At 44.8% G+C, this 144179-nt stretch overlaps 1 protein-coding gene and 2 long non-coding RNA genes across 7 annotated transcripts; all 3 read left to right on the top strand.

The window, feature by feature from the left end:
* Positions 1-1977: 1977 nt before the first annotated feature.
* On the top strand, positions 1978-53576 carry Gpat3 (glycerol-3-phosphate acyltransferase 3). 2 transcript variants are annotated; one of them, XM_087582854.1, is made up of 13 exons: positions 1978-2054; positions 2330-2624; positions 13314-13380; positions 36292-36562; positions 37635-37709; positions 38642-38731; positions 39940-40033; positions 44416-44531; positions 45920-45975; positions 46510-46595; positions 47241-47369; positions 47608-47687; positions 52091-53576. In XM_087582854.1, exons 2-13 carry the CDS (start codon positions 2484-2486, stop codon positions 52257-52259), a joined length of 1374 nt encoding a protein of 457 aa, XP_087438980.1. In that variant the 5' UTR covers positions 1978-2054; positions 2330-2483; the 3' UTR covers positions 52260-53576.
* A 9566-nt stretch (positions 53577-63142) lies between these two features.
* Positions 63143-77721, top strand: LOC148001209 (uncharacterized). Its single transcript, XR_015637696.1, has 5 exons — positions 63143-63281; positions 65336-65566; positions 67951-68515; positions 69162-69253; positions 76862-77721. It is a non-coding gene; the product is annotated as an uncharacterized LOC148001209 (long non-coding RNA).
* Positions 77722-90310: 12589 nt separating this feature from the next.
* Positions 90311-116826, top strand: LOC108352708 (uncharacterized). Of its 4 annotated transcripts, none has more exons than XR_015637265.1 (4): positions 90311-90523; positions 90887-91074; positions 114765-114852; positions 116600-116826. It is a non-coding gene; the product is annotated as an uncharacterized LOC108352708 (long non-coding RNA). The 4 variants fall into 4 exon arrangements; XR_015637268.1 differs by lacking the exon at positions 116600-116826 and adding an exon at positions 116282-116341 and having other exon boundaries at positions 90314-90523; XR_015637267.1 differs by lacking the exon at positions 116600-116826 and adding an exon at positions 116282-116341 and having other exon boundaries at positions 90340-90523; positions 90931-91074.
* Positions 116827-144179: the final 27353 nt, after the last annotated feature.

Here is a 144179-nt window from a genome sequence, read left to right as displayed (position 1 = left end):
GATTTCTGGTTACTTATGAAGACATTAAAAAAAAAAAAAAAAAGACCTAAACAACAAACCTTCCTGGTGTGTGTGTGTGTGTGTGTGTGTGTGTGTGTGTGTGTGTGTGTGTGTGTGTACTGAGCAACAGTGTGTGGCTAAGCAGAAACAGGGCCTCCTGTATGTTTCCTCTGCATGGTGGACAAGGGAGCAGTCACTCAGCAGCCCTTTGTTACTTCAGCTGGAGCAAATAATGGAGGTTAAATATTTTACCTGAACATTAAATGAGCTAATAAACCCTCGCTTGTGGGCTAACTGTACAAACCACACATGTACCCAGATGTGTTGGCCAGCTTCCAGTGTCTTTCTGCATATCCATAGATGTTTACTTTTGTTTTTGTTTTAGATGGGGGGGTGTCTAAAAAAACCCATGCTGGTCTTGAACTCCTGATCCTCTTGTCTCCATTTCTTAAGTGTTGGGATTCCCCATCATAGCTGGTGATATGCTTCAGAAAACAATTTTTACTATGTTTTATGTATTTCGTGTGTGTGGGAGGCATGCCACCGAGCACGTGTGGTCAGGAAATAAATTTGCTCTCCCTTTATGCGGTGGTGGGGTGGGGGTGGGGCGGTGGTGGTGGTGTCCAAAGATTGACCGACGGTTCATCATAATTGGTTTGCATCAGGCACCTTTGTTGACAGCTGTCTCACTGGCCCCAGAAGCTGCGTTCAGAGAAAGCTCCTGACACTTTTTCCTTCACAACTTTCATTATTCCCAGCTCTCCTTCTTAGTGGAAAGCCTGTCTGCAACTGGCAGGAGGCCAAACCTGTACAGTCTTTGAAGGCCAGCTTCCTCCTTCCTCCACTCCTGGGGGGGAAGGGGAGAAGAGGAGACAGCGTTCTCTGCAATATTTATTTGCTGTAAATACTTTCAGTTCATTTTGCTGGCTCTCCCACTTTTTCCAGTTCCAAAACCAACTCGCGACTGTCAACTGTAAAAGAGTTTAGTCCTTCGAAGAATCTAGAGCGGATTCAGTGATGGTTTGGATCCTCGTCAGTCGTTTTGCGTACTGCTGCTCTCAACATCCCTTCTCGCGCTCATCCTTAAAGCTGGTTGACCCGCAGTGGCATTCACATGCAGGATTCTTTTCTTCTTTGTTCTAGTGAGGGCTAGCACCGTAGCGGCGTGGGACGTGGACCCCAGAGAAACTCAGGTCGGTTGGGTTAAGGCTAGCGTTTGCGCAGCGTTTTCTGCAGTCTGTGCTCTGCGTACGTACCCAAGAGAAGCTCAGAGTGGAATCTCCTCTAGGGAGGGGAGTGACAAACAGCCTCTAGGGTGTCCCGTCCTCCCCTCCCCCAGCCCGCTCACCCGTTCGCCTGCCCTTTTAAAGAAAGGTCTATAAAGGATTTACCTATATAGCCCTAGGCTCACTGCTGGAACTCAAAACAACCCAGACCCATCTCTTGATCCTTCAGTCGCAGATTCCCGAGTGTAAGTGCTGGAATTCCAGTCTCCTGCCACACCACCGCTTCAGTTTTCTGGGTCTATTCCGGGCCAGGGAGGTAGTGGCAGAGTGGCTAAGGCGACTTGTGGAGAGAGAGCGAGCGGGCGAGCTTTCTCTTTCCCTGACTGCAGCTGGCTAGGGTAAGGAAGGAGGTGTGGGAGAGCCGCGAGCGGCGGTGCGTGACTGCTCACCCTGGCTCTGTAGTTTCCTCTTCCCGAAAGCCCCTCCCAGGAGGTCGTGTTGCACGCTCACAAACAAGGTCTTCCTCGGCGTCTTGGAGACGTCAGAGGTCCACTCTGTGGGTGAAGATGGAAAGTCTGCTACCGAAAGAACCTTTGCCGGGAGTGCGGGGGGCGGGGCGGGGCAGAGGGCGGCGGCTCTCTAGGCGGCGGCGCCCCCGGCACGCGGTGGTGCCAGGGAGCTCCCTGTTGGGTGGCGAGGGGGGTGGGGCAAGGACAGAGTGTAGAAAAAGGGAGCCCGGCGCCCGAAAGCTACTGGCTACCCGCATATCCCGCAGCCCACGCCAAGGTGCAGGGAGCCTGCAGGGATCCTCGCTGCCCGAGGGCCTCGGTGAGTCACCGCCGGGTTGTCGCAATCGCTACCCGGAGGAAACCAGGCCCGGGGTGGGGCGCGTTCCTGGCTGCCTCCGTGCGCTCTGACTGCACTAGGGTGTCCCCTAGGTCACCCAGCTGGGTCTTCTCGCCCGAGACACTCAGGTCTGAGCCAGCTGCCGTGGCCACAGCTTGGCCTGGGCCTCCAGGGACAACGGGGACCCAAGGGGAAGAAGCAAAGAGATCGCAGTAGTTCTGAGAGTTCTCGTCTCCCCTTTCCTCTTCGCTCCGCAGAGCTGAAGAGAGCGAGGCAGGCGGCGCAGACTCCCCGGAGCCCAACTCCGGATTGGACGCTGTGTTTTCCGAGCTGCGGCTGAACTGCCAGGGGACTCCGACACCTACCGCGCTTGGCTTTCCTGGGGACCTCTCCCAGAGGGCTTGCCGAGACATGGAGGGGACAGACCTGGTGGTGAAGCTCCTCTCCACCTGGCTGACGCTGGTGGGCAGCCTCATCCTTTTGCCCTCGGCCTTCGGACTATCCCTGGGCATCTCGGAGATCTACATGAAGATCCTGGTGAAAACCTTGGAGGTGAGTGCAGGGAAGGAGGTGGAGCCCTGCTCTGATGACTTAGGAAGCTTGGAGTGTCAGGGACTGAATAGTAATTTGGGAAAGGGGTCAGTAGTGGGGCCGCGGGGGTTGGGGATGGGACGGGAACCTGAGAGAACCTCTACCTGGGTTTCATCTTCACTGCAATCTTTTACTTACTAGACTAACTCGATGACAGCCAGCCGTTTGCTGTATCAGCAGCTATATTACCCACTATGCCTCGCGGGCTGTCCCTTCGCTGAGTTTTTTACAGCCCCAGGTTTCAGAGGTCCTTTTGTGACCACAGAGGCATCTCTGTACTACTTGGTTGCCCGAGATAAGAAAACCAATGGCCGGGTGGCAGAGAAGAATCTGATTTTATTTTAGTGGAGTCATAGGGATTTTTTTTTTTAAATCTAATCGGGTGCACTGAAATATCATCACCAAGGTTTCCTCTTTGGCCTCAGCTTGGCCCCGGGTTTGTGGCAGGTTCCGTGGACAAAGGTGCTAGGTCCACCTGAGAGGAGGTGACTTCAGCTTAAGTTTATACAGGCCTTTAGTGAGATTTAGAAGGCTTCTCCAGGCTGGGAGGCAAGCGATGTGAGAATCTGAGTCCAAAGGTTTGCTTGAATTAAGCGTGACAAACAGTGGTCTTAGTGCAGAGGCCCTGTAGACTGGATAGGTTTACCACTTACATCTCATCCCTGTTTCTCAGCGTCTGATCTAGCAAGGTCTTCTGATCCCTGTACCTTACTGCATTCGTCCACGAAATAGGAGTAACGACAGACGTCTATTTGCATACACACTTTGTTTTGGGTTTGAGACAGGATCTTGCCCTTGGAGCCTTGGCTGGCTTTGAGGGTCTTGACAGTGTACCTACTGGGTCCTGGTGTTACAGATTGGGACCGGACTTAGCTTTCCACATAGTTGTTTTGAGGAGTGAAAACACATCCAAGCATTGAGCCTGTAGGGGGGCGCTCCTGTATGGTGGGTGGGTGCTCTGTGTCTTTATGACTAAATGAATAGTGTGAATGCTTAGAATCTGCTGCGTTTGGTTTCTCCAGCTTCTTTGAGCTGTGCATTTTTTGGCCTTTATTTTCTGTCCTCCCACAGGACTTGGCTCTGTCCCTTCTTAGCACAGGAGCAGCTCCTAGATACATATTTCTACCTGTGCTTGCTGCCTGCCTGCTAATGCTTTTCTTCTAGGTCTCTTTGCTGGCCACTTCTTTTTTTTTCCGGCTTTTTTTTTTTTCCGGCTTTTTTTTTTTTTTTTTTTCCGGAGCTGGGGACCGAACCCAGGGCCTTGTGCTTCCTAGGCAAGCGCTCTACCACTGAGCTAAATCCCCAACCCTGCTGGCCACTTCTTTGCTGAGTCCTTGAAGCTGTTAGATTCTTTACCTCCAGTCCGTCCCACTCTCTCTTCCAAAATGGCATTTCACCAAGTAGCCCAGACTGGCCTTGATCTTTGGCTCTTGCTGCCTCAGGCTCTCAAGCACTGGGTGGTGTGTACTACCTTGCCAGGTAGCCCTCAAGGTTTTAAGGTTCTTTTTTACATCTTGACATACACAGTGTAGTCCCACTATGCTGTGGATTTTCGTCTCCTCCCTAAGTCGGACGTTCCTCAGGTTGCTAACTCCATAGACAGGGATGATGCTCTTTAGCCCTCACTGAATGATTAGGCTGCATTCCTGGGCTGCGGTGTCCTTTGGAGAACCAGATAAGGGGAAACCACAGGTACATGCAGCCTTTGGGTGCTTATTACGGCCCTGCTTTAATCTCCAGAGGGTGGCACCACCCAGTTGTTCTCAGCTGTCAAATTACTGTATTTGACGAAATGATTGCTGGTCCAGGTTCTGACTTTTTTTTTTTATTTTTTTCTTTTACTGGGTATTTTTTAATTTACATTTCAAATGTTATCCCCTTTCCTGGTTTCCCCTCCAGAAACCCGCTACTCCCCCTGCTTCTATGACGGTGCTCTCTCACCCACCCACCCACTCCCTCCCAGGTTCTGACTTTTCAGTTTGTCAGGACCCCAAGAGTGTTCCATCCAGAGCAGTAAGGAACTTCAGAGAAGATCTCTATTTCTCTCTACATGTACATGAGTTTAAACCCAAGTTAATACACATGGCGAACTCATACCATACCCTGACACAACAATCACATCATGACACAAGGCACCACACTCATACCACAACCTGCCACCACAAGCCAAACACACACACACACACTCACACTTACACACACACATACACACACACACAGCACCACACTCATACCACAACCTGCCACCACAAGCCAAACACACACACACACTCACACTTACACACACACACACACCGCACCACACTCATACCACAACCTGCCACCACAAGCCAAACACACACACACACTCACACTTACACACACACACACACCGCACCACACTCATACCACAACCTGCCACCACAAGCCAAACACACACACACACTCACACTTACACACACACACACACCGCACCACACTCATACCACAACCTGCCACCACAAGCCAAACACACACACACACTCACACTTACACACACACACACACACACCGCACCACACTCATACCACAACCTGCCACCACAAGCCAAACACACACACACTCACACTTACACACACACACACAGCACCACACTCATACCACAACCTGCCACCACAAGCCAAACACACACACACTCACACTTACACACACACACACACACAGCACCACACTCATACCACAACCTGCCACCACAAGCCAAACACACTCACACTTACACACACACACATACACACACACACAGCACCACACTCATACCACAACCTCCTACCATAAGCCTAACACACACACACTCACACACATCAAATACTCATACACTCACACACACACACACTCATATACACACACAAACACTCCACTGCCCATTGTATGTTTACTTTTAACATTCATACACACACACTCACACATTCACACTCATCACATACACACACAGTCACACTCACACATACACATCACACACACTCATACTCTCACACACACTCACGAGTCATACTCACACACACAAACACTCCACTGCCCACTGTATGTTTACTTTTAACATTTTTATTGTTAACAGGCAGCGTGTTAAATGACCATACTCGAATTCTGGAGGTTGAATTGGGCTTGGATGCCTGTTGAATAGCTCACTGTGGTGTTTGTTATATTGCCAGGTGGCTCACTGAAACCATCACAAGTGTAATCCTAGTAAACCAGCGAAGCTGAGACAGGAGGATTGCTTTGAGCTTGAGGACAGCCTAGGTTAAAGAGTGAGATCTTGTCTTAAAAAAAAAATCTTGTGGGCCATCCTGATGGCCATAAAAATTGTTATTAGGGCTGGAGAGATGGCTCAGTGGCAAAGGACATGGACTGCTCTTCCAGAGGTCCTAAGTTCAAGTCCCAGCACCCACGTGGCCTTTTCACGCCAGTTCTTTTTTTTTTTTTTTTTTTTTTTTTTTTTGGAGCTGGGGACCGAACCCAGGGCCTTGCGCTTGCTAGGCAAACAACGCTCTACCACTGAGCTAAATCCCCAACCCCTTCACTCCAGTTCTAAGGGGATTCCAATGCTCTCTTCTGGCCTTCTCGGACTCTGTACATATGTAGTGAACAAACATACAAGCAGGCAAAAACACCCACCACACACATGATGTAAATAAATCAATTAAACAATTAAAACAATTAAAAAGAAAGTACTATTATTAGTAGTACTTTTTGAGAAGGGTCTAAGAATTTGATTGTTACATTTTCTCTTTAGGACATGGATTTTATGTAGCTACATATGGATACATATGACATGAAAGTAGAAAGGAGTCTCTGGGGAAGGGAAGGAACGTGTGGGGAGAGGGGGAGGGGCAGGTATGTGGTAATGATGGTCAAAGTACACGATATGTCTGAAGGAAGACGGCTTTATGAAACCCATCTCTCTACAGCTATGTCTTAAATTATTAACAGGTAGACACAGAACAAATTCTTTTGATCAGCTAAAGGGTGTATGCTAAACCCTCTAAACTCCAACATGGAGTTAGAGATACTAATATTCCCTTTGGTCTGACATAGTGATCACGCCTATAATCTCAACACCTAAAATGCCGGGACAGGGCTGTTCTGAGGTTGAGCTACAGAGTAAGATCCAATCTCAAAGTGGGGAAAAGACATCAGGAGACTTGTGAAATGGCAGTTGTCACCAAGCCTGATGACCTGAGTTTGATCCCTGCAACCCACATGGGGGTGGTGGTGTGTTCTAGGAGGGGGACGACATGGCTTACCATGACCGCCGACCACCAACCACCAACCACCACACCCGTGCTGAAGTGTAGATGTCCTCAAATACTCTAGTAGACATTACATTTTCTGTGACTAATGGCTGCTTTATCTTCTTGTTTGATATCTCCTTTCCCTCCTTCCATTTCTCTACCTTTTCTGTCACTAAGTGGGGCAGAATCTTGCAATGGGGCATTAAGACACTGACAGGCAACATTGATTATCCTTGCTTTGGTGTTTAGTTTAAACAAAGTATTTCTAATTTGAAAGTTGTTACACTTATTTATTGTGTGTGCATTTGCATATGTGCTCGAACAGTTTTGTTTTGTTTTGAGCATTTACCTCTTGCTACCTTTGTTGCTAGGTGTCCCTAGGTATGAATGCATGTCTACATGTCTCTGGTATGACAAACTATTTGAAGATAATGCTTGGAGTACTGAGGATAGAATAAGTTGACAGGGTCTTTAAACCGGTAATTTCTCAGGGGTTGATAAGAACCTGATAGGTATTAGGTATGCCAAAGATTAGTTAGATTAGGGGAAGTAATTGTTGGGGATATGAACTGAAAAGTAAACCTTCAGACTGAGGGTGTGTGTGTGTGTGTGTGTGTGTGTGTGTGTGTGTGTGTTTCATGTTTATCCAACAGGAGCATAGGTTGAACATTGTAAGGTGCCCACTGCTTTCCAAGTTAATTGTAAGGTTCAGGATTAAGGTGAGAGGAGGCAGGGATTGGTCTCCGTGGTCTGAGGTTTATGATTAGAAAGCAACAAGGAACAGAAAGAGAATCAAATTGCTGACAGGAAGAAGGTGAGAGAGCTGTGGACACGGTGCCTAAGGGGCACAGCCCTGGGTTCTTTTGCCAACCCTGAAAGAAAAGGATTTGTGAGATGCAAATTATTTCTGATAATGTGGGCACTGCAGGGAGTGACTCCCTCCCTCCCTTTTGAGGAATAAAATGGAAACGTGGACAAGTTCTCCGGCGTTTCTGGCTCTGCGGTCCCCGGCTGGTCACTTCATCACAGCCTTGGGCTCTGTGTGTACGGATGGAGTGTATCCTATTGGATTATTCCGGGGTTAAATTAGGGGAGAAAATGACGGCGCCAGGGGACAGTATGCCTGGCACTGTATTTGTTCGCTTGAGACTGAACTTCTTCACTTCGATGGGTGAGCACGTTCTCAGCGCATTCTTCCTGCCGATTGCGTCCAGATTCTCGTCTCTATGCTCGCTTCCATCCACCAAAGGTTTTCCCATCTTTTGGAAGAGGCATACCCATCATTCCCAGGAGTCTGCTACCATGTTTGTGTAAGTCTCTGATGGAGATCAGTGTGCTCGAAGGCTCAGGCTGTTTACAGTGAGCGAGGACTATAAAGAAAAGCTGGCCTTTCGTTTATCTTAATTCTGCAGGGGCCTGTCATTACTGCTATTGATTTAGAGCCAGTGGCCTGGGTCTGTCTGTTGTAGAGTTGGGTTTTCAGTTTGAACCTGAAGGCGGGATTTTCAGTCTGTCAAAGTGACAGGCTCTGCCGAGAAGCGCTCCGTTGCCCACAGGTAATCCTTGCCATTTGAATTTTTAGGCCATTTCATTCAGTTTCCACATCTCTTCCCCTGCCTTTAGCCACTCCTTGGATCTTTACGGCATAACATTTGGAAGTTATAGTTGTTTAGGGTGGAAACCTTATAACTGAGAATCAAACTTGAGGGCTAGGGGTGTAGCCCGGTTGGTCCAGTGTCCTCCAGGACTTCGGGTTTGATTCCGACCACCACACAAACTGGGCAACATGGCGTAGTATGTCCGTAGTCTCAGCACTCGGGTCCGGAGGCAGGAATACACCACACACACACACACACACACACACACACACACACACACACACACCACACACACACACACACACACACACACACACAAATATCTATGTCACTAATAGTTAAAGGAAGAGGTTATGAATTTGAGGGTGAGTAGTGGGGGACATGGAAAATGGGAAGGACGGATGAAAATGGCATCAAAATGGCACTCATGTAAAGTTATCTCCATCTATGTAACCTGGAAACCGCGAGATCTTTGCTTCATGAAATGTGGCTTGAAACGAATTTTAGCTTGTTTCCCCCTTAACGTTTGGAAAGTAAGTGCAGAGAAGCTCTGTTTTATGGCTTTCCTTGGGGCTTGTGGGCAGGCGTGGGTGTGGCAGCAGCTGTGGCAGCAGCTGTGGCTAAAGCTGCTTCTGCACCTCAGGCTCCTCTTGTTTGCAAGGTCTTGAGGCAGAAACATTCGGAGATTATCCTGAGGAGACGTAGAGCCCCCAGAAGAACTATACTGTCTCTGTACTGGGGCTCACCCAGTGGGGCCGAGAAGCTGGGGCGTGGTCAGCGATAAACAGTGACCTGTTGGGGGATGCACTGATGCTCCTCCTTGGTACCTGAGCCAAATGTGAGGTGTTGGGAGGAAGGAGCGGTCATTCAGAATTGCTTTGTATGCCATCATCTGGTGGGCACCCATAGTCCTTTTTTACTGTCCCTCTACATGCTCCACATCCCACCCTGGGCTTGAACCTAAGGACTTGTACAGTTAGGCAAATGCTCTCTACCACTGAGCTATCCCCCCAGTCCTCAGCTTACTCTGTATTTTGAGATATGGTCTCAGTCGTGAGTTACGCAGGCTGACTTTTGGATCGCTACTCTAGTGACTGCAGTTAGTGTAGACAGACCTTGAATTATGACCTTCCTGCTGCAGCGTCCCAAGCAGCTAGGCTTACAGACCTGTGTCCCGGGCCTTGCCTGGCTCTCTAATTTTTACTGTCACCTTTGGTATTGACCCTCCTTAGAGAGATGATGAAGCAGATGCCCCGAGAGCTTAAAGTCTCAGCCGGAAATAGGAAGGCAAATTCTCCCTGACACCAGACTGGTTGCCACGCTTCTTTGCTCTCAGGGGTGAACAGGCTCTGGAAACCAGGTGTCCACACAGAGCCCCAAGCAGGATTCTACTACAGATCGCCGTGGGCAATGAAGCTTCTTCAGCCTTGAAATGTGCTTATCTTAAGCAGCCTTTGTGGGACAGACTCAAGTGGGGAAATCTCATGAATTTTCAAATGTTCTTTGTGGTTGGTCTGGCTGTTTGAGGGATATCACTGTGTATGACAAAATACCACAGGCCGAGCAGGCTAAACAATAAAGATTTCTTCAGAGTTCTGGAGCCTGGAAGTCTCAGGTCATGGGGTCCATGGGACTGGTTTCAATTCTCACTGCGTCTTCACAGTCTTCACGCACATCCCTGACAATGTCTTTTTTCTTTTCTTTTCTTTCTTTCTTGTGTGCATACACATCCTTGTGTGTGAATGTGGGTTCCCTTGTGACATGCATGCAGAGGACAGCCTTGGGTGTCAGTCCATTTCTTATGTTTGAGACCGTAGCTTTTCTGATGTATGCGTGAAGTTAGCCAGCCAGTGAACCTCTGTGGGTTCTCCTGTTTCTTCATCCCATCCATGCTAGAGGAGAGATTACAGATGTTGTAACACATCTGGCTTCTATGTGGGCTCTAGGGATTTGAAATCCAATCTTGCCACACTATTGTATCTATCTATGTCTCTATGTCTCTATGTATCTACCTATCTATGTATCTATGTATCTATTTATCTATGTATCCATGTATCTATCTATCTATCTATCTATCTATCTATCTATCTATCTATCTATCTATCTATCTATCATCTATCTATCTATCATCTATCTGTGTATCTATGTATCTATGTATCTATTTATCTATGTATCCATGTATCTATCTATCTATCTATCTATCTATCTATCTATCTATCTATCTATCATCTATCTATAGCTATCTATCTATCTATCTATCATCTATGTATCTATGTATCTATCTATCTATGTAACTGTGTATCTATCATCTATGTATCTATGTATCTATCTATCATCTATCTATAGCTATCTATTTATCTATCATCTATCTGTGTATGTATCTATGTATCTATTTATCTATGTATCCATGTATCTATCTATCTATCTATCTATCTATCTATCTATCTATCTATCATCTATCTTAGCTATCTATCTATCTATCATCTATCTATAGCTATCTATCTATCTATCATCTATGTATCTATGTATCTATCTATCTATGTAACTGTGTATCTATCATCTATGTATCTATGTATCTATCTATCATCTATCTATAGCTATCTATCTATCTATCTATCTATCTATCTATCTATCTATGTAACTGTGTATCTATCTATCATCTATGTATCTATGTATCTATCATCTATCTATAGCTATCTATCTATAGCTATCTATCTATCTATCTATCTATCTATCTATCTATCTATGTAACTGTGTATCTATCTATCATCTATGAATCTATGTATCTATGTATCTATGTATCCATGTATCTATCTATCTATCATCTATCTATAGCTATCTATCTATCTATCTATCTATCTATCTATCTATCTATCTATCTACCTATCTATCTATCTCCCATTTGTCTATCATCTATGTGCTGGTAAGGATTAAGCTTGGGGCCTTGAATGTGCTTGGCAAGCACTCGTCTATCACTGAGCTATATTTCCAGCCCCTTTTGGCCAAACTTAAAACTCAACTCGACCGACTTAAAGGAGCGGGGTACAATATCCATAGGTTCTTTATCTTTAAATGCTATGCTGAAAAAAAAAATCCATTGCACCTTGTAAGGTAACATTAGAAATGCTCAGCTGACAGTGCTTGCCTTGAGTTCATGAAGCTCTGGATTCAGTCACCAGGATTTCATCCTGAAGTCACCAGGATTTCACAAACCAGGTGTTGTTTGTAATGCTAGTGGGGGTGTGGGGGATGGGGTGGCGTGGGGGCAGGAAGGTCAGGGGTCCAGTGCTGATGGTCTGGGTGCAGTCAGCAGTAAGGGCTGGCCCGGAAGGCTCCATGCACTGAGTTCAGTTCCTGTTTTGTTTTAAAGTTCAAGGTTATCCTCGGCTACTTAGAGAGTTGAGGCCAGCCTTGGGCTGTATTAGACGATGTCTGAAAAAAGGAGCAAACACCAAACTCCAAACCGAAAACCAAACAAACGTGTGGGAAACCTCTGAGGATCTGTTTGCTCGTGTGTTTAGTTTCTAGTGTGATGACTGGGTCCGCCTGCCACTGTGTGGCATGTAACCCTGACACCTTGTTACCACACTGGTGCAGGACCAACCGGTGCGATGGGAACTTGGAGGACTCTGTGATGTTTGGTGTGGGGAACCATAAGCCTAAGATGTCATTAGCCGTGACAGTCTTCATCACATTTTAAGTGTATTTAGAGCAAGCTGGCACTTGTTCTTTTTGGTCTCTGACTTCCCTGATGCCCTCCTCTCACATTTTCTCTATGCATTTTTAATAGGCACGGAGGATAAAAAGTAAGATGGTTTTGCATGTGTGTGATTTTTTACTGACTTTTTTTGCAGTGCTGGGAGTTATTATTTACTATTTATTATTATTATTATTGCCCTAGAACTTGCTGTTGTTTGCTGTTGTTGTTGTCATTATTATTACTATTATTATTATTATTATTATTATTATTATTATTATTATTATTGCCCTGGAACTTACTATTGACCAGGCTGACCTCCAACTCAGAAGATCTGCTTGTCTCTGCCTCCATGTGCTGAGATGACAGGCATGTGCCACCACCTCATGGCTTCCGGTGGATTTATTTCAACATAGCATTTGAGGGATCTGTGGATATGTACACTCTTCCCCTTTATTTGGTCTGGTTTCGTTGGTTGGGTTTCGGGTTGGTTCTGGTTTTGTTAGCCTTTCCCAACCCAGACATCGTTGAAGCCATCGTCTGCTGTACTTTTGCTGCACGGGCTTCACAGTTCTCTTGAGAAGCAACTGATGTATTTACCAGGGTGTCGTCGGTGACCACTGGAGGAGCCTTCGAAGGACCAGTGTTAATCCCACTGGGCAAGAATAAGACTCCCGCAAATTTTGGGCTTGTGACCTCTAGCCTACTTGTGACCAAGCACATCCTGTGCTGTTGGGGCAACCAGGCTTGTTTATGGAGGTGAAAACACATGGCTGGGTATTGAACGTGACGACAGCCCCCAACACACCAGGCAGTTACCTGTCCTGGGCAAGTGGGGCTTACAGCATTATCTATCCTTGAGAAGTGGGACTTACAGGCTAGAGATGTTTTGGTTTTGTAGATCTCTTAAGCACAGTAATTAAAACTTAAAAGGTGACTTTAGCTTTGTACCAGCATTCGTGTACATGGGAGATTCTCTGGGGTCTGCCTCTCTCCCTAATTCAGACAGTGCCCAGCCTTGGTGTTTAAGTTCACGGCTGTCTAAGTATGTTTCAGCGTTTGCATATGTCGTGGAAGAGTTTTAATGGATGCTTCTTGTTTTGAACAGTGGGCCACTTTACGGATCGAGAAAGGAGCCCCTAAGGAGTCAGTTCTCAAAAGCCCAGCTTCTATGGGTAAGTCCTCCCTTCCTTACGGCTGTCCATGCACTGAATCATTTAGAGCCTCCCTCCAAATTCAAAGTTGGCATACACAGACAGCGATGTCTTCTAGGCCTCTGGTTACTCATAGTTTTGTTCACAATATAGCAGTCGCCTGGGTTCAGATAGGGTTATTATCAGGAGGGCCGGGCAGTGTGTGTTAGCTCCTGTGTGCTCTTCCACATATTATCTTATTTCCAAGGACTGCTGTGTTTCAAGAGGATATTCACGGCTTTAAAGATGTCAGGGATGAAAAGGTTACAAACCATGTGTGCTTTGTTTAAGGACTCCTGCCAGATAACATGCGTGTTCGGCTCATTGACATACATGCATGGCGTGGTTCAGTCTCCCACGGTGCTAATGAACTCACTACTTAGTTTGGTTTATTTGTTTTCGTGTGTCTTTGTTTTGGGTGGGGTTATTGTTGTCTCTGATACATTTTCCAGTTGCGGAGATTGTATGGCTCTCTTAATTATTCACATTTAGAATTTCGATGTTTTAGACATTTATTATTATTGTTGTTGTTGTTATTATTTTTTTGGCTTTCCTGGAACTCTCTCTGTAGACCAGGTTGGCCTTGAACTCAGACTGGCCTGCCTCTGCCTCCCAAGTGCTGCGATTAAAGGTGTGATCATTTACATCCTAATTTTGAGACTTACACTTAAGCCACAGCGGAGACTAATCAGAGTGCTAGGAGTTAGAACTTAGAAATTGAGGTTCTAACCAGAGGTTCTCAAAGTATGTTATCTACAATACATTTTACTGCTGAATGCTGATCAATAATACTGAACAAGAAACAAAAATACAGGCTGGAGAGATGGCTCATTGGTTCAGACCAAGTAGATGACATGAATGCAGTAGCCAGTACTCGTGTTCGGTGGTTCACCACTGCCTGCAACTCCAAGGAGAGTGGATACCTCTGGCCTCACTCATGTACACATATCGACACATAATGAAAATAATAATAATGATAATAATAATAATCTGGGTGGTGGTGGTGCACACTTTTAATCCCAATGCTTAGGAGGAAGGCAAGTGGATCTTGGAGTTCAAGGCCAGCAAGACTATAGAGCAAGACAGCCAGGGCTACACAGAGAAACCTGGTAGGGAGGGAGGGAGAGAGAGAGAGAGAGAGAGAGAGAGAGAGAGAGAGAGAGAGAGAGAGAGATATTTATTAAGTACTTTTCTGAGGTTACTTGACTGCAGTCTTTCCTTTTCCCATGTAACACTTCTTAGCTCCTGGTAGAAGTGAGTTCAAAACCAGTCTTTGTTTGTTTATGTCTCTAAAGAAACCATTTTAGTTGGAGTGAGAATTCAGACACTAGATTCACAGGAAGTCAAATTTCATAGCAGTGATCAAGCAATGAGGAAGACATAGATCACTGGATTAATCAGAAGGCTAAACTTTTCAGTGTTTCGGAAAGCTTGGTAGTGGTCCTCTCCCCCTGACCCCCATTACACTGAAGGAAGTGCATTGTTATCCCAAGCACCCAGGATGATAGAGGCAGAAGGAATAGACAGTCAGGGTAATCCTTGACTAGAGCTTGAGGCTAGCCTGGGCTACATAAGACCCCCAAAGGAAAGAGTAAGAGAAAACGTGTCATAATGTAGAACAAGGCTAGCATCTATGGAATTTGCTATATTTAAATCAGAATGGCTGTCCTTCAGCCTGGGAAATCAGAATAAACTTTCAAACGCATGGGACATCTGTGATACCTAAGCCTGGCATGGGATCCTAAGTTCATTAAGATGTGTCCGCCTGGAGATGTCATCCACTGGGCCACTGTGACAGGTGCTAAGATAGGCGAATAAGCCAAAGACAGCGTAAGGGTATCCTCGTCTAATCGGCGCTCATCCACGGCCATGTGCTGTGTGCCTCTGCCCCACTTCTGACTCTGCTTAGGAAACCTGCACTTAGGGGGTGTGGCCCTGTTGACCCATCCTGTGTTCGGAGTCACTGGGGAAATGGTGTCACAACCCTAGACAGTAGAAGGTGACGAAACACTCAGAGCTCTCGTATGCTGGGCTGGCGCAACCTTCCGTCTGTGAAGCATCGTGTCTCTGTACTGAGGCCAACAGAAGCACAAGGCAGTGGGGAGCCAGCCAGCTCAGGCAAGGGTCACAGGCAGTGTCATGGCAGGCCTGAGCCCTGGGCGGCAGGACATTTGACATCCCCTCTGAGTTACACAGAGGTGCTGTCGGCTAGGCAGCAATGGTGACTACCCTCTTTACACTCCGCACACTGATTCCTCCTGCTGCTTTCTTACCTAATGAAACACATATTTCAGGACACATCAGGTCTCTCTCTGTACTGGCAAAGTGCCTTTCATATTCCGCACTGTTACTATGTAAGCCGTCAGCAGTTGAACCTAGGAAAATATTATCTTCATGGAGAAGTAAATCTTTTTCTGTCTTTAACCGGATTCTCTGGGCTGGCTGAAGAAAGTGGTGTCCTTGATTGAGCTCAGATATGCATATGAGTGGGATCTTCCTTGTTCTGTCTGCTTCACCATCTATAACGTTAGAGGATTTCTCAGTTTTTCGTTGTTAACATGTAGGTGAAGTTTAACCCCTTCCAAGTCCTGCCACACTGGCATTCAGTTGCTGGGAATAGAACCACTCCCTTCCTCCTCTTCTTTCTGGGATCGCAAGCATCCCGCAGACACTGAGGAGGAAGGGCGAGAGGAGGAACAGCTCCTGTGCTCCCTTCTATCACTTCAGCCACAGGCCTCTGGGATGTGATCTAACCGACATCTTAGGAACTTTCATTTTAACTTGTTATATAAATAGTAAAACGCCTTTGAGACTTGGGAAATTATTATTAATTTTTAATATAAAGATTGGGTCTGGCTTGGAACTCTCTGTGTAGACCAGGCTGGCCTCAGATCCACTCGTCTCTGCCTTCTGAGTGCTGGGGTTAAAGGTGTGTGCCGCCCCACCTGGCAGCCCAGAAGAGCTGCCGGCTTCCCTCTGGGAACATGGTTGATGTCAGTGCACGGTTAGGCTTGAACTGGCCGTTTTCTGCATCAGTGTATGCAAATCATGTTAAGTGGCACTAGGATGCTAGAATGGTTACCAGCCCATAGTCAGCTGGTCTGAGGGAAGGGCAGTGATCTGAGAGTGAGTCACACAGGCAAGTGCTGTGCTGAGCTGGGGCAGTCATATGTATGGCCCTGCCCCCGAACCTGCTTCTGGCCTTCCTAGACACTTTGAGGAATGCATGTGACCTCCATCTGAAGCAACACAGGGAGATCTGGGGTTACCCAGCTTACCTAGTTTAGCTCACTGACACAGCTCTCTTGAGTTTGCACCTCAGATTCACAGCCTCTGCTCATCTAAGCCCTCAGCGAGGACGGAGTGCTCAGGTGAACCTAATGTGGTACAGAGCGTTGGTTCAGAGAGAATGGGGGTTGCCTAAGCGTTTCCTTCTTACTTTCTGTCTGGAATTCTTTCTAGGAAGCATTAGACTAAACGTCTTGGCAGACCATAAACATTGATTACGTTACATTAATAGTCTATTAAGTCCACAGAGAATGTGGGATAATAATTTGGCCACAGAAATTTGAACACATACGAGGGAAAGTTATTAAGTTGTCTTTGATAGTCCGTTCTTTGCCTTCTGAGATCCTAAGGATCAAACTCAGGTTTCGTGTATGTTGTTAGGCAGGTGCTGAACCGCTGTGCTGCCCCCCAGCCCAGTAGTCTGTGGAGTGTAATGATTTAATGGAGTTCTATTATTACTGAAATACTAAACTGACATTGTATAGCTGTTTAGAGCAAACCAACCCAGTCAGGTCTTGGAGGATGTGTTTGTCACATCTTGCCACTGTGACCAAAAAATAAAAAAGGCCTGAAATAATCAACTTAAAGGAAAAGGTTTGCTCTGCCCAACAGTGTCCGATCGTGGCTGCTCAGCCCATTGCATTGGAGCTGTAGTACAATATATTATGGTGGAACCATGTAATACAGGAGCTGGAGGAGGCTTATTCCTGTTGCACAGGAAGCAAAGAGAGGAGAGATGGAGAGGGGCTAGTATCTCAGTGTTTCCTCCAAGGGCTTACCTCTTGTGGTCAAATTTCCTTCTATTTGGCCCTGTCTCCTGAAGATTCCACCAACTCCCAATAACGCTATAAGCTGACGACCAAGCCAATAAGAAATAGTCCTTGGTGGGGGGACATCTTATTCAACCATAGCAGGAGATGTGTTGATGGTTGTTTTTTTATTTTTTACTTTTCATGGCCAGATGTCTACCTGTTTTTTGGTTTTGTTAGTATTTTCCTCTTGGACAGGTGTTGCTTATCATGATGACCGGTCCATTTCTGCACAGAAGTAATAAGATACCACCGTGGCCTTCTGTTTGTTTCTTTGTTTTGGGTTTCTGGTTTCTTAAGATGAGGTCTCACTGTGTAGCCTGGTTGGCCTGGAGCTTAGTAGGGAGACCACTCAGGTCTTAGACTCACAGAGATCCATCTGCCTCTGCCTCTGCCTCTGCCTCTGCCTCTGCCTCCCACAAGGCATTTAATCTCAGCACTTGGGAGGCAGAGTCAGCAGGATCTTGGAGTCTCAGGCCAGCCTGGGCTACAAAGTGAGTTTCAGGCCAGCCAGGAATCCACAGTGAGACCCTGTCTCTGGCTCATATATTCTTTCTATCCCTCCTTTCTCAATCTAGAGTAGGCTCCATGTGGTCAGGATGTCAGGATGGCTACTGCCTGCTTGCTCTTCTGTAAAACCCAGGTTTACTCGCCCAGAGGCGGTGCCATCATGGCGGGCTGGGCCCTCCCACATCAGCCATCCATCACTGGTAGAATGCTTGCTTAGCATGTGAGAAACCTTGGGTTTTTTTTTTTTTTTTCTTTCCTTGAGACAGATTTTTTTCTGTGTTGCCCTGGCTGTCTTGGAACTCACTGCATAGACAAGCCTGGGATAAAAGGTGTTGCCACCATGCCCGACATGAGAACCCTATATTTAGCAACATAAACACACACACACACACATACACACACACACACACACACACACACACGTTAAAATTTATCACTGAGCATGATAAATATATGTATTGGAAGTGATAAGTCCTGCAGGACAGCTGTCTTCTAGGAAGGAGACAGCGAGGTAGAACTTTTTCTGTAAAGGTGTGTGAAGTTGGGCCTGGGGAATGTGGCTTGGTTGGTAGAATGCTTGCTTAAAGTGCATGCAGCCAGCCCTGGGCTCAGTCCCCAGCCACACAGAGACTGGGTGTACATGCCTTTCCCCACTGACACACCAACTCCCTGGCCCTTTTTGAATGAGGAATCTTGATAAATGACATAGGTAGTCTCATAGGAACGGAAACTATGTACCTGCCTCAGGAGTTTGTCTCCTGCAAAATGCACCTTCCTTTAGCCTTACTGGTGTCTAGGATTGAAACCAGAGAAAGCAAGCCATGGTGGATGCCAAGTATATGACTTTGGTGCTTGTGAACTTCCACACTGTAGATGTTTTAGACTGGGAGACTTGGTCATTTCTTTGTGTGTGTGTGGTGGGCAACACAGTCTCCTACTTGTAAGATACCTAGCAGCAATTCCTGCCTGGTGCCCAACAGTAGTGTGCACCCACCTGGCCAACAGGACCGTGTGCCGTCCCTCCTGTGTCCGCTCGGATTGCTGGCTACCGTCTTACAATAGTGCATTCAGCTAATATATACAGCGTTATTAACATGGCTAAATCTTGCATCTAATAGGACTTGGTTTCCAGTTTCCAGTGGCTAGTCTGGAGAAGGAAGGGTGGAAGAGGGTAGTCCGTATGAGTAGCATGTTAGTGGAGGACACTGGCTCACAAGGAAGCATGCTCCTAAAGGAAAGGTAGAGTCAGGTTAGGCCTCTCCAACTCGTAACCCAATGAGAAGGCACTGTGTGGGTCTAGGTCTCATCTTAGAGCCAAGGATTTGCTTAACACGGAAGATAAGAGACTTATGTGTCTCTGGTTCATTAGGTTCCGCACGCCTGCGTGCCTGCTGCCCTCAGACTGATCGTGTGAAATCTTTGCCCCCCCAACAAGATGCACCTTATCTATATGAGACAAGTCTTACTAGCCCCACTCTCTGGATGGAGAAACTGTGAGGAAACTCAAGCAGCTTGATCCAGATCACACGGCAAGTCAAGGCAGTCTGAAACAGAATCCCTACCTGTCCCTGCAAAACCCACCCCCTCCCAAACGCACACGCTAGAATCCTGCTGTCCTTCTTGCTCCTCTGGTCAGCACCTACTTCTCACCCACTGGGTTGAGGTGGCTCAAAATATCTCCTCCTCTGCCTTTGTCACGGTGGCTTAACAAGAAATGCTCACTTGACCCCACTGTTGCGTGTAGTTTTAAAAACCTCTACTGCCTGAGGTGCTGTCAGCCCTTCCTGGCTTCCTTTGTTTCCATCCAGTCTAGCTCTGGACCAGCCGCAGCCTGCCCTAACTGCAGCCAGCAGCAACCCAGCTTCCTTTCCTATCCACCTTTGCTCCGGGAGGGGTCACGTCACCAGTCTACGTGCCGAGACCCTTGAGTCCCCGGATAAAACACACACACACAGCCGTCATCTTTTAACTCGCCTACTAAGCACAATTGCGGGACCCAGATACCTCCCACCTGAAAAGGTGTGCCCGCAACAATTTATTATCTCCGTTTCTCCGGCCCTAATCTTTTTGTTTTAGTCATCACTCTTTCTCTTTTATTGAACATTTTATTGATACCAGATATTGCAAATATTTGCATGACATATACAGAATAGATTTACTCTGAGCAAAGACAGATAGAGAGGTTTTAATAACTTGTGAAGCTACTAGCCTAATTTACACATCCCTGAAGGATATAAAATATAAAATCAAATTAAAAGAAGCAACAAAGTATCCTAATTCATTTTTTTAACCTTTAAATTAAATTTCTTTAACCCTAAAGAAAACACAAAGTTCCTAAACCAAGAGGTTATACTCTATGATACTGTTGTATGTTGCAGGCTCTCTAAGGATTCATACTAAACCGGGATGGCTGTCTACGCTCCCGTCTCCCTTCGTATTCCGTTTCAGATGCATGTGTATATCTTACTACCTGATGCTTAGTTTTTTTTTTTTTAATTGGACATTTTTTATTTACATTTTAAATGTTATTGCCTTTCCCACTTTCCCAGCCCAACCCCCTCCCCTTCTTCTATAAGGGTGTTCCCCCTTCCCAACCACCCCCCCTTCCTGCCTCCCTGCCCTGACATTCCTCTACACTGGGGGGGTGCATCCTGCCTTGGCAGGACCAATGACTTCTCCTCCCATTGGTGCCCAACAGGGCCATCCTTTGCTACATATGCAACTGGAGCCATGGGTCTGTCCATGTGTACTCTTTGCATGGTGGTTTAGTCCCTGGGAGCTCTGGTTGGTTGGTATTGTTGTTCTTAAGGGGTTGCAAGCCTCTTCAGCTCCTTCAGTCCTTTCTCTAACTTCTCCTATGAGGACCCCATTCTCAGTTCAATGGTTTGCTGCTATCATTTGCCTCTGTATTTGTCATGCTCTGGCTGAGCCTCTCAGGAGACAGATATATCAGGCTCCTGTCAGCATGCACTTCTTGGCTTCATCAATATTGTGTAGGTTTGGTGGTTGTAAGTATATGGGCTGGATCCCCAAGTAGGGCAGGCTCCGAATGGCCTTTCCTTCAATCTCTGCTCCAAACTTTGTCTCCATGTCCCTTCCTATGAATATCTTTGTTCCCCCTTTAAAGGAGTGAAGCATCTGCACTTTGGTCATCCTTCTTGAACTTTATGTGGATTGTATCTTGGGTAATTTGAGCTTTTGGACTAATATCCACTTATCAGTGAGTGCATACCATGTGTGTATTTCTGTGATTGGGTTACCTCACTCAGGATGATATTTTCTAGTTCCATCCATTTGCCTATGAATTTCATAAAGTCATTGTTTTTGATAGCTGAGTAGTACTCCATTGTGTAGATGTACCACATTTTCTGTATCCATTCCTCTGTTGAAGGGAATCTGGGTTCTTTCTAGCTTCTGGTTATTACAAATAAGGCTGCTATGAACATAGTGGAGCATGTGTCTTTGTTATATGATGGGGCATCTTTTGGGTATATGCCCAGGAGAGGTATAGCTGGGTCCTCAGGTAGTACAATGCCCAATTTTCTGAGGAACCTCCAGACTGGTTTCCAGAATGGTTGTACCAGCTTGCAATCCCACCAACAATGGAGGACTGTTCCCCTTTCTCCACATCCTTGCCAGCATCTGTTGCCATTGGAGTTTTTGATCTTAGCCACTCTGACTGGTGTGCAGTGGAATCTCAGGGTTGTTTTGATTTGCATTTCCCTGATGACTAAGGATGCTGTACATTTCTTTAGGTGCTTCTCGGCCATTCTCCTGTCCTAATCTTAGTGGCTCGTTCCACTTAGTCCATGCCAAACATCTTTGGCAACCCGCTCACAGCGGAGGCCCAAGGCTCTAGGCCTCCTGAGGCCTTACATGATTGCAATGTTCCTTTTCTTCCAAGTATGGCAGAAAAGCCCCTCTCCTTGCTGCTCCTTTTCCTTCTACAACCTGGAAGTCCCACGTGTACCTTCCACCCAGCAGATGGCTCCTGGCCTTCTTTATTGAATCAATTAGGGAACTAAACTTTAGTATCAGAACCACCTCTTACAGCCTACCTCCACCCCTTTCCTGATGCTCTGTGCACAGTCTTAAGGACCCCTGACAATGCAGTGTCTTCTGCCTTACCAGTGGAAAGGTCGGCGCTGGAGATCCTGCAGAGCTTCAGGGTAGGGCTGATGATCTTTATTTATTCCAACCCCAGGGGATAGGAACTGTGTTAGTTAAACCATGACTAGGACGACTTATAAAAAGAAGAGTTTATTTGAGCTTACTGTTTCGGAAGGATAGGAATCCATCAAGGCCCGGAGGCGTGGCGGCATGTGGCAGGCCCACAGGAGCAGCAATTATGCTTAGTGGGCAAGTTAAATGGTGGTAGAGCGCTCTCTCTCTCTCTCTCTCTCTCTCTCTCTCTCTCTCTCTCTCTGTGTGTGTGTGTCTTTTATCAGGGGATTCAAGGGTCTCGGAGCGGGCTGGTAACGTTACCCCTCCTGGAGCGAAGGTGGGTAGAAAAGGAAGTGGGCTTGGGGCTGGCTGCGCCCAACCAGGGCTAGGCTGGGTGGAACAAAGGGAGCCAGGAGGGGCTGATAGCACGGCGACCTGGGCAAAGGCAGTGGACCACCCGGGACAAAGGCAGTAGATGCTTTCAAAACTACACGCAACATTGGGGGCAAATGAGCATTGTCTTGAACCTCAAACGTGATGCAGAGAGTGAACTGGAATGGGGTAAAGCTTTAAAGTCTTAGCCCAGCCCCAGTGACAGGCTTCTTCCAGCAGAGTGCGGCTTTATAAGATTTCCTGAACAGTGCCACCTACTGGGGGCTGACTGTTCAGATGCCTGCGTTTATAGCGGACATTTCTCATTCAAACTCCTGCAAAAATGAGTGGCTACAGTAATGGCTACAGTATGTGTCTGTGTAGTAATGATCTAATTAATTAGGCCTATCTAATGAGGCTTCCACAAATACCCAACGAACAGGGTTCAAAGAGTTCCCTGGAGGCACATCCCATTCCCGAGGATGGACTTGCCCATGATTGAGACCTTTCTGAACCTTGCCCTATGAGTTTCTTCATTTGGCTGTACATGTGTATCCTTTAAAATATCCCTCTAGTAATGGGCATTGGCAGGTAGGATGTTATCTTGGTTCTGCAGTCATTCCTACTGAGGGCTGATTCCGAGAAGGGATTGATTTTGGGTATCCCTGGTATCCTCTTAGAAGTGTCGGGGCTTCAGAATTGATGTGGTCACCTGAAGTGGTTTTGTGAGACTCAACTCTTAATTCTTTGTATCTTATTTGACTCCATACCTTCATTCCAGCCCATGGGAGGAAGAGGCAGACAGATCTCCGAGTTCCAGGCCAGCTTGGTCTATAGCGAATTCCAGGACAGTCAGGTACATAGAGAGGTCCTGTTTCAAAAAGAACATTTAGTGTTGGTCTCTCAGGTGAGTTGAGGCCAGCTTGGACAACAAGGCGAGTTCTTGGCTAGCCAGAACTCAGACCCTGTCTCTCAAAAACAAAGCAAAAAAAATTTTTTTTTTCATTTTACAGTTGCGGACACTACAGATATGCCAAACCATAAAATCTAACATTTTTTTATGGATTTGCTGGCTCATTCTGCAAGGGAACTTTCCAGATGTTTCTGTCTTGTGGAATTCTTGCTTAATTGAGTTAACTGTATCAAACAACACATTTGGTGTGGGCTGTCAGCCAGGATATCGAATGAGCTGTTAGACTGGAATTGTACCTACTAATCCAAATGCTTTTTTGTTATGCTGTGGCGTTGACTGACAACCGATGACAATGTCTAAGACCCGCCCCTTCCTTTCATGCTTCAAAACACAGGGTTCATTTCATAAGTAATACTCATATTTGGGTTAGAGAGCTCACCTTATGGTCATTATTAATTATTTTATAAATATCCTTCGCAGAGCATACAGTGATTAAAATGGAAATAGACTTTTCTTACTCACTGTTCTCAGTAAAAGAGTAAATTTCTATTTTTTTTTTGTATTTTTTTTTCCCAGAGCTGGGGACCGAACCCAGGGCCTTGTGCTTGCTAGGCAAGCGCTCTACCACTGAGCTAAATCCCCAACCCAAGAGTAAATTTCTAATATGTCCATCTTAGCATGACTTTAGTATATTTTGGCTTATATAATGAAATATGATAATTTGGATGGATTAGAAGCAATAGAAATTTATTTTTCTTATTTCAGAGACTAGGTATTTCAGTTCCATAGACAAACTTTTTTTTTCTTTTTGCTGTGCCTTTAACTGGCAGAAGAGATAAGGGTTTTTTTCCCCTGAGGTCTTTAATAGTTTATATTATTAGTGTGTGTATTGGATTTAAACGGGAGCTGGATGACAACTTTTTTTAAGTTGAAAAGAAAAACACCACAGAGCACAGGACAAACAAGCTGTAAGTCTCAGCAGTTATGTGGAGGAGGAGAGTGGAGAGGGAAAAGGAAAATAACCAGGCTGTTCAAGCCATGATGGATGTCCGACAAGCAGACACATGGGAGGGAGGGGCAGCTTAATAAAAAGAGTAAGGAAGACAACGTTTCAGAAAAAAAAATATACTTGGGTTCTGGTCAGCATCTGGAAGAAAGATGGAGAGGAGGAGGAGGAGGGATGAGGAAGAGGAAGGAGGAGGAAGAGGAAGGAGGAGGAGGGGGAAAGAAGGAGGAGGAGGAGGATGAAGAAGGAAAGGAGGAAAGGAAAAAAGGAGGAGAAGAAGAGGAAGAGGAGGAGGGGGGAGGAGGGGGTGAGGGGGAGGAGGAGGAGAAGGAGGAGGAAAAGTTGTTCCTTTCTGAGTCAGGACTCAGAAGCAGCTCATGGCTGCCTGGTCTGTGGGGGTTGGACTTCAGGGAAGGAAAAGATAGGATCTCATGAAGGGGAGAATTACCCCATCTATCTCTTTATCATGCTTTGAGATGAGCCTGCCTTCCTAGCTGTGATTGCCTTGGCCAGGTGATGGGGCTGGCTCAGCTGGAATGTTAGGCTAGCATCGGGGCAGGCACTCTAGTCTCTTGACCTCCCAACTCCTGAGTTTACCGATTTCCTGATGCTCTAGCCATGACACTTGGTTACATACTAGAGAAAGGTTTGCTACAAAATGTCAGAGGAAGAAAAATAGCTACCGGTGAAAAACCAGGCAAAGCTAGAACCTAGAAAGATGCAGATGACTTGCAATGCCAGCTGCTTCAGCCTCCAGAGCCTCCAGACACACAATAGGCTGCTCGAGCCATCCCTCACTGAGAAGCATTGCTACTACGTCTCTGCCTCCACATACCTAGTAATCTTAGCCTGTACTGTGGTGCTGTTGGGCGTGTGTGTGTTTACATTACTCAGGTTCAACCTGGGGTGGTGTTTACCAGTACCTAAGTATTAATGAGAACCAGGTAATGTGTCATTGAATTCCAGAAATGCATACATGCAATTAATTTGAGGAAGATAGTTCTTGAGTATTTCGTGAGATGACATCATTTCGGGTGGACAAATCGATTCTGAACCTGCCTTGTGGAAATGAGTCAGAATTAGGGCGAGGAGATTTTTAAACTAGGGAAATAATCGTCCATGTACTAGTTTGCAGAAGGAAGGCAAACAGTCAGCTTGTGTAGATGGGTATAAGGAGGCATCTGTGGCGTGGTGGTTTAACCTGTGAGTGGCTGCTCCTGCCTGCGACCCCAGCACCTGGGCTGGGAGGGAAGAGAGAGAGGCAGATTCTGAGATCTTACTAACTAGTGAGCCCATCAGAAATGGGGAGCTTCCAGTTCAAAAGACCTCATCCCAAGGCAGCAGTAAAGGGGAGAGAACACATGCACACGCAGACATGCGCACGTGTGCGCGCGCGCACACACACACACACACACACACACACACACACACACACACACACACACAGCAAAACAGAAATGAGTAGGATCTGAGATGGCTATTTATCAAATCCAGGAGAAAAGGAGGAATCACTAGTGGGCAGAGCTTAGTGGGACTTAGTCTTAGAGTGGGTGGGGTTCAGTCTTAGAGTGGGTGGGGTTCAGTCTTAGAGTGGGTGGGGCTTAGTCACTAGTGGGCAGGGATTACTTGTTCAACTGTTAGAAACTTTACTTTTTTCTTCAGGATGAAAGGTTGGCTTAAATCAAAATCAAATCATTAAATTGTATGTAAGGGAACTCTCCTTATTGGTTAAAATGATTGGAAAACCAGACCAAGTTAGAATTAGACAGTTGAGAATTATGAACTTTGTTTAATAATGAAACTCTTTGTATTTTAAAAGAAGAATCCAGGCTGGGTTGATGGCTCACTTCTCAAGAGTGTGTATTGCTTTCTGCTTTCAAAGAAGTTCTGTTTGGTTCTTAGCACCCACATCTGGCACTTCTGGCCTCAGGGGAATCTGATGACTTGACCTCTACAAGCGCTTGAACTCCCTTGCATATACACACCTACATCACAATTATGTTAAACCTCGTTTATGCCTGTGTGGATATGTGCATATAAGTGCAGGTGCCCTCATAGGACAGAAGAGGGCAAAGTCCCTGGGTGCAGGGGACTGAACTCAGACTGCCAAGTTGTGGAAAGAGAGAGAGGTGCTAAGAGATAAGACGTTGAGACTAGGTAAAGAAGACCCGTTCTGGTTACTTGCTTGAATACATAAAGTAATCCAAGTTATGAATTGTGTTGGTACATGCTTTTCATCTTAGTAATTGGGAGGCAGATCTCTGAGTTCAAAGCCAGCCTCATTTACATAGGAAACCTATTCTCAGCAAACAGCACAAGATCAAAGCTTTTGCAAGACGTCACAGCATACGTCCTCTGACAGAATGTGGCATGGCTTCAGCTACCTTGGCGCCTGTCAGTGTTTCGTTACAGCCCTTCCTCTTCCTGCCTCTGCAGTGACGTCGGCACGGATCTGCTTGACTGAGTTAACATCCTCATTTCTGCTGACTCACACCAGCATGTGTGCTTGAGCTCATATGTCTAAAATCAGTGTGTGCTTGCAATCTTACGTTGGCCCAGCCCACAGGATCTCTTAGTGTCAGGGTGTGGTGCTGGCAGGCTTCCAATTCATATATTGCCCAGGTTTCTATGCAACGGACACATATGCATTACCTCCTTTAAATCAAGCTCAATTTTAAGTCTTAAAATTTAGAAATCATATTTCAATTGATATGATTTAAAAAATATTTTATGTATGTGAGTACACTGTCGCTGTCTTCAGACACACCAGAAGAAGGCATCAGATCCCATTGCAGATGGTTGTGAGCCACCATGTGGTTGGTGGGATTTGAACTGAGGACCTCTGGAAGAGCAGTCAGTGCTCTTAACCACTGAGCCATCTCTCCAGCCCCCAACCTTTTTTTTTTTTTTGGACAGGGTCTCACTGTATAGTCCTGGTTGTCTTGTAAGTCCCTGTGTAGACTATATTGGCCTTGGAGTCATAAGAGATCCCCCTGCCTCTGCCTCCTGACTTGCTCTTTTTTTGTCCTTGCTTATGTAATTGGTTAAGACCACATCCCATAATGGGGGGGGGGCATCTAATCTCAAAGCAAACACTGATGTGGGGGTCTGTTGGTGCCATGATTCTTACTGACTTGAGGGAAAGGCTATCAGGTAGGAAGGACTGAGCAAAGGCAGGAGAGGAGGAGCCCAGGGAATGGTAGGAGCTCAGGAACTGACCTAATTTGACTGATGATGCGGCATGAGTAGGAGTAGGAGGAGATGGGAGACAGTGGGGCGGGTAGAGGTATGGTGGGGCTGGAGCCATTCCTGAAGGTATAGCGACTTGAATCTGAGCGGTGAGAAGCCTTGGGCAAGAAGGCAGCACTGCAGATTCACCTTTGGGAGCAGTGAAAGCTGAAGTGAGGAGTCCCCCCTCCCTCTTCCCTTCCTCCCCTCCCTCCTCCCATCTTCCTCCCCTCCCTCCTCCCATCTTCCTCCCCTCCCTCCTCCCATCTTCCTCCCCTCCCTCCTCCCATCTTCCTTCCTCCCGTCTTCCCTTTTCCCCTCCTCCCATCTTCCTTCCTTCCCTCCTCCCTTATTTCTTCCTTCCCTCCTCCCATCTTCCTTCCCTCCCTCCTCCCATCTTCCTTCCCTCCCTCCTCCCATCTTCCTCCCCTCCCTCCTCCCATCTTCCCTCTTCCCCTCCTCCCTCTTTCCCTTCCTTCTCTCCTCCCCTCCTCTCCCCTTCCCTTCCTTCCTCCTGCCCTCTCCCTCATTTTCCACACCTCCCTCCCATTGGAAATGGAACCTTTCGCCTCCTTCCTGCCAGCCAGACAAGTACCCAATTACTGGAAAGAGTGCACGCAGGCTAGAAAGGTGCTCTAGGAAAGGGCGAGGGGAAGCTCAGCCAGGAAAGGATGGGAACAGGAGATAAACAGGCTGTGCCTTTTCTCTCCCACTCGTTCTTCTGCCCACGGATTCTCTTTTAGGCTTATTTTCCCTCTTAAGAAGAGTAGATGTCTATCAACCTGCCTAGAAGTGAAGATACAGAGATTTTGTTTTTTTGTTTTTTTGTTGTTGTTATCTGAAGGAGGCTATTGTGAATGGCTCACACAAAGATCTGACATTCACGTTTAAGATATAAGATTTGGGGAATGTGGGGACGTTGTGCTTTCACAACAGTCTTCCCCATCCCGTCCCACAGCCTAGTTTCAGGCATCCTTTTATTGTATGAAACAGTTTTTTTTTTAAAAACAGTTTTTGTGGTATATTCCTTTACACAAACACTGATAGTTTATTTGTGGTTCTGTTGATTGACACTGGGTTATTTTTAGTGTTTAACCATTGGGGACAGAGCTGTTGAGAACATTGTTGTACAGAAATCCTGGCAAATCTTTTGGTCGTAGGATAAGCAACTAACTGTCTGGTCAATAGCATTCCGCAATGCTTGCACAGACTCTCTAGAGCACTTATCAATCATTTGGTACATTTGCTTCATGCGTCTCCCCCCCCCCCCCCCGAGGTTTACTTGTGGAGGTATTTTTTTTTTTTTCTTTTTTTCAGAGCTGGGGACCGAACCCAGGGCCTTGCACTTGCTAGGCAAGCGCTCTACCACTGAGCTAAATCCCCAACCCCGGTATTTGTGTTTTGATTTGAGACAGGACATTAATCTTCCTTCCTGAGCCTCCAGAGTGGAGATTTTAGCTGTCAGCCACCCACCGTATCCAAGTACGGAAGGTTGAACTATCTTTAAAACTCAAATTAATTGTAAATCAAGCGAATACAGGACTCTGAAAGTTTAGAATTTACACCTAAGTAATAGCATGTGCTGGGCTGGAGAGCTGACTCAGCAGTTTGGGGAGTACTTAACTGCTTGGTCAGAGGACGGAGTTCAGTTCCCAGCACCCACACCAGACAGCTCACAACTGTGACCTCAGCTCTAGGGGCCTGAGCATCTTCTTTTGGCCTCCACAGTCACCTACACTCTCATGGCCTGGTGTGCACAGAACTCTGGGTTCAGTTCCCAGCACTGCATAAGCTAGCAGGGGTGGCTCATGTCTGTGATCATCGGTGCAAGGCTGGAGGTAGGAGGATCAGGAGGTGGTCATCAAAAAGTACTCGGGAAGTGATTACCAGAAACTCCAAGAGTCACTGTGAGGCAAGCAGAGCCGGTGCCTAACTAACTAAGCCCTGAGGGTGAGACTTGACTGGTGGCCCCGGAGGGATGCTTTGGGTGTGGTTGAGTCTGGGGCCCATCCCTGCTGTGTTACTGCTAAGTCACTGTGAACAGGGGTGGGGAAAGGTGGACTGGGGCCTGCTCTTTGCCTGTGTAGCTGGCGCAGTGAGTCACACACCAATGTTCACAGAGACAGATAGCCAGGAGAATGATAAGACCAATGACAAGTCACTGGATCTCTGCCGAGCCGCTCCCTTGGTAGTAAGTCCTTCTGTTCTTCAATCCTAGCAGGCCTTCATCTTCCTCCCCAGCTCTAACATACAGCTGTGCATTGAATTGTTTTCTCTCAGTCTGTTTAAAATCGAGCATATCTGTGGGGCAGAAGGAAGCTGGGTTTTTATAGGGAGGGACCCTTACTCAGACCACAAGTAGGAGGATCCTCCCATACAGGAAAAGGGGCTTTGGGCTTTGTAGTTGGTTTGGGGGTGGGTAAACTCCTCTCTGCCCAACTTGCTCAAAAACTGCAGGTGAAATAGGACAGTATAGGAAATTAAAAACGCACAATATATTGTATTTGCAAAGATAATTCTTTTTCATTAAGAGCAGTGGTTCTCACCCTTCCTAAGGCTGCGACCCTTTGATACAGTTCCTCATGTTGTGTTGACCCTAGTCACAACATTATTTTCATTGCTACTTTGTCACTTTAATTTTGCTACTGTTAAGAACTGTAACATAAGGGCGGGAGAGATGGCTCAGTGGTTAAGAGCACTGACTGCTCTTCCAGAGGTCCTGAGTTCAATTCCCAGCAACCACATGGTGGCTCACAGCCATCTGTAACGGGATCTGATGCCCTCTTCTGGTGTGTCTGAGAAGAGAGACAGTGTACACATAATGTAAAATAAATAAATGTTCCAACAAAGAATTGTCATCTGTGTTTTCAATGGTCTTAGGCGAAGCTTGTTAAAGGGTCTTTCAATCACCAAGGGGTCACAACTCACAGGTTAAGAAACACTGATCTTGATTGATTAAGAAACGGGTCATTACCAGTTCCTAGAAGGTTTGAATGCCCTCCCCTTCTACTGGAGGGGACAGTACATTTGACAAATCCATAGCAGATTTACTTTTAAATATTTCCACAGAAACAATGTTAGGATGAGAGAGTGCCTACTTTCAAAAATTTTTTTTAGACAGGGTCCCGGGTAACGCTCACTTTACCTCACCGTGCAGCTGAGAATGCTGTTAGACTCCTGCCTGCCTTGGGGGGCGCTGGAATTGCAGGCATGTGCCCCCCTTCCACTCTTTAAACATTTCCTGTCAGTTGCAATTTCAACCTTATGTGTATTCATGCTTTGCCTGCACACCACTTATACCTGGTACCCAAGGAGGCAAGAAGGCAACATTGTTTCTCCCAAGACTGGAGCTACAGCGAGAGCCTCTGATTGGGTGCTGGGTATTGACATCAGTCCTGTGGGGGACTGGCCATCTCTCGAGCTGGTCTCACTTTTCTGTGATCTGAGGATCAAACCTACAGCTCTTCTGATCCAAGCCAGTACTATACTGGCTGAGCTGGTTTCTTGATCAACCAAGATTTCAGTGGGAGGGCGTTTGGAATAATGGGCTTCTGACCTTCCAAATGTGGGTAGGTTAAGGGTCTACTTGTGTGTTAATTACCGCGTCCTCTTTCGGGCGGCAGTAGACCCGATTTTCTTGATTGGTTGCTTAGAAAGTTCCCTTTATAAGCAGGGAACAGAACACTACTGTGATTTATAACCGGGTAGTTATTCCAAAAGTTCCCTCAGCTAATTTGGAGTTAATTATGGTTAAGATGGTTTGAGCCTCTGCCTCCGTTTCTACAGGCCTTTCACATGTGCCGTTATTTATGTAGCGCTGACTTGTTAAAGGCAGGAGGCCACTGGCAGCTTGTGCAATTAATCTCTTGCATGAGACACAGAGCTAGCTTTAATTTTCTTTTCATGCAAGAGCAATGGTCTCTGTTGGCTCAGCCCGAGCATTCGGTGTAAGGACAAAGTTCACACATTCATGACTTTATTTTCTGAAACTGAGCTGTAAAGTTAAAGGAAAAATTTTCTAGAACAAATCTGACAGATGGAATCACTTCATGGAGTGTGGATCTGAAATATCAGGATTAATCTGTTAAGAATAGACTTTCTTTAAAAATCATTACTATTATTTTATTTTATGTGCCTGAGAGTTTTACCTGCGTGCATATTTGTGTACCATGTGTATGCCAGTCCCCTTGGAGGCCAGAGGAGTGTCAGATGCCCTGGATGGAGTTTTACATAGATGCTTGTAAGATGCCTGTGGGTGCTGGAAATGGAACCTAGGTCTTCTAGTGGAGCAGCCGGTGTCCTTAGCCACCGAGCCATCTCTCCACCCGCTCCTGGTTTTCTTAATGATAGTGTAAGAATTAATTTCATGTGTGTGTATGAGTGGTAAATTTCGGTCCCCTTCTAGGACACTCTTAGGTGCTCAAAGAAATATTTCCATCTTTCTAACTTCTAATTGGATGCCCGACACATAGTTTTTCAATGTAAATTGATTACATTAGTTTTTTTTTTCTGTTTATAATTTGGCAAATTGGATGCATACGTTTGACCTGCAATGGTTACCATATCTCAGCAGGAAGGAAGAGTTGCGATTTGAGGAGTCCCTCCTTTTAGCACCTACTTATCAATAGAATTCACTCTCATATATTGTGTATCTGTTGACATTGCACCTTAGTGGTAGCTGCTTGTTCACAATACAGATGTATTTTCCTGTTGTGGTTAGTACACAGACACACACACACACAGATATATATATCTACATACATACATACACACAGATATACATACATACACATATATACATATAAACACACATACATACACACATACATACACACATACATACACACAGATATACATATATACACATACATACACATATATACACACATACATACACACAGATATACATACATACACATATATACATATAAACACACATACATACATACACACATACATACACACAGATATACATACATACATATATATACACATACATACACACATACAAACATACATACACACATACACACAGATATACATACATACACATATATACACATATACATACACACAGATATACATACATACATGCATACATATGCACACATATACACATATACATACACACAGATATACATACATACATGCATACATATGCACACATATACACACAACATACATACATACACATATATACACACATACATACACACAGATATACATACATATATACATATATACACATATATACACATACATACATATACATACACACAGATATACATACAGACATGCATACATATGCACACATATATACACACATACATGTTTCTCCTGTGTATTATTATACGTGTGCTCAGCATCCGGTCAACAATAACACCCTGAGATATGGGAGGCTTATGTATTTAAAGTTGCCTAAAGATCTGACATGTTAATGTGCTATAGGAGCTTGGGTTGAATGGTTGAATCTGGGATCAGGAAAAAATTGGTTTAAAGGATCCTATTGGGACATTGTGAAACAGCCTTGCATTAGTGCCAAACGCTTTGATTTTGACACAGTTGTTCTGGTTAAATGTCCTGGAGAAATGTCTGTTGGGAGATAAAGAGCGTGTTGCGTACAACTCATTCTAAGTGGGCCAGAAAGAGTTATTTTTATACACAGAGCTAGGACAACAAAGCAAACGTGGCAGAGGGAGGTAGTGACACATCCGCACAGCCTTTCTATGAATCATGTGTTTTATGACAGATCTTCTCTGAGTGGAGTCCCTGAGTCATACTCTGGATGTTTGGTTCTCCTCCGCAGTGCTGAATGGGTTCCCAGTACAGTTATATTAATCATATTCCTTCTGTTCCCATTCTCAGAGCACTGGGATCATCCTGTGCTGGTGGAATTGACCCTCTCTTGGTTTACTGGAGCTGGACGTCTTTCAGAGTATCCGGTCAAAGGCTGCATTCCTACCACTTTCTCGGCCTTTTCTCTCACTGAGCTTGGAAGTTCATTTTCCTGCTCATTTTATTTTGCACATCTTTTTTAAAAGATTTACTCATTTATTTTATGTATACGAGTACACTGTAGCTGTCTTCAGACACACCAGAAGAGGGCACCAGATCCCATTACAGATGGTTGTGAGCCACCATGTGGTTGCTGGGATTTGAACTCAGGACCTCTGGAAGAGCAGTCAGTGCTCTTAACCGCTGAGCCATCCCTCCAGCCCTATTTTGCAAACCTTAGCATATTCTGCAAATTTTTTCTTTGTTGATTTTGTGTCATCACGGTTGTCCACACACATACTTTTGAAAGATACTTAACTAAAAAATTTAGGGGGTTGGGGATTTAGCTCAGTGGTAGAGCGCTTGCCTAGCAAGCGCAAGGCCCTGGATTCGGTCCCCAGCTCCAGAAAAAAAGAAAAAAAATTTTAGGGTTGCATTGCATTTTATTGAGAGTTGGCAGCGAACAAACTAGGTCCCGGGGCAGAAGAAATATTGCAGATCAGGTGTGGGTTTGGAAGCCTGACTTCTCTAGTTAAGTTACATAATCAGCTCAAAAGTTGTGTTGGCTCATTTTTGGCCTTTCTGAGAAACGATATTTTAGGAGGTATATCTTCTGTCCCTGGTGTATTTCATTCAGAGATTTGCTGAATAGCTCGCACTTTCTTCCCACTGTAGATGTTTAAGAAATCTATATATTGCTAAATAATGAAACTGTTGCACTGCCAAGTATTGGGCAGTACTTGGGTAGAGCGCTTTGCCTGAGTGGCATTGCAGAGTCTGTGGAGCAAGAGGGTGACTTGGTAGGGACACTGCTTTGGACTGTCCACTGGCACCATTAAAAGCAAGAAAGATTTGACCTACCTTCTTAAAAAAAAAAAGACAATCCAATAGGCATTTGAGAGTTTGCTTTATTGTTCTAATTATTTTGGTTAACTTTATGATTATAATTAAGTTATTAGATAAAACAATTATACAAAACCACATATGTATTCTCCCTCACCCTCTCCCTCTCCCAGCCCCTTCACCCTCCCCTCCTCTTAGATTCCAAAGCATTATCCCTGTAAAGAAACTAAAAATGTTTCCTTTTTGTTATATAAAGATGCCCACCGTGGAGCTGGTGACTGTCTTAAACAGAGTCTGGCTTTCAATTTCCAGTCATTCTTCCTTCTTCCCCTGCTGTGTTCAGAACCCAGAGCAGCTGGGATTTGACCTGACTGGTGCTATGTAGAAAGGACAAATACAAGGACAGACATACAGGACACTTGGAATGATGGGGGGAAGTTACTGGGCAACCACAAGAACCACAGGGAACCTCAGGCACTGGGAGTTAGCTAGCTTTGGTAGTCGGTCTCAGGTTGCTGTCCTCTGGGAGGAGGACGTGGTTGCCAGTATTCACGTGCCCTGGCCATCACTTGGGCAGAGAAAGACTTTGCCAGCCTCTGAGCCTCACTCCAGGAAGGCTTTGCCAGTGTCTGTAGGTCTGCGGGCATTAGTGTCCTTGACACAGCTATGCCCATGCCAGCAGTACACACACACTGAGGACTTCCGGGGCTCTGCACACTCCCCCAGGGCATCCTGCTGTCATTCCTTCAGAAAATCAAAAGGAAAGAGATACATCCCAGTCTCTCCATTTCTGGTAAACTTGCTTTGAAAACTTCAATTATTTTCTTTCTGGAAAGTAGTCTCGGCAGAGAAGAAAATCTAACGCCATTGCCCAAAGAGAATCATAGTTTCTTCCTTGTGTTTTGTTCCTACAGACATATATTTCACATATATTTTAGGTATGTTTAGGCTCTTGTCTTTTTTCACTAGATACTAGACCTTCACTAATGGTGGTGTTATGCACCACTGTCTGGGTAGAGTGCTGCAGTGAATGTCTTCCCTACATCTCTTAGGAAACTTCCTAAGGGTGGGATTACTAGTCCTCAGCAGAACACTTTAGTCCTTTCCTGGTGAGTTACTTTTAAAACCAGCAGCAAGTCATTCTGTTCTACATAAGGGAGATATGAGAGTACCACTTCAGTCACCAGATTTTATGACTGACTCAAGCACATCTGTTTAACAAAGTATCTGTTCAAGTATCTATTTTCTAAAGTATCTATCTTTTTATTAACACATTTACTCCTATCAATGCAGTTGTGCTGTGCTTATTTTTCTGAAACAGCTTGTGGTTTTGCTTTGGGACAGGGTCTCGTGAAGCTCTGACTGGACTGGAGTTCACTACGTAGACCAGGCTAGCCTCAAACCCATAGATAGAGATCTGTCTGCCTCTGCTTCCTGAGTGCCAGTATATAAAGCATACAGTTTTTTGATTAAGTAACTTTAGGTAGTAATGAGGATTCAGCTTATGGCCTTATGTAGGCTGGACCAGCATTCCGTCACTGAGCATATATATACCCCAGCCTCAACATAGTTTTTATGACGTCACGGGTGGAGGCTGTCTGAGATGTTGTGACTTCCTCTCTTCCCACTGTGACTGCGGCTCTAACGTCTCTACGTCGTTGTTCACTAAGCTTGTGTTCTGTATTCTGTGAAGTTAATGTTGCCCCTTCGGTCAATTGCTCTGTGCTCCAATGGCATTTTCTCATGTCCCGATGCTTTCTTTTAAGGTATTATCCAAAGAGATGAGTCACCCATGGAAAAAGGGCTCTCCGGTCTTCGAGGAAGGGACTTCGAGCTCTCCGATGTGTTTTATTTCTCCAAGAAGGGGTTGGAAGCCATTGTGGAGGATGAAGTGACCCAGAGGTTCTCCTCCGAGGAGCTAGTATCATGGAATCTCCTCACAAGAACCAATGTCAACTTTCACTACATCAGTCCAAAGCTCACCATCGTGTGGGTGCTGGGCGTCCTCGTACGCTATTGCTTCCTGCTCCCTCTGAGGTAAGTCAGTCGCTGGCTTCGATGGCATTCAGTTTAGACTTCCTTTTCATCACGTATTTAGCGGCTGCTTAAGAGAATTGTGGAATGGATTCCACCTCTGGCCAGTGAGGAAACACCATCACATCCCATGTTGGTACGGCAATGTGTTAACTATCCACATCTTTTACATCGTTTTTTCTTCTAAATGAAGATGTGCCTCCAAATCTCTCTCTCTCTCTCTGAGTGTGTGTGTGTGTGTGTGTGTGTGTGAGAGAGAGAGAGAGAGAGAGAGAGAGAGAGAGAGAACATCTAACTCTGAGTGTGTGTGTGTGTGTGAGAGAGAGAGAGAGAGAGAACATCTAACTCTGAGTGTGTGTGTGTGTGTGTGTGTGTGTGTGTGTACATCCAGCTGGGTGTGTGTGTGTGTGTGTGTGTGTGTGTGAGAGAGAGAGAGAGAGAGAGAGAGAGAGAGAGAGAGAGAGAGAGTTCCTTCATGTCCTAACACTGTACCTAGGACTGTCTTTTGGACGTTGTTGCAGCTGTGACGAACAGTGAGGCTCAGGACTGTATATAAACTGTTGCTAGAACCTTAACCCAGTGCTCCCAGAGCCCGAAGATGCATAGGATTATCTGTTGACGTTTGGAAAGGAAATACTAGAAGCTTTAATTTGCCTTGTTTATCTGATGGTTTTTTTTTTGTTGTTGTTGTTGTTTTGTTTTTTTTTTTTTTTTGAGACAGGGTCTCATGTGGCTCAGGGTGGCCTTGAACTTGCTCTACAGCCTAGAATGATCTTTTGAACACGCAGTTCTCCTGTCTTTTTTACCTCCAAATGCTGAGATTACCAGCATGTGTCCCCATGGAATAATTATTAGAACCTGCCATCTTTTTATCTTCCTCTCAAAATGTATCGGAGAACAATCTATAGAATCCTGTCAGAGCTGATCGATTTACTGACCCCTTTCATTGCTGCACTGTACATCACAATGCTCTACAAGTTGCAGTTTCACCGTTTGTGAGCCTATGAGTGACTTCTTCAGGTTCTAGACCTACTCTCCGGGGAACGTCTGTGGTAGCCTTTCTTTTCTCTTTCAGGGTGACCCTGGCTTTCATTGGGATCAGCTTGCTGATTATAGGAACAACACTGGTTGGCCAGCTTCCGGACAGCAGGTAACCTGTCTCCCTCCATCCAGCCATAAGCAGGACTGTCTTCTTTCCCTAGCTGTGTCTACAAAGCTCGTGTTTAGTCTCTCTCACATCATCTTCATAGTCTTTGACTTTTCATTATACTTTGGTTCAAACTGGAAGTACTTTCTCAAAGGAGAAATGACGGGATAAAAGGAAGTAGAGTGAGGGACCCAGAGGGAGTGGGAGAGCCTCAGAGAGAGAAAGAGACAGACAGACACAGAGACAGAGACAGAGACAGATCCAGAGACAGAGACAGACCCAGAGACAGAGACAGACCCAGAGACAGAGACAGACCCAGAGACAGAGACAGACACAGAGACAGAGACAGAGACAGAGACAGACTCAGACACAGAGACAGAGACAGACTCAGAGACAGAGACAGACTCAGAGACAGAGACAGACACAGAGATAGAGACAGACACAGATACAGATACAGACACAGACACAGAGACAGAGACAGACACAGAGACAGAGACAGACTCAGAGACAGAGACAGAGACAGACTCAGAGACAGAGACAGACTCAGAGACAGAGACAGACACAGAGACAGACTCAGAGACAGAGACAGAGACAGACTCAGAGACAGAGACAGACTCAGAGACAGAGACAGACACAGACACAGATACAGACACAGACACAGAGACAGAGATAGAGAGAGCCTAGAAAGCTGAGCCCAAAGAACCTCCACTGTCCTTGGTGAGGACTTCCTTATAGTCCAGCATAGTTCCTATTAGAATCTTGTCTAATTCTCTTGGTACACTTTGGGCCTTCAATAGCAAATGCATTTACTGAGCCGGCAAGCATCAAACCGCCGTTCAGTGTAGCAGAACGAAGGATGCTGCTGTGACGGGCACGCTGAAGCTCTTTCTGGGTTTCTTAGGAGGAATAATAAAAATGATTTCTTCCTCCTTCAGCCTCAAGAACTGGCTGAGTGAACTGGTGCACCTGACCTGCTGCAGGATCTGTGTTCGCTCCCTGTCTGGCACCATCCATTACCATAACAAGTGAGTGTCTGGTCCAGGGCTGCCCTGCTTCAGGCAGGTCCAGCAGGGGTGACACGGGCTGGGAGGAGGTGGGGAGGCAGCTTGAGATCTGAGAACTTAGTCTGCATTCACCATCGCCTTTTGAGGTGCTTCAGACATAGCAAAGTGTTGTGCTTCCAGAAGGAATATAAAATTAACACTGAGTAGCGCGCATAGACAGCTGCGCTGAGTGGGGCGAGCTTCTGTCATCGGTGATTCCTGGTGTGGGCACTGCTCTTATTGGCTAGATGAAAAGCGGAAACTCTTTGTCTGGATGCTAAGGGTGGTTCCAAGTCAGGCTTTGAGTTGGATCTGTCTCTTTTGAAGAAGATGCCGTCAGCAGCAGAGGCTGAAGACTTGTCCACACTTAGTCTCCCTGTTTGTAAAGTTCTCTATTTGGTTCTTAAGATAAAATACTTAATTCTGTTCTTTTTACACCAAACAGAAAATACAAGTAGCTAGGCAAAGTCATCTACTAAATGAAAGTGATTATGACTGCTTTTGAATTTATTTTTTATCTTAATTTGATGTTATTAAATAACAGTGTCATCATCACCACCACCATTATTATTATTATTATTATTATTATTATTATTATTATTATTATTATTATTATTGAGATAAGACCTTGCCTCATAGCCCTGACTGTCGGAGCTCATTAAGTAGTACCAGTGAACTTCCACAATCTCCTTCCCTTGGCCTCCTAAGTGCTGAGATCGTGGACTCCAGCCACCCTGCCCGGCAATAACACCGTAATTGTAAAACTTCCAAAGCGAGCTCTTTCCACCCTGATCCAGTCTTTCTGTTTCCTATAGGAGGGAACATTTTGTCATTTGGTTTGACCAGGTGTCTATCAACAAAGGGCTCCTTACATTTTTTTAAATTGGCCGAGTATGGTGGTCAACTCCATAATCCTAGCACCTGGGCCACCAGAGATCCAGTCTCAACAGCATAATATTGTACTAAGAGCCACCAACATAAATAAAAAATAATTCATAAGTAAAACATGAATTATAGAGGGAATGTCATAGCTCCTACCCAACTCCTATTGCATGGGGATAATGTTTTAAAGATTTTCTTTGTAGGTACACAGGGCCTATGCGCTTTAAGTAAGACAAGTCTGTCCATGCTGTTCTGTAAACTAGCGAGTGTTTCCTGAGGCACAGTGATTACCGTTGTTTTAATTGCAGGCAGTACAGACCCCAGAAGGGAGGCATCTGTGTCGCCAATCACACCTCTCCCATCGATGTCTTAATCTTGGCGACGGATGGATGTTATGCCATGGTAAGAGCAGCTCACGAGTGCTTCACGCATGCGTGCTTGCTTGATTGCAAACTAGAAAGCCTGTCTCTTATTAGGAATTTGCCTGAGACACAGCCGCACAGGCTGAGCAATATATTTACCCAAGGAACAAACAATGCAAAGAAGATCACTGTGGGGCTGGAGGAATGGCTCAGTGGTTAAGAGCACTGGCTGCTCTTCCAGAGGTCCTGAGTTCAAATCCCACCAACCACATGGTGGCTCACAACCATCTGTAATGGGATCTGATGCCCTTTTCTGGTGTGTCTGAAGACAGGGATATTGTACTTATACATAACAAATAAAATAAATCTTTAAAAAAAAAGAAATAAAATTACTGTGATAGCTGAGGTGGAGGGATGCCTCGCTGAAACGCAGGTCTCCTTTGGCAGAGTGTGGTAGAGTTGATCCTGCTCGGAACATCCCAGCCAGTGTTTAAGTACGCTGTAAAAATTAAAGTCATCCTTTTCAGAGATTTCTGCCACCAATTAGTTCTCTCTTCAGAAAGATAAGTGCAATTAAAAAAGAACCTGTTTCTTCAGTGAAGATCTGGCAAGGAAGCCAGAGTGTTTGTGCCACAGACAAGTTCTCAAACTTGTCTACAGCGTTCAAAGAAGAGAAAAGAGCAGAAAACTTAACAACCACCACAGAGTCCACAGCAAAACCACATCCCCATGCGTCCTTTGCTGGGCATGAAGAGAAACCACATTCCATCCGGTGCTTCCCCTCTGTCTTGTTTTCTGTTGCTCCAACAGTTTGCTTTGGCATTTCACCTGCTGGGCAAAGGAAGCTCTGACGCTGACCAGAGCTCCCTTTCCTGCTCGCTGGTTAAGTGCGTCCTGAGTGATGCATGGAGCAGGATGGCTGGATGTGGAGTCTCCTAGTCTCGAAGGAGTGGGTTGTGGGTTGTGGGGTTGGGCTGTGAGGACGGTATGCTCACTGGTCAGTTTTCCAAGTTGACAGGGTGGTGTGGGATGCTCTTCTGGGAGAGCCTTTGTAGGCTTTTAGGTGTGCGCGGTGAGTGAGTGGGACTGCCAGAGTGTGTACTACTGGCTTTCGCTATCCATGCATTGTATTTAGTTAGGGTTTCCATTGCTGTGACCAGACACCGTGACCAAGGCAACTCTCATAAGGACAACATTTAATTGGGGCTGGCTTACAGGTTCAGAGATTCAGTCCATTATCATCAAGGCAGGAAAATGGCAGCATCCAGGTGGGCATGGTGCAGGAGGAGCTGAGGGTTCTACATCTTCATCTGAGGGCTGCTAGGAGAAGACTGGCTCGCAGGCAGCTAGGATGAGGGTCTTAAAGCCCAAGCAAGCGCACAGCAACATACTTTTTCCAACAAGGCCTCAACTCCTAATAGTGCCACTCCCCGGGTCAAGCATATTCAAACGGTTTTAACATCCCCACTAACTGCTACATGTTTGATATGTCTATAATTATAAGTCCCATGGCTTCAGATGGCCTAGTGCTTGCCCAGCACACGTGAAGCCCTGGGATCTATCCCCAGTACTCTCAGAAACAAAACAAAACAAAACAAAACCAAACCAAACCAAACCAAACCACACCATCTAAAACAAACATGCAAGCTGGGCATGGTGGCATATTCCTATAATCCTAGCACTCAGGAGAGAGAGGCAGGAGGATAGCTGTAAGTTTGAAGCCTAGACTACATAGCAAGTTCCAGGCCAGTCAGACAGCCCATTCCCCATCAAAGTAAATAAGTAGGTGGAATAAAGTCTTCAGAACACATAACTTTCAGGCAAGTACATTTTAACACATCACTGATTTGTATAATCCAGTTGTTTTGAACCCAAGAGCTTTTTTTTTTTTTTTTCATCTTCAGGAAAAGAGATGGGAATTGGTTGTTTGTCCTTTTATAAGATAGGAATCAATCTCTAGTTATATGCCTTGAAAAACAAAAACTGTAAAACAATATACAATGTGTCTTAAAACCACAATTATGTACATAGTTTCAGTATTTAGGTAGCCCTAGTGCAGGCCAGGACACATTGTATCAATCTCTGACACATGTGGACATGCACTTCCCATCCACTGCAGTTAAATCAGGCCTGGGATTTCAATGCAGAAGGGAAAGCAGACACCTAGGCAACCAATCTGTCTCATGCTGAGTACTGCAGATGAGGTAATTGGTAAGGACCAGAATTTATTGGCCCACTTCAGGCTGAAGAGTCTAATGTCAAGACCTCTAGTGAGGATCTGACTGTCTTGTCTTTACACATCAGAAGGACTGGAATTGCAAGAGGAGGATCTGTTCCCAAGAGCCCCCCCCCCGTAAAGATATCTATTAATATTTTACGTGTGAATGTCTTGACTGTATGTATGTCTGTGCGTCATGTGCTTGCAACTCCCTAGGAGGCCAGAAAAAAATAGTGAGAATTCTGGATTTTGGGTTTCTTTAAAAACCACAGAAATATTATAAGAATAATGCTTTCATTTTAATCCCAGACGAGGGGATCAGCTTTGCAGCAGCTGACTATGATTTGCCTCATGCTCTAGCAGAGGTGTGGTTTTGGCAGCTGCAGATAGTTTCTGCGATTGTGTGACATTTGCGATTCTGTGAATGATCAGAAGGTGCAAGGGTCTTGAGAGGCGGGGTGGGTGACTTGATTGCAGTTTGCTGGTAATCTTGCTCAAAGGAGAAACAAGAGGAAAGATTCATAGATCTCTCTCTCTCTCTCTCTCTCTCTCTCTCTCTCTCTCTCTCTCTCTCTCCCTCTCTCTCCATCCCTCCCCCGCCCCATCCTTCTTTCTCTACTGCCTAGTGATAGGGGGTGAAATGGGGTGGGGTGGGGTGGAGAGGGGTAAAGGGTAGGAAAAAGTAGTAAAAATAGCAACAGAAGGCATCGGATTTTCTATGACTGGATAGCAGTGTCCTGTCCCTTAGGTCCTCTGCAAGAGCAGTGAGTGCTCTTAACTGCTGAGCCATCTCTCTAGCTTCAGCAAGATCCCTTTACAGTGGCTTTAATTTGCTCATTTGAGCAGAGGTGTTGTCATCCAGACCCTTCACATTAGGTCCTTTCTCTAACACTGTTGTACTGGGGACTGAATTTCTGGGGACATGTTCACACCATAATGACTGGTTACTTATGATTTGGTTACTGAGACCACACCCCATCTTTCTGTTCTCTGGCCAACACAATTGATTATAATACACTTGAAACTGACGACCTCAAATTGTTGGTCTCTTCCTTTGTAGGTTCCCAAGGCTGTACTCTTTCTAGAAGAAGTATTTCTTCTTGAAAGGCTAAAAAGTGCAAACGCATTACTCTTCCTCTAGCTTAAAAGACACACACTCAACTGTTCCTTTGTCTTTGTCGGTTAACACTGTGTTCTGGAAGTCAGTAGTCCTTATCTGTCCTAGGGGTCAGATTTGTCCTCTGGTCAGCTGCACAACATTATGTTGTAGATATGCAGGTGTATACATGCATGCGTAGATACACATACATGTGCACACATGTGCACATACATACTTGTGTGTGCACATGCATACACACGCATATATCCACCAATACTATCATCAACACTATCGTTTATCCATTTGTTTTTATCCATTTAGACACTTAGGCAGTTTTCAATATTTTGCAATAATAAACAATGTCACAGCTCATAGTTTTTTGAGAATGTACTTTCATTTTTTTGATGTTGTATTTTCAGGGAGAGTTCCAAGAAGAGAAATGATTGAAGTGAAGGATAATTGAATATGTAATCTTTTCTAAAGATTAATTTCTTTATTTTATGTATATGAGTACACTTGAGACACACCAGAAGAGGGCATTGGATCCCATTACAGACAGTCACGAGCCACTGTATGGTTGCTGGGAATTGAACTCGGGACCTCTGGAAGAGCAGTCAGTGCTCTTAACCACTGAGCCATCTCTCCAACCTTGAATATGTAATGTCGAGGGCTGTTAAATGTCTTCTTCATTTCTTTCCCCAAGCAAGGTGTGAGCATGCCTGTCCTAAAGTCTTGAATCAGGTGCGCTGTCAAGTGCTAAATCCTTGTCATTTGGGTGCATTTAAAGTCATAGTTCAATGTAGCTCTAACTTTCACTCCCACAATCCTGATGAAGTTGAGGGAGCTCTGCTCTTCAGAGTTCCAGGACAGCCAGTGGAGCGAGCGAGTTGAGCTCGAGTGCTGCAGAAGAGCACATCTTGACTCTTGCCTAGCTTTGCAGATCCTTTGATTAGTTTTAGGACTTATCCACCAGCAGAAGGCAGCCAGCCTGTGCCTTGAGAGGAAACTAGGAGTGTATTGTCCCCTTCCCTTACCCTGGAAAGATCCCTAGCTTTCTCTGGTTGCCAGGCCTTTAATGTTTTTCTGTTTCTCTTTATCCTTCTAGGTTGGACAGGTTCATGGTGGACTGATGGGGATCATTCAGAGAGCCATGGTTAAGGCTTGTCCACATGTCTGGTTTGAGCGCTCAGAAATAAAGGACCGGCATCTGGTGACTAAGAGGTAAACAGTGGGTTTCGTTGGAAAAACAGAAAAGCGGGTTGGTTTGGGTCTTTTTGCCAAAGGGATGGTGGGGGTTATTAAAATGGGAACAAAATCATGCAAAGCTGTTTGCAGCTGGATTTGTTTGCTGTTATTGAGAGGAGTGATATGAGAATCCTGTCGCCTGTGGGGTGTAAGGCTACAGAAAACCAGACTGGAACGCTCAACTGTTCTGTGTTGCTAAGAGCTAAGTAGGGTATGACCACCAAACTTTCAAAGTTTAAAATTCCCACCTTGAGGGTTAAATAATTTATAATTTACTGGCTGAGTAAATCTTCGTTGGTTTTTTTTTTTCTTCTGCTGGATGGTCACTGTCACTTGACTCCATTCACCAGAGTGATGACCACTGCTGGAACTTTCTGTTGTCATCACAAAACATAAGGACATCAACTTACCAGGGAGAAGTCTTATGATGGCTCGTGGTTTTGGTGCAGTTAGTGTGTGGTCCCTTGGCTCCTCTGCTCAGTCAGGCTTAAGACTACACAATAAATAAACTAAAAGTTTGTGGCAGAGGCAACCCATTTATTTGTTCCATGGGGACAGAGCAAAGGAGAGAGTGGAGAGACCAGGGTCTCAGGTTTTCCATGGAGGGCTGGTACCCAGTCTTTCTTCTAGCCCCTCAGGAATGCCACAGGTGACAGATGAGCTGTGAACTCATGGCTGCATCCAGACTACAGAGATCTTTAGGGAAAGGAAGGGATGGAGTCTCTGGGCTCTGCAGAGATGGACCGCCAAGAACAGAGCTGTGGAAAAGCTGTCCCTGATGAGGTTCTGCTCACTCTTTAGACATGCAGGGATGCCACACATCCTTCATGAAAACCCTTTCTCTTCTTGTGTAGCCCAGGCTAGCCTGGGCTTGTGGTATCCTCCTATCTCATCCTCCTGGGAGCTGGGATTACCATACCTGGCTTATGGTGTTCTGTTTCATAGGGGAGTTCACCCTGATTCATTTCAGGACTTTCTTACTTAATGGCCATAACACAAACAAATCAGTATGCTCAGAATCCTTTTTTTTTTTTTCCCATACAAGGAACTCTCAGCACATGGCTGTCCAGAGAGTAGATAGAAGACTTGGGTTTGGTACTGATGTCTCAGTATTTGGAAAGTTGAAACAGGAAGGTCAGGAGTTGGAGCTCATTCTTATCTCCATGGCAAGTTCAAGGCCAGCCTGAGCTAATGAGACCCTGTGATGTCATCACTTCACTCAGAGAAAACGGGAATGTGATGACTTCCGTTTTCTTTTGATCTCTATCTTTTTATCTCATACTTTTCTTCTTATGGATGCAAAGAACTCTGTATTTCACTGCTTCTCAAGGTACAGTCATTTATTCTTTATTTTTTTCTTACAGGTTAAAAGAACACATCGCTGATAAGAAAAAGTTACCCATTCTAATCTTCCCTGAAGGTAAGGGGCTGCTAAGAAGCTACAACAGGCAGCAGCAAGCCGTCTGAAGAACATTCTAGAACGGTCTCCCCTATCTCATGGGGGGGGGTGTCTTTTCATTTCCTGCTTTCTCGATGAGTCACAGAACCTATTGACAGCACCAGCTATGACTTTTTAGGTGTTATCTGTGAAATGTATTGACATCACTAACTACTGTGATGGAGTTGTTGCTGAGCTTTTAATGGCAAAATGAGAGTTTGCAGTTAAAATTGCTCACTTTTCTTTAAGCAAGGGTTGACTTGCAAAGTGGCAGTAAAGTATTACAGCTTTGCTGATGTTTTAAATTATAGGAAAGTAATTCCTGGGGCAGTAGGTGGGGGAGCTTGTCTGAATTCAAGTTCTGGGATCCACAAAGTGGACGAAGACGATGGTTCTTTTACATTGTCCTCTGACCTCCAAATACACAAACACACATAGGAGATGTAGCAATCTTTAAAGCAATTCCCTTTAAAATTTGTTTTTAGAAAGTGACTCACTTCCTTACCACCCTGCCAGGTACCTGCATCAACAATACTTCAGTCATGATGTTCAAAAAGGGAAGCTTTGAAATTGGAGGAACCATATATCCAGTGGCAATAAAGGTAAAACGAAAGGTTTTATTTTTAAGGGTGGGAGGGAGTATTTGAGTGTTAACTTTATTTGGTATTGTTACAAACTTGCAAGAATGAAGAACACTTGTGTATCTAGCTTCTTTGGCTCTGTGTACAGTACATTTTGTGCTCAATCTCTCTAGACAGATAATTGACAGTTGACAGACAGATGCTAGATATAGGCATAGATAGGTCACAGATGATATGTAGACACATAGATGGTAGGTAGAGACTTAGATACAGAGATAGCTAGACAGATGCATAGATACAGAAAGATAGAGAGGGTAGGTAGCTGGACAGACAGGTGGCATGACTCGGAGGAGGAGGTTGAATTAGTGCTAATCTGATTGATCTCTTTCTTTGACTTTTTAGTTAAGTGTGGAGTCACATGTTTCTGAGTCATGTAAACAGCTCTCCAAGTGGCACTCTGGGCTCTATTTAGCAAAGCTGTTGGCACTAACACAAGGCATTGTTAGGATTGGCTTACTTAGTTCTTGTGAAAAATTCTATCAAGTGAAGTAAATGCCCTTGGGGTCTGCAAGGCCCATTTGTCTCAGCTCCTGAAAAACACTGATTTGGAAGAGAGAGCAATGTGGGATTCATGACTGGAATGTCTCATCTTTCCTTTTTCCTCAGTATAACCCTCAGTTCGGCGATGCCTTCTGGAACAGTAGTAAATACAACCTGGTGAGCTATTTGCTTCGGATAATGACAAGCTGGGCCATTGTCTGCGATGTGTGGTACATGCCTCCCATGACCAGAGAGGTACTGCTTAGATAATTCTCAGTCTTTGATTTATCCAATCAGATGAAAGCGCGAAAGCCCTTGCCTGAAACCTGGGGCACCTCCTTTCCTCCCATCAGGCCTTTCTTCTTTCTTAGCGAATGGGGCTGCTTCTTAGTATTGTATTTAGTATTGTAAAAATGGATAAAAATGATGACGAAACACTTTAAGGTGTTTAGAAGCTTCATACCCAAGATGTGTAACTTTTTCATTTAACCAGGAAGGAGAAGATGCGGTTCAGTTTGCCAACAGGGTTAAATCCGCTATTGCTGTGCAAGGAGGACTGACTGAACTTCCCTGGTAAGAGACCTCTCAGAAGCACTGGTGTTCTGTGGTAAAAAATTACATATTTAATGTAATCATACTGGTTAGCTCTAAAATAAGGGAGAAGCTTTTCTCTCCCACTTAAGTATGGAAGTCCAGGCTGGCTTAAGCTTAGTGCTTATTCCTATACCAAACTCAATATGCGCTCCTACTTTATGGCCCAAGATGGCGGTTCCGTCTTCACCCAGCGTGCATAGATGGCTGGCTTCGGGGGACTGGAAAAAGGACACACCCATCTCCACAGACACATATCCTGGAAATTGTACAAGCCACTCAAACCTATATCTGTTTTCTGCTTCAAGTCATGGGGTGGTGGTGAGCTGCAAAGGAAACTGGGTACTGTAGTGTAGCATTTGCTCTGGATGACTGTGTGGTAAAATGCAGAAGAGAGGAGAGAGGGGGCTTGGGTGAAGAAGGAAGAGAGGGGGCTTGGGTTTAGGTTTGGGGCGGGCTGTGTTTCACTCTCACTGTATCAGAAACATAAAATGGAAGAGGGGAAGGAAGTAAGATTGATGGGTAACTATAGCTTTCACATTTTAAAAATTTTAGTCTGAGGAAGATTAATGTAGGTGTCTTGTATTAGTCAGCGTGGGCTGGCTGACAATGCCATAGACTAGCATCCTCACAAACTTTGTTTCCTCTGAGGTTGAAGGCTAGAGCTTTGAGGTTAGGATGCTGCATGGCCAGTGCTCAGTGAGGCTTCTCCCTGTGTGTCAGACCTGCTTTCCTCAGTGACTCACATGACCTTTTCTTTGTTCAAGTGCGGAGAGAGCAAACTCCCCAGTATCTCTTGTTTTAAGGACACTATCCTCACCACAAGAGCAAGACCCCTTTGACCTCTTCAACACTAAAGTCCTCATTGTCAAATATTGTCCCACTGGGAGTTTGACTTCCCCTTATGAATTAGTGAGGATAGAAATGTTGGGAGCGAACCAGTGAGCAGCGAGGTTCAGTATACCCCCTTGTTGGAGGAGGTCAGTTCTTACATGGATATCATACAAGCTCAGCAAGTTCAACGAAGTCTCTGTGAGCCTGCAAGCTCTTTGGGTGTCTCAAAACACTTTCTATGGTGAGGTATGGTGATGTCTTCTGATTTGATTTCTGTATCATTATCAACCAAGAACATCTTCTGCTTGGGGGCTCAAGCATCTTCAAAGATGAGCTGGCTAGAATTTTCTATTCTTTTATCCAACAGTAGGGCATATCACTAAATATATACTTTGCCCATTCACCTGTCTTTTTTTCTTTTTTTTTTAAAGATTTATTTATTTTATGTACAGCATTCTGCCTGCATATGTGACTGCAGGCCAGAAGAGGGCATCAGATCTCATTACAGATGGTTGTGAGCCACCATGTGGTTGCTGGGAATTGAACTCATGACCTGTGGAAGAGCAGTCAGTGCTCCTAACCACTGAGCCATCTCTCCAGTCTCCATTCACCTGTCTTAAAGCCAGTTAATTTATACCACCCCATCCCTTTTCTGGCAAACAATGTGCTTTTTTTCTGTCAAGTCACTAACTTTTAGAGCAAAAAGGCCATTTTTAGAAGTCATTATGCTAATTAGCTCAACTTTGGAAATTGATGGGAGACGAAAGTAGCTGGAAGTTTGTAGGTTAGATGCCAGATGACTCCCTGAAACTATGAATTCTTGACTGACAGCAGCTGATTTGCTCTGAGCTGCAGGCTATTCTACAATCTATTCTGCAAGTGTTAAACTGTAACACTGTAACATCCCAATACTCCAAGTTAAACTGTAACACTAACATCCCAACACTCCATGTCATACTGTAACACTGTAACATCAAAATACTCCAGGCTTCCCAGAAGCTAAAGGTGTTTTAGGGATTCTTCCCGGCCATGCATGGGCAAAGCTGCCTTCCTCTTTCCTCTTTTTATAACCTCCTTTTCCAATGCTTCCTCTTACCTGACAGCTAGCCATGTTGTTGCTCTGCAGCTCTTATGAAAAGCACGTGACTGCCTCTGTGGGTTCAGATGCAGGGACAGAAGTGCAAATTTGGAGAGAGACAGTGGAGAAATCTCAGGTTAGACTCACTGTCAGATTCACTCAGCATCTCTGTTAACAATGATCTTTACCTCTAACCCTAGTATTGAGAAACAGGGGGAGGAGAATTCCTATGAGCTTCAGACCTAACCAGGGTACATAGTCCATTTTAGGCTAGCCTGGGCTACAGAGCAAGAGCTTGTCTCACGAAAACAAAATAAATGTTTTAAATTTTTCTGTCTCTTTTTACTGGATCATATGCCACTTTAGAAATAAGATTACTTTGAACTGCCTGGCCTGTTTTTCTGAAGGACAGAGCCGTCCTTCCTTTCTGGTCTATCTGTCATTCAGCTGCTGAGTATGAGTGAACACATCTAGACTGATTTCTTTGCAGATGAATGAGAATGGCTGTGACATTTTGGGGGGAGGAGGTATTATTATTATTACCATATATATATATATATATATATATATATTGGAGACAGTGTTTCTCCATGTAGCTCTGAACTTGATCTGTAGATCAGGCTGGCCTCAAATTCAGATCTGCCTGCTTCTGCATCCCGAGAGCTGGGACTAAAGATGTACACCACCACACTTGGCTCGTTGCTGTCTGATCTTGTTAAGTTGGTTCGTAGGTAGCCACACCTTTGGAGAATAACTAAGATTTGCTGTAACTAAAGTGGGGCATTTGATAGAACCTTTAACCCTTAGAGGTAAGAGACAGTAGCTGGGCTGTTTCACTGGGTGGCTAGGAAGAAGAAATGTCCAAAACTGATTCTGGGAGCCTTAACAACAGGCGCTGTTAACGGTAGCAGTTTGGTTTGGGCCTTTATTTCTCACTGGTCAAAATTCATGTAAGTGCTAAGAATCGTTAGAGGCAACTCATTTGGAGAAAAAAAAAGGCTTATGCACAATTTTGAGGACCCAGCCACAGCCGATAATTTTATTTCCTGGAAGCTTCCCATAACTGATCCCTGTCAACATCTGTGGACTGTGGTCCATTTTCAAGTTGCAGGCTGTGCTTTAGGCTTGACCACGAAAGAGCCTGAACATTGCACTGACTGCGGGCGGTGTCAGAGTGAAGGTCGAGTTCTGTCCCCGTGGCATTCAGTTCACTGTGTAACCCATGATCTTTCCGCACTGTCAGAACTTAACTAACTGGACTAAAGTTCAACAGTCACAACAGAAAGAAAGCAAGTTCTTAGTGTGCCTCCCCCGCCTCCCCAGGAATTAAAATCTAGCACAGTGGTTTTCAACCTTCCCACTGCTGTGACCCTTTAATACAGTTCCTCATGTTGTGGTGACCCACAGCTACAAAATTATTTTCATTGCGATTTCACAACTGTAATTTTGCTACTGTTATGAGCCATCATGTAAGTATGTTTAGAGGTGTCAAAGGGGTCGTGACTCACAGGTTGAGAACCAGCAATCTAGTACATTCTAATATGGGGAGGAGCAACCCCTGATAGCCTAGCCTCCTCCCAGCTCTTCTGGTTCACCTCCTTTTGTCCAAAGAAGGAAAGGCGCATGGGGGTGGGGGTGAGGGGGGCGCTCTGGTAACCCAGAGAGCTGTGCAGTTCTCAGTCCTGGAGAGAACTCAAAGACTCAGGGCTCCAAGTGGAGGAAGGAAAAGAGGTTTCCACCGCACTGACTTCCGCTACAGCCCCAAGAGGAGGAAAGCCGGTTGGTTATACCGAACCAGCTTCTGGTCAAATGCAGCTACCATTTTGTTGTTCATTTTAGTTTAAGTCTCTTTTGGCAAGTAAAAGTATAAATATGTTTTAAATAAAAAGAAAGTTCTTAACCACAGGGTTAGACTTGAGTAACGGCTGAGTCGCTGATTTTTAACTAGCTGTGTTTATACTCATGCATGGATACACTTCCATCATTTCTTGTACGGGTACTCACAGTTTTCACGGGCTTTTCAGCAAGCCAACCATAAGTCAATGAAACACCAATGTTTGGTTTTCCTGAGGGGAAAAGTCTATGGAACATGCTGGCTTTAATAATCTTGTTTCTGTTTAGATATTGAATATAGCAGCTCTAAGTTCTGAAATAAAAAAAAATGGAAGCTAGGGGGATAGCTCATCCTTAGAGCACTTGCTTAGCAAGCCCAAGGACCTGGGTTCAATTCCCAGAACCTGAAAAATTCTTCCTCCTTAGGTGAGGAAAGGCATGCAGGTGTGTGTTGCTGTCCATCTTACCGAAGCATCAGCGAGAGTGTGTGTTCTTTGCTTGAAGGGACATACATGTGGTCATTTGTAGAGCAGAGACCAGAGGCTGCTCTGTCTGCTTGTATTAAGTGTCCTGATACCACGTGGCCCTGTTTCTTCACTGGCTGAGAGTATCCTTCCTATGTGTACCTTTCTGTCCACAGGGACGGGGGCCTGAAGAGAGCAAAGGTGAAGGATACCTTTAAGGAAGAACAACAGAAGACTTACAGCAAAATGATCGTGGGCAACGGATCTCCCAGCCTGGCCCTGGACTCAAGCACTGTGGACAATCATGGCTCCCCAGAGCCGGCCTTCAGAAGTGAAAGCTTATAATGTTGTTGTGTTGTGTTGTTTTGTGTTTTGCTTGTTTGTTCATTGTTAGTTTTTTTCTACTTGATGATTGTTTCTGTCTTCATGCCAGAGGCTGAACCTACAGGGGTCCTTTTTGACATTTTTGTTATCGTGTTGGCTCAATGAATTGTAAGGCCGATTCTTGAGCAGAAACGGAGCAGAAACGGACTTTTGTAAAATGACAGTGTTGTTGGTGATTGAATGAAATCTTTGTATGCAGAAAAAGCGCTTCTAGAGTATGTTTGGAATTTGTTAATAATTGATAATTCTCAATGACAGCTCCAGACTCTGCAATTTGATTTCCCTTTCTTTAATCTTTTTTATTTTTATTATTATTATTATTTTTTAAAGACAGGGTCTTATTTATGTAGCCCAGGTTGGCCTCAAACTCACAATGTAGCCAAGACTGGCCAAGAGCGGACAAACCTGGCTCCACTTCCCAAGTGCTGGGATCATAGGAATGTGCCACCACACCTCGGTGTTGATCTCAATCCCATAGTAAGCGGTGAGATTAACGTACCACAGAGCATTCCCATTGCGATCGCATTCTGCCATGAGGTGGGAAGAAAAATGGGCGATTATTTTTAGGGAAAGGACAAATTTGTGGTCACCTGATCTGAAAGGACTGGAGATATTATTTTCCCTCAGGTGTTGGAGGACTGGTGGCTGATTGGTCAGACTCTTTCATGAACCGTGTAGGAGCAGTGCTGATTGGTCAGGTTCATTTAAGAACCGCGGGAAGTGGTGCTGATTGGTCAGATTCATTTAAGAACCGCGGGAAGTGGTGCTGATTGGTCAGATTCATTTAAGAACCGCGAGGAGCGGCGTTTGTTCCCACAACACATTTCATCCAGACGCAATGGAAAAAGCACTGTTAGCTTTCCTTGTTTGTGTGCTAAAGATTTCTTTTGCCTTATGATTGTTACTTTTGCTTGTTTTGTTTGTCTTTGTAACAAAATGACTTTTTCCAAGGGAAGGAACCTTTAAGAAAAAGAACGGCACTCTCTGCACGATGCGAGAGTGAGCTATGTGGAGCTTGCCTCCTGCCGCCCTACCCGCAACCTCACTGTAAGCCGTTTAGCCCCAAACTTCCCAGCCTTGGCAGCAGAAAACTAAATGGTAATAACTACCTTTTGGAAACTGAGCCTTAACATTTTTAAAGGGGAAACGAGCGTTCTCCGAGTCCAATAGCATGAGCTATATTTGATAGCGATCTATTACTGCTGTGAGCTCTTGAGGATGCTAGCTCGAGAGTAACCCTGTGTGAAAGTGACTATGAATAAATTTTATATTTTTAAACGAGTGTTGCATTCTTCTTCCTATGCTTCTCCCCCTTCTTCCTGTAACCAACAAGGGCTTTTGTTTTAGTGGATGGTGTTTCATATTGACTGACTTGAACTCAAGTCATCAGAGAGGAGGGAGCCTCACTTGAGAAAATGCCTGTATAAGATTGAACTGTAGGCAAGCCTGTGGGGCATTCTCTTAATTAGTAGTTGGTTAGGGACAGCCTAGTCCACTATGGGTGGTGCCACCTCTGGCCTGGTGATCCTGATTTCTATAACAAAGCAGGCTGAGCAAGCTGTGGGGAGCAAACAAGTAAGAAGCATCCCTCCATGGCCTCCACATCAGGCCCTGCCTCCATCCAGGTTTGTACCCTCCCTGCTTTTGACCATGAACTGTTGTATGGAATTGAGAGTGAAATAAACCCTTTCCTCCCGTGTTGCTTTTGGTCATGGTGTGCTTCACCACAGCAGTCAATGTGTGGCTAAGACATTAATTACTACCACCACTGACTAAGGTGCAGTAGAACATGCACCAGCAGGCTGTTTTTCACCTTGGTCTCTGGTCTAGCTATTTGCAGTCTGTCCCTTGAACTCCACTGTATACCACATCCCTGGCTTGGGGTGCTTTGTAGGTGAATTCAGGGAATTGTTTGTAATTGACTAGGTAGGCAGGCCTGGCACACACTGTCAGCTAGTACTCCTCGAGACAGGTTAGATCCCCAAGGAAACCACGCACATGGGTTTCTCGCACATGGGTTTCTCTCATGGCCAGTGCCTTCTGTTCTTCCTCTCCCGCTTTCGCCTCTGATGTCCCTTCAGTTTTGTCTCTTCCTAAAGAGACAAAGATCCACATCCTGACAGAGATCCACATCCAACAACTGTGCTAAAGTGACTCTTTGTTTGATTTGTTTATTTGTTCTATTTTTTTTCCCCCTCAGAAAGAGAAGGTCCTGTTTGTTTTCACTTTTTAGTATCCAGTCAGGCTTGAATTGCTAAATGCATTCCATGTTTCGGTTCTCAGAAAAGCTGCTGCGTTTGGACCCAGATAAAATGCATGTTTCATAGAGTGTGCGGGGACAATAATGCTGGCATTCATGAAGTCAGAAGGCAGAACTTCTTCTGTAGGCTCTGATCTGCATTTGTCTGAGTTCTTGTAGGATGGCATCGCTGCTGAGAGTGTGGTTTTGTGAAGGCAATGCTGCTCAGATTTGGACCACGCACCTCAGAGCTCTCCTATTGTTATTTTGAGGCAGAGCCTATCTAAGCCTTAGTTGGCCTGGAATTCACTGTACAAACCAGGCTGGCTCTGAACTTAGATCAGCTTGCTTCCATCTCCTGAGTGTTGGGGTTAGAGGTGCGCACTACCATGTCTGGTCCTAGTGTTATTTTGATGGATTTTTGTTTTTTGAGATGGGATCTCATGTAGTCCAGGATGACCTGAAACTCACTATGTAGGCAAGGTTGCCCTTGAACCTGTCATACTTCTGCCTCCTAGTCTCCTAGTGCTGGGATTCCAGGCTTGCACCATACCTCTTTATTTTTATTGTTATCGGTTACTATGGTTACTACTGGAGATATGTCTCAGCAGCACGTGTCAGCTAGCTCATGTTGGGTCTGCTCCAAGGGGTCCGATGCCCCTGGCACTCGGACTCAGGTGCACACACCCACATGTAGCTATGCAGACATAACTGAGAATAATGAAAGCACAGGTCCAGGGTCATCCTCAGCTACAAAGTAAGCTTGAAGGCCAGCCTGGGCTACAGGAGACCCTTCAGAAGAAGAACTACTGCTGCAGTACACTATTACTGGTTTCAACGCTTCACAGCGTCAGCGCAGGCTTGTGATCCCAGCGCTGGGAAGGCCAAGTTTGCTGTGAGTTTGAGTCTGGCAGCTGCCCTCCTGCAGAGAGAGGCAGGGGAAGGGGGCAGAGTCAGTGTCCAGTGTTCTTGTATCTTAAGTAATTGATGGGGTATCATGGGCTTCCTAGAAAATTTCCATCAGATATGACCTTGTACCTATGCCTCCTGTAGATGTCTGAGCCTTGAGGTTACCCCTTTTCATTCCAGCGTTTTGTCCTGGCTGCGTTTACACACAGCAGGTTTGAGGAATGCTCAGAGATCCTGACATAGCATGGCACACCTTGGGCCTGGATGAGAAGCCCTGTGTGGAGCAGTGACTATCAGGAAGTAGTGTGACTGATGGTCTGTATAGAGAGCCATCTTCTGGAAGGTTCCTGTGTGGTCAGGTTGTTCCAGGCTTAGTCAGTTGGTCTTGGTGACTGTCATTTCTTTAGTGTGTGTATGGGGCTTGGGGAGGCATTTAGGGCATTCTGTAGACATCTGCAAACTGAAGACAGAAGTTGTTGGTTTCATATGGGAACAGCTGTCTTAGTTGCTGGATGAAGTCTCTCTGATGATTGGGTCAGGCCCTGATCTATGAGTAGAGCAGGATATCATTAGGATATCATTAGGAATCATCTCATTGCCCTACCTCCACCCCTGTCTTATTTGGTTCTATCCTGGGTCTCTGGCTGTGTTAGGTGTAGGCTCCCTCTCCTGGTGCTTGCCTCAATATGGACCAATCATTGGTTGGTCACTCCCACAATCCCTGAGCCCCAATACATCTTGCAGGCAGGACAGATTGTCAATTGAAGGTTTATGTGGCTGGGTTGATGACCCAGTCCCATCACTGGAAGCCTTGATGGATTACAGAAGATGGCCAGTTCGGACTCTGCCTTCCTCCACAACTAGGAGTCTGGGGCCTTAAAGTCATCCTCATAAGTTCCTGCACTAGGTTTCCACATTTCCCCCACGTTCCTTCTAGTTCTGGTCATCCCAGAACCATCTCCATATGACCCCTCCTGTTCCCACCCCGCCCAACATTCTATTTTCTCTTCCTGGCGGGTGTGTGTGTGTGTGTGTGTGTGTGTGTGTCCAAGGTCCCCCTTGAGTGTTTGAAATTTTCATATCAGCTATTCCTGAATTTTTATTTTCTTTTCCTAGCCTGTTAGGTAGGGATTAGCAAAATGCAGCTCCCCACAGGATAAGTCTTACCTGAAGCAGAGATTTCTGGTTTCTTTGGAAACCCTGTTGTGTCATTGTGATGTTTTCCTGAAAACTTTTTTTTCTATCTTTATTAACTTGAGTATTTTTTATTTACATTTCGATTGTTATTCCCCTTCCTGGTTTCCGGGCCAACATCCCCCAACCCCTCCCGCTCCCCTTCTCTATGGGTGTTCCCCTCCCCATCCTCCCCCATTACCGCCCTCCCCCCAACAATCACATTCATTGGGGGTTCAGTCTTGGCAGGACCAAGGGTTTCCCCTTCCACCGGTGCTCTTACTAGGCTATTCATTGCTACCTATGAGGTTGGAGCCCAGGGTCAGTCCATGTATAGTCTTTGGGTAGTGGCTTAGTCCCTGGATCCTGGAAACTTTTATGAGAGGATGTTTTGCTGAGAACAGACACATGCTTTTTCTGGAAGCTGTCTTGTGAGAGGGCATATGATTTGTTGGAGCACATACCTGAGAGGGTTATGACATTTAGAAGGACTATAAATGCTTAGAAATGACAGTGGTCTTCACTTACTGGTCTTCGCTGCTACCTTGCAAGGCTTTGCTGGTCTTCGTTGACCTTTGCTTACTGTGACTTCGTAAGAGAGAAACTGGCCAGAGAACTTCTCACGGTATTCTGGCTGCTTCTTGCTGCTTCCAAGGACTCGTGCAATTCAGTAGAGCCTCATGGTTTCTTCTGAATCGAGCCACTGTTGCTGATTTGTGTTTGGTGTTTTGGACTGGGCTCCTAATATCCTTACAGCGAAGATTGGGATTGCCTCAAAGAACTACTTCTTTTTTTTTTTTTTAAGATTTATTTATTTTATGTATATGAGTCCACTGTAGCTGTCTTCAGACACACCAGAAGAGGGCATCAGATCCCATTACAGATGGTTGTGAGCCACCATGTGGTTGCTGGGATTTGAACTCAGGACCTCTGGAAGAGTAGTAAGTGCTCTTTTTTTTTTCTTTTTTCGGAGCTAGGGACCGAACCCAGGGCCTTGCGCTTGCTAGGCAAGCGCTCTACCACTGAGCTAAATCCCCAACCCCGCAGTGTGTGCTCTTAACCATTGAGCCATCTCTCCAGCCCCCAAAGAACTACTTCTAAATAGGCCCACATTCCCTGTTTCCTAGTAACCTTTCTTTCCCCCTACCTCTGGTAGGAGGGCTAGAAGGGAGGCTGAAACATTTATTAAAACCTTATTAAAGTAGGTTTTGAGGAATCTAAGCTTACACTTAATCTCTAGATTTGCAGATACAAGTTTGCTCACACAGAGTCTCCAGCTGCCTTTGTTTTGCTGCAACAAAGTTGTCCATTTGCCACAGTGACCATGTGACCCCCAAAGCCCCAGTCAGGTCCTGCGTTCCTTGACCTGCCCGTGAGCGTAGTAAGCTGCCCTTCATTTTGTGTAGGATCTGTAAAACACATGTGCTCTTCTCAGTCTGGGGCCATTAGGATGCCATGATTAGCCTGACATTTATCTCGTGGTTTTGAATTCTCTGCCTCATATGCTTTTATTTAAAGATTTGTTTATTTTATTTATACGAAGACACCACCACTACTTTCAGACGCACCAGAAGAGGGCATCGGATCTCAGTACAGATGGTTGTGAGCCACCATGTGGTTGCTGGGATTTGAACTCTGGACCTCTGGAAGAGCAGTCAGTGCTGCTAACAACTGAGCCATTTCTCCAGCCCCTCTGCTCCATATTTTTTTAAACGAGTTCACCTTATGCTCTAAGCCTGTCATTAACTTTAATTGCCAAGTAGTTGTAAGTCCTTAGGGGATATTATTTGTTGCCGTCGCTAAGCACTGAACTTCCACACAAGCCTCTTGCCTTGTTCACCTCTGCGAGTGGGGGATGGGTGGTTTCCACCTCCTGCTTAGCCACGCTTAGCTCTTTGGAGGTCCCATCTTGAAGGGGCTTGTCCCCAGTTGATCCTGGGCTCTGGCTTCTGAGTAGTTTCTCTAGGTCCTTGATTGAGCAGTTTAGATTAGTTTCCTACAAGTCACATGGGGTGAGAATCTTAGAGGACTGCATTCTATCCCTCTGACTCCCTTAAAGTGACTGTCTCTAAATATAGTAGTAGCATCTTCAAGTGCTGGGGGTTAGAACCTCAGCCTTGAGTTGTGGGAACAGAAGGACATATATCAGTCCGTAGCAGGTAGGGTCTGCTAAGCTCTCCTACTGTGAACTTTCTCTACCTTTAATAGTCATTCGGGAGGAGATATTTGAAACTAAGTATCCATTCTGCAAACTTTCAGCTCACAGATTCTTGTTTCATACCATCCACTGTTAGCATTACTTGTTTATTTATTTTTTAGAATTATTTATTTTTATGCATATGAATACACTGTCGCTGTCTTCAGACACACCAGGGGAGAGCATCGGATCCCATTACAGATGGCTGTGAGCCACCATGTGGCTGCTGGGAATTGAACTCAGGACCTCTGGAAGAGCAGTCAGTGCTCTTAACCCCCGAGCCATCTCTCCAGCCCAGCCTTGCTTATTTTGATGTAAAGTTTGTCTGAGATTTAACTCCTGGAGCCCCCTAGCTTCTCTGTCCTTCTGAAATAACTGATTATTTCAGGTCACAGCATTTAGGCATGAACTTCTTTTGAGCTTTTTATTTGGTTTTCTCTGCCCCCGACCCCATTAACTATTCCCTCACAGACTTGGGTTGTTTTTTTCTCACTGAAAAATGCTATTTAGAACCCAACGTTTGTACTAGTGTATGTACTGTTTCTGGGAGTGTTGTTGTTCTCATAATTCTGTCAGTGCATCGAGCTAGGAAAATGTATGTATGTATGTATGTATGTATGTATGTATTATGTACATACACATACACATGCATACACTCCTTACATCTGTATTTTTGTCTGTGTATGTATGTAGTTATCTACCTACCTATCATATCTATCATCTGTTTATATCTATCTATCTATCTATCTATCTATCTATCTATCTATCTATCTACCTTCTATCATCTGTCTTTCTATTTTCTATCTATCTATCTATCTATCTATCTATCTATCTATCTATCTATCTATCATCTATCTATCTATCTACCTATCATCTATCTATCTATCTATCTATCTATCTATCTTCTATCTATCATCTATCTATCTTCTATCTATCATCTATCTTTTATCTATCTTCTATCTATCTCTTTATCTATCATCTATCGATTATCATCTATTTCTTAATCACCAGTTCTTTCCTTTTCCTCTTCTTTTTTTTTAAATCTCTTTTAAAAACACACATTCTCTCTTATAACTATTTCCAATCCACCACCACAGGGCACACTTTAGTTTTTCCACCTTTCTGTGTCTCTTCTTCCTGGGAGGAATCTGATTTCTACCCCTGATATTTCCTCATCGGTAACCCATCTCATGACCTTTGCCATTCCCACCCCCACATAGGCATCTTTCTCCCTCTAGTCTGTCTGCTCGTACTGGACCCTCTTTCCTGAGGGTCCGGGTCAGGAGAGGTAGATCATCCCTTAGGTGAACCTGCCGTGCAGTCCCTGAGCTTGAATCCTGCTCTGGGCTGGTTCTCAGTAAGGATGTGCTCAATCCCAATGCAAAGTCCTCAGCTGGACCACTTACTTTAGCTTTGGTGCTCTGGGAAGGCCTTCTCTGGGGAGCTTCTCTGTGTCAGCCTTGCCTTGTTAGCTTTGCTCGTCTGCCTTCCTATCTCCCGGGTGGAGGTCCCTCTTGCTCTGCCAACTTAGGACTTTAGGGTTGAGGTGTTTATGGCTTTGGGAAGGGGAAGGACAGGAGAAAAGGAAAGCAAGAAGTCTTGCTGTTTCTTTTTCTTATTTAGAGGCTACCATGTATGCCTTTTTCCAACCTTTGTTTTCCTTTGCCTATGTTTCTTTTTAAATCTTTTTTAAAAAAAGATTTATTTATTTATATAAGTACACTGTAGCTGTCTTCAGACACACTAGAAGAGGGCATCAGATCCCATTACAGATGGTTGTGAGCCACCATGTGGTTGCTGGGATTTGAACTCAGGACCTCTGGAAGAGCAGTCAGTGCTCTTAACCACTGAGCCATCTCTCCAGCCCACCTATGTTTCTTTAGGTTACACATGGGTGGGTGGCCGTCTTGAAGTTAAGACTTCTTACTTTCTGTGGTGCTAGACATTCAACTCATGGCCTCATGCATGCCAGACAAGCTCAAAAATGCCTTTGAGTTTCGCTTCCAATCTTGAAGCTATTGTCTCTGTTTACGATCCAGCCAGTTCCGTGGAAAACCGTTAAATGTTCTAAAGTCAGGCTTGAAGGTTTCATTTTGGAAATGTCCTTGTGACACGCTGTCCTGACTTGTTTTGCCTTTTATACTGCCTTTTATCTCCCGTGTATTCTTTTGGTGGCCTTGCCAAACTGTTGGGTAATATTGTTTCCTTCCACAAAGGTTGGCACATGAACCCTGGCTGTCTGATTAGGTGATTTCTTTTGGCCCAAGGGTGGAAAACAGATCCTATGAGCCTCAAGCAGATTCTTTTCCCCAGGAGCAATGGGGATCTCAGGAGACTCGGTTCTTATTTCTTCTGTATCTCTGGGTGATGGCCCAGAGATTCTGAGACTGATCGTTGCCTCCACCAGGACAGCACTTTCTAGAAAAGAGACCAACATGGCTGAAAGGGGAGAGTAAAAGAGACTCCTCCTGGTGACATCGTCTGATACTCTTGAAGCCAGAGAACCCTCAGAGTTTCTATGTATATTAAAACCCACTCATTCATTTAGTCCAGTCAGAAGAGGACTCCTGTCTGTGGGGTGACACAAATTAAATTGTCCTAAAACAGATGGCTTGGTGAAGATGCATGTCTAGCACACACCATGCACACGCATACATGTGGTACCAGTTACTTTTCTCACTGCATTGAACAGAAAAACCCTGCAGAAGCAATGTAAGGGATGGGGGAGGGGGAGCAGAAGCACGGGGGTGGGGTGGGGGGGCTTACTTTGGCTCTCGGTTTGAAGGTCCCATCATCCATTATTGAGAAGCCTGGCTGAGGGAACGTGAGGCAGCGGGTCACATTGTGTGTAGGCAGCCCGGAAACAGAGGGCGACGAAGGCCTGTGTTCAGTTCATTTTCTCCTTTTATTTAGTATGTCTTAGTCAGGGTTCCTATTGCTGTGATGAAGCACCATGACCAAAGCAACTTGGAGAAGAAAGGGTTTATTTGACTCACAGTTCTACAGAATAGGTCATCATCAAAAGCAGTGAGGGCAGGAACCTGGAAGCAGGAGGTGATGCAGAGGCCTCGGAGGGGTGCTGTTTACTGGTTTGCTCACCACGGCTTGCTCAGCCTGCTTCTTATAGGACCCAAAACCTGTCTAGGAATGGAGCCACCCATGATGGGCTGGGCCCTTCCCCGTCAATCTGTAATTAAGAAAATGGTGTACAGTTGGATCTTGGGGGGGCACTTTCTCAACCAAGGTTCTCTCTTTTCATATAAATATTTTGCATGCCAAGCTGACATAAGAGCAGCCATCACAGTATGGGACCACGGACAAATAAATGAAATGGTGCTTAGAGCTAGGGCGGGCCATTCCATCTCAACTAACTACATCTAGAAATCCCTTCTCCAAGACACCCAGAGCTCTGTCTCCTGCATGATTCTAGGTCCTGTTGATATTAACTGTCAGACTCCTGTACCAAAGTGTCTTGACTTCTTCCAGTCATAATTTCCCTTTTTCTTTGCTGTAGAGGTCTTTCCTACAAAGTGTAACCCTCCATAAAACTCCAGAGCATGGTACCTGCCCCCACTCCCATCCTTTTGGACAGGGTCTTCTGCATCTTAGGCTGGCCACTAGCTCAATGCATACCTGAGGAGGGGGAAGGAGGGAGGAAGGGAGGGAGGGAGGGAGGGAGAGAGAGAGAGAGAGAGAGAGAGAGAGAGAGAGAGAGAGAGAGCATAAAGTGCATAAACTCCTGGTGCAGCTGCTTCCTTTCCAACTGCTGGGGTTTCCGAGATGTACCACAGACCTGGTTCACATAGTACAGTACTTCAGATGGGCTGGGGATGGGGCTTGAAATGTCCAGTGCTCGCTCACTTGCCCTGTAACTCTTTTGATTCTCTGCCGAACCTAGAAAGCCCAAGAGCTCTACAAAACAAAACTCCCAACCTTAGAGCAGGGAGTGTGGGTGAATTTGTAGGATTTCCTTGTTTCGTTGTGGGACCGTTTTATTTTTGAAAACACAGAACACCTACTACAAATTTTGTTGAACATTTAAAAAATTTAAATACATCCTCTGAAGTAACTTTTGGGAAATATATAAACGGTTAAGTTGTAGCTAATCCCACCAGGAGAGAAAAAGACTACTATCACAATTTTTTGAGCCAAATTTGAAGCAAATTTTACTAAATACTGGTCAGGACAATGGATACTGGTCAGATCCATACCTGGGAAATGGCTGTGAAATACATTAGTCTGGTGTTTATAATGGCCTCAAGGCTACGTACTTCCCACCTTCGTCCTATCAGGGGCAAGCACACAGCCTAACACACTTCCCCATGTACCACACGCCTATATGTGATGATGTGCGCACATCCAGTGCAGTTGGAACAACCAACTTGGTTTACAAAAGTGAAAACACCTGGCTTGTTATCTCACAGGAGCAACAGCCCCAGCGTTCTCGGAAGTTAACTGTCCTTGGGTAAGTAGGGTTTACAGGCTAGAGGCATTTTTGTTTTATGGATCTCTTAAGCACAGTAATTAAAACTTGAAATATAACTTTAGCCTTCTCACTGGATTAAATATTAACTGAGTCAACCCAGACTCTAGACAGGCAATTGTGCCCAGGAGCTTCTGGAAGTTTCCTCCCCATTGCAGAGTATAACGTGTGGGTATTGCGCGACAACGGAGGCTGCCGTGGTGAGCAGTTTCTCTGGCAGCAGTTCTGCGCACACATTCTCTGCTCAGTGCAGGGCGGAGAGCCAAGGAGAGGCTCCGAGAGGTGACAGTTATGCACATTCGGAGGCCCTGACTATTTCCCGGCTGCTGGCTCAACCCCTGATAGCCAGAGGGAAATCTCTACTTTCAGCACGGGACACACCCCTTCTTACATTCAAACCTAAAACTCTCTTGAGCAGAAACTCACGGGGACTTTTTGTCCCAGGAAATGGAGGTTCTGCAGGGATGTTTTTCTCCTTTCAGGGGAGCATAAGAAGGTGGGCATGTTAGCGGTCCATGTTTCAGGAGGGAATTCAACTTTACAGAACCACCCAGAATCCAAGAGGAATGAGCCATGGTAACCTTAAATAGTGATGTAAGAAGCGAGGGTCCGGGGAGATGGGTCAGTGGGTAAAACCGCTTGCTGGTCAGTGGTGAGGATGAGAGTTTGAGCCTCACATCCCCACAACAAGTCAGTATTCCCACATGCCGGCCTCTGTGCGCATGCGTCCATTCACATGCAGACTGTGTTAATTCATAAAATGAGTGTTTTAAAGAGATGAAGGAAAGAGTCCGTTTTCCCACTGTGCCATGGGAGTTGGTCTGGATTAAATAGAGACACTTTGGCCGTGCCTTTAACCTTTTCCCTCCATTCTCTCTCTTCTATTTATAGCGTGACTCCTTCCGCACATGCCTGGCTCAGGTTTCTCTGCTCTGTTCGTTCCGGTTTGCTATTTTAAACACTTGGGGAGGTCGTCTGAGCTGCAGTCATGTGTCTCGGCAGCAAAAGTCACTCTGCTAAGAAAGGCACAACGCTCACTGAAGTGATGTCCAAATTAGAATTAAAAGGAAAGAATAGATTTTTTTCAAGTGTGTCTGTGGCTTATTCTTAGATGTGTTTTAGATCAGGAAGCACTTGTTTCTCAGAACTGATGCCATTTTGGACGTGATCTTGTCAAAGAGTTCCTTACATCACTAAAAGGAAATCCAGTTTCATGGACTATGAGTAAGTCAAGATCTTAAGTCTAAGTTTCCATTCTTAGTAGAGTAAAATGGTGCTGGACCAGAAGTTGCGAGGACTGCTATGTGCCCAGACCTTTAGTTTTATTATCAGCTCTGCAGTTCTTTTTGAAGATTTATTTATTTATTTCATGTATGTGAGTACACTGTTGCTTTATTCAGCCACACTGGAGGTTGGATCTCATCACAGATGACTGTGAGCCACTATGTGGTTGCAGGGAATCAGGACCTCTGGAAGAGCAGTCAGTGCTCTTAACCACTAAGTCATCTCTCCAGCCCTCCAATTTCTTTTCAATGATGATCTTAAAGAAAAAGATTACTAATAAATCTTATTCTTTCGAAATTATATACACGTGTATAATATATCTTGATCACTTCCTCCTCCCTCTTGCCTCTGCCAGCCTCTCTACACCCTATAAATCTCTTTCCTATATTTCTGACTTTTATGTTCCATAAGTTTGGCTCGACCTGTGTGTCTATGGATTTGCAACCATCCAGTGGTGCCTGGTGGGTACTGGATACTCCGCCTTCCCCTCCCAGAATCTGTCAATTGCTCACAGTTCAGCAGTAAGCAGTAAGGCCCCATCTGAAGTGGACTGGCAGTCAGGAAAGTCTTAGGTAGGCCCAGTGCTGGTGACTGAGGTGGTGTGGTCTCATGGTTGCCATGACTGTGAGGCTTATCCTACAGCTCTTACATCTCCCCTGTGCCCCTGTATACAATGATCTCGGGGTCTTAAGAGGTTGGTGGAAATGTCTTGTCCAGGGCTGACCCATCAGCTGCCCATCACTCATTCTCAGGTTTCTGGTATGTCTCTGCATTCACCTCTGTTCACGGTAAAGCAAGGCTTCTCTGATTGAGGAAAAAATTAAAGGAGAAGGAGGAGGAGGAGGAGGAGGAGGAAGAGGAGGAGGAGAAGAAGAAGAAGAAGAAGAAGAAGAAGAAGAAGAAGAAGAAGAAGAAGAAGAAGAAGAAGAAGAAGAAGACGGCGACGAAGACAACAGCGACGACGACCTGGGCTGTTGAGACAGGTCAGTAGGGAAAACCATTTGCTGCCCAAGCCTGATGACTTGAGTCTCTGGGACCCAGTGAAGAGGAAAGAGGACCCCGCAGAGCTGTCCTCTGACCTCCACACACATGCACTGTGGTGTGCACCCTGCCTCTGTAGTTGTAACAAAACCCACAAAAGCAAAAAAAAAAAAAAAAAAAAAAAGAAAGCCTGAGGGCTGGAGACAGCTCCGCAGGTGAGAGCCTTGTTCTTGCTGGGGACGCAGGTTGGGTTCCCAGCACCCACATGGTGGTTCACAACCACTATAGCTCCAGTTCTGGGGTGTATGAGACCCTTTTCCTGACGTCTGCAGACACCAGGCATACACATGGTATACTCCCATACATGCAGACGAGACACATAAAAATAATATTCTGAAAAGGGGATTGGAGACTCGATGGCATTTGGGATTGCTTGCATGCTTAGGTTTCGATCCTCATATGAACGTAAAGTATATTCCCAGATCTTCAGAGCAGGGTAACACTGTTGGGTTTCTATATCTGGATCTTTAATACCAAGGCAGTCTTCGTTCTAACACCATTGACTGACTTACCTGCTTTTCTACTGTCCGTGTTCCTTGTCTTCTTCTGAAAGCTCAAACTAGAACCCTGGCAAATGGGTACGGCAAGAAGGAGGAGGAGGAGGAGGAGGAGGAGGAGGAGGAGGAGGAGGAGGAGGAGGAGGAGGTGGGAGAGGAGGAGGAGGAAGAGGAAGGGGAGGAGAAGACGAAAGGAGAACCCATTTTTCTTTGTAGGGTCTCCCCTAGGATCTAAGATGTCATGGAGTTTTGACTGCGTTTAGAGTATGAGACATGAGTTCCCTCTTGTGGGGTGAGACAAAGATCAGTTTTCTTAAATGTTGAAATATTTTCTTGTACAGAAGGTTTTGCTCTGCTGTTTATGGATGAACTTTAGGGAGTACGTCTTGTGGCAACAGATCTAAATAAACTTTGGATTAATCACTTGTCCTACAATGTGTCTTTCTGAGCAAGGCCTTTACAAATGTTCATTCCTGTATGTGTGTATCCTTTGGTCATTTGAGGGAAAAGGTTTCCTGGGCAAGACAGAAATATTTTCCTACTTGAATGCCCTGACTGGTCTTGCCCAGCATTGGCAACCTCAAGTTGTCTGCTGGTAATCTTGTGTTCTCTCTCTCCTCTTGGTTCATTCCTGTATGTGTGTATCCTTTGGTCATTTGAGGGAAAAGGTTTCCTGGGCAAGACAGAAATATTTTCCTACTTGAATGCCCTGACTGGTCTTGCCCAGCATTGGCAACCTCAAGTTGTCTGCTGGCAATCTTGTGTTCTCTCTCTCCTCCTAGCTCATAAACTAGGGGGTGAGACCAGGCCCCAAATGAGTGAGTGAGGGTTTTGAGTCCTGGCTCCTTCTTGTGAAGGGTGGGCTGCCTGTGTAGCCATGTGCTGTGCTTGAATAGGGGCAGAGCAGCAGGAAGATGTTAGTATTCTTTCTAGGCTCTGTCCAACAGTTACCTAGCAACAGCCAGGTAGGCCTGGCTTGGTATAAAAGTTGCTGCTTGGACCTTCCTTGTTCTCTTATTCTCTCTGCCTTTTTCTTTCTCACTCCCTGACCCCATTTACCCTCTCTCCCCTCTCCCCTCCCCCATCTCTCTATCCACATGTATTCCTGACTGGCCTCTCTCTCTCTCTCTCTCTCTCTCTCTCTCTCTCTCTCTCTCTCCCTCTGTCTTTCCCTGCCTCTACTTCGTTCTCAATTCTCTTTCTCATGTCCTAAATAAACTGTATTCTTATACCTGTTGTATGGCTGGTACCTCCGGGGGAAGGATTGTCTTGGCATGGGCCCGCCGAGGCACCCCTCCCACCTCACCATACCTGGTTCTATCAAACATATCCTACCTTTCTTTTATAAAACACAACAGAAGGTGCTTTCGAGAGAACCCCGAGTTCAAACGAGAGTGACAGATTCTTTCTCCTTGGTCTTGGGCTTTCTACCAAAGCCAAGAGAGCCACTGCTTTCCTGGAAAAGAAAGGTTCATCTGCCGCTGCCCTCACAGACTCCTTTGAGCCACAGAGCGGGCCTCTGGCCAACTGCATCATCTGCCTCTCAGTCTTTCTAGGTACAAAAGTCCTTGTAATTCCTGCCTTTTATTAGCAGACCAGGACCTCTAGGCCTGGAAGTAAATCATGATCTTCAGATGTGGAGCTCGCAGCCTCGGCAGGGATGCGGCTGTGACTGCTGTGTTTCAGTTTAATTTTTCTTTTACAATCTCACCGCTGTCTTTTCCCATTTGCTGTTTTTCTTCATCGCCGTCCCTCTCAACAGCGCCTCCTACTGGATCGACTCTCATCTAAGTCCTCCATTTTCACTTTTCTGCCGTCTTCTCTGACAGCTGCTGAAACTTTGTTACCTCCTCTACACACAACAGGATTCTCCTATCAAAATATCTTTCATGGGGCTGGAAGACAGAGCTCAGTGGTTAAGAGTGCTTGCTGTATATACGCGAACACTCAAGTCTGGACACCTGCAACTCCAGCCCTCACAGCCATTGCATTCTGTAACATTCTTGCTAGCCGAGTCACTCCAGAGCTCAAGACCACTACAACAAACCTTTCTCCAAAAAAAAAAAAAAAGTAAGATTCCATTCATAACAGTAGCAAAATCACAGTTACAAAGTTACAAAGTAGCAGTGGAAATAATTTTATGGTTGGTGTCACCAAAATGTGAAGGACTGTATGTATTAAAGGGTTACAGCATTAGGAAAGTTAAGAACCACTGCCCGGTCTGTCTGTCTGTTGTTTCTCTGTCTCTTCCTTTTGTGCTGGTGTTGAGGAGGGAGGCTGTCAAGAACCGGAAGCTGCAAGGGCCCTGAGGAACATGGCTTCTCTCCTGATTGGACCTCCAGGTAACCTGAAGCTGGGTCCACATCCAGACTGCAGCTTCTGACCCTGCGCCAGGTAACCCAGCTAAACCACAAACAGATACCTGCCCGGGAGTCTCTGTAAAAAACAATGTGTATTATTTTAAGCTGCCGAGCTTGTGGCAAATGGCTTCCAGGAAGTAGGGGGCTGATGCTCACCTGTCCTTGAAGGAGGCTTGTAGGGGTGGCTTGGCTACAGTCAAGGAGGGCTCAGCTTGCTTCCACAGTGTCCTTCCTCTGCCAGAGTGCATTGTCCCTGGGTAGCAGTTCCCAGCCAGCGGCTACATTTCTCAGTGTCCCTTTTCATCTGAAAGGAGCCATTGATTGGTTCTCAAAAGCGAGAGGAGAGTGGAAGCCGCCTGGGATGTTTCCAATAGGAGGAAGTTAAAAAGTGCTGGTGTTTTCTCCACCCTCTTAGCCTGTCTGCCAGTTGGAAGCAAAAGGCCAAGACCCAAGAGCCCAAGCCAGAGGAGCCTTGGTGCTCCACTCATCACATAAACGGAGGTTACCCACTGACTGGGAACAGCCGGATGACATTTATCGGAGGGCAGAAAATCAACCAGCCAACCAACCAGCCAGCCAGCCAGCCAACTAACCTTCACGATGTTAAGCAATAGACTTCTTGGGTTCTATTTATTGTAGCAACTTATTCGTTTAACATTTTATCAATTTTCTTATTTCAGAAATGGAGATAAAGTTGCTGTCATCGAATGAAACGCTTGTCAAATTTTAAACTGTCGCGAATCAACAACAATGTCTTCACAGTGACTCCGAGGTAAGTAACTGGAGAAGGGATTCTTCGTTTTCTGGGTGCTGAAGCTACAGAGTGGTTATGAGTCGAGGTCAGTGTGGAGAGTAGCGATGGGGCTAAGCCTAAAGCTTTCTATCTTGTCCCGATTGTCTCTCCGTCCTGCCGACGCATCTAGGAGGGGGCAGAGGGAGGAACTTGTGGGAGGACATTCCTTTTGAACCTGGGAGTGAATGAGTGACTCAGGCCAACCCTTGGGCATTCAAACCAAACGCCTCTCTCTGCGTTGGCCTCTCACTGAGCTGCGGGCTTATGCAAAAGAAACGTAACTGTGCCATACATGTGTTTGGCTAAGAGACTAATGAGTATGTATTTTGAGGTGATTGTTAAAATGCCTTGTTTGTATAATGGAGTTTTTTTTTTCTCTCCTCCTTTTTGGTAGTGCCAAAGACAGGCCGTTTAACTACACATGTCAGAGAGATTCCCCATGTGCTTCTGTGAATCATTGGTCTTCTCTAGGTGGCCTATGCAAAGCCCAGTGGTATTTCTAAGGCAGTGTACAGACCTCCCCCAACTAGATGACAGTTCTTTCTTGGGGAAAAAAATGGCCTCCTAACCCAAAGGGACTAGAGTTTTCAATAGTAAGTGGGTGCTAAACCTGGCATGTAACTATAATGCTGTCACTTAAGATGCTGGGGCAGAAGGACTGGGAGCCTGAGACAGCATGGTAGTAGTGAGAGCTTGTTTCAAGAAGACCAGAACATCCAAGCAAAGCAATCCAAAACAATTAAATAAGAAAGGTATTCTTTAGGGCTTAAGTTTAGTAGCAGTGTTACTAGGTAGACCAGTACTAAGAACTTGGTGATACAGAATACAGTCCCTCCCACATAGAGAACCATAGAGAAGGAGAGAAAGGATTAAATGGAAGTGTGTGCTAAAAGATCAAAAGGACAATTATAAGCTGTGGTCAGAACATAACGGCATGGCATTTTATTACCAAAGGGAGTCTGAGAGGGCTAACGTCATGTTTTAAGTTTTAGTTACTGTACTTAAGAGATCTATAAAACAAAATACCTCTAACCTGTAAGCCTCCCTTGCCTAAGGGCTGTTTGTCGTTCCTGTACGATAACAAGCCAGGTGTTTTCACTTTTGTAAATGAGGTTGGTCGCCCCAGCTGCACAAGATGTGCTTGGTCACACGTAGGCTGGAAGTACATCATAATGTATACTTGCCCCTGATTGGATGAAGGCGGGAAGTGGGGGGTTTACCCAAACTAATGTAATTTGAAGCCATTCTCTGGGAACCTGAGTTATGAACCTAACCAGTGTCCATTGTCTTGGCCAGTATTTAATTTGGCTTAAAAATTGTGATAATGATCTTATTAGCTCTCATGAGATCAACAAGCCAAGAAGAATCAATCAATCAATCTATCAATCAATCTATCAATCAATCTATCTTTTTTTTTTTGAGATGTGATTTTTTTCTGTGCAGTGCTGGCTGGCTGAAACTAACTATGTAGACCAAGGTGGCCTTCAACTCAGAGATATCTGCCTGCCTCCCAAAGGCTGGCATTAAAGTTGTGTGCTACTGACAACCAGCCAAGAAGGGAGATTTTTATAGAGTGTACGGAACTTTTATTATGGTGATAGGAGCCTTATTTTGTATCCAAGAGATCAAGTCCTTTCATTTTTAAAAGCACCTATTAAAACCTCATATAAAGGGGCTGGAGAGATGGCTCAGTGGTTAAGACCACTGACTGTTGTTCTTCCAGTGGTCCTGAGTTCAATTCCTAGCAACCACATGGCGGCTGACATCTGGGAACTGATCCAGTCTTCTGGCATGCAGATGTACACGCAGATAGAGCACTTATATACATAAGATAAGCATATCTTTGTAAAAAAAAATCCCTTATGGAAAGACAGTATCTGATATTTGGTGTTTTTGTGCAGTAAGCTCGAAGTGTAAACTGTAGTGAGCTTTGAGAAGACTTCTCCAACTCAGCAGTGCACTGTCTGGGCTGAGACTTTTGAAATCTCGGTAGGATTACAATAAAGCTCTTTGGCCATGGAGGCTAATTAGACTAGTGGATGGGCAGGTAATAGGGCCCGTGACCTCAGCTGTCACAGAGCATTTTGTTATGTAGGCTGATGCTGTCCTGAAAGAGATGGCCACAGAACTTTCCACATCTCCTTGTTTTTAAGCACTCCAAGCGGGGTGCCCCCACTCAGCGCAACTGTAACTACTGAGTGCGCTCAGAGCCTTCTGGGTTCTAATGGGATTTGTGACTGTGGCTATCTATTTGAATGTCCGGTCGGGGAGCCATGAAAAGAATGCTTTAGGAGGGCGCCATCTTGTGGGATTTATGGTTATAGCATCGTGACTTAACTTGCCAGAATTAAGTTTTGAAACTTGGAATTGGACCAGTTTCAGCTGGATTCAGCAGATCCCACGGAAGTGAAGGAATTGCTCTGGGAAGGCAGATCCCGGGTAGATTCAAGGTCCGTTCGAACCTGCTCTCTCTTCAATATTTCCAGCTGGCTTTATACACGCATCAGGAAGATAGATTGATGCCCCAAACCACAGTTTCAAGTCAAATAGGTTTTCACGATGTGACTCAGCTACACAGAGATAAATCGTACAGGCTCCGGCCTCACTGGGCCGCAGCTGGGTGATGCAGCTGAGTGAGTAGGACTCCATAGTCAGCCGGCTCGAACCCAGTGCCTATACCCTGTGGCTGGGGCGGAGGAAACCAGGCAGGCTATGTTACCCCAGGAGTGGCTGTAGTGAGAATGTTCCCTGGGAAAAATGTGAACCCTTTAAAGAGTAACCTACATCCCTTAGTTCTATTCTCCCCAGATACACTGTTTTGAAAAGTCCCAACTTCCATTGCTTTCCTGAGGACAACGCACAAGCACATCCTCCCTCCGGATGGATGAGCTGAACTACTCGACAGGAGTCTAGGTTTTCAAGATGCATTGATTCCTGGTCCTCAAATCTGTGTGGTCCACTGAGGAAAGCTCTTGGGGTGAGAGAGATGGCTCCACAGTGAAAGAGCCCAAGAGCACTGGCTGCTCTTGCGGAGGACTGGGTTTGCTTCCTAACACCCACGCGACAGCTCCCATCCGGCTGTCACCAGTTCCAGAGCGCCAGATGCACACTTCTCTCCTCTTCAGACAACAGGCACGAATGAGGTGCACGTCCATACATCAGGCAACACACACACAGAGAGAGAGAGAGAGAGAGAGAGAGAGAGAGAGAGAGAGAGAGAGAGAGAGAAAATAAATAAATCTTTAAAGAAGAAAAAATATGACAGTAAGGTAAATTTGGATTAATGTGTTTTGAGTTCTTATAACAACATATTGTTGAAAATCCCCGAAAGATTCTTGAAGGAGTCTTGCTTTATTTGGGTCAAAGTCTTCCGAGACGTTCCCTCATCTGATTTGTTGTTTCAAAGAGTCAGTAATTTGAGATCCAAGCGCTTGACAAGTATTGCTTGAGGATCAAGGAAAATGCTCTTGACTTCCGTGTGCATAAAGACGTCAGATGTAATCACAGAAGGAGGTATTCAGGAGACGGGGTTGCAGCAGGGGCCACACACACACGCTCCTCTTAGAGCATTTACAGGAAACTGTATGTATTTCATAGCTGGAGCTTTGAACTCCGAAGCCAGTGACGTAGCAAACCCCGCTGACAGAGATAACAGGGTAAATGGAGCCTCCAGGCTCCGGAATGATTGGGATGGATTTCAGATCAGAAGATACTTAGCGATGGCTTGCCCAAAACCATGGGTTGCTTTCTGCCGTATCCTTACCCTTTGGTCTTTTGTACCAAGCAGAGTCTAGTTGGTGTGCCTGAAGGCCAGTTCATCATGAAGGAGAATATTTAAGTCAGTTTGCACTATTCAGTGCTAGTTTTGAAGAGCACTGTCCTGTTGGCAATTTTAAAGCGTTTTAAAGCAAACCAAACGAGTTATCTTTAAAACAACACGCACTCAGCTTAGTGATTGGGAGGGATGGATTTGGTAGTGCATCGATCGAGTATGGGTTTCGACTTGCGATTGACCAGGCCTAGTTCTGAGGTCACTTTTATTTGTGGAGTGACCTCTATCAAACTCCTTGACCTTTAGAGGCCTCTGTTTGAGTAATCAGGGACAATTCAGACCTTCGTGAGCATTTAATAAATATGAAATAGTTTATCACAGAGCAAGAATTAAGTAAATATTTACGATAAAAGTCAGAACAAAACACCTCTTCTATTTTACAGGCAGGAATTATGTGGTTAAAAAAATCTGTTAATGACAGACTATCGATTTAATAGTCATTGTTCATAGTATTGATTACTGTGGTCTTCACTGGGGACCAATGTCACCTGGGGTTGAGCATTGAGAACACAGAATTAAAAATTTAAAAACAATTTATTATATCAAGTGTGGTGGTGGGGAGTTACTGACCTAGGAAAGCACAGCACACTGAGGGTTGACCGGAGGGTTGGGGCGCTGTTTCCTGCTGCTGTGCTCTTATCCTACCAGCAGGTGGCGCTCCTCTGTCTGGCCCTTCAATACCCCTTCTTCCTCTCAGGGGGAATATCACTCACACATAGGAGTCACTGAGACAGTGTCGCTCAGGCGCTGCTTTCTTCCCCGAGAAAGCCTGTCTTCCGGAAGCTGGCGTTTCCCCCATAAATATAATTGACTGGCCCCGTTTTCTCACAGGCTCACCGGCGTCACTGCTACTTGTGATTCAGGACAATTTGTGGGAAAGAAGGACGCCATTTATTAAGCATTTTCAAATCATAAACTTTTGTTACATACCTTGGGGGACATCCTAAAAGCCCAACTAGAAAACACCTCAGAGTCATTTATTGCTGGCAGGGTACCTGCGTGCGCGCGTGCGCGCGTGTTAAGAAAGCAAAGTCACTTATTCACCAATCCCCATGCCTCACTGATTGAAGGCCGTTTGGGGAGAATTAACCCTGATGCTGGGTCTGGGGGAGATGGTGGGCAAGGCTGCTTCCTTCGCCACCATAAGATCTGAGTATGAATCCCCAGCACCCGTGTAAACACCCAGACGTGATTGCATCTTGTTACTACAGCATTTGGGAGCAGAGATGGGTGGATCCCGAGATTGGTAAGTGAAAGTCCCCAGCTAGGAGAATACAGATCTCCACTGTGAAAACCACGTGTGTTTATTATTTATTATTAGAACTATTCATTCAGGCATCCCACTGTTGAGGGCGATAGACCACAATGGTTGTCCTTATACCTCTTCAGCGCTCCCCCACCCCTGCTCTGCAGATCCATGGCTCTGTTTTTCCACTGTAAAACCTACTTTCTTTTTTGGCTTTTGGATTCTTTTTTCCTAAGCGATGAACTCTGTGAAAGGCAAGATCCAGATGGTTCACTATGAGACAGTCAACTAGCCGACCAGTTAATACATGTGGAATAAGTGTTCTTATCAGGAGTAAGTAAATATTCAGAGTAGAAAAACCCCTTAGTTTCATAATTACTATGAAAGCTAGCCTGAGTGTTTGGTAAGGAAAATAAATTTACCGAACATGGAACAATATTTCCAAGACATTTAACACAGGCATGAAATGCTTCAGTAAGTCCCATCTGGAGCCAGTGTCAGGCCTGAAGGAAACTGTTGATTTTTACAGCCTTGCAGTTTAAGGAAAAAGGTGCCAATCATACATTTTCTTTTTTTAAATGAATATTGTGAGTGGGCAGTAGTTTTCTCCAAGGTAATGTGCAAAAAGAAAGTCAGTGTAAGGACTGGGGCTGTAACTGGTGGCATATCACATGCCTCAACTGAGCAGGGCCTTGGAACCAGTCCCCTGTGCCACAAGGGATTAATTATGTCTGAAGCCTCCCCCAATCCGTTCTGTTTGTGTACTACTCGGGAAACTTTCAGCCAGAGAGAATTCAGATGCTCATGGATTTCCAGGCAGAGGACATGACGGTGTAATGCAACAATCTTGCCAGTAGGTGGCATCAGAAGCTTTTTGAGTTTAGAAAGCGTTCACAGCGTTAGTCTCAAAACATTAGACCAACTTCGATAGGAGATTTAGCATCTGATAAGCAAGAAGGAAGGAAAAAGACCAACCAACTGTCCCATAAGCAAAAGACAGATGGAAATACTGTTACCATTTCAGCTGACGGTGTACTGGAAAAGAAATGCACAGGGGGCAGCTAATTCAACGGAGCTTGGGTGCAGCCTGGGTGTTGAAAACCTATTCAGAAAGGACACAGGCGTGCAAAGTTCTGATCTAATAGGAGTAGGTTCATTTTGCGAAAAAGTCAAGAGCCGCTTGAACGAATAGCTTTAGGATAAACTGTGATGCCCGAAAATCACTAAATTGCTGTATTGAGATGTAGAAAATAATCTGGTTAACTTGAGACTTGGCTCATCTCTTTTTCTTGTCTTTTTGTTTCTCTCATCCCTCCCCCCTCCCTCCCTCCCTCCCCCCTCCCTCCCTCCCTCCCCCCCTCCCTACCCTCTGTGGGGTCTCATGTAGCCTAGGTTGGCCTTGATGTTGAAGTCTCTACATGGATGAGGATGACTTTGAGTTTTTGATCCCCCTGCCTTTTTTCCCTCCAACCTAGGGGATTACAGTGTATGTCACCACTTCTGCTTAATGTGGCATTGAGGGTTAGACATAGGGCTTTGTGTGTACTGGGTGGGCACCTTATCAACCGAACTGCATCCCAGTCTGGGTGAGTCTTAATATTTCAGTTGAATCTAATAGGTATCCTGAGTCTATTAGGGCAGGCCAAGCACTGGAAACCCATGGACTCTTCCTTCATCTTGTGTTTACCTTTAAGACCATTTTGTTTCCCTTCAGGGAGACCCTGCTTTTCCTCCATCACAGCCAGAGGACTCAGTCTAAGGGGTGTAGAACCAAGAGAGGAGTCAGTAGGCCCTCCAGCCTCTCTGCAAGTCCTCCTTGATGCAAAGATTTTGTCCAGTCTGGTGGTGACCAGAAAAGGAGCAGCTGGCACACTGTATGCTGTCGCCCTGCAACGGGCAACTACCATCCCTGTAGAGGTTTATCAGAACCTAGTTTTGGGACCCTTTGGGAAGAGGACTTAGTAGAGAGTACTGCTGTGCAGTCATAAGGGCCTGAGTTAGGACTGCCGACACGAACGCAGAAAGCTAGATGTGGTCATATGCATCCGTGGCCCCCATGTGGGGGTGGGGTGGGGTGGGAGGGGGTTCCGGAAGGAGTTAGGTGCAGTCCTCGAAGCCTCTTGGCTAGCAGTGTCATCGAGTCTGTGAATTCTAGGTTCAGTGAGGGGCCCTGTCCCAGAAAATAAGCCAAGAGTGACTGACGACTACTTTCCATGTGGACCTACGGTTTTCACACAAACACATTCGTGTGCACGCATGCCCACATGTACATGTACCTGCATGCACAGTGCACACGTACACAAACATGTGCATAAGCATGCAGTGCACACACACACACACACACACACACACACACACACACACACACACACATCTAGGCTTGGCTTAAAAGACTCGACCACTTATCCTGCCCGAATTTGACAGTCATGCCACGAGGCAGGTTCACGAGTAGTGGGGAGTTCGAAAAGTCACCTCCTTGGCACTTACATGGCCTGTCCTCTTTCCCCAGAAAGACTTGAGGTGTGGATGTTTGCCGGACAGCATCAAAGGAGGATGCCTAGGTACCTTCCCAGGAGCCAGGCGCTTGAGAAGGAACAGCGGGACCCTGAAGTATATCTTTGGAGATTCAGCAACCCTGGTATACACCGGAGGAAGAAACACTTACGCGCCTGCGATTTGGGAAGGGCTACGTCCCTGTGCTAAGTCTGGTTTTCCTCCGTGAGAGCCAGGAGGCAGAGTTCCTTGCTCTGAAAGTTGTTAAAACTGGTGGCAGAGCCTACAGAAAGCGCCTGTGATCACGTCTTGCACACCAGACACCCAATGTTTTGGTTGTTCCTTTCCCTGTTTCCTCTTTTTCCTTTTTTTTTTTTAAAGTGGGGATTAGTAGACAGCTCATGGCCACCACACCATATAGGGATTGTTCGCTACTGAAAGTACAGTATATCAGCCTGGTATCATGTGGTGGCAAGGGGAATGGGCTATCTCATGGTAAAGCAAAGGAGCAGCCCTAGACGTGCTAACGGTAGGGGCTTCACAGGCAGGCCCTGCAGGGAGAGGCTGCTTGTGTTTCTCATGCATTTCCTCATTCGTGGTGGTGTACTGTCCCTGCAAGCTGTGACTCTGAAAGGAACAGATTAAATGACACAGAAGGCTTCCCCGAGCCTTCTCCTGTCTCTGGGAGTCTCGGCCTGCTGGCTTGAAGGAGGCACTGTTTCTCTTCACATGCCACGGGCAATATGGCAATATGGGAGCATGGCTGCTTTTTGTTGCTGATGAAAATATTATGGCCTCGGTTCCCTGTAATCAATTTACTGCTTTATGGACCCAAAGTCCTCCAGAGAATTTAATAAATTCACATAATGTTTCTAAGTGCTGCATTGTGCATTTGGAGCGCTGATTTAGCTGACAAATGTGAAAAATTCGTGTAGCTAGACAACTCCCTAGTGATTAGACATGTGTGGGAGCTAGAGAGAGCATGTTGCTTGGGAGAAGGTCAGCATTTACATACGCCGAGAGCCTCCGCTCTTGATTGGCTTTGTGTCTTTCCGGCCCTGATGGATGGGACCATCTGACTAGACATTTGGGGGGCTTTACCCATCTCCAGTGGGGACGCACTTTTGGTTCTGTAACAGTTTGCAACTTACAGTCTGGGCAGACAGGGGGACACAGATGCCGGAGATGGGGGATCAATGACCGGGACCGACTGTTGGATTTAGATAATGCAGTGGTCACTGAATTATGGATGGTCAGTTCCGAAGACGCCAGGGGCTTCCAAGGGAACATTTCATAGTATAACATCACAGAGCCATCTGCTTAAAATGGGTTCACTTCCGCTTATATTGAATTTCCACCCGTCTCTAGCTCTCTCTCCCGCCCTAACTTCTTTCCAAAAGTAAATAGATTTACCAAAAATAATAAATGGTAAGATATGTTCATTAGTCAAAACAATCTCTCATCTCTGTTAATACACGCATAAGCATCATGGGGAGTTCTAATCAGCCGAGATCAGTTAGTATTTTATTTTATTTAATCTTTTTTGTGTGTTTAATGTTATTTCACAGAAACGATCATGCTATTGTTATTTCCCGAGATGGTCTGCAGGGCTGTGGCTCAAGTCGCCTGTTTGTATCGAGTTTCTGAACATTACCTTTAAGATGTTGGATTTCTGATTGGTACCTTTAAGATGTCGGTCGGGTGCTGCGCCCGCCGATCCAGACACTGCTCTTTTCAGAATCACCGAGAGCTCCGCCGCTGAGTTTTGCATCGTGAGTTTTGGTTTTTGGCTCAAGTGAGGATTTAAGATTTAATGTAAGTACTCAAAATGGGACAACTCGTTAGCAGGTAAACTGTGCCTGGGATTTCATAAGAGCTGGCACAGAGAGCAAGTCCACCTCTCTCCCCCTCTAGCGAGGGCGGCTCAGGTTTGGTCTCTGTGTGGTGCACCCTGTGTCCAATGGCTGGCAGGCTACGGACTCTCCCCTGCTGAGCCCATAGGGTTAGAACTGCCTGTGCTGTGGATCTGGCTGGTTCCAGCTGTCTTGCTTCTTAGAGGGAAAAATCCCTGCGTGGATTTGGGTGCCGTGAGGAATGGTGTTTGACCGTTTGGCACAGAGGGCACAAACGACCTGCCTAGAACCCGAATCTAGGTAGTGTCTGTGATAGGACAAATTCTGGGTCCCTGTGGTAGGATGAATTCTGGGACCCAAGTCCTCCATGCTTTTCCTATTAGGCAGGTGGTTCCTAACTCTTCTGAGTATGGGAGCTCTCTTTTTTTGTGCTACGAAGTTTAAGAACACTCGACGACGGTAATTTCGGTGATTAGAGGAAAGGACCTTTGTCATGACCACGATGTTCCGTATTTGTTCATGGGAAGAATGTACAGTAAAACCATAGGCCATCCCACGAGGCCACAGTTCCTGGGCGCACAGGTTTTAAAAACATTGCACGTGAGAGTTTACTTTCGAAAGGTTTTAAAAAACAAAGTGTGTCCTAGAGGGCAGAACAGTGCCAAGATACTATCCGTTGTAAGTGTAACCATGAAAGTCTCAATTACCAGAAGGTCATGAGAAATGAGGGTGTTGGGGGCCTAGTGATGGTCTCTTTGAGAAAGTGGGGAGCTTCTAATGAACTTCCTTTTAGGGTCCGGTTTTCTCCGATTACATGTTACGCCATGCCTAACCCGACGGCATTGTCTTCCTGACACCCATCCTGAGTAGGTAGAGCAGAGTCGCCTGTGCAGGTAGGCAGGACTCCATATTGTCACTCAGATGACAACCAAGGAGGGGCACCCGTCCCGTGAGCATGTCCTCCGATTTGTCACTACCTTGCTCCGTCCTTTGGATAAGTGCCCCTGCACACTTGATTAGACTATAGAAGCAGCCCATCCCCATCCGAATACATTCCTCCTCATCTTCTCAAACGGACATCATAAAAGGACAGAGATGTGACCTCCAAAGGCTGGATACAGACTTCGGATATTGTATAGCTGCTTCATCTTTTTTATTAGATTTTCCGTGTCCTCCCCCACCCCCCAGCTGCTGGATACAATCCATACAAATGAAATATTGGCTCACTCAGTAAATAATAATGAAAAGGTAAATTCATTTTGCAGACGAGCCAGTACATGTAAGACATCATTTTGAATGACTGTGATGTCTTGAACTGATCACCAAGCCACGATGGTTCTTCAGAAATAATACCCAGCTTTCGGGCTCTCCAACTGTGCCTGTGACCTTTTCTTAACCCTTTGGCTCTTAAGAAAAATTGATTAAAAAAAATATAACAACAACACACGCACAAGGTGCTGTTAAAATCACACAGGTTTGGTTTAGTTCCTATGCCCTTGCGGTCCACTATGATGCACATAGAGGGTCTGAGTTCTTTCCTGTCTCTCTCAACCTGCCTCTCCCTGGTCTCCTTCAGTAGTCACAGTGTGATGAAGACGGAGGAAGTCCCTTTAGACCAATTCCTTTTGTTGTTGCTCCTTTGAGACAAGATGACACATTGTATTTAGGTAGCCCTGGAAATGACTGTGCACCAGGTTGACCTTGAGTTCATGGTAATCCTGCTGTTTTAGCTTACCAAGTTCTAGGATTACAGGAGTGAGCCATCATGCTGGATGTGGGACTAACATATCTATCTGTCTGTCTGTCCATCCCATTCATCCATCTGTCTGTCTATCTATCTATCTATCTATCTATCTATCTATCTATCTATCTATCATCTATCTATCTATCATCTATCTATCTATCTATCTATCTATCTATCTATCTATCTATCTATCTATCTATCTATGTTTGTGTGTGCAGGACAATATTGGGTGCAGGCCCAGGTCTGCTTCTGCCTTTGTGGTATTCAGCCACTGTTGTGCACCAGGCCAGAATGAAAGGAACAAAGTTTGCCCTCAGGATGACTCTTCAGGAACTCAGTTGTCCTGAGTGCCAGGGGGAGGAAGAACATGTTTTTCAGTGTTATAGCTCTCTTTATTGAGGAGTAACAAGGTATGTATGGACCTTGGGGAGTGGGTAGGGGTTTTTGGGGTGAATGTTCATCATTGGCTGGGGCTGAGGTGCTGGGAATGCTTCCTCCAAGTGCTTGGTTGGCATGGCCTTCTAGGTACTTGGTGGACTTGGCCTTATAGAGAGGGAGGAAGTTAAACCTGTAATTTGGCCATTAAGCTACCTGACTACCTCAGTGATGGTGGGGGTAGGGGGTTGCTGGACCATGTACCCTGGGGCATAGAGACCCACAACAGGGAGGGAGTGACAGTTCCCAGACAGCTGGAGGGTGGGAGGTATACATGAGGATCCAAACAGGTACTTGCAAAGGTTGACCATAAAGCCAGAGACAGCCACTTTCAGAATGGAGGTGAGACGTACTTAATCTCTCTCTCTCTCTCTCTCTCTCTCTCTCTCTCTCTCTCTCTCTCAACTAAAAAGAATGGAGGTGAGACGTACTTAAATTCTATCTCAACTAAAAGTAGAATCCTCAAAGTCCAGAAATTCCACCGAAGTATAGGCATGCACAACGCAGCAAAGGGATGCGCTCTGAGGACTTTGCCGCCAGGGTCTCACCACCCACTGTCTCAGACTGATTTTACACAGACTAAATAGCTATGATGTCACCAGGTGAGGTAATCTTACGGGACCACCGTCATCTGCGACCTTATAGATGCGTGGAGGTCAACACACAAGTGTTTCTTGTGTCTCAGAAGACACAATGATGTCAGGAAAGAGTTTGTGCCTTGCCTTCCAGGTAAGTCTTGGGCTCAACTGAATGCTTGGAAGATGAAAATGAGTTGGAGTTTCCTACACACCAACCTTCCTGCCATGGTGGACGGGTGGCTTGTCGTGAAGGTGTGGACCGCACCCATGGCCAGAGCGTAGAGGTGAAATGAGTCAGCCTCTCGACTAGGATTCTTTCTGATTGCTTTCTGGTGAAGTTGAGTGGGAGAGTCTGTTTAAACCTCTATTTCCTTAGCTGTGAACCATGTCTTAATTCCTTCACTGTCTTCTAGTCCTCAGAATTAAATGGGGAAATGTGAATGTGTCTTGTGTCAGGCCTGGTACAAAGCGCTCACCCCACAGTAGCCATGGATACTATTGCTATGCAACCGTTCCATTTAGTCATTAGGGTGGATTAACATGTGTGGTTCTTTTCTTTTGTGTTTATATATTCTTTCCTCTCCTAACTCAAACCGCCCTTGGAGCATACTATAAGAACTGTTTCCTAGATGGTGAGTGGATTAAAGCATAGCACATCCCTTTGATAACTCCCAGGCTTAAAATTTGATCCATATTAACAAAGGAGGGTCTTGGACTTTCTCGGAAGTAGTAAGCTTCTGGGAGAGGGACTGGGTTCCCTTTGGGATATAGTTTGTCCTCTCGGCCATTTACTGTATACACACATATCCACACGTACACACACAATACACACAGTACACCAACACACACAAGAATATATATACATACACACACATACACTCATACACACACAGCGCTCTCTGCACACACATGCACACACATGCACACACATGCACACACATGCACACACATGCACACACATGCACACACATGCACACACATGCACACACATGCACACACATGCACACACATGCACACACATGCACACACAGATGCACACATACACATGAACACACATACAATCCTATGTAGTCTCATGGCCGAGAAGCAGGGCCCCTTGCTCATGTTACCCAGGATAAAAAACCATGCAGCTGTTAGCACAGCTCAGAAGCATGACCGGCAAGGGGTAGGCAGAGCTAAACACGTCCATGTCCACTCAGCCACACGGCCAGCTGCTTTGCTCTCCCCTCCAGCCTTAGCCTCACTGGCTTTCCTGCACCAGGAAAGTGACTAGCAATGGAGAACTCTTTTCCTCAAGAGCTCTGGGCATGATGAAGTGGGCACCGCTGCTCAAGGAAGAAGAGAGACGTTCGAAGGGCTTGCTTGGGTCACAGAGCAAATCGGTCATGTGTTCCTCACTGGGAAGCTATGAACTGCACACAGTCCAGACAGCAGATGGATTAAGTTTACCCCCATGGGTGGATTCTGCAGCTAAAACTATTCTTTTGACTCGATTTTATCCAGTATTGTGTGTGTACATGATGTGTGCGTATGTGTGGATGTCAGAGGACAACTTCTGGGAGTCAGTGCTATGCTTCTACTGTGGATTCTAGACACTCTCATGTTGTGTTTGCCTGGCAAGTGCCTTTGCCCGCTGGACCATCTCACTGTCCCCCCCCCCCCCCGCCACCCTTTTGCCTTTAAAGAGAACCAAAAGTTGTTCAATATTTTAGAAATTACAATTTTTTAATTTATAATTTTATTTTATTACTTTATGTGTGTCAGTGTTTTGCATGCCTGTGTGTCTGTGCACCACACTGTGAAGTACCTTTGGAGGTCCCACATGGGTGCTGGGTCCCCTGGGACTGGAGTTATATTTATCAGCTGCCGTATGTGCTGGGAATCAAACTCAGGTCCTCTGGAAGAGCAGCCGTGCTCTTAACCGCTGAGCTGTCTCTCCAGGCCCTACGAAGTATTCGTACTTGTCAGAATTAGACACTTTGTGTCTAATTTAGCAAGGGCAAGTATTTATGCTCTCTCCCTACCAGAAGATGACACTGAGAAGTACAGGTAATCCAAGTGGACTGGCCAAGCTGTGTGAGCACACGAGCGTGTCTGCAGCAGGGCTATGGAGAGCTTGGCAGACATCTGCATATGGCACCCGGAGGCCTCATGGGAAAGGGTCCAACTATGCTAGGCAAGAGCCAGGCCTCATGAGCATAATCCCAAACGAAGGCCCGAGAGGCTGATGAGGGAGCAGCCTAGGATCTGAACATCCACAAACACGAAGCTATCGAACAGGTTAGACCAAACAAGAGGAGGAGGGAAAGGAGTTGCTAATGGAGGTGTTCTCCTGACAGGACTCAGCCTGACCATGCTGCTGAACTGGGGCGGGGTGGGGGATGGGGAATGGAGGTGGGGGTGGGGGAGGAGCTCTGGAGTGGCTTTGAAGACAGACATACAGCAAGTTTGAAGCTTACATCTACACAATAGTTGCTGTGGCATCTCGGTTCCCATTTCTACTTCTGAAATGGAATTTCAGAGGCAGGGTAGTTTACAAGGGATACATACACAGCTACTCACTGCACAGTTCTGCAGGCTGCAAAGGCGGAGACTGAGAAGTACTGGGAAGAGTCAGGAAATGTGTATCCTGGAGAGAAGGTACCCCACTCATCCTTAGTCAGGACACCGTCTTCACGGTGTCTAATCTACTCAAGATCCTGACACTAACTCATTCCGATCTCCCGTCACAGGTTCTGCCCCCAGCACTGCTGCATTAGGAACTGAGTTCCTAACACATACATTCTGGAGAGACAACAGCCATCCCTGATACCTGGGAGTCTCAGCTTAGCAGGGTGGGGGGGTGGTCCCAGCATGCTTTGGGCTTTAGCAATTACTGGTGAGAGATTGGGAAGATGTTACACTGTGGCCTGGTGAACCAGGGAGCTTGGAACTTCCCAGTCAACTTGTCGCCACGGTGTTGTCTCCAGTTGGAGCTCACAGGCTAGACCTGACATCCTTATACTCAATGTATCCCAGGTTATCCTGGGAAGAGGAGAAGGCCTTGGATATATGGATGTTGTCAATCACAGGGGGCAGCACGGAGGGGCTCAGAGCTGAGCATTGTGGGAGCATGGCATCCTCAGGCTGCAGGAATAAATCCTTCAGTCCGAAAATTAGAATGTGGGTGGTGGGTTCCAATCTGTTTCAGAGGGACTTACATTTTGAGGGACAATGGAATACACCAAAGGGCTTCTGACTTGTGGACAGAAGCTCCAAGTCAGTGTGAACCGTCAAAGCAAACCATGTCCCCAGGTTTTAGGAATCAGGGACAGGCTTAAAGCTGAAACGGAGCTGGACTAAATGGGGGAGATGCTGGTATAGCAGAGCTTGAACATGTAAGGGCTTCACTACTGGGCAACCACCAGACCTTTAAATTAGATTTTAGAATCTAGTTAAGTTAGTAAGCAATATCAACTTGTGATCCTCACGCTAACACCCCCCAAGCGGCTGAGATGACAGGCATGGTGTTGCCACCCTGATAACGTATTGTTTTTAGGGTGGGAAGGCTATACCTTAAGATTCATACTCTTTGAAATAGTCACCTGTGTCCTTTCCTCCTAAGGTTTATTATTTTTATTTATGTGTATGTGCATCTCTGAGTGAATGGATGCCACATGTACACAGGTGTCTGTGGCAGGAAGAAGAGGCCATCAGATTCCCCGGAGTTAGTTACAGGCACATGTGAGCCACCCTATGTGGATGCTGGGATCTGGACTCATGTCCCCTGGAAGAGCAGGAAACAAGATGTCATCTTTCTAGTCCCCTGTATGCTTTAAATGAGATGTGGAGTTACACTCATGAGGTAACCACAATAACCCAAATAAGATACACTGAGTGCTAACTGCAGGCCAGCACTCATCCATGTGATCTCATCCCTGGTCCTTAGGTCAGTTTAGCCCATTGGAGAGATGAGGAAACCAAGGCACAGTGATCTAAATAGCTGGCTCGAGGTTGCACGGCTAATAAGGAGCAGTGCCGAGCTGTAGACACAAGCAGAAAGGAGATCAGGAAGAGATAATGCATTCTTTAAGAGAGCTGGCATCTCCACCTTGAGAGCTGGTCACACAGGGTTCTTTGAGTAATAGCATGGGGCACAGTGGGCCATCCTCTGCAGAACTGTGTTGCATCCAAACATAGGCAGTCTGTGATGAAGGTGATGACCTTTGAGGGGCGTGGTCTCTTTGTGCTAAGAGCTGAATGAGGGATGGGAGGATGAACTGGGAGGCTGAGTAGTTTTGGAGATAAAACAATTACTCTGTATCTTTACTCTGTTCTTATTTATGTTGTTCCCTTTTTAGGTTTCATGTCGCGCTTCCTTCAGAAAAGAAACGATGTATCAGAGAGATGTGAGGCTTAAGCCGCCCCTGAACTATTGTACAGCATTGCTCTCAACAGACAGGGGTATGATTATTGGTATGATTCATCATTTTGTGCTACATGCTGGAAGATGATACTCAGCTTACTTGCAGAGAAGGATCAGGGAAAGGTAGCACACCTATAATCCTAGTACCTGAGAGGCTGGGGCTGGAGGGATTATGGGTTTGAGGCCAGCTTGGTCTATATAGTGAGACACTGCAAAAAAACAACAAATTGAAACCCCTAAGAGGGGAGCTAAGTATTTTGTTCTCTCAGACAACTTAGGAAGGCCCGGCTGTGTTACCTTGTGCTCTGTCTTCATAAAAGGTAGACCAGTAGACGTTTGGCACCAGGGTGGGGGTGGGGCAGAGATCTTTAAACAAAATACTTGGTACTAAAATAAAATAATGGAATTTCCTACTTCCACCCAGCCCCACCCAGACCTCTTCCAATATTTTCAAGGCACGTCTTGTTTTTTTATTGCTCTTGCATTAACAGGTCTACTTCAAGGAGCTTACCATGACCCAGGAAATGGAGGCTGGCTAAAAATGGAGGAGAGAGGACAGACATAAAAGGGATTTTATGTTCTTTTTAAGGAGTCATTAAAGCAGCATAAAATAAGAATCCTTGAGACACATGTCTTGTTTAGATAGGACGCTGTCTGTGGCAAGGCAGAGGGCACTAGGGTTTGGCGGTTAACTCCTGGCTTGGGTTGTCAGTGTTCAGTTGCATGGAGGGAAAACCACCTCAGCCTTTTATAGCAAAGAGAAAGGAAGCAGAAGGGTGTATATGGAAGGATCAGAGTTACAGACCCCAGCTGTGTAGTGGCTTCCAAAAATTCAGCTCAAGGTCACCTCGGCAGAGGCAGGACCTTGGAGAATCAGCAGGCTCCAGGACCCACTGTTAGTCATAGAAGCCATTTTCTCTAATGTTGCCTCAGAGACATCCATCTGGGGCTAAGCTCTGGGATCAGGATGCTGGCTCCAGCTCGGGCCGTGATCTGCTTACTGAATCCACACCAGACGGATGCCTCTCTCCCTTCTGCACAACCCAGTCTGGAATTTAAATCTTACCGAAAGCATTTGCAAAGGAGTCAGAGATAGGTGGCTTTTATCGGTCACCTCAGTAGAAGCCGAGGAGACCTGTGGACTCTCGTTAACACGGACCTTTAACTGGGGGAAGCAGGACGACGTGCGTCCTGTTTTGTTTGTTTTTATTTGTATTCATAGAAAGAAGAGTGGGAAATCTGGTCACAGAGCCTCAGGCCTGCCATCCCAGCACTCGGGAGGCAGAGACAGGGGATTTTCATGTGTTTGAGGTTAGCCTGGGCTACATAGTGAGATCTGTCTAAAACAAACACACAAACAACGCTCCTGTGGGGATGGCTAGGCTTGGTTGTCAAGTTGACTACATCTGTATCCACACTGGGTACACCTGTGAGGGATGTTTTTCATAGTCAATGTCAAGTGGGAAGACCAACTTTCACTGTGGATCTTTGGTGGTGGGAAGATCCATCTTTAGTATGGGCCATGTCTTCTGAAGGCAGTCTATAGTCAGGACGTGAGAGAGGGAAGCTCGCTCTTTGCCTGCTTGCTTTCTCTGGCAAGTCCAGGTCTTCATTAGTGATGGAGTCTGCTTCTTTGGGATTCTGGCATAGACCGAAGATGAGCTGAGACCTCCAGCCTCACGGGCTGAACAACATCTTCTGTTGGTAAGCGGCCATTATTGAACTAGCGGTGGTCAGCCTGTAGCTACTTTAATAAATTCGTGTGTGTGTGTGTGTGTGTGTGTGTGTGTGTGTGTGGTGTTGTTTGTGTGCATGTGTGTGTATGTGGTGTTGTTTATGTGTGTGTGTGTGTGTGTGGTGTTGTTTGTGTGCATGTGTGTGTATGTGGTGTTGTTTATGTGTGTGTGTGTGTGTGTGGTGTTGTTTATGTATGTGTGTGTGCTGTTTATGTGTGTGTGTGCACTTTGTGTGTTTGTGTGTGTGAAAAACAATAAGAAAACAACAGGATTGTCATGTAAGAGAGAATGATGGGGGCCTGGGGAGGAGTAGAAATTATGTAACTTCTCAAACAAGCTAAATGGAAAGATACCAGTACTCTAGTTCTCATTCCTATGATGCTGTGCAAGTTACAGGAGGAAGCAAACTCAGGTGGCAAACCGGAAGTTATAGTCAAAGAGCAGAAAACTGAATGTCTCATCTTCTCCAGAGAGGGACAAGAGGGAATCAGTATAATATTTCTATGAAGGCAAATGAAATAAAAACAAAATCAAGTTAAGGGTGATTGATTGTGAAAAGCCTGGCTGGTTTTCTCAGAAATTCTTAGCAAAATTGAAAAGAAATCCTCCACCCCGGCAAGGCTGAGAATCAAAGGGCCTGGTTCAAAGGAGAAGCTACCACTGAGGTCTCTTACACTCTTCCTGCACCCACATGCATAGCCTCCCTTGATATCATTAACTCCCCCAAAGCGGTACATTTGTTAGAATTATAACCCTCCCTGGACACTTAGCACCCACAGAACAGCATCCTTAAGGGGTCGTGCTTGGTGCAAAGGTGGGCTTTCTACCACCATCTCTAGGCTCTTTGTCCCCTGTACCTAGTTACCGAATTGAATTGCGGGCATCTCAAAGAGCATTAGCAGATCTTTTGTCAAGGGCAAAGGGAGGAACAAGACCCACGTACTCAGCTTCGTTTGGGAGGTGGGAAGAAAAAAAAACAAACGGTGAGTTGGTTTACTAAAAGGACACAGCTTCGGAAATAGAAAAGAGTCCGAGGGAGCTGGAAGTTCAAGGACTGGTATCTGTGGAAGATCAGGGAAGGAAGATCCGAATCACCAATGCAGGAAATGAAGGCAACTTCCAAAAGCGAAATGGAATGCCCCCCCCCCCCGCATTCCCTGTACTCTGTCCCCCGGGGGACGAAGAAGAGTCTGGAGTGTTCTTCTTTAATTAGATAGGAAAGGAAGAGGCTCGCTGGTGATACCAAAAGGTAAGAAGGCACCCAGTGCCTTTTGAAAAACCTTTCTGTATGATCAGGTGACCGGGGTTGCGGGAACAGGTAATGCATCCCGGAGGAGAACAGACCGGCAAAAGAGGACAGGGGCCGGCGATTTGAGTAAGTCAGGTCTGTATCTAAATGGGCAGGCCCTGATGGTTCACATCCAAGGTACTAAAAGAATTGGCTGAGGCACTGTGGAGCATAAATTGACTAGGAATCAGTAATATGCAGTGCTATTATTTATAAAAGGGAACATGAGGGCGGGAAGCCTTAACAAGGGTAGAACATAAAAAGGGCAGGGACCGAGCTCTGACACTTGGTAGGGATCAAGTGTTATTTAGAATGGAGTTATGGGTTTTGTTTGCTGTGTGTTGGAACGGAGGACTAAGTTGAAGGAAATCACCAGGAAGCGATGAATGGTACAGCAACCCGGGGAGCCCAAAGACGGCTGAGAACGGAAAATTTCCAGTCTCGTTGCTTCAACCAGAGTACCAGCTTCTGGAGCGAGCCACGTGACGAGGGCCTTGCATGTTCTTTGTCTGCGTAGCCATGTCTCAGTTAAAAGAACTGGGTTGTGGCTTGTTTTGTTGTAGGAAGGAGATACTACACGTGTGAGAAAGATTAGTGTGAAGTTACTCTGTCTAATTGTCCTTCCTGTTTCCTAGGCAGGAACATGGTGGAGGAGTTCTTACATACTGATATTAAGAACATTGGAAGGGACCTGTGCACGGTGGCACACACCTTTAATGTCAGCACTCAGGAGACAGAAGCAGGTGGATCTCTGAGTTTGAGGCCAGCCTGCTCTACCGAGTGAGCTCCAGGTCAGCCAGGACTACACAGAGAAACCCTGTCTTGACAAAAACCAAAAAAAACCCCAAACTCCAAAAACCAAAACCCCCAAAACCAGAAGACCCACGGCATTTTATTTTTATTTTTTTATTTATGTGTAAGTGTGTAGATCTATGTAGGTGTATGACACATGTGTGGAGACCCTCAGAATACAGAAGAAGGTGTTGAGTTCCGGTAGGCAACTGGAGTTAGAGATTTGCGAGCCACCTACTGGGGTCATGGGAACCGAATCCGAGTCCTCTAGAAACTAGTAAGTGCTCTTCAGTGCTGAGCCATCTCTAGCCTCACTGTCTTCCTTCCTTCCTACCTACTTCCTTCCTTCCTACCTACTTCCTTCCTACCTACCTACCTACTTCCTACCTACCTACCTATTTCCTTCCTTCCTACCTACTTCCTTCCTTCCTACCTACCTACTTCCTACCTACCTACTTCCTTCTTCCTACCTACTTCCTTCCTTCCTACCTACTTCCTTCCTTCCTATCTACTTCCTTCCTACCTACTTCCTTCCTTCCTATCTACTTCCTTCCTACCTACTTCCTTCCTACCTACTTCCTTCCTACCTACCTACTTCCTTCCTACCTACTTCCTTCCTATCTACTTCCTTCCTTCCTACCTACTTCTTTCCTTCCTACCTACTTCCTTTCTTCCTACTTCTCTCCTTCCCTCCCTCCCTCATCTCTCTCCCTCCCTCCCTCCCTCCCTCCCATTCTTCTCTCTGTCTCTGTCTCTCTCTCCCTCCCTCCCTTCTTGAAAAAGGGTCTCAACAAAGTAACTTAGGTTGAATTCAAGCTCAGGACGGTCCTGTTCAGCCCCCGGAGAGGTGGGACTACAGGTGCACACCACCCTATCTGGCTATTTCTCCCATTTTTAAGCAAGTGTAGGATTCGGGCTCAAGGTCTATAGAACTAAAATTATTTATTTGACTTTAAAAAAAGAATATAAGTATAAAATATACACAAAGGGGGGCATAAATAAAAATACGTACTGTGATTCATTATTTTAGCTAGAATTTAAATTTATTCCTTCATCCTCTTTGCAATTATTCACACATCTCCATTATTTATGCCAAGGATCCTGGTTTCCAGGGCAGTGTTTTAAGTTTTCTTAAAAAAAAAAAATAAAAATTTATTAAGTTAAAATACACGAGCTGATTTACAGGGAAAAATATTACTTCGTTTCACAGAATGTAAAGGTTCACAGTTTTTCTGATATTTATATGCTCTTAAGTCATGGTCCATCGTTCAAAAGATGCACCCCTAGAACAGCCATGGACCAGGCCCAGCAGTGTGCTCAGGGGGGTGTCCCACCTTCAGTTGATGCTCATGGTGAAGTCAGGAGTCGTCAACCTCAGAGCATTTCAGACTCAAAAATGTAAGTAAATTAATAGTACCCTGGGGCAGTGCTCTGACAGGATGGGTTGGAGGAGATGTGGGATGTGAATTCCTGGCGTTTGGGAACTGGTCGTTGAGGAGCCCACTCTTGCTGTCTAATGCCTTTGCGTTTCAATGGGGGCCCTTTGCAGAAGCAGCACCTTAACCCCTAACCCTGAGGGGACCAGGGGTAAGAATTTCAGTGTTATGGCCAGGTCACAGTGGATGGCAGGCACTCCTACCCATGGTGTGGGTAGCTTAGTCTGTATTCTGTTAATGTTTATTGCATATCAACCCCGTGTCTGTCCCCGAGGTATGCTTGGTCTTTTGTGACATATGCATTATCCTTGTTTAGAAATTTCCAGGCACCACATAATCAGGCTGCAGGCTCATGAACGATAAGAAAAAAAAAGAACTTTGAATATTATGCTAGACTAAAGATCAATAGACCGGAATATCAGATACCTGCTCTCAGACTCGCACCAGAGCCTAGATCATCCAGTTTGATGCCTCCTCAAAGGAGCTTCCACTACTCAAGGAAGGGAGGAAGAAAGGAAAGAGGACAGGCTACCTCGGTCTTCTGGAAGATTCCAGGTATGGCCGTACTGTGAGTCCTAGGCAGCTAGGGGCCAGTAGCAGCCCATGGTCCACTCCTAGGGCTGACCTTCCCTGTGAGTTGTATGGCTTACCATTTGCATACTCTAACGAGATGGGCTGTAATTGGCTTCCATTGATTTTGTTTTCATTGAGCTAAAATAGAGTCACAGCTTCTTAGGCTAGAAGAACTGATTGATTTGTGGTAGAATTCAGGACTATTCGGTTGAAGAAATAATTAATTATGTTCTTATTTAGTAATCATCAAGGTTCGGTCGGTTTCTCTGCAGCAGAATGTCCTCAGCAGAATCGAACTTTGTCAAAGCAGAAATGCTTTAAAATAGGTACCTTCACCCAAAACACTGGATATCTCTACTTATTGTTTTTATGAAACTGATAATAATACCCTTCATAGGGAGGAAGACAATAATTATAATTTTTAAAGGAAGGGCTTGCACTGAACAGAGACAGTCTGTATTGTACTTGTGGACATCAACACACAGGAATTTTATCTTTCTGCTCTTTCTTTTCTTCCTCACATGAACCTGTTTTCCGAGTCCAGCATGGCCATGTAAGGGACGGAATGACATGGTTCCTACCCGTGGAAGGGAGACAGCAGGGCCTCTGTCTCAGTCAGGGTTTCTATTCCTGCACAAACATCACGACCAGGAAGCAAGCTGGGGAGGAAAGGGTTTATTTAGCTTACACTTCCACACTGCTGTCCATCACCAAAGGAAGTCAGGACTGGAACTCAAGCAGGTCAGGAAGCAGGAGCTGATGCAGAGGCCATGGAGGGATGTTGCTTACTGGCTTGCCTCCCCTGGCTTGCTGCTTGCATTCTTATAGGACCCAGGACCACCAGCCCAGGGATGGTACCACCCACAATAGGCTGGGCCCTCCCTCCCTTGATCACTAATTGAGAAAATGCCTTACAGCTGGGTCTCATGGAGGCCTTTCCTCAAGGGAGGCTCCTTTCTCTGTGATAACTCCAGCTTATGTCAAGTTGACACAAGAAACCAGCCAGTACAGCCTCCATGAGTGTAGGTGCTTGCTGTGGGCATAAGGCTTGCTTGTATTATAGTGTACGTATTTTCATGCTCCTTCTTGGGGGAATGTCCTCTCTGCCAAGGTTAATGACTCCATGATAATCAGAGACAGCAAGAGTCTGGGAGGCGAGGGTGTGGCTAATGTCTCAGCAAAATGGTAAATGCTGTGACCTTCAGGACAGCCCCTCAAGGTTATAGGAAATGACTCTAAGTACATAAGTTTGGAAATATATAATTTCTCAACCAGAGAACAGGTCTGAAAGAGCAGAGGCAGCTGCACTGTGAGCCAACTTGTCAGAAAGATTCAGAGACAGGGGTGGGCAGATTCACGGTCAGCCTGGGACAGAGGGAATGGTTAATTTCAAGGGTGGGGTCCCACCCAGCTAAATTATTGTCTGTGCTTGCTGTCTCTTTCTAAGAATCAAGGGGTTGGGGTTATGGACTGCTGATTGGGATAATCAAAATGGAACCCGTGTAATGACTGAACTGATTTGTAAAACAAAAGGTTGGGCTTTTGATCTGCAAGAGATGAGCTATCCAAGGAATGTTTGTTTCTTTGTTTGTTTGTTTCGAATTGTCTGGAGATTTTCAGAAAAAGTTGATGAAAGAGAGAGAGAGAGAGAGAGAGAGAGAGAGAGAGAGAGAGAGAGAGAGAGCACAAGCTCAAGCTCAAGTGAACAATCTGGAAAGCTGTCTTGAGTAGAACATAGGCCATCAGCTTGTAACCCACCATTTGGCTTTAAGACATTTGTTTTGCTGCTCCCAGTGACCAACCCTTTCCAAGTGGAGCTTGGTCCGTGGCACCTGTTTCTGTTAGTCTCCCTCCATCTGCTCCTCTGTTCATCCACCTTTAAAATCTAACCATCTTTGAATCCATCTGTTTATCTTTTAACATTTTGTGAAATTCTCCCCGAGTTCATGCAGAGTGGGCAAATTGAACTTTCACCGTTGTCTTTTAGTTTGCAGAACTAGGAGTTGGTACAGATTGGCCCGAAGCCAGGAAGAAAAATAGCCTGGTTTGATTACCTAGAAGTATGGCTCGCTTAGGCAGATAAGTTTTTTTGGTAGGGCCCTCTCTGGATGAAAGATAGCTTGGCAGTTTGAATTGATTATAATGAGAATGTTTTGAACTGGCTTGGTTTCCTGCCAATCTTTTCCTTTTAAAAATTTGTAACAACTGTGCTAAATTGGATTTAATTTGTCACTATTAGAATGGGTTCCATTCATCGAACTGAGGCCTTCTATCCTTTGGTGAACAGATAAAGATAGACATTATAGATATCAATAAATAACCATGCTTCAAGCAAAAGATATCTATTGCTTGGCTCAATGTGTGAGTCACTAAGGTAAGGTTTTCAAAGAGAATGAAATACCATAGCTGCTTGGAAGCCTTACCTAAAGTGGATAGAAGTATTTGTAACAAGTCTGTCCCGGAGTCGGCAGTTTGAAACTATGTAGATAATGTCACTTATAGTTGATTGCTAAACCCTCAAAACCTTCAAGTATTTGGTTGAATTATACGAACTTGTCTCCTCTACTGCTTTACAGCACTGGGAGCTTTGTAACGGCTCGACCTCATATGTATGTGAAAGTGAACTTTACTAAGGTAGACAGCAAAGAGTAGTCGTGAACGGTCGTCACTATGTAGGGAACTAAATACTTTGACTCGATAGTTTGACTATTTAGATTTGGTACTGTATAAAACTCATACTTTTTCTAACATGACCACTTGCTGAGAAATTCAAGGACCAAGCCTAAAGAGGACATATTTTCCTCAGCTGCTAGGGCAAGTCTTAGAAATGGTTCATATATTACTGGTAGCTGTGCACTGACATCCACGAATCTGAGCTCATCCAGATACTATGACTCCTAATATCAAGGGATTTAAAAGTTTAAAGAAGTAATCTAGTCATTTTCCATATATGGAGACATGGCGGCAAAAATGATAAAGGCTGATTCTTTTTGTCTGTATCATTCACTATCGATTAACTCCATGCACTCATATCGAATGTTTTCTGTATTTTCCGGCACTGTAGTTGTTGTACATGAAAGTGAGTTTTGACTCTTTAAAATAGTTCTTTACAATGAAAGACTACATTATTTTATTCTGAGAATTTGCCTTAGAAGGGAGGTTATATAGTTAAGGTGACCAGCTGCCCTGGGTTGACAGGACCAGGACTAGGTAAGGTCAGTAATTGTTTGTGGGTATGAATTAGATCATACAATCCTTAAGTTCTAAAAGACGAAGTGTGTCCCAAGATTTCACTGCGATTTTTACTACATCTAGTGTTTTTTGCTGATATTTTGACAAATAGGTCTTAGAACTTTTATTGGCTTCTTTTCCCTTGTGGCTAGATACATGACAGATGTTGTGGGAGGAAGGGTTTATTTTGGCTCACTGTTTGAAGGTATGGTCTATAGTGATAGGACAGCATGGCGGAGTAAAAGGCATTTATAGTGTTTGGAGCAAGTGGCTGTGACTCCTCACGTATCCGTGAAGCAGGAAGCAAAGGGGTGGGGGAGAGAGACTGGAGGCAGGTCTGGGTTATAGCTATCAAGGCTTCCCTACAACAATCCACTTCCTCTACCTAGACTCCCCATCCTAAAGATTCAGAAGCCCCCAAACCGTGTCATCAGCAGGGAGCTCTGTGTTTGAACTCATGAAACTGTGGCGGCCATTTTAAATCGAAACCATAGTAGATCCTCCAAGCCTCATTTGTTCCCTTAGGGTCCAGCAAAAAATCTGATAAATACTGTGACACTATTACGGATGCTATGGTGTGCTTACAGACAGGAGCTTAGCATGGCTGTCCTCCGAGAGTCCCAACAAGCAGCTGTCCAAGATTTACGTGGATACTTACACCAACCAATGGATTGAAGTCAGGGACCCCTGTGGTTGAATTAGGAAAAGGCTGAAAGAAGTTGAGGAGGAGGGTGACCCCATAGGAAAACCAGCAGCCTCTACCAACCTGGACCCCTGAGATCTCTCATTGAGCCACCAACCAGGCAGCATATACTAGCTGGTCCGAGGCCCCCCCAACACATATACAGCAGAGGACTGCCTGGTCTGGCCTCAATGAGAGAAGAGGCACCTAACCCTTGAGAGAATTGAGACTCCAGGGAGTGGGGAGGTTTGGTGGGGTGGGGACATCCTCTTGGAAACGGGGGAGGAGGAATGGAATGAGGAACTGTCAGAGGGCAGACCAGGAGGAGGATAATGACTGGACTGTAAACAAAAATTAAAGATGATTGTGGTGGTGGTGGCGGTGGTAGTGGTGGTGGTGGTGATGATGATGATGATGATGATGGTTGATGATGATAATGATGATGATGAAGAAGATGATGATAATGATGATGAAGAAGCAGAAGAAGCAGAAGCAGAAGCAGAGGAAGAAGAAGAAGAAGAAGAAGAAGAAGAAGAAGAAGAAGGAGAAGAAGAAGAAGAAGAAGAAGAAGAAGAAGAAGAAGAAGAAGAAGAAGAAGAAGAAGAAGAAGAAGAAGAAGAAGAAGAAGAAATAATAATTAGGTAAGGCCTGACTCTTTAAGATCATACTGAACTCCTAGTTCATGGACTCTGTCACAGACATTTGGCACTTTGGCACTTCAGAATCCCACTAAGCCAGCAAGGTGAGTATCACCGTGTGCATTTTGCTGCTGGGGTAAGTGGTGGGTTCACAGGTATCTTTTGGCTTGAATCAATTCTGTCCCCATCTTAGCTGTGTGACAGTGAAAGAACTCTGGCATTTTTATTTCCCAGATCCTCAGTGGGACAGCATTATGACCTCATAGAGATTGGGGGAGAGGAGCTGAGTGAAACCTAGGAGATGCTGAGTGATTTTGACCCCTCGAAGCGCTAAGTCAAGAAGCGCTGTTTTTGACCACGATCAAATTGCTGTTTGCTGGTGGCCCTTGATAGCTCTGTGACCCAGGGAAAATTGATAGCATCTTTGGACTATGCCATCGAACTTAAAAAGAAAGCCTTAGAGTGCTGTGGGAAGCCAGAACAGCACAGTCCACATGAGATGAAATCGTGCCATGCCGTGTTAAGCACGGTCAGTATATTACTCTACACAGCGTATTAGCATAAAACTGTCCATTGTATACCTTGTTCATCCAAGTTCCAGTCTTTCTTGAAAATTCTATCAAATTATCTTAGCAGAGGAGACAGATACTCAAGGATTCATTTGATTGTTTCTGTCTTAATTTTTCCCAGCTCGCTTCTGTGAATGTCTCACAGGTTCACAATCTCAGTCTCGTCTACTGACACATGCTGTAAACATTGACTAGGTGTCTGAAAAGGCTGCGTGAATGGATATGATATGGACCAACTGTTTTGTATAATGGGCTCAGATCCAGTAGCTCCTTAGGCTATATTATCTTTAGAAATCCATATCTGACTGTGGGCACACACTTCAAAGAAGGCCGATTGATTGATTGATTGATTGATTGATTGATTGATGATCGACTGAGACAGGGTTCTCTATGTAGCCTAGACTATCTTAGAACTCACTCTGTAGACCAGTCTGGCCTTGAACTCAGAGATCTGTTGAAAGACCACTGGGGTGGGGAAGACCCCCACTCAAATCTCGAGACAACGCAACCCCCAAGAACTCACGAGAAATCAGTCTTGATGTAATAAACAAGAGGTGTATTTGAGGAACCAGAGCTCTGGGGATGACACGTATCTCACACAGGAGACAGAGGAGTCAACCCCAAGCCCAATTAGGGGAAGGGATTTATAGGGAAAATTACATAGGTAGTTGGCAACAGTCACACAAAGCAATTTCATTGGTTTGTAACTTGGGCTCAGTTCAACTCTAGGCCACCCTCCTTCTGGGGCAAGCTGACCCTAATTCTCGTTTTCCTCAGGACTGTTGAGTCAGGCCTTATTGAGGCCAGATGGTTTGTTGTGGCTATAGCCAGGCTACATCCCCAAAATATGTTATGTTATTCTTTGCTGTGAGGTGCACTTGTCCTCACAGCAGGGTCAGTGGGGGATAGTTTAAAATCTTTATTCTTTCACTGTCTGCCTCTGCCTCCCAAGTGCTGGGATTAAAGTTGTATGCCACCGCTGCCCTGACACTTGTTTACAACAGTATTTTACAGCATGTGGGGTATAGATTGCCATTACCTTTTTAGAGACAAGGAAATTGGGGCCTTACTTCTAAAGTGCCCTTAGGAGATTAAGGTCAAAATGGCTCTCCTAACTGCAGAATCCATGACAATATAGGTATCATCATTTCGGGTGAGAGTGTTGATTTGGGGGTTTTTGAGTTAATAGTTACACAAGAATGATATATTATTTAACAAAATTCTTAGCATCATTTTATGCGACACTTTATAGATGAGTATCTGTGCCCCATATTTGAACACTGTAACTATAGTCTACGCTGGCCACCCAGAGTTCATACCAATGTCACAGGTCAAAGGTATAGCGCCCATCAGGGTGGCTCTCACTTCAAATGCTGCAGACAGACTAGAAGGTCCTCAGGCTACACGCACTTCTGAGCAGTATACTACACATTCAGGAGTTCCCATAGCTTGTCTAGGGTTGGTCATTTAGCATGAGACGTGTGCAGGATAACCCGCTTAAAATGACAGTTTCATTATAAAAAGACAGATAGGCGGAGTCTAGACTGTTCGGAATAGACAGCCTTGTGAACTTTCTACACGTGAAGTAAGGTGAGCTCCCTCTCCCAGCATCTCAATGGTTTCACCAACCATGAAGCTCACCTAAGCTTCAGTACCTGTACTGGCTGGTTTTGTGTGCCAACTTGACTCAAGCTGGAGTTACCACAGAGAAAGGAGCCTCAGTTGAGGAAATGCCTCCATGAGACCCAGCTGTAAGGCATTTTCTCAATTAGTGATCAAGGGTGGGAGGGCCCAGCCCATTGTGGATGGTGTCATCCCTGGGCTGGTGGTCCTGGGTTTTATAAGAAAGCAAGCTGAGCAAGCCAGGGGAAGCAAACCAGTAAGTGACATCCCTCCATGGCCTCTGCATCAGCTCCTGCTTCCTGCCCTGCTTGAGTTCCAGTCCTGACTTCCTTTGGTGACGAACAGCAATGTGGAAGTGTAAGCTGAATAAACCCTTTCCTCCCCATCTTGCTTCTTGGTCATGATGTTTTGTGCAGGAATAGAAACCCTGACTAAGACAGTATCCAACATTTTTATTGAACTTCTTTATCTCTTGGCGCTGGATATTGGGCACAGGGCTTTACACCTGCTAAGCAAATGATGTCAAAGGGGTGTGCTTGTCAGATCCCTTTGACATGAGATACAGACACAGCATGAGCCACAGGGACACTTCCAACAATAGGAAAATTGCTAAGGTGTGGGGACGTCCTCCTGAGAACTGGGACAAGAACATCTTCATTATTATATAGACCAATATTCTAAATAGGGCAAGGATAAACTAATATTCAAGGGAACACATGATGCAGGACGGAGGAAATATAGTGAAGTTGGTGGCATCTCTGTAGGGTTTGACCCCAGCCTCCTAAAATCTTTTCCAGGGTAACGAGTGTGGGAACCTCTGAACACTCCCTCATGTAAAGGAGTCTGAATTTGTTGATTCGAATCCACTTGCTTACAGGGGTGAGGGTGGTAGGGAGGTTTCTCAGTGCAGAATGCCTTTCAACGAACAATACTCACAGTAGGCCATCACTTACGTAACGAATATGTATTGAATGTCTATCATAGACCGGAAACTGTCACCCATCAGTAGGATACAGATGGGAATAAAACAGACAAAAGCATGGCTTTTTTTTTTTAAATCCTTCTTTTCTTGCAGCTTTCCTTCTGGTTGGTAGAAACAGTAAGCAGATAACCACTGGAGTATGCTAGTCAGGTGACGACAGAACACACTTTGGAGAAAACAAATTGAATGCCCAGAACCTGTCGCTGCTCCTCGGCAGGCTGGGCAGCGGAGGTCTGAGTGAGCATTGGATTCCAGGGCAAAGTTTGTAATTTGTTGTTGCTGCCTCATGCCCTCTGCCTTAGGGGAAAAAAAAAATCTGTCCCTGAGTGTTTAGTGAGTCTGCTTGGCCTTTTGATTCTGCAGTGATTAAATGCCAGCCTATTGGGAATTAGTTTTATTTTAATTCAAGGTTAAATGTAGAAAAGACCTCCCACTCCTCCCATCTATCAAAGCGCAGCTACGGATCTTCTGAGGTGCCAGCTTGTCTTTGAAGCCTCCCCTGACCTCCCCCAGGCTAACTGCAGTTTTCTCCGTTCTTCCTCTTGGGGAAAACAGCACTTAGCTCGCAGGTGTGGCAGCACGTTTTATTGTCTTCCAGACAGGATTACACGAGTATGAGCTCTGTTCTGCCAATAAACTGTGTCGTTTCCTTGGCGCCAGAGGCTCTTTTTCCTGTGGTTCTCCCTGTGTGCGGCTTGCTGCATCTCAAGGAACTTTAGCATGCTGGGTGCGCAGCCCCTGTTCAATGAACTATTGATTGGGAGAGAGACACCTGCTTGCATGCTTAGCAGCCCCGATATCTGATTTGCATTATGTAAGTTTCTTATCTAATTTCCACTGACGTCCCAGATGAATGAACTTTTCACCAGGCTCTTTAAGGCATTGGTTCTGACCGTTTCTTAGGAGAACATTCCATCGTCAAGACTTCCTGATGAGGTAGTAAGCAGACATGTATGTATCGATGCTTTTCCTATCACAGAGGGATAATCAGTCGGTACAGGGCTTGCAGATATAAATGAATATACCAACCACCACCACCTCAATTTCACTCTCTCAGAAGGTAACTATTGAGTGTTCTCCTCCTCTGGGCACGTAGGAAACACCAGGAACACCAGTATATAGTACAGGCCAAGTCTAACATAGTGATTCAAATGTTATTATGGCTTACACAATAAATGAATTATAATTTCCATAATTATTACATTTAGTATTAACCTTTTGATATGTGCTATCTATTTGTTAAACACTTGTTTTTATAATTTAAGTGTATGTGTTTGTGCCTGTGTGTATGTATATGTGAGTGTGCATATGTGTATGTGAGTGCATGTGCACATGTGAATGTGTATGTGCACATGTGAGTGTGCATATGTATATATGAGTGTGCATATGTACATGTGAGTGTGTGTATTATGTGTGAGTATGCATATGTAAGTGTGAGTGTACATATATATATGTGAGGGTGTGTATGCACATGTGAGTGTGCATGTGCATATGTGAGTGTGCATATGTAAGTGTGAGTGTACATATGTATATGTGAGTGCATGTGCACATGTGAGTGTGTATGTGCACATGAGAGTGTGCATATGTATGTGTGAGTGTGCATATGTATATGTGAGTGTGTATGTGTATATGTGAGTGTGCATATGTATGTGTGAGTATGCATATGTATATGTGAATGTGCATATGTATATGTGAGTGTGTGTATGCACATGTGAGTATGCATATGTATATGTGAGTGTGTATGTGCATATGTGATTATGCATGTGTATATGTGAGTGTGCATATGTATATGTGAGTGTGTGAATGTACATGTGAGTGTGCCTATGCACATGTGAGAGCAGGTGTCCTGAGAGGCCAGCTGTGTTAAAACCCCTGGAGCCAGAGTTACAGAGGGTTGAGAGCTGCTGGGAACTGAACTCCAGTCAGTTGTGAGAATGGTTCTCACTCTTAGCCACTAAGTCATCTCTCTAGGCCCCACAATTTAGTCTTTTTAAAAAACATTTCTATTGGATTTTTTAAAATTTATATTGCAAATGTTATTCTCTTCCCAGTTTCCTGTATAAGCCCCCGATCCCATCCTCCCTCCCCCTTATTCTACGAGGGTGTTCTCCCTCTCATCCACCTACCCCTTCTCACCTCCCCGCCCTGACATTCCCCTACAATGAGGGGTCCAGCCTTGGCAGGACCAAGGGCTTCTCCTCCTATTGGTGCCCAACAGGGCCATCCTCTGCTACATATGCAGCTGGAGCCATGGGTCTGTCCATGTGTACTCTTTGGATAGTGGTTTAGTCCCTGGGAGCTCTGGATGGTTGATATTGTTCTTAAGGCCTGCAAACCCCTTCAGCTCTTTCAATCCTTTCTCTAACTCCTCCAATGGGGGGACCTCATTCTTGATTCAGTGGTTGTCTGTGAGCATCCGCTTCTGTATTTGCCATGCTCTGGCCTCTCAGGAGATGGCTATGTCTTTCAGGGATCATTTCTATAGTTTGTTACAATTTAGTCTTAAAGGCAATATACAAACTTCAAAATGAGATCATGCTACTGTACTGTTTTAGCCTGGCTTAAAAAACCAATATGAACATTTCTTTGGGTCTGGTAGTATTATTGCTATAATATCATTTTTACTAGCCAATAATGCCTTGTTCTAAGAATGGCTCAAACTTTCCAGCTGAGATGCATTGATTATTAACTGAAAGCAAATTGCTGGCAGTGGAATTTTTCTGTCAAAGGATTTGCAAAACCCACTCTTATGGGTCTGGCTAAGCCGTCATTTCTACTCCACCCAAAGACTGGAGGTTCGCACTGGTCAGAGTGTGAGAAGAGTATTAGCAGATTTATTTGGTTTTCATTTAGAAAAGAATTAACCTGGGCCATGTGTTTTTGCTGGTGAGCATGTGGTCATTTCTTACTCATTGATCTCTAATCTGCTCCACAGTGGATAATGAATAAAATTTGTAATCAGTATTAGGCCAGAGAAGCCTTTTGCTAAGGTGGAAGTCAGGACTATTGGATGGTTTCAGCCCTTAGACCACAATGCGAGGAAATGACTAATAGGTCCTATCCTGTATATTTATGTTAATGGATTCCTCAGTTTGGCCAGTGTCTTGTCCTGCCGTCACATGGAGAAAGGGTATTTAAGAAAAACCCTGGCCTGAGAATGTCAGGAACACCAGGAGAGAGCTAGGGTGAACGGTCCTAGTGTCACTAATGAGACTGTAAAGGGGAAGTGGTTCCTGGCCCAGGGGAGGGGGGTAAAGAGCAGCAGTCAGTCAAAGGCTACAGTGTGCAGGCGGGAGAGCCAAGAGGAGGCATGCTGGAGCGCATGCGCACGGCAGCCTGCCTTGTTTTTACCCTAGGGCTTGAGGGGCTGTCTAGTCTGATAGTGGCAGTGTGACATGTGACTTATAAAGTACTATACAATAGCTCCTACGTATTAACACAGGGTCTACGGAATTTCTATTTTTCTTCCTAATGGAAGGCAGTGGATCAAACAGCTAACAGGCCTAGGAGGTGGCTGTGGTGTGGCGGGCACTGAAAGACCCGGTGGGAAACAGCTCTAGAACGGCAGCCGGAAGTCTAACTTCCATCCCCTATCCCACTGCCTGCACCATGAGCCAGACTCCCCAACCTCCGCTGGCCCAGTCGCTTCATTCCAAGGCAAGGGTTTGAATGGTTCTTTTGGCTTTGGGGAGCGGGGTGATCTCTGATGCTCTCGTCACCTTAAAGCTTGCACAGGTTCAGGGAAGGCTCAATGCATTCTTCCCGCACAAATCTAGGGGATAACTTAAGACTTGAACAGATTTAGTCCGTCGCCTGTCTCCTGTGAGCTTTTTTGAGTTTCATTAGGAAGAGAGGTTCTGTGAGTTGTACCGTAACTTTACTGCGCACAAGGGACAGCCTGGTTTTTCTCTGTTTCATTATCTTCATTTTTTTCCCTTTCAAGTCTCATGCAGCCCAGCTAGGGATGGAACCCAGGGCTTCATGTATGCTAGGTAAGCAGTACCGAGTTTTTATCAATATATTGATCATCAAGGCCTGGCTTCAAATTCATAATTACAGCGGAGAGCAATCTTTTACAGTCCTGCTATTCCTCTGTTAATTTTCTTAACTTTCTACATTACCTCATAAAACCACGGACATTTTGTAATTTGCAGAAAGGGTTATTGCTAAGGCCATGTGCTCTGATGGCTTTCAATGGTGGTGTGTCTTCATCAGACCTAGAGAAAATGTGTGTGTGTGTGTGTGTGTGTGTGTGTGTGTGTGTATGTGTGTGTGTGTGTGTGTGTGTGTGTGAGTGTGTACATCCACAGGGAGAGAAAAGATGAGGTAGTCTGACTTTGAGGAGAACATTTGCAGATTTTTATCTGGAACACATTTTATTAAAATTGCAACAAACTTTATAAAATCAGATGTATGGTTCATTAAGGGAACATTACCTTACAATTATGATTAATTAGATTAAACTTATGAAAGTGTGTTATTTGTTCAAATCAAAAGGGTGGGGGAGGATGATGGATGGAGACGGAGTGTGATAAATGAAGAGAGCCGCTGAACTAAATTGAATGTGTATTCATCCGTTCTCACTTCATAACTAATGATAAATTGAGCATGTCACATTTAACAATACACGTCTGGGCTTAAGCACACGGTTTCGGCTCCTGTTCTCAGTGCCTTGTGAGGGTCGGGAGAGAAGAACTGAAATTTTACTCACTGGTCTCTGCCCGCCTCTCACCTTGGAGAACACAACAGATACTTGCTCGATTAAGAGAACGCACAGAGCTGTTAATTCATCGTAAAATTGCCCTCCCTCAGATAGCGCTCCGGCTACTTGGAAATAGATTTATCCTTACCTAAAATGGACACGCCCATTTGGAGGCCCATTTATATGGCTGGGGTAGAAAGCACTGAGAGGTGGAGAAGCAACTTTCTTTCTAATGCCAAATTATTATTATTATTATTATTATTTGTTGTTGTTGTTGTTGTTTTGATGCTAATGGACACGCCCATTTGGAGGCCCATTTATATGGCTGGGGTAGAAAGCACTGAGAGGTGGAGAAGCAACTTTCTTTCTAATGCCAAATTATTATTATTATTATTATTTGTTGTTGTTGTTGTTGTTGTTTTGATGCTAAATGGAAAGAACTCATTAGCGAGGCTGGGAAGTGTGACGGGGAGGGACAAACACGGAAGCTGCATCAGTTTCCTGCGACCCGGGCTCTGGAGAATTTAATTACATCATCATTTTGCAAGGATTATGAAGCTGGCTTTGGGGTCAGGGAGGGAGGGGGCGGGGAATAGTTCCAGTGAGACTGAAATTAGACACATTCGCCACATAGACTCAGGAATGGCTTTTGGAAAGAATCCTTATTTTTCCTGTAAGAGCTCAGGAGCTATGATATGGGATGTGACACAGGGCAGTGCCCTCTGCCCTCTGCCCTCTGCCCTCTGCCCTCTGCCCTTGGAGTGAGGGCCTGTGGAGCGAGTGACAGTTGCTGTCAAGACTGCACACTTTTGCCTCACTCTGCTCTTGAGTTTTCTGGAAGGGTTTCAGTAGATTCGCTTTGTATCGTTGGTGAAGGTGTCTCGTCCGTCGGTTCAGATTTTATCTGTACCTCATCATCCTCAAAGCACTCCCTCAAAGCTCGATTTGAGAATTCCTAGCTTGATCTCTTCGGCGACATGGAGTTTTTGAGGGACTGAGTCAGATACTTTTCATGGCACCATACGCATGGACCACACACCAGGACAGACTTGTGGGTGAGAATTATGCTACCCCTCAGGGACGGAGAGCATCCTAACAAGTAGAAGGCAAGAGGGAGGATGGTCGTTAAGGTGCTTCAGATGATGGTTCTGACACAAGTAGTTATTCAGGGTTCATACTATGGTTGTTCCATAGCTGTGGCTCCTGACAGGAGGCTGGACCCAGCAGGAGACGTTTGCCGCTGTCCAGACAGCTTTTGTTCATCGTGGTTTTGGGTGAGTATGGTTTCTGGTAGTACAGGTTAGACAAAGACGTTGCCAGACTTACCCCAGAGAGTAGGTAAAAATCAACTGTATGGCATCCCCCACCCCTTCAAAATGTCACTAGAGGTAAGGCTGAGAGTGCTACTTGTCAGTAAGGCGTGATTCTGAAGGCTGGGATAACCTAACACAACTGAAGGCGAAATTTCAGGTGCTTTGCAAAGCTGACACGTATCCATATCTGAGGATGTATGAGGAGATGTATTTATTTAATGTGTGTGCCTGAGTGTATGTATTACAGGCGGTTGTGAGCCACCACGGGGTGCTGGGAACCAGACCCCGGACCTCTGTAAAGTGTGCTCCTCTTAACCGCTGAGCCATCTCTCCAACCCCCTAAATTTCATTCTTTTTAAAAATATTTTTTTATTGGATATTTTATGTATTTACATTTCAAATGTTATCTCCTTTCCCACTTTCCCCTCTGGAACCTCCTATCCCATCCCCTCTCCCCTTGTTTCTATGAGGGTGCTCCCTCTCACACCCACCCACTCACACCTCACTGCCCTGGCATTCCCCTACACTGCAGAATCGAGCTTCACAGCACCAAGGGCCTCACTTCTTATTGATGACCAGACAAGGCCATCCTCTGCTACATATGTGGCTGGAGCATGGGTCCCTCTGTGTGTACTCTTTGGTCAGTGGTTTAGTTCCTGGGTTCTCTAAAAGTAGTACAAGAAACATGTGGGCCAGTACTATGTCGAGTGAACACTAAATTCAACTCCTTGACTCTAACACTAATGACTGGGAGTGTGATGTACATTAGGTTAGTCTTAATTCCTGAAGTTACCCAAATACTATTACTCTGCTTACATTTTTCCCCTAGTGCGTCCCCCCAGGAATTCATCTATTAGATCACAGTGAGGTTCTTAGGGTGTTCAGCCTGTCCTTTCACATAGAGAGATGTTGGAAGGGTGAACCTTGGCCTTACGATTCGGTGAGACCAAAGCAGAATTCATTTTCCTTGAGGCTGCTTATCCAGTCAGGCCATGTCTCTTTTCCCAGGCTAGGCCATTGCTCCCACTTGTGGGGATGGTTTCTCTGTCAATAACGACTTGTCTTTGGGAAAGAGTACCCCGAAGGTGAGGGGAGGTGGGGACACCCAAGCTACGCTAGAGCAAGAAACTGTCACACTTGTCTGAGCTTCGGCGCGAAAATACATTTCAGAGCGAAGACAATTCATCTCTCAGGTTTCACTCGGGAGGAATATTTACTCAGCTGTGGGAAGAGGCCGATAGCGAACATCCGAGCTAATGAAAATTTGATAATACTGTTCTGGAGGTAGCCTGGATTGAGTAGGTTCCTAGTGTCAGAATGTGAGATGATAAAGAATGTCGGGGACACTTCCTGAAGGGAACAGAGCATCGAGAGATTCCCCCCACCATCACCCCAGAGATGCAGGCCCTCACTTTGGCAAGAGGAAGAAAGACGATATTTAGTCCCTGGGATTTTGACTGTTGCTGTCAAAATTTAATTTAAAGAGAGTATAAACGAGGATCATTTAAAGTGTACAATTCGGCAGCAAGAGGTGCATTTTCAATGCTAGGTAACCCCCACACCGTGTCTTCCCAACATGTTTGCAATCATCTGAAAGAGAATCTAGTTTACCAGCAGCTGACTCCCCATCCTTATCCCTGCTGGGCCTCAGGTAGTTGGGATTCCATACCCTTGCTATGAATCTGCCGCTCTGGGTATCTTCTGCAAGGGGGAATCATACCGTGTTTGCTCTGTGTGTGTGTGTGTGTGTGTGTGTGTGTGTGTGTGTGTGTGTGTGTGTGTGTGTGTCTGTCTGTCTGTCTGTCTGTCTGTCTGTCTGTCTGCCTGGTTGCTGTTCATTCACTTAGCATTTGGGGTGCCCAGTGGATGTCAGGCATGGAGGGTACTGGATAAACACGAAACAAAAGCCGCAGCAGGAGAGGAGGAGGAATGTGCACCTTCACGACTTCACAGGTTCACTGAGACGGTCCTCAGGATGACCTAAGTTGGATTCCCAGAACCCTCATGGTAGAAGAAGAGGACCGACTCCAGCTCACGGTCCCCAGACCTTAAATGCACACTATGGCGTCCCTCCGTCCACTGCTTACAAGATTAAAAAGAATAAACAAGTGGGAGTTATTTATTTTTCCTGAGCCAGGTGTGTTCGTGAATACTTATAATTCTAGAATTCAGGAGGCAGAGAGAAAGAAGTAGGACCACCAGAGGTCAACCTTGGATATGTGGGAGTTGGAAGCCATACTATGCCATGTGAAACCCTGTGTCAAATACCAGAACCACAGCACAACAAAACACTGTCTCTTAATTTAGTAATAATGAGAGTAAAACCTGGCATTCACACACTGTTTCATATTTCTTCACTCAAAGACATTGTGCCCCATTTGATGTTTATTATTTTGGAAAAATATGTCGCTCTTTTAGGGTTGAAGTAAAACATTCATTTACCCACTGTCTTAGTAAGGGTTTCTTCTCCTGCACAAACATCGTGACCAAGAAGCAAGTTGGGGAGGAAAGGGTTTATTCAGCTTACACTTCCACATAGCTGTTCATCACCAGAGGAAGTCAGGACTGGAACTCAAGCAGGTCAGGAAGCAGGAGCTGATGCAGAGGCCATGGAGGGATGTTTCTTATCGGCTTGCTCCCACTGGCTTGCTCAGCTTGCTCTCTTATAGAACCCGGGACCACCAGCCCAGGGATGGCTCCACCCACAATGGGCTGGGCCCTCCCGCCTTGATCACTAATTGAGAAAATGCCTTACAGCTGGGTCTCATGGAGGCACCTCCTCAAGGGAGGCTCCTTTCTCTGTGGTAACTCCAGCTTGTGTCAAGTTGAGGCAGGAAACCAGCCAGTACACCCACTTGTCAATAGTTAAAACTTTCTAGTTTAATTGTATAGCTAGAAACATTTTAACTTAGTATTAACCCCAAGTGATGAACGGGAGGGGTGGGATTCCACACCAGCGTGCCCACTTCCTCCTTTATTGAGAAGTTCAGCACTATGTCTCCAAGAAGGAAACTGGAGATTCCAAGGTCCCAGAGGAAATTAACAGCAGAGTCAGAATTAGAACCCACAGCCCGAGTATCTAAGGCTCCACTGGGCTGAGCTGCCTGGCAGACACGAAATTTTTCTTCCCCGCGTGCCTGTTCTCAGTGACCTCTACTGGTGCCCACCAAGCATGAAGAAAAAGTAACCGTCCATGAATTCCCCTATGGGTGCGAACAGTGCAAATTGTTTTCTTTTGGGGTCAGAGCTTTGCCTTCTGCCATTTCAGACGCGGTGGAAGGCTGAAATACATCATTTGAGGGGTTATACGCCATGTCACCCGTTACTGACTGGTCCCGGCTTTTCTCTTGGAAAGCAGCTCTCTCTTCTCTCTGGCATTGTCTGTAGGATCCTGTCTACCTGCTAAGCCCCAGGTACCCAAGGAGACTGGAGGGGACATTCTGCTCCCATCCAGATGTAGCAGAAGGGAGGGGTTAGGCATTAGTGACCCTAATGCCTTCCTTCTTGCCAACTGTATTTGTCCCTTGCTCTACAAACACCGCCTTTTCCCTCTCTGCAGTTTGTGGCTTGACACAGCCTCGTGGCACTTCCCCTCTGATACTGTCTCATAAAACTTTCTGGTAGGGATATAATTGCCCAACTAGCTCTCCAAGTTATACCCTGCCCCTCCCTTCACATCACACCGGTAGAGAAAGCATTTACGCTTGACTCTGTGACTCCCCTCGACCAAGTTCCGTCCTTTTATCACAGAAAGGCTTTCAAGTATGCACTGCAGTGCATTTACTTTTTTTCTTAATATAACTTCCATCCCTCATTCCTTGTCTGCTTGCCAAAGAGGAAAATAGATGGGCCTGCTTGGAATAATCAAACGAGACACCGAGAGGAAAAATAGGGCAAGGAAGAGTCAGTGGCTAATTTACTGGGGACAATGCATTCATTCCAGTTCAGAATTTTAAAGCTACCATCCTTGGGAAAATAACTTTTAATGGCCGTAGTGATATTTCAGTGACAATAATTGAGTCTTATTGGGAACAGTGATTTCAGGTCGTAGGAGAGAAGGAGAGGGGGTGGGAGAGTAGTGTTAGGGTTACTGATTTCTTTGTTCACATTTGCACATGTGTACTTTGGTTCTATGATGGTTCAATGCACCACATCGGCCGCCTTGCCTCTCCTGTCTTTTTCTGACCCCCAAAGAACTTGCTGTTCCCCTGTCTCTGCTAGGACACACACGACTGTTGTGTACCACTCTTAGTCTCGAAGTCCTGGTGGTTCTAAGACTGGATCTCTCAGGGATCCCAGACTAGGCTAATCTTCATTACACACACACACACACACACACACACACACACACACACACACACAGAGACATACACACTGCACGCGTGCCCAGAGACATGGATCCTTTAACCTGATTCTTGTTGATTTTGCGTCATTCTGTTTCACGTTTGTTTTGTAGAACAGCCTCTCAGTATCTCAGTATTGTAGCCTTGCTGCCCTCAAGCAGAATCTCCCGCCCCAGCCTCCTGAGTTCTGAGATTACAGGTGTGTGCCGCCCACGGTTAGTGAGGGGTCACGTTTTCACACCATTTGCCATAGTCATCCAAGTGTTCTGTTGTATCTAGAACTGCCCTTTTGGTTTACCGTCTAGGCATCCCTTGGTCTACTTTCTATCCACATTACCAGCGTCCCTAGTCTTTTGTTAAGTATATTACAATCTCTCTCCACTGAGCTCCCTGGCTCCAATAGGTCCACACAGGTGTGCCTTCTGCCTGGACTCTTCCTCCGTCTCCATCTTCACCTGAAGGGGCGGTCCTGCATACAACCTGTTTGCTCTGTGACTCTGGGGTACCCATTGCATGCCATTAAGGTGACATTCACCAGATCAAGGCGGAGTTGAAACACAGGGAGTTGAAAATGGATGAGGAGATCATGTGCACTTTGGGCTTAGTATCTCACCACATTAATATCTTAAACAACTGAAGCATAATATTGGAACCAGGAAACTAACGTTGGCACAAGCACACGTGGCGATGTGTGTGTGTGTGTCTCCACGTGTAACTCAGTCACTATTGCTATGATTATAGTTTCGTGTAACCATCCCTGAAATCTAGAGACTTAACTGTATTGTCTCTTTGAGGATCCCCTCTGTTACCGAGGTCTATATAACTGGCTCACCGTTCCTGACCTTCGGTGGACACTAGTCTCCTCTCTGTCTTGTGTCATTTACATATGTGATAAGAATTCAGTTCTAGTCTGTGCCAAGTGAGCTTTGGCTTCTCTTCCCACTGGTACAATTCTCCTATAGGAGAAGATTCCTGTAGGCTGTGTATGTCATAGTCTATTCCTTTGTCACAGTTGAGTATTATGCTCTGTGGTATATATGCGTCCCAGCCTTACCAGTCACCTCTGGGATGATGTGTGGCGATTTCTAGTTTTCCAACTCTTATAGAGAAAACCATAATTGATGTGTTTGTATAAGATTTTTTTTTATTATTATTGGCACAAATGCTGAGTTGCTGGGTTATAGGGCAATCGTGTGCACAGGTTTACAAATACCTTTTATTTATTCTTCGAGAATTTAATAGATATGTTGTGATGATATGTACCTTCCACACCCTACCCCCCAAACCTCTGCCCAACAGAGTGTCCTTCCAGCTCCATGTCATCCCAGGTGTGGCTACTGCGGCCTGCATGCTCAGGGGCGTGAGGTCATCCACTGGAGGATGGGTCATCTACCATGGCCGCAGTCCAGAAGAGAACCCCTCCCCCCACGTAGGCCTTCAAATGAATGGAGACTGTTCTTTATTATTTTATTACTATAGTTTTAGTTGATGGAAGAGTTGTTGGGATCAAATAGAGGAGGGCTGGGTTCCCTCAGCTGTTGACGTCTTGTACCCCACTTCTGCCCTCCATTACAGACTCACCTTGAAAGTCACCACCACAGTCATGATTGCTGTGATTTGGATCGAGGGGACATTCACAGAACCAAGACTATGCCAAACGACTACAGATTTCATGATTATAATGCATGACTGTCCTGCGTCCCAGGACTATCCCTATGAAATTATCGTCGTGCCTTATGAAGAGAAAGGCAATAGGGTATTTGATGGGCTTTCTGCTGCCTCTACTGGATAGCTAGTGTGTAGCCTTCAGCCGTCTATAACATATTTACCAGTCAATCTTCTTGCCAGTGTAGCTGGACTGTGGGTCTCCTCAGAGTTCCTCCTGATTCTGGCTACTTTCCAAGATGTATAGTCTCGTGGCCTGAGTCTTAGAAGCACGAACACTTTACCTCCAGTTCTAACTTTAGGATAAGACATTGTTTAAAAGTTTGAAACAGGGGGCTAAGGAGATGGCTCAGCAGTTAAGAGCACTGAGTTCAGTTCCTAGCACCCACATCATGTGACTCACAACTGCCTGTAACTCCAGCTCCTCTTCTGGCCTCTGCTGACATTGTACTCCTGTGTATAAACTGCCTGCCTGCCTGTCTGTCTGTCTGTGACAAACACACACACACACACACACACACACACACACACACACACACACACACGATTTAAAATTAAAGAATAAACTGACTGGGTGGTGGTGGCACGTGCCTTTAATCCCGGCACTTGGGAGGCAGAAGCAGGCAGATCTCTGTTGAGTTTGAGGCCAACTTGGTCTACAGAGTAAGTTATACAGAAGGCAGAGCTAATTTGTCCTGCCTACAAGATGCACAGGGAGAGAGCTGGAGTGGAGACTGATAGAACAGTCAGCCAATGACTGGCCCAGTTTGAGAACCATCCCATGGGCAAGCACCAATCCCGGACACTATTAATGATACTCAGCTATGCTTGCAGACAGGAGTCCAGTATAACTGTCTCCTGTGAGGTCTCATCCAGCATCTGACAGAAACAGATACAGAGACCCACAACCAAAGATCAGTCAGACCCCGGGGAATCCTATGGAAAAGCCAGGGATAGGATTGAGCAAGCTGGGGCAGTCAAGGACACCACAAGAAGACCTACAGAGTCAACTAACCTGGGCCCATGGTGGGCACACAGAGATTGAACCACCAATCAGAGAGCATGCTGGGACTGAACCCAGGCTCTGTACACATATGTAGCAGATGTGCAGATTAGTCTTCATGTGGGACCTCAATAATTGGAGGGGGACTGTCTGACTCTGTTGCCTGCTATTGGATCTCTTTCCCCTGGCTGGACAGCCTGGTTGGGCTTCAGTGGGAGAGGATGTGCTTAGTCCTGCTGCAAACTGATGTCCCAGGGCTGGTGGGTACCCAAGGGAGCCTTCCTTTTCTCTGAGGAGAAGGGGAGAGGGTAATGGGGGGAGGGACTTATAAGGGCAGGACTGGGAAGAAGGAGGGAGGAGGGGGACTGCGTTGACCAGGATGTAAAGTGAATAAATAAATTAATGAAAAGAAGAGAGAGAAATTCTGTCCTTTTTTTTTTTTTTTAAATAAGGTAGGTGAGGTGGCACAGGTATTTAGTTCAAACACTTTGGAGGCAGAGGCAGGCAAATCTCTGTGAGTTTCACGCCAAGCAGGACTACAGAGTCATACTCTGTCTTCAAAACAAACAAACCAAAACAAAGACAAAAGCCAACCAACAAACAAAGCCCTGATGAAATATAATAAATAAGAAGTAAAACAATAAGTGGACCAGTGGGACGCAAGCAGAGTAATTGTCACCACGGCATGTCCTTTTGATGTCTATGCGTGGGCCACCTTGGCGATCATTTTAATTATCTAGGATATGTTGGCAAGCATTTCCTTGAAGGGCCAGATAGGAAATATTTTAGATTTTCAGGCCATAACATTTCTGTCACACCGACTCACTTCTGCTACTGTAGCGTTAAGGGCGCCCACTGTTTAGGCAAATGTGTGACAATAAAGATTTATTTATAGGATAAAGTGGCAAGCCTGCAAGCCCTTGCCTGCAGCCCCACACCTACGGAGTGGGATGGGTCCATTTGGACAGATCGTTCACTGTTTTTAAAAGTGTAGATTGTGAGCTTTGTGTTAGGCTTTGGTTTGATTGCCCAGTAAGAACAAGAGCGTTGTGTGTCTTGAGGAAGTGTTTCTATGACTGTCCTGGGGACGACTGCTGCTTTTCATCTAGCCGTATGTGGCTCTAGACACTTAGGCCTTTGGGTGCTTTCCATCCGGCTCACTCTCTCGATATTAGGTCAAGGAAGTCGTGTGTGAGGGAGAAGCTGAGAGAACTTGTTGAAGATAATGCTCTCACCTCCCAGCCTGCAGTTCTCTCTATTTCCGTGGTTCCTTCTCAGACCTCAGGGAACGGGAGCCCCCTCTCCTTGACCAACATTTGTTAACATTTAGGAGCTGCTCTAGCTGTGTTTGGCTCATTACAAGACTGGCGTCCCTGGAAGCACGTGGTTCTTTGCACCTTCCTGTTCTCTCCTCTCCCCATCTCTCTCTCTCTCTCATTCCCTCCTTCCCAAGACACAGCCCTGTCTCCCGGCTCCCAGATGTGAATTCTCTCACGAGCTCTAATGTCACGTTTCCTCGTCATAAAACTGTAAAGTTTCCCTCCCTCAGAGCTCCTAGCCCAGGAAATGGCTTTCTGAAACAAACCCTTAATTTTTACTTCTCTTTAACAGTTGGTATGTTTCTCCACACACGCATCTGGGGGCAGAACAAGCTTTATCTGTTTAATTAACACAGCAGAGGTAGAAGCAGCTTTCTTCTCAGTGATTTTTTTTTCTCTTTTGTACAATGAATTCTGTAGTTCCAGTGCAACTTAAGCAACGGCCCACCCAACGGCTCTTCTCTGCAGTCGACCCATCTCTACGTTTCGCTTTGATTACGTTAGGCATGATAAAAAGCAAGCGAATGTATCTTTTCACATACAATATCCAGAGTCTCCCTCCTCCGTGCCCTCAGTGACAGTTATTTACACATATTATTTCAGGAGCAAGCAAATTCTAAAATGGCGTCTTTGTGCTCTAACGAGTTTAGAAGGCCTTCGTTGGGCCTGCTCTCACGAATACCGACTGTACTGAAAACAGGGGCCATGCGCACTATGGGGAAATTTTTTTTTTTTTTTGGTTCTTTTTTTCGGAGCTGGGGACCGAACCCAGGGCCTTGCCTATGGGGAAAATATTAATGATGGCACATGGACTTACTTGGTACGACTGTCCCTGGGGCTCCTACTATGGGTTAAGAATGGAAACCAAAGTCGAAGCAGAGATAGGTTTGGTAGGATTTTTATCAAAGATTCTGAATGCAGAGTTCTTCATGGAGAGCCTAACACGGGACAGCGTCGCTATCTCCAGGGAAGCTTTGCTTCTTTTCAGTGCTTTTCTTTTTGGTTGCAGGGGGAGAAAAGAGGAAGTGGAGGAGAAGGCAGAGGAAGCGGAGGCGATAGCAGAGGAGGAGGAGATGTGGACCAGTCATTAACTGAAGGTACATGTGTACGAGATTTATAGAAAACATGAATTTCCCCTGCAGTCGATGAGAAGTTAAGACTTTTATTACCTATAAAATCCTCGATTTACAGTTTTAATTACTGTCAATTAAAATTAGTCTGTTATTATTATTAATTTGCATGTGTGGCATATGACCTGGGCATGTAAATGTGTCCATGTCCATGTGTAGATGTGTGACCCGTGTGTGTGCTTCTGTGTGCACTGTAGGATCTCTGTCTACGTGATCTACTTTCTCTTACATTGATCTCCAGATCTGGCTTCCAACGTGTATCTGCTTGCAGTTTCCTAAGCATGCCAAGCAATTACAATCTTCTGTTTCTTCTTTAGCCTCCGCTCTAGTCCCAGAAAGATCTTATTTCAGTTCCGTATGTCTGTAATGCCTTTCTGGGCTCAGTTTTCATGGTTCTTAACAAGGAATCTCCGACTCCAGGTTGCTGGCCTTTCCCCTCTCACCTTCACTGAGTACTCTGTACTGAGCCCTGTTATAACACTATCTCCCCCAGGTTCCCTGTAGCGCTTAGTAAGCACCCCCAGAAGCACCCCTTTAATTTCAAAGTATAAGTCATGCTTATCTGCTGATTAGCTGAATGAATAAATGTCAGGTTACTCCCAGTGCCATTTAAGTCCGAGGAAAGAAAGGTTTAAGCCTCCATTTTCTTTGCATACCAAAGATATTGTATAGTAACCCTTAATGAGGCTGTCCATGTAATCTTACCACATGATAAACTCAAAATTCTGAATGACGCCAAATCACTGGCTAGATAAATAGTATTAAATAATTACAAGTTGGAACACAGAAAATTTCACACTGTGGTCTATACGGAAGGTTATAGCAGAGGTGTTTATGCAGCAGACGAGAGATTGTTCTGTTGTTATGCTTAAATTCTCGATTGTTTCTTACTTTTCACTGGGGTTTCCACTGAGGTAATTTACAGTCAACAGTTCGAGACTAGAAGGATAAACTGTTCAAGAGAGTAGACTAAATTCGCACGTTAAAATTCTTGGAAGTACACCAGCTTTCCTTGCACCCTCATGGGCAGTTGATGTCTTCTGCGAGTCACCTTGATTTCCCACTCAAACTTAGTGCGAGAACTACATCCGTCCATACCTCGGACCACAGACGTGAGCCGATGTGTTTCCTCTCAAGACACTTCTGCTATCTCTCTGAGTAAGGCCAAAGGGATGGTGAGCTGGTTGTTTCTCAGAAACTCACTTAAATTAATGCCGGTTCTGCTTCAGGGTAACATGGAAAAAGGCCAGGGGCAGCTGTGTGTCAATGTAAATTACATATAATTTGAACAGTGTTCATGCTGATGCATTCATCCAAACTACACCGACTATAAACAACCAGGAAACTGGAAAGGCTAGGTTATTGTTTTGTTTTGTTTTGTTTTGTTTTTTTACAGATGGAAGAAACAATGGATTCCATATCATCAGTGAGTCATAATAAAAACCAATGAACGAACAAGTCTGTTACTAAGACTCCATTTCCTTCTCTGAACATTTCGTTGTGCTCCTGGGACTGGGGGGCCTGGACTTGCTTCGACAGCGTGTTAATCTCCTAAATGTCTGATAGTTTTAAATCTGGGAATCTGGCTTTCTAGGATCTCAGGGGGTCTCTGTCAAGACAGAGACTAATGTACCTTTTAATAAGTATCTAGTTAGCTTCACTTAGACATTTTAAATGTTTATAAACATGTGAATCCCATCTGCATTCTTTCCAGGCCCCGAAAGTGTGACACAGCGTGGCCACGTGTCAACATAATGGCGACTGAGTGTGATAGGATTTTAAACGAAGGGTCAACGTTACACAATTCAGAAGAATTTCCAAGATGATTTAGAAGTCAGGATACGGAACCCACCAGTGATTTAGAACTTCTGGTAGTCGTTATCGCATAAAATTATTATAAATTAATGGGCTACACTAACAGGTATCTGTTACATAAGAATCCTGGAACGGCTTGCTAGGAGGATTCTTTTGGGATGGAGGTGTTGGTCCGGGCTGCAGCCATGCTGAGCTTGACTGGGCTGAGCCTGCTTCCAAGTTCGCTCATCTGATTGGTAGGTGCAACAGAGTTTTCATAGGCCGCCTTGGGCCCTCATGAGAGGACAGCTGGCTTTATCTATTAACGACAGAGAGGAAGCAAGAACACCCAAGGGAGAAGTGGCAATTTTTTTTTCTAAATTAGGATTTTATTTTATATTTCCTGTACATTGGCATTCTCCCCTGCATGTATGTCTGTGTGAGGGTGTTGGATCCCCTGGAATTGGAGTTAGAGACAGTTGTGAGCTGTTAATGTGGGTGATTGCCTAGTTAATTTCTGTCTTCCTTCCTTCCTTCCTTCCTTCTTTCCTTTTTTTTTTCAAGACAGGGTTTTACTTTTTAGCCTTGACTGTCCTGGAACTCTCCGGAAATCACAGAGACCCACCTGCCTCTGCCTCCTGAGCGCTGGGATTAAAGGCATATGTCACTACCTTGGGCCACCTATTGCTCTTCTGGGATGACTATCTGGGGACTTCCAATAGAAAGGAGACTACACAAAAAGGAGCCCCATCTTGCAGTCTGCCTGCGACAGCACTCGAATCTCCAATCCGATGACCTTCGGTTCTCGAATATATAATTCTTTCCTATCTCAAGGGCTCTGCATTTATAGCCTCTGTCTTCCCATTCATCTTTCTTGGCTTACCCCGAACGGACTAGAATTTGAATGCCAGCACTGTAGCAAGACTTCCACTGATCACCGAGTATGCAGTAATTATACGTTCATTCTTTATAATATCACATTATTTGAATGTGAGGTCAGCACATAAATACATGTTGAATGAAGGCATCCTAGTAGTTATGTAACCTTGAAGCAAAGGAAAGCTTTCTAGACATCAGTAGCTTTAGTCTGTGCTTAATGAGCTCCCGTGCCTCCTGCGCCCCCACGCCCCCACGTCCCCACGCCCCCACGCCTCCATGCCTCCCACGCCCCCACGCCTCCTGCAGCCTGAGTGCACTGGGGTACGTGAAACCCAGTAAGATACTGCTTTTTTGCATTATAATCGAGGAGAGTTTATTGTTAGCCAATTTATTTTTTTCCCCTTTCTCTTTGGGGTAGAATAATTTTCCCTCCCACTTTGTTTACAAGCTTCCTTTCTCCTCCTACATTGTACGACTGCTTTCTTCATTTTCCACTCATCTGCCCACAAGAGTCACATTTCCTGCCCTGTACATAGCTTAGAGAATTTAGTTTGAATTAAGATTCTTATTTCATGTATGAGAAGTACTTGGCTGGGAACAAGTTTAGGAAATTAAAAAAAAACAAAAACAAACAAACAAACAAAAAACCAAACAAACTGGATTTCTAATTTTGACTGATACAGTGTCCCCTTGAACATGGGAGAGCTTGTGTGTTTTCCAGAAACTTGTTGTGTACAAAAGAACAAATACTTGGGAATCAAAGCAGACCCTTTATAATACCCAATTGGAGTTCCGGTCATGTTTGAGCCATTCAGAGTCTAATCAGTAAAAGCCCCTTGTGCCGATAATTGCCTTCTCTTGGCATCATTGTAGCTATCTGTTACGCCATACATTATCCACACACAGAGGAGCATATGGTTATTGAACACATAAAAGCAGGCTGTTGGCAAATGTTTCCTTCAGGTACCTTAAAATATTCCTGTACAGAACATTACGCGGGCTGCTTCCCGACTCTTCTGATCCTAGCGCAGAGAAACAAGTTGCTCTTTCTTTATACAGTGAGACATCGGAGATCTCAGAACCGACTTATCAAGAAGGAGCTGCCATAATTATCCTCCAGAGAGAAAATGGAGCAGTAGATAGGATTTCTTAGAGGTTGGCAAAATATTGCTTTTCTCTCAGAAAGAAGAAAAATGAGATTTTTGTTTTGTTTTGCTTTTGTTTTAAAGAGAGGAAGCATATAATGGATAAAAATATAAAAAAAAAACTATATAGACCCAGCCTGGTTGATTTCTACTTTGAATTGCCTAGATTTTCCCCAATTGTGCCAAAATAAAAAGAGAGATGATCAAAAGCTATTTAAGCTGTTACTTGAATAGTTATGCTTTAAAATATCTTTAAATTTAGTTTCTTTAACCTTATGTTTATGAATGTTTTGCCTGTACCCCACGCATGCCTGTTGGATCCTGAGGAAGCCTGGGTTATAGACGGTTGTGAGCCACCACGTGAGTGCTGGGAACTAACTGAGCCTGGGTCTCCTGCAAGAGTAGCAAGAGCTTTTAACCACCGAGCAATCTCTCCAGCCCCAAATAGTTATGCTTTAATAATTTTATTGAAAACAGAATTTTCCCATTAGCTGGAATGCTTAGTTATTAATCATTCTGTAAAACTGGGATATGGACTTAAGAAATCTTTGTATGGACAATGTAAGGTATGCTCATATGTGTGCACACATGTCCACGTAAATGCAGAAGACTGTGTTAGAGTGGCTGTTTCAGACAAGAGTTGAAGTTGGTAGATATCAGAAATAGACTGGTAAGAGAAGACTGATGATCTTATAAGACTTATGGAAATGGGCTGAGAATCAGGTGGATGGCTCTTAAAATCTTCCTTCCTTGATGAGACAAGGAAGTCTCAGGGTAGAGACAGAAGGCGGGTTTGTGAAATGCTATCTGGAAAGAATTCTTGATGTGATTCCCACTCCCTCCCTTCTTCTTGACTTCTTTTTTTTTTTTCTGGAGCTGGGGACCGAACCCAGGGCCTTACGCTTGCTAGGCAAGCGCTCTACCACTGAGCTAAATCCCCAGCCTCCCTCCCTTCTTCTTGACCAGTGGTTCTCAACCTGTGGGTCACATGACTCCTTTGGGGGGAGGTCAAGTGACCTATTCACAGGGGTTGCATATAAGATATCCCACACATCGGATACTTACACTGTGGTTCGCAACAGTAGCAAAACTACAGTTACGAAGTAGCAACGCAAATGATTTCATGGTCGGGGTCAGCACAGCATGAGGAGTTGAGGCATTGGGAAGGCTGAGGAGCACTGATGTGGACAGATGAGGGTGGATTGTCCTCGGTCCTCATCTTGTGCTTACTGAGTCGTGTTTTCGGTGGAGACACTTGGAAAGCATGGATGTGTGCCCCGGAAATGGGAGACACGGTTAGCTGATGTCTGGCTTCCCATCTGAGAAAGGGCCAGGGGGAGGTGGCTGTCAACGGTGCCTATGGGGAAGTCTTGATTGACCTCAATTCTGAGACTGATGGCTCCAGAAGATCCATGTGCATTTTCTATGAACTGAATGGGGTCTTTACACACATGCACATGCACACGCACACACACACACACACAGAGATACACATATACATACAGACACACACACAGACACACACACTCACACACACATGCACAGACACACACAGACACACACACAAACACACACACACACATACACTGACACACACACACACACACTGACACACACCTACTTACACACATATGGGGAGATTTAATAGGGATATAAAATGACCTAAGAGAGCCTGAATGGGTGCCCATTTGAGTTGTTACACAGGGCAGAGGATACAAGGGAAGGGTACCTGTTGCATAGATGTGTGAAGGCTTAGAAAAATGCCCGTCAAGATGAGCACTCAATTGTTCAGAGCAGCTCTCGGATACAGAAAGATAGAGACTCAGGCATGTACTGTGGATGTTTCCACTAAAATGGTAGTGTTTTACTCAACGTCACCATTTTATTTGCTATGTAGCCCAGGATGGCCTTGAACCAGTTACCCCCCATATTATAAGATTTGGCCGCACTGCCTGGTTTGATGGTGCTTCTAAAGCTTGCCTTTCCAGTTCTAACAAATGACAAGTTCTTACTCACGGAAGCTATTAAAAACGAATGTATGAGCTTGGTGTAGTGGGGCACAGTTTTAATCTAAGCACTCAGAAGGTAGAGGCAGGCAGAGCTCTGTGAATTCAAGGCTAGTGTGTTCTACAAGAACTCTGAGTCCCTGAGTCCCAGCTCACCAGAGTTACACAGTGAGATCCTGACAAAACAATCCACCCAAAACAGGAGCAGCAGCAACGGAAAACCGGCGATGTGCGTGTATAGTGAGCATGCCTGACCTCAGAAGACGTTACCTTCTTGGCATGTGGGATGGCCATTCAAAATTTTATTTATTCATACATAGTTTGTGGGTGCGGTGCTGAAATTTCCCTTTGCCTTTGACCTCCGATCAGGTACTCTCATATGGGAGTCTTTGATGTGTGCCAGAAGGAAATGCTATGTCTGGTTTCACTGTGAAATTCATGGCACCCTCTGCTCGTAATAATACAAGAGCCCTTTGCTAGTCAACCCGTGTGTTCATCTATGTGACTGCGTCTCCTCAGGGAAATGCTAGAAAATGGGGTTTGTGTGGCCTCCTCCTCCACTTGGCTTTTTCTTCCCCTCTCTCCCCTTTCCCCATCTGTGTCCAGGTAGCTATTACTTGTCTCCTACAATAGCACTGCTCCCGCTGCAGCCCAGAGTGCATTTTAATGTAGGAGCTGGACTTCAGTCATCGCACCAGGTCACTTTCTGAGTTACGGTTTATGGGGCTGATTAAACTTTAGCACTATAACTGTTGACTTTACAGGCCGGCAAAGAGACTCAGAATGTCACACTCTGGATAATTTGTGCTTCCCAATCTCGAAAAATCAAACAGAGATAAGAGTTTAATGTGCTTGACAAAAGACACTGTCATCCACTTTCAAGTCCTCAATATTTGTAAGACCTCAATACTTAAAATGGAACGGTATCTTTCTCGCTAATGAAGTTCAGGTACAGTAAATAGTGATATGTATAAAAGGAGTGTTTTTAGCTACAGGGGTGACAAGGAAGATTTAAATGGTCTCCGGTGCTCTAAGCTGAACCACCTGCTTTTGACCCTTTGGTTTCTGGAGAATGAAGGATTTGCTCCTGGAATTTTCAAGGTTTGAGAAAAGCACAGCTCATATTTTTACTAGAGAAATAACCTTTGGTTAAAATACCACGGCACCATGAACTCAAGCCATTTTTTCCATTTAATCTGGGAGTTGGAAATGGAAATCAGTGACTGTTCCACAGGATTCCCTTCCCTCTGTGGTTCTGCATCGGGTTGTGGGGGATGACGGAGGCTCAGGGTGGGTTGCATTTGGAAGGACATGGGTGCTGAGGCTGCTCTTACCAGGAATCATGCGCAGATGGCTCACGGACTTGGCAAGGGGCAGAAGCTGAGCCTGCAGGTGACCTAGCGCTGAGTGGGTCAGCAGCTTCTGCTCTTCCAAGTCTCACGCACATGCAAACCCTCTTACGGGAATTTAGGTCGTAGCGCCGGTCATTCTATAATTTGTGTTGTGTCAATTTTAAGTTCTGATCTGGCAGGTTGTTTTCCAAGGCATACAAAGTACAATGAAGGCGTAAGGTGGAAAGCAGTGGTGCAAGCTCCTAGCAGTTTATACATTTACATCTATACATACAGATAGACACATGTACCTAGGCATCCTGCACAAAAATTCCTGGCATGAGCCACACGTTACACCAAACCTTCCGCAACGCTGACCAGAAGTTCAGTGATTGTGGCCATACTGGAGTGTTGCAGGTCCAGGGCTTAGTTACAATGTATCTTGGGCTATTTTTAGCTCACCCCAGCTGCTTCTTTCCCTGTACGTTGTGTCTGACCTGACACTCTTGTGATTAACACGTCAGAACGTTTGCAGTGTGTTAACAGACACCAGCTGCCACCCACCACTGCGAGCACACTGCGAGCACTATTAGATGGCACCCGAGGCCTCTGAGTAGAGATTCCCCGATTTGATTTAACTCATTTAACTCACACACCTGATGCTCCTACCAATGTGTCTATAAGGGCCTTGATTGGTGGCTTTCTCTGTCTTGTTACTATAAAACTTCCTGAAGTGGTCATCTTCTTGGAACTTGGAACGTGGGGTAACTTGAGTTGTTATTTAGAATAAACTGTTTCTTACCCCCTTTGAGGTGAGAGTTGTGTTTTTCTGTGGATGGCGTATACAACACACACAATTATATATGTAGTATGTGCCTGTGTATATACAGGTTTCCCTCCATATCCATGCATTATTTTCTGTTTCCATGATATCATTCCAAATAACGAAATGTGTAGATGATCAGATTTCTGTGGTGGCCCTCCAAGTTTATAATGGAGCCTACAGATAGGAAGATAGTTCTCTCTCTCTCTCTCTCTCTCTCTCTCTCTCTCTCTCTCTCTCTCTCTGTCATGAAGGTCTTTCTGTTTGTCATGAAGGTCTCTCTCTCTCTCTGTGCTGTCTCTCTGTCTTTCTCTCTTGCAATCACTATCAATCAGAATATCTGAATATCTTACATTCATACCTGGTCCCATGACCTTTCTACACTCTCTTACAGCCAGAGGGGCCTGGCATAGACCCAGCATCCCTAAGCCATCCCCTTAGAGCCAGCACCCCTAAGCCATCCCCTTACTGTGCTGTCTCTGGTTCTGGATTGGGAACTCAGTGGTAGCATCCCCTGCCTTCCCTTCCTTCTTCCTTAACATTCCAATCTTTCTTCCTTGTCCCAGCATTCCTATCAATCTATTATGGCCCAAGGCAAATGAAATATTAGTCATTTGTTTCCCCAGTGGCTGGGGACCCAAGGTATGAATTCACACAGATATAAATACATATATGCAGATTGTTCTGAAGCAAGCCCTTTAATTCCGATGTACTTGCAAATTTCCTAAATACTGTTATGATAATAGTAGGTGATTTATTTTACGTCCGGGTACATCTGAAGGGTGCGGCAACATTGTGATTTGCAAACCATTTAAGTCGCTAGGATCGGAGTGTTTGGCTTCATCTGCAGAGTTCGCCCACAGGAATTTAATATAAAGGCTTTTATTCATGTTGTTTGAGTGTGGTACTTCCCAAGATCTGATGGATGAGTTTGAAATGTGTGTGTGTGGGGGTGGGGGTGGGGGGGAGGGAGGAGAGAAGGAAATTAGTCCTTCTGCATCTTCTAAGGAAAAGCAAACCTTCACCCTCCATTTCCTACACATCTGCTGAGAAGAGTCAAGGACTCCTAGAAGGAGTCCTAGAGAATGACCGCACGTGGGAGACCTTATTACTCAGATGTACGCTGAATGGGCACAGGCCCAGGGGACGATGAAGAAGAATATTGTCTCTCTAGCTCTCACATCTCACCTTGAAAGCTAGATGGAGGAGTGATTCAGTGCCCAGCACCCTCACTGTCTAAGCAACGTCGTCTCATTCCCATCCTTCTGCCCACAGTATTCCTGCATGGCCGGACAATGTCAGCAACCTGGCTTTGTTACGAATCTTTGTGGTGTGAAGTGATTTGGTTTTTTCCCTTAAACTCATTGTGTGCAAAATGAGTTGGGCAAAAAGCATGATTTTTGAGGTCCTTGTTATGCTTCTGTTTGATATTGTCCTGGCTGGTTTTGTGTGTCAACCTGACACAAACTGGACTTAGCACAGAGAAAGGAGCCTCAGTTGAGGAAATGTCTCCATGAGACCCAGCTGTAAGGCATTTTCTCAATTAGTGATCAAGGGGGGAGGACCCAGCCCATTGTGGGTGGTGCCATCCCTGGGCTGGTAGTCTTGGATTCCACAAGAAAGCAAGCTGAGCAAGCCAGGGGAAGCGAGCCAGTAAGTGACATCCCTCCATGGCCTCTGCATCAGCTCCTGCTTCCTGACCTGCTTGAGTTCCAGTCCTCACTTCCTTTGGTGATGAACAGCCATGTGGAAATGTAAGCTGAGTAAACCCTTTCCTCCCCAACTTGCTTCTTGGTCATGATGTTTGTGCAGGAATAGAAACCCTGACTAAGACAGAAATATATGGTTCTTTTATTTCCATTCCCTCCCTGAATTAGAATTTTTCCTTCGTTATGATTTTTAATAATGGTTTTATAATTTACTATTAAAAATTACACTATTGATTGATTGATTTTGTGCGTGCGTGTGTGTGTGTGTGTGTGTGTGTGTGTGTGTGTGTGTGTGTGTAGCTTTCAGGAGTTGGTTCTTTTCTCTCCTACCATGTAGGTGTCTGGATCAAGCTCAGATTGTCTGCTTGTCAGTAAGTGCCCTTCCCTGCTGGCCCACCCCAGTTAAAGATGACGGCCTCACTATGCAGCCTGGGCTGCTGGGACTAGCTTTGCACACCAAGCTGTCCTGGAACTCATGTTACTGTGTGTGCTGTCCCTGCCTCTGCCTCTACAGTGTAGGGAAAGTATGCGCCACTGTGCCTAGCCGAGACTGGCCTTGAACTCACACTTTATTCTGGTGACCGGCTTATTACGTTTCTATGTGTTCTTTTCACTATTAATTGAGATTCTATAACACGTTAATCTCCGGCATATATGAATGCTGAACAGGACACTTAAAAACTTTCTTCCAAAAAAATTACGAGTGAAGAGGCTCTTTCAGTAGTACAGTATATATAATTTATCACACACCAGGCCTGACTATGTTCCTAGTACTAATAGCAGAGAGAGGGATGCATGAACTCATGTCCGTTCTAGGGCTGAGGAAATAAAGGGTCTCTGGGGATTAGGAGAGTAAAGAGATGGATGTCCTTCCCTGTGGTATGCATGCTGGGGTTTTGCATCCTCCATTTTGTTTTTCCCAGGCTGTCCAGACGCTGCTGCACACTGGGCTGGAAGGTTGAAGCAGAGTCCAGAAGATCCGGCCCTGTCTGGGAGTGAACGTGTCTAGGGGTAGTGGGGGGAGTCCTCCATTTTGTGGGGAGCTCAAGGAAATCTGTCCTGACGTGGAGACTACAGCCTCAGCAGCGAGGTGCAACACTTCTCCGACATAACTAGGAATGAGGTTCTAAGATACAGAAGCTGGAGCTTAACAAAGGGGAAGAGCGATATCAAGGAAAGAAATAAAAGATCTTGGTAGTTTGTGAGGTGAAGGGAACAGTGAGGGGGATTGGCGAATCAGAAGAGGGCGCCTCGTGGAGAGTAGAGTACTTTGGCATATACCCAAAAGATGCTCCAACATATAACAAAGACATATGCTCCACTATGTTCATAGCAGCCTTATTTATAATAGCCAGAAGCTGGGAAGAACCCAGATGCCCTTCAACAGAGGAATGGATACAGAAAATGTGGTACATTTACAAAGTGGAGTACTACTCAACTATTAAAAACAAATGTCATGACTTCATGAAATTCTTAGGCAAATGGACCAAACTTGAAAATATCATACCGAGAGAGATAACCCAATCTCTCTCACACTCACAAACCACATATGGTATGCACTCACTGATAAGTGGATATTAGTCCAAGAGCTTGAATTACCCAAGACACAATCTGTAGACCATATGAAGCTTAAGAAGAAGGGTGAACAAAATGTGGATGCTTCAGTCCTTCTTAGAAGGGGGAACAAAAATATTCATAGTAGGGAATACAGAGACAAAGTGTGGAGCAGAGACTGAACAAAAGGCCATCCAGAGACTGCCCATGTATATACAGCCACCAAACCCAGACAATATTGCTGATGCTAAGAAGTGCATGCTGACAGGAGCTTGATATATCTGTCTCCTGAGAGACTCAGCCAAAATGAGACAAATACAGAGGTGAATGCTAGCAGCAGACCATTGAACTGAAAATGGGGTCCTCATAGGAGGAGTTAAAGAAAGGACTAAAGGAGCTGAAGATGCTTGCAATCCCATAAGAACAACAATACCAACCAACCAGAGATCCCTGGGACTAAATCCCTACCCAAAGAGTACACATGGAACAAAACATGACTCCAGCTGCATATGTAGCAGAGGATGGCTTTGTTGGGCACCAATGGGAGGAGAAATCCCTGATCCTGCCAAGGCTGTATCTCCCATTGTAGGGGAATGCCAGGGCAGGGAGGCAAGAAGGGGTGGGTAGATGGGTGGGAGAGCGCCCTCAAGAAGCAGAGGGAGGGAGGATGGGATAGGGGGTTTATGGATGGGGAATCGGGAAAGGGGATAACATCTGAAATGTAAATAAATAAAAAAATTCAATACAAAAAGAAATAAATGGTAAGGTAAAAGGAAGAAAAAAATGAATGGCTCAATGGTAGACCCTATGTCCTTGGAAAAAAGAAGCCAAATGGCAAGTCAGCAGATGGACAGAAATAACTGAGAATAGGACAGAAATTAATGAAAGAAAACTTAAAAAGCAACAAAGAATCAGTGAAGCTAATAAATGATTCTTTGAATATATAACAAGATTAATGAACTCTTAGCCAAACTAATGAAAGAGAAGACCCAAATTATTAAAATTAGGGATTCTATATCAGATACTAATAAAATTCAGAAAACCATAAGGATATACTTTAAAGATTTGTATTCCACTAAATCAAGAAATACAAAAGGAATGATTCACTAGATATATGTGGCCTATGAAAATTAAACTGGGATATGATAACAGTTTAAACAGATTCATTCTAAATAATGAGATTGGAGCAGTAAGTGAAGGAAAATAATCTCATATCTGAAAAAAAAGTCGAGGCCCAGATGGATTCACTGGTGAGTTTTACCAGATCTGCAGAGAATCAACATGTTTCTCAAGGTAGTCCATAAAGTAGAAATGCAAGGAATGGTTGCAAGTTATTTGATGAAGCCAATATTATCCTGCTACGAAACCAGATAAAGGCATACCATAAAAGTAATCCAACCATCTTGCTGATTAACCTAGTTGCAGATATTCTTACAACCTGAAAACTGAATTCACAAACACATAAAAAAAATCAACCACCTCGATATCAGTAAATGTAATATATTACATAAACAGACTCAAGGACAGAAATCACACATTCCTCTAAAGAAATGCAGCAAAACCTTTCGACAAAATCCAACATTCATTCACGGTAGAAGTGCAGATAGACTAGGGATGGAGGGAACATATCCCAACAAAAATATAAACAACACCCTTCCTTATAAAAGCCGAGAGAGGCTAGGGATGGAGGGGACATAGCCAAGCACAGTGAAAGCTACGAAGTGAAAGCTTTGTCCAGAACCATATTAAATGGAGAAACCACAAAGCATCTCCACTATCCTCAGAGACAAGTCTGTTTTCTCCTCTTTACTCAGTGTAGTGCTTAAAGCCACCGCTATAGCATAAGACAGAAAAAGGAAACAAAAGAAGCACAGAGGGAGAAGCCAAAGTATTCTTATCTGCAGATGTTACAATTCAATATGTAAAAGAAACTTAAAGACTGTATCAAAAAACTCTTAGATATGAGGAAACTTTCAGCAAATGATAAGACACAAATTTAACATACAAAAATCAGTGCACCTAAGGTAACAACGAAGATTCTGGGAAAGGAATCAGGGAAATGGTCCCATTCATAATTGCCAATAAACAAAACAAAATATTTTTAAATCTAATCAAAGAACTGAGAGACCTCTATGATGACAACTTTAAAGTGCCAAAAAATGACACTGAAGAAGATACTAGAAGATGGGAAGAGAGCAGAGCGCATGCTCATGGATTCGAGGAACAAAGAGTGAAAATGGTTATTTGACCAAGAGCAGTCTACAAATTCAGACTACCAAAATTCTCATGCCTCTTTCCACAGAAATAGAGAAAACAATCTTAAAACTTATACGGGTGCACAGAATATCCTTGCTAGTCAAAGAAATCCTGAACAAAATGAATAATGAACAATGGAGTTTAACATACCCGGACCATAGCAGCAGCAGCAGCAGCAGCAGCAGCAATAACAACAACAGCAACAGCAACAATAGTAGCAACAACAACAATAGCACTAGCACCACCACCAGCACCACCAACAATAGCAAAGCAGCAACAATAGTGACAACAACAGCAGGAACAGTGACAACAACAGCAGCAACAATAACAACAACAGCAGCAATGATAACAACAGCAGCAACAGTGACAACAAGTGCAGCAACAATAACAACAGCAGCAACAGCAACAAGAGTAGCAACAATAACAACAACAGCAGCAATGATAACAACAGCAGCAACAGTGACAACAAGAGTAGCAACAATAACAACAACAGCAGCAACAGTGACAACAACAGCAGCAACAGCAGCAGCAACAATAACAACAACAGCAACAGCAACAAGAGTAGCAACAATAGCACTAGCACAACCACCACCACCACTAACAATAGCAACAGCCGCAACAACAATGACAACAGCAGCAGCAACAGTGACAACAGCAACAATAACAACAACAGCAGCAACAGTAACAACAACAGCAGCAACAGTGACAACAACAGCAGCAACAATAACAACAGCAGCAACAGCAACACCACCACCAATCAACACTAGCAACAGCAGCACCACCACCACCAACAATAGCAACAGCAGCAACAACAGTGATAACCCCAGCAACAACAATAACAACAACAGCAACAACGGCGGCAGCAATAACAACAACTACAACAACCAACACTAGCAACAGCAGCAGCAACACAGCACTGGCACAAATCATCCAAACAGAACAGAGGGTCCAGATACAAACTCACACAGTGGCAGCCTGTGATCTTTGTTGAAGATGCCAAAATTATACACTGGAGCAGAGGAGGCCTCTTCAACAAGTGGCATTGGGAAAATTGGATACCCATGTGTAGAGGAATGAAAATTAATCTCTATTTCTGACCCTGTGAAATCCCAATCCCAAAAGGATCAAAGACATTAATGTAGGACTTGAAATTCTGAACCAGTTAGAGGAGGAAGCAGAGAAGACACTTTAAATACGAGCACAGTCCCATCCTGAACTGGACTCCAGGTGCTCGGGAAACAATGCCAACAATTGACAAATGGGGCAGAATGAGATGAAAGAATTCCTGCGCAACAAAGGAAATGGTTAACTAAATGAAGAGACAAACTCTAGAGTGGAAGAAAAATCTTTGCTAGTTGCGTCCTACAGAATATTATCTGTAGTATGCAGAGAGTAAGAGAAAAAAAAAAAGAAACAAGAAATCTAACAGTCCAATCCATAGGTGAGATAATGGAATAGACAGTTCTCAAGAGAGGAAATAGAGGTAGGCCTGACAAGATGGCTCAGTGGGTAAAGACTGATGACTGCTAAGACTGATGACGTCAGTTGAATCCTCAGATGATGGAAAGGGAGAACCACCCTTCTAGGCTGTCCTCTGACCTCCACATTTAAACACCACAGTAGAGTTGTCCACACTATACTGCAGAATGGTCTTGTGTAGGCATTAATTTTTCTCACCCTACTTTTAATAAGGGTTCAACATCTCCTCTAGTCCACCACTCACCAGAGGTAGTAGAAGAGAAAGCTATTAGGACATGGGGGAAACATACCTGTTTATAAATAGTTCTTTGGGGCCAAGTCCCACCTTTGTTTTCAGGATATCAGCAGTTCAGTCCAGTAGAAAATGCCAAATACAAATCAGCAGCTGCAGTACAGTTTCGTCAGCAGACACCACACACGAACCATCAGCTCAGTCCAGTCTACTTGGCAGTCACCACACACGAACCAGCAAGGGCAGTTCAATCCTGAAGAATCCTCAAGGCTCACCAACAGGGCTGAGGCCACAGAAGCAGCAGGAAGCCTCAGAAACCTCATGAGAACTTAGAGGAACTCAGTAATGCAATGTAAGGTGAACCAATATGTGACAGTCATTAGCAAAGAATAGAGAGGTGGAACGAAGCAAACCAGTGCTTGACCTCCCACTGTCTGTGGGGTCATATTCATACACCTTCATCATGTGTCCTTTCACATGTCTGCTTTAGCAAGACATCCTCTCACCTGTGTGCCCCAGCAAAACATCATTTGGCATAACTGACTTTCCAAAGAAGCCAGTAGTTTCCACTTCAGTCTTACCTACACAAGCACTCAATTTTGAAGTTAGTCTTCTGTTAATACAAGTCACAGTGACCTGGAGACCTCCAAGTTTCTGGATTGATGGCCCAGTTTTCAGCTAGAGACGGGGTAAGCAGGTCCTGGAGGTTTGCTGTGGGTGATGAGAGGAACTTAGCAGAGGTCTCTCTAGTGAGATTGAAGAACACGCTTCTTCCGGTTCCAGGCATTGGATCCCTTGTTTGCTGGATCACTGGACAGTTCTGTTATTCATCACTCTTAATTGAGTTAATTCTAGTTGGTCACATGCAGTTCTGATGGACAGGGAGGCTCTTCTTCACAGAAGTAGGAACCCCACCGTGCCTGTTGCTTCTTGTGTCCTCTTTACTCCAGTACAGTGAATCCGAAGAGATATGTGAGGTGGCTTCTTGCTTTCCTGGAAGGAGACTGGAGGGTGACTGGCAACAAGGAAGCTTCCTCTTTCATGTTCATTCTTTTCAGCTGCAACTCTGCTTTTAGAAGCCTCTGCCTATCAAGTGTAGGCATTAAAATGGTGTGACACTACACGTGGATTCTTTATGTGGCACTGAACATTGAAGCCAGGACTTTACACACACTAGGCAAGTACTCTACTAAAAGACTGGCATTCCTGTATTTTTTTAAATTCAATTTTTAAAAAATAGTTTTGAGTGGAGTAACAAAAACCCAGGATAGCGAAAACTATTCTCAACAATCAAAGACCTTCTGGGGGAATCACCATCCCTGACCTCGAACTGTATTACAGAGCAATAGTGATAAAAACTGCTTGGTATTGGTACAGAGACAGGCAGGTAGATCAATGAAATAGAATTGAAGACTGGGAAACGAACCCACACACCTACAGTCACTTGATCTTTAACAAAGGAGCTAAAACCATACAGTGGAAAAAAGATAGCATTTTCAACAAATGGTGCTGGTTCAACTGGAGGTCAGCATGTAGAAGAATGCAGATCGATCCATGCTTATCACCCTGTACAAAGCTTAAGTCCAAGTGGATCAAGGACCTCCACATCAAACCAGATACACTGAACCTAATAGAAGAGAAAGTGGGAAGAGCTTTGAACACATGGGCACTGGGGAAAATTTCCTGAACAGAACACCAATGGCTTATCCTCTAAGATCAAGAATTGACAAATGAAACCTCATAAAACTGTAAAGCTTTTGTAAGGCAAAGGATACTGTCAACAGGACAAAATGGCAACCAACAGATTGGGAAAAGATCTTTACTGATCCTACATCTGATAGGGGGGGCTAATGTCCAATATATACAAAGAACTCAAGAACTAAGACTCCAGAGAATCAAATAACTCTATTAAAAATGGGGTAGAGAGCTACAAAGGGAATTCTCAGCCAAGGAATATCAAATGGCTGAGAAACACCTAAAGAAATGTTCAACATCTTTAGTCATAAGGGAAATGCAAATCAAACCAACACTGAGATTCCACCTCACACCAGTCAGAATGGCCAAGATCAAAAACTCAGGTGACAGCAAATGCTGGCGAGGATGTGGAGAAAGAGGAACACTTCTCCATTGTTGGTGGGATTGCAAGCTGGTACAACCACTTTGGAAATCAGTCTGGAGGTTCCTCAGAAAATTGGACATTACACACATACACACATATATACGTATACATACACACATAAACACACATACATACACCCACATACACTCATACACATACACACAGACACATATGCACATATGCACATACACATACACATACACATACACATACACATACACATACCTGAGGACCCAATTATACCTCTCCTGGGCATATACCCAAAAGATGCTCCAACATACAATAAGGACACATGCTCCACTATGTTCATAGCAGCCCTATTGATAATAACTAGAAACTGGAAAGAACCCAGATGCCCTTCAACAGAGGAATGGATACAGAACATGTGGTACATTTACACAATGGAGTACAGCTATTAAAAACAATGACTTCATAAAATTCTTAGGCAAATGGATGGAACTAGAAAATATCATCCTGATCAAGGTAACCAAGTCACAAAAGAATACACACGGTATGCACTTATTGATAAGTAGGTATTAGGCAAAGGAATATCCAAGATACAATTACAGATCATATGGAGCTCAAGAAGGAAGAGCGAAGTGTGGATGCTTCAGTCCCTCTTGGAAGGGGAACAGACGTATTCACAGGAGGAAATAAGGAGACAAAGGGTGGAGCAGAAACAGAAGGAAAGATCATCCGGAAAACGCCCCATCTGCACATCCATCCCATATACAGACACCAAACCCAGACACTATTGCTGATGCCAAGATGTGCATGAGCCTGATACAGCTGTACCCTGAGAGGCTCTGCCAGAGCCTGACAAACACAGAGGCAGATGCTCACAGACAACCATTGAACTGAGCATGGGGTTCCCAATGGAGGAGTTAGAGAAAGGACTGAGGTAGCTGAAGGGTTTGCAACCCCATAGGAAAAACAACAATATCAACCAACCAGATCTCCCAGAGCTCCCAGGGACTAAACCACCATTCAAAGAGTACACCTGGAGGGACCCATGGCTCCAGCTGCATATGTAGCAGAGGATGGCCTTAGTGGGACATCAGTGGGAGGAGAGGCCCTTGTTCCTGTGAAGGCTCCATGGCCCAGTGTAGGGGAATGCCAGGGCAGGGAGGTGGGAGTGGGTAGGTGGGTGGAAGAATACCGTCATAGAAGCTGGGGGGTGGGTGGGATAGGGGGTTTCTAGAGAGAAAACTTGGAAATGGGAAAACATTTGCAGTGCAAATAAAGAAAATATCCAATAAAAGCAGTTCTGAGGGGCGCCACTATCGCTCAGTGGTAGAGTACTTCGTTGGTACTCCTGAAGTCCTAGGTTCAACCCCCAGGCTCAATCCAGGTACCACATCTACACACAAAATACAAGTTTTGAAATTTTGATTTTTCTGGGCACCTGGTTTTGCCTGCTTATCAATCATTCATCTTTACCTTCAACTTTTAAAAATAGAGGATGCACCACTAAATCCGTAGACGTCTGCATGGACTCCTGTTTATTGAGGCCTACATGATAGTTGGGCTCCCCCTGGCATCTACAATTCTCTTATTAGGTCACAGTTAAGCTTGAGGTTGTCTTGTGTAGAGCGGGTTTTCGTATGTGGCAGCTACACTTTACATCTGCTTTTGTGTTCCATTTCCCATCAGCCTGTAGCCAGCTCTCGGTTCACATACATGCTGCACCCTGGGCATTAATGGAGCTCCTCGGTGCAGACCAACAACAGCAGGAGCAGAAGACTCCTTTTCCAAAGCAATGGTGAGAGACAGATTCTTGCCCTGACGCTCGCACACACCAGCTTCCTGGGGGCCCTTCTGTTACTAATTAATTCTGTTCAGCCAACTGTGGACCCTGCACATTGCAGTCCCCTCAGCCCGCGTAGCTCCATCTCGATGACAAAGACTTGGAGCAATTTTAGAAAATGCTCTGGAGAGGTGGGATGAGAAAGTCTCTGGCCCCTCCCACTGGCCTATGGCGTATACTCCTGAACAGTGAGGTGTTGCAACGCACCCAAGGTGAGCCTTACTTTCATTTTTCCAACGTTCAGGAACATCCACAATTGTTCGAGGATTCAATATAAAATACTTCTCGGATCCATTTTTCATTTCATTTAAAATAACGGTGCTTGTGCTAGCGTTTAGGAATTGTCTTTCTCTTCAATGCCTTAGAATTTTGATAGCAACTGTGGGAGAAATGCTGTGGCCTTTTGAATATTGTGGAGAGTGACCATCTTGGGTCCTGAGCAAAGATTTGTCCAGGACAGCAGGCCATTTTCTTTCTTGGATTTTCATTCATGTCAAATCGTCTCCATATCTTCTCTCCAGAAAAGTCTTGTTGCTCACGGAGAATCCTCCAAGTGGCACTGACTAGTGCAGGGCTGGCCTGACTAGTACAAGGCTGGGCTGACTAGTGCAAGTCAGGGCTGACTAGTGCTGACCTCCAACCCACCCCCAGTCTTAGCAACATTATCAGGTAACAAACTGCACACGCAGTTAAAGACCTTTTAATATGTAATATTTCTCCCTATTACATGATGTTTTTAGCCCATTTACTAGTATATACTCCTTATTTAGAACATTTTTGTCTTCACTGGAATTATTTACTATTAAATGGTCAGCTTTTTAAAAGAATTAACTTTTTCGGGAGAATTTCATGCATGAGTATTCCACTTCCCTCTCCAGCTCTCCCTCTTGTGGCCTAAATTTCCAATTAAATCCATGAACTGTTCTTCTTTAATCATCGTTGTTACTCACATATATACACATTCATACACCCACTCATATACACACACACATGCACATATACACACAAACACCCACATATGCATACACAAAGACACATATACACATATGCACATACACATACACATACTCATACACCCACTCATATGTACATACACACCTATATACATATACATACACACATACACACACATACATACACCCACATACACACATACACATACAGACACATATACACATACACACATACACATACATACTCACACACCCACTCATATGCACATACATACATATATGCATATACATACACACATACATACACCCACATACACCCATACACATACACACACAGACACACATACACATACAGACACATATACACATACACACATACACATACATACTCACACACCCACTCATATGCACATACATACATATATGCATATACATACACACATACATACACCCACATACACCCATACACATACACACACAGACACACATACACATACAGACACATATACACATACACACATACACATACATACTCACACACCCACTCATATGCACATACATACATATATGCATATACATACACACATACATACACCCACATACACCCATACACATACACACACAGACACACAGACACATACAGACACATATACACATACACACATACACATACATACTCACACACCCACTCATATGCACATACATACATATATGCATATACATACACACATACATACACCCACATACACCCATACACATACACACACAGACACATATACACATATACACATACACACACATATATACATACACACATACACACATACAGACACATTTGCACACATACATACACACTTACACATATACATACACACACATATATACACATACAGACACACACATATACATACATACACACATACACACCCACACTGAATCTGCTTCATGTGTTTAGGGATGAGCATCTGGGATTGGATAACCTATCAGGGAATTTTTCCCTAGAGAAGACTGTTGTCACTTTCTCAACAATCATTGGTTGCCTGTAGTTCTTGCTCTAGGGGTGGTGTCATGTGTGAGTTATTCCATTCAATTCATGTTAACAGGACAGCATTGTCATTGTGCAGGTGTTGTTCAGGTGACCATGTTTTTTAGCTTTCATAGGTGTGGCTTCCCTGTCATAGATAGATGACATTATCTTGCAGCAGACATCCTAGCCATGTGTCTTGGTCTTTCCCACTGTGACGTCTGTGATGGTCCCTGAGCCTTGGGTGTAGAGGTCGTGTTGCTGCTGTGTCAGTTGGGGTTGGGTACCATATGCAGCTGTTCTCTGCGCCCGTGACCATTTGTGGGTTTTGGAAATGGTGTCTGTATGATGTAAAAGAAGGTGCTTTGATGAAGGGCAGGGGCTACACTTTTCTGTGTTTACAAGAACAGACATTTAGCCGGGCAGTGGTAGCCACTCATTCTTCATAACTTTCATCCCAGCATTTGGGAGGCATTGGCACGTAGATCTCTGAGTTCAAGGTCAGCTTGATCCACAGTCTGAGTTCTAAGACAGCCAGGGCTACACAGAGAAACCCTGTCTCAGTGCTGCCCCCCAAAACAAACAAACAAACAAACAAACAAACAAACAAACAAACCAACCAACCAACCAATCAACCCAAAATCAAATTCCCCAAACCAAAACCGAAACAGAAGACAGTATTGAGGATGTGGTTAGAAGTTACACTGGTTGGCAAAGTGTCATGAGTAGTTTCTCTTCAAGGGTCTGTGATCTCACCAATTATAGGTCGTTGTCTAGGTTTATGTGTTACCAGACACAAATTCCCTCCTACTGAAGGGCTCTACACCTAATTAGATGGCTGTGCCTAATATATAAATGCCACTATTGTACCCATGGGGACATCTTGTCACGCTGGACACTGTTGTGCTCCAAGCCTTGCATTTGAAGTGTGTGGTGTCGTCAGCAATAGGAAACAAAGGGCAGTAGCCATAGCCTACAGAGTTAGGGAGAGGAGCTCTTGGATTCCCCTGAGGATGACTGGCCTTTGGCTGAAAGTCTTGTGTTGCCTGGAAACTTTTTTCATGGAGCTTCCGGTTGCAAACCTCAACAAGAGCTGAAGAGACCATGCACCGTGGGGAGCCGGGAGGAAGCTTTAATGGAGGTAGACATCCGATGTCTCTGTACCTGAGCAGAATGTAAACACTCAGCTATCCATCTGTCTTTATAGAGCTGTATATGTAATATATATATATATATATAATGTAAAATTTAATTTATTTGTAAATTATTTCAAATTTATTTATTTATTTCAAATTTTATTTGTTCCTTTATTTCATAGTACATAAAATATTTGAAAATTTTACTGTAAAGCTTTGTCTACACACACACACACACACACACACACACACACACACACACACACACACCCATACTGCATTAGTTATTTTTCTGTTACTGTGATAAGGCACCATGACCAAGGGCAACTTAAGGAGGAATTTCTTTTGGCTTATGTTTCTGTAAGGTTTATCATGGTAGAGACAACATGGCAGCAGGCATGGCAATGCCAGGAACATGCAGCCTAAAAGCAGTCCATCACCTGGGGGCCAAGTGCTCAAATGCTTCAGACTATGGGGGACATATTTCATTCAAAGGACTACCCTTAGACTTGATTCAGAATATACTGAAGAGCTTTATAGGTGTCCTTTGGTAAAAGGTCACCAGGTCTCTAAAAAATATATATTAAAAATATATGATCCTTAAAAACAAAGAGAAAACGACCTCTTAAGAGGTCGGAGAGCTTTGTAGGACGTGGGCTCCCACTGAGGATCCGTGTTGTTCTGGAGGGGCCTGCCAGGTCAGGAGTCATCCTCACAGGCTTAGGTTGTTCCTCTGTGGCAAATCAGCACGCTGCATCCTGTGGTTTGAGATTCACTGACACAGCAACTTGAACCTGACCTTTAACCTTTGTGAAAGTCAACTCCTGGCTTGCAGGGAAACCCGTGTTTCATTGACTGTGAAATTAGGAGAATCTCCAATGAGTTAGGAACGATTAGCTTTCACTTTTGGATGAGAACATGCCAAGGACAAACCCTGATTCTGAGAGATCCTTTATGCAGAGCCTCATACCCTATGAAACCTTGGTGGCGGACAGCTCGTTGGGACAGTATAGCCAACGTCTTACCGTCTACCTCATTACTTCTTAGCGTGTCTTGGGGACTTTCTAAGTCAGTTTGCTCATGACCTCGAATCGTAATGTTTTGAGGGGCAACGACACCATTGTTGATGCTAAGACGGCAAGTATTTACGTGCCTATGTTTGTAAACGATATTTAACTGATACCTTTCTTCCAAGTCTTTCCAGCTGAGCCTTGTGTGTGTTTCAACTCTAGCTCCTTGTTCCTGCTTCTGCTAGATCCCTCATCACCGCGTTCCAAGTATTAGTCTATATGATTTCCTCTTGTACTATAAATTGCCCCAAAGCAGGACCTCTGTCTTTAGGTTCATTTGTAGCATGTGGCATGGGACTCGGAACATATTGTTAAAGTAAATGTTGGCAGAATAGACTAATTACATGACCTTTAAAAAAATGTCAGCATTAGGAGAGTGGGTCAGTTAAACGTGCAGGTGTGAGCGTGGCTATGACATTTGTATTTTATTTGCAAATTTCTAAATTTGGAGACCTATCCTGGATACAGGCTTGTGTGGCTCCTCTGACCTCGGAGCTCCTCTCCCTTCCCTGACTTTACTCAGTTTAAATATCCGTGGCGCTGGTTCCATAGATCGGCATTTTATTTTTGTTTGTTGTTTGTGGCTTTTTTTTTTTTTTTGAGGGAGGGCCTCGGGTATCCCAGGTTAGCTTTGAACTTCTGAACCTCTTCCCTCAAGCACTGGGAGACACTGACTGCCACCCCAGGTGTCAAACTTATCCTGTTCTCGAAGTTGAGATCCAAAGTACAAGTGTCTCTTTCCCATTCCCACGTCCTCCAGAATGACGCTGAGCGAGGCTCAAGAGCTAACTGCCCCTTACCCAGGTTGAATCTCACTCCATATGCTAAATGCTTAAAAGAAGCAATCATGAAGGGCCGCTACTGCCTTTCATCGCGGAAGCTGTTCCCCTAAAAGTAAGGAATTATATTGTCTGAAATAACTTTCTTCAGTTGTTCGATTTAATCGGAGGATTTTTGATTAAGCATTCGGGGTTTTGAATAAATAAGAGGCACAGTCCAGTAATCCGCGCGACCTCGGAAGGTAGCGGCACATTAAATGTTCGGCTCCCCTGCGCTTCAGAACAGCTTCTCCCTCCCGTCCTCCGCCACGGCTGCGCCCCACCCCAGAGGCAATCCCGGTATTGCAAGCTTCAGAAGTTAGCATTAAAATGAATACTTTTTAATTTCTGTGGATGAGATGGGGCTCTGGGCCCTGGGACAATGCTGATGGATGATGTTTTAATGCAGCTGAAATGTTATTTTTACTGAACCAGGGAAAACTATAAATTTTGTTTCATTGCCACTGATGTCTCTATGCATAAAACTATGGCGGCGCCCATCGGCCGTGAATAATCACCACGGCACGGCAGATGTTACTTTGCGGGGGGAAAGCAATTCTTATGCGGAAGAATTGTGGAAAGATTAATTGTCTACAGCTGTTTCATGGCCCACAGCAATCTTGATACATTTATGATAAGTTTAAGAGCCCACAAGAGGCAACTCCTATTCCCTATTGTGAGGAGTGGGCGGGGGAAGGAGCCGGTGGCTTTATTTTGACACCTGGATTCATAGAATCTGTCAGCTCCATTACAGCCTTCATAGAAATCTGGCAGTTGGCAGTTCTGAAATGATTGTGAGTGAGGTAAGATGCAGGAATTATCCATAAGTAGATAAAGAAAAGGAGACGGAGAAGAATTATTCAAATTTGTGCAAATGAATTGCTTCCATTTTTCCTCCCTCTGCCAAGTGGAAATTGAACGTGACCCGTTCTGACCTTTCTCTATTAAGTGCTGCAAATTGCAGTAAATGCACCGTTCTGAGCGCCCTAATGGGACAGAGCCCCAGCAATGCCTCATTAATAAGGGGAGTTTGACCTTGCTGGTCAGCCCTTCATTCGATATTGAAAAGAAATAAGAAAAAGAAGAGATGACCCACTGTAAATTTTGAACAATACGTTTGATTTAGTTTGCATATACTCCCAGTTAGGCGTTTCTGTGACCTTTTCCCTCTCCCGGTTTCCCTTCAGCCACAGGCAGGCTAGCAGCTTTCCGAGTTTACCTTGAGGCACCAATCCAGAGTGAGATTATTTTCACTGTGCGGGGAGAGGGGAGGGGGAATGGCAGGCAGGGTGGGAACCATTGGCCTCTCCATGCCTTCCCTCAGACCACACCCACCAAGCCTCCGGGTCTTCCCTCCCCTTCCCTTCCTGTTCCCCCTTTCTCCTTTCCCTTCCTCTTTTCTTCCTTCTTCCCTACCCTGTTTTCCTTTTAGATAAAGGAAGCTCAATAATGTGTGTGTGTGTGTATTCATATATGTGTATGTGTGCATATATATATGTGTGTGTATGTGTGTATATTCATATATATGTGTGTGTGGTGTATGTGTATGTATATTCATATATATATGTGCGTATATATACATATCTACATATATGTATATATATATAGATATATTAGTAAGCAAGCTTCTATTATATTAGGCTTCCATACTACCCCTTAAATCATTTAAATGGCCCTTAATTTTAACTGTCTTTCCACATATTCTCTCCCTTGTCACCCTCTTTCCGCCCCTCCCCACTTGGTCCTCCATCCCAGTCCCACTGGTCCATCCATAACTATCTATCCTTCTTCTCTTTTCTAATGAGATCTCTCTGTACCTCCCAGTCCCTTATGCTACACCTACCCTTTGTGGGTCTCTGCTGCTTGATTATCATTGATCAACTACTCATATCCACGTAGAAGCGAACACATATCAAATTTGTCTTTCTGATTCGGGGATACCTCACTCAGAATGATTTTTTTCCTAGTTCCATCCATTTACCTGCACATTTTATGACTTTAGTTTTTGTTTAATACCCAAGCAAATGTACCATTGTTTACATGTATGGCATCTTCCCACCTTCTGCATTCATTCTTCTGATGAAGGGCATCTAAGACGTTTGTACTTTTTGGCTACTAGGAGTAGAGCAGCAGCGAACAGCACTGAGCTCATTTCTCTGTGGTAGGTGAGGCATCTTCTGGGTATATGCTGGGTATGTGATTTATTTAGCTTGAGGTAGTTCTTCCTGAGGAACTGCCACACCGGTTTCCGGTTGACTGTACAAGTTTTCCCTCCCACCAGCAATGATTGTTCTTACTCTATATCCTCACCAGCATGACCTGTCACTTCTTATTTTGGATTTAGCCATTCTGATGGGCATACGATTAAATCCCAAAGTTGTCTTGATTTGCAGTTCCCTGATGATTAAGGATGGTGAGCATTTCTCTAAGTGTTTCTCTGCCATTTGAGTTTTCTCTTTCGAAAATTCTATTTAGACTTGCACCCCACTTTTAAAAACTGGGCTGTCCTTGTTGAGATCTAGTCTTTTGAATTCTTTATATGTTTTTGAGATTTGCCCTCTCTTGGATGTGTAGTTGGTGAAAATATGTTTTCGTTCTGTGGGCTGCCGCTTTGTCCACACGATGGTGTCTCTTACCACACAGAAGCGTCTCGGTTTCAGGAGATCCCATGTATGACTTAGAGCCCGTGCCAATGGTGCTCTGTTCAGAAAGTCTTTTCCTGGGCCAACGAGTTCAAGGCTACTCCCACTTTCTCTTCTATCAGGTTCCGTCTATCTGGCTTTATGTTGAGGTCTTTGATCCATGTGGAGTTGAGTTTTGTGTAGGGTTACGAGTATGGATCTGTATAGATTCTTCTATCTTAAGACACACTTTGACCAACACCATTGGTTGAGGATGCTATCTTTATTCCAGTGTATAGTCCTGGCTTCTTTACGAAAAATCATGTCATAGGTGTGTGGACTTACATCTGGTCTTCATTGATTACATTGATTAACGTGTTTGTTTTTGTGCCCATACTATGTTGTTTTTTTTTATTACTATAGCTCTGTAAAGCAACTTGAAGTCAAGGATGGTGACATCTCCAGCAGTTTATTTATTTATTTATTTAGGATTTTTTTATCTATCCTATTTGTGTGTGTGTGTGTGTGTGTGTGTGTGTGTGTGTTTCCATTTGAAGCTGAAATTTGTCCCTTAAAAATCTGTGAAGAATTGTGTTGGAATTTTGACGGGGATTGCATTGAATCTGTAGACTGCTTTTGATAGGATGACCATTTTGCTATATTAATCCCACGGATCCATGAGCATGGGGAGATCTTTCCATCTTCTGATGTCTCCTTCAATGTTTTTCTTCAGTGTCTTAAAGTTTTTATCATTCTAGTCTTTCACTTGCTTCGTTAGAGTTACCCCAGGGTATTATGCATTATTTTGAAGTTACTGTGAAGAGTGTTCCTTGATTTCTCTCTCAGTCAATTTGTCACTTGAGTAGAGGAAATCAACTTTTTTTTTGAGTTAATCTTGTATCTTGCTATATTGCTAAAAGTGATTACCAGCTACGGTAGTTTCCTGCTGGAATTTTTGGGGTCACTTATGTATACTATGATATCTTGCAAATAGGGATACTTTGACTTTTCTCTTCCTGATTTGTATCCCCTTGATTGCCGTCAGTTGTCCTATCGCTCTAGCTAAGACTTCAAGTACTATATTGAATATGTATGGAGAGAGTTGGCAACCTTGCCTTGTTCATAATTTTAGTAAGATTGCTATCTGTTTCTCTCCATTTAAGCTGATATTGGCTGTGGGCTTGTTATAAATCGTCTTTATTATGTTGAGGTATGCCTCTTGTGTTTCTAATCTTTCCAGGACTTATATTATCAAAGGTTATTGGATTTTTTTTCCAAAGAGCTTTTCTGCATCTAATGAGATGATTGTGTAACACTTGTCTTTCACTGTTTCTATGGTTGATTACATTTACTGATTTACATAAGGTTGTTTATATAGTGGATTACATTTGTTGATTAACATATACTGAACCAGACCCAGATCTCCAGGATGAAGCCTACTTGATTGTGGTGAATGATCTTTCTGATTCTTTGATTCAGTTTGCAAGTATTTTATTGAGAAATTTGTATCTACATTCATAAGGGAAACTGGTTTATAATTCTCTTTCTTTGCTGGGTCTTTATTTAGTTTAGGTATCAGAGTAACTGTGACCTTGTAAAACAAATTACCCAATATTCATTCTGTTTCTGCTTTGTAAAATAATTTTAAGAGCATTGGCATTAACTCTTTGTTGAAAGTCTGGTAGAACTCTGTACAAAAACCATCAGGCCCTGGACTTTTTTTGGGGAGACTTTTAATGATGGTTTTTATTTCACTAGGGGTTATAGGTTGGTTTTAATGGCCTTTTTAATCTTGATTTAACTTTGATAGGTGGTATGTATAAAGAAAACTATCTACTTCTTTTAGATTTTCCAATTTGGTGGAGTACAGGTTTTTAAAGCATGTTCTTATGATTCTCTGGATTTCTGTGGTGTCTGTTGTTATGTCTCCACTTTTGTCTTTCTAGATCTTCTCTTTGTGCCTTTTAATTAATTTGGATAAGGTGTTGTCAGTCTTACTGATTTTTCTAATTGGTATTTTGTATGTTTCTTGTTCCTTGATAGGCATGTCTTGTGGTAGGCTTGCTGAGTTCTGGTGGGGACATATTGTCTTGGCTGTTATTGACTGAATTTTTTAAGTCTAAGAATCTTGGTTTGGGATGACTGTAATTTTAGATGCTGATCTCAGGTCTTGTCTTTGTTGAGAACGTGTTTTTTCCTTGCTTTCTGTTGCCCTTTCTAGATTTTAGGAAGTATAGTAACTGTGTGTTCCCTGGTAGAGAATGCTTCTAGGATCCTGCTAGGTGTGGCTACTGGTAGTGTTGGGTACAATGTGTTTTTAGGCATTGGGAGCTGGGGCTTAGGGATTGGGATGGAATAGAAGTGGAGGGAGGCAAGAGGGCTATAAGAGGGAGAAAAGTAGGGTGTTCCACCAGAATCTGCTTAGTTTCATGGGAATGGGAACAGAGTAAGGTGAAGCCACAGGAGATAGTTTTCTCCAGAGATAGGGATGAGACTTGGGCATTGGATTTGGACAACAGAAGATCTGCAGTGAGGATC

Source organism: Rattus norvegicus, chromosome 14 (assembly GCF_021556685.1).
Source record: "Rattus norvegicus strain SHRSP/BbbUtx chromosome 14, alternate assembly SHRSP_T2T, whole genome shotgun sequence".
Lineage (NCBI taxonomy): Eukaryota > Metazoa > Chordata > Mammalia > Rodentia > Muridae > Rattus > Rattus norvegicus.
The sequence above is the reverse complement of the archived record's forward strand: the minus strand, read 5'-3'. Positions and strand labels throughout refer to the sequence as shown.

Coding starts and splice junctions, on each gene's coding strand:
- Gpat3 (XM_087582854.1), top strand. CDS start 2,484: ATGGAGGGGACAGACCTGGTGGTGAAGCTCCTCTCCACCTGGCTGACG. Junction 36,563..37,634: donor TGCTTCCTGCTCCCTCTGAG/GTAAGTCAGTCG, acceptor TTTCTCTTTCAG/GGTGACCCTGGCTTTCATTG. Junction 40,034..44,415: donor CGGATGGATGTTATGCCATG/GTAAGAGCAGCT, acceptor TTATCCTTCTAG/GTTGGACAGGTTCATGGTGG.